Raw genomic sequence first — 144,179 nt, 5'->3', positions numbered from 1 at the left:
GCAGATATATTCTACAGTGTATGTCATTTTGAGAAATGTGTGGCATAACTAATTACCTATTACGGCCACATTTCTATGCAGTGTATTTTAGAACCAGTGTTTCTGGCTGCAGACTGTAATGTGTAAGGTATTCTCATTTTTATATATTGTATTTTATAACACACCATGTCGTTTATATAATAATCACAGTTGTGTCTCTACAGGACAACGTGGCTTACAAAGACATTTCATTAATATAAGTGTGAAACTGACAGACAAGCACAGCTGTGTCTCTACAGGACATGCTGGTCACTAGACAGCCAGAGTTTCTGTGGGGGAGATATACTAACAGAGGTTCTGTTGACCCAATAAACCGGTGTAGAACGTACACAGAGAGCAACTTACAATATTTACTAAGGTAGCGGAAATGAGTTTACTGCAGTTATCAGTGCATTGTATTTTATTTGACAGCCACAAGTCACACAGGTCATGATGATAGTGTATCTGCAGCATGTTATTTGGAAATAAAGAAGCCTTTTTTGTATTCGCCCGCATTTTATATAAAATCTGCATAAAAAAATCTTCTTGGCTACACCAAAACACGTAAGAAACAAATGTATAACTTTTAGATCTACCGCATCCACAGATATTATTCCAGCGTTCTTTAATTCTACATTATTTTAGCACATATTAATTTCACAACTTTTATATGATATTTATAACACTCATTTTATATGAGTTTTCTAACACATTCTCACGGGAATATTATATATATATATTTTGTGTTTTGCGCAATTATTTGACACTGTAATTCGCATTTTATATAAAATATGCATAAAAAATCTTCACATTCTCACGGGAATATTATATATATATTTTGTGCTCTGCATCATTATTTGACACTGTAATTCGCATTTTATATAAAATCTGCATAAAAAATCTTCTTGGCTGCACCAAAACACGTAAGAAACAAATGTATAACTTTTAGCGCTGTCGCATCCGCAGATATTATTCCAGCGTTCTTTAATTCTATATTATTTTATCACATATTAATTTCACAACTTTTATATGATATTTATAACACATTCTCATTTATAAGGGATTTATAACACAATATTGTAAAATCATTTATTGGTTCGCGGCCTTACTAATATCCTTTGAAAATAAATTCAGCATTATTATTCCATGCTGTAACATTTCTATTCTGCAGCCTCCTGTTTAGTAAAAATTCAGCATTCTTTTTATATCTTTGGTTTATATTATATTAGCTTTTTGATAATCCCGGGAGTGCCATCTATCTAGCCCGAGTATTTTTGTTATCTCAAAAGGGTGTGACACAGTCCCATATATTATTCCAGCATTCTTTAATTCTACATTATTTTAGCACATATTAATTTCACAACTTTTATATGATATTTATAACACTCATTTTATATGAGTTTTCTAACACATTCTCACGGGGATATTATATATATATATATATATACTGTATATATTTTGTGTTATGCACCATTATTTGACACTGTAATTCGCATTTTATATGCCGCTGCTTTTTCTTGTTTTTGTGTAAAAATCTCTGGCAGACAGGCACAGCTGTATCTCTACAAGACATGCGGGACACACCAGAGACATTGGAAATTGGGGGTTATAATGTCGAATTCAGAAAATAACCATTTTATATTGAATGACTAATGATTTCTATAGGCCTACTTTACTATGAAATTATGCATAAAAAATCTTCTTGGTTAACCCAAAACCGTAAGAAACAAACGCATAACTTTTAGCTCGAACACATCAGCATATATTATTACAGTTTTTTGCTGAATTAAAAATTATACAGTTATTTCATATTTTTGGGGCTTCATGACAGGAGAAATTATTGATAGAAACCCAGAGTTTTGATACGTGTATGAAAATACACCAATATTAACTATTTGTGCTATTTTAGGCACAAATTTGGTCTATATGCATAACAGGCAGGAGCTGGGGCGAAGAAATATGTGTTACATGCGTAGTGAATTGCAAATATATTCTGAAGTGTATGGCATTTTGAGAAATGTGTAGCATAACCAATTACCTATCACGGTCACTAGATGGCAGAATATCATATTAATTATACATTGGGGTTTACTTTTGGAAGCTTATAAAGGCGGTGTGTATGTGCACAGGATGACTTATTTTGTTTTTATAGTCACTAATATCCATATTAAATGACTCTTTAGCTTTATGAGTAAGAGACAACATACAAATAGAATCCTTTTCCCTAGTAGTTTTATATTCTATGTCTGATATATTTCTACACAAAGCTACAAAACTATTTTGTAGTTTATAATGTATCACAGTAGTTTCATGTGAAGTTACATCTTAGGTTCTGTTCAGACTATTGTAATATCTATAGCTTAAAATAGAGCCAAATAGCTACTTTCAAACACGGACATACACCATTGATTTTCGTCACAAATGGATCCAATATATCTCGTGTCACGGTTTATTTTTACCGCGTTGCGGTTTAAAGTTATAAGCATTTAAATAATAATTTTCTCATTAGATATGTGACTCGCGATATTTATTTGCTTAGGTTAGATCATTTTCAGTTTAACAATACATTTTATCACAAAAATGACCTTATCTGGGGCCCTAGAAACAACATAGCAGCATTAGTAAGCCCCTTTCTTTTTACATTATCAAGAATCCTTGGGTTAAGATAACGTAAGTTTATATGCATAAAGCATTTAATATAGTGCACCAAACATGATATGGTTTTTGATTTCTATGAACTGTCGCGGTCTAAAATGTAATCGCACTATACACTATGTGTGTTGTGTGTGATGCATGTGTTGTATGTGTTCTGTGTGTTGTGTGTGTGTGTGTGTTCTGTATGTTGTGTATGTATGTTTGTTGTATGTGTTGTGTGTTTTCTGTATGTTATGTGTGTTTGTTGTGTGTGTGTGTTTGCCTGCAGCCATCTCCTTTCTGTAATTCTCCTCTCTCTTTACAGCGCCATAAATCTATAATGGCCAATTCATTTACCCATATTTATATAGAAAAGGTAAAAATCACAACTGAGGAAGAAACCAGTAGTACATGAACAAAAGTAACACCCGGAAAATAAAATACTGTAAACAATAGTAAAACATTATATTCAATAAGTGTGTGATGCATGTGTTGTATGTGTTCTGTGTGTTGTGTGTGTGTGTGTGTGTATGTTTGTCGTGTGTGTTGTATGTGTTGTGCGTGTTTTGTATGTTATGTGTGTTTGTTGTGTGTGTGTGTGTTCTGTATGTTGTGTATGTATGTTTGTTGTATGTGTTGTGTGTGTGTTTTGTATGTTATGTGTGTTTGTGGTGTGTGGGTTCTGTGTTGTGTGTGTGTGTGTGTTCTGTATGTTGTGTATGTATGTTTGTTGTATGTGTTGTGTGTTTTCTGTATGTTATGTGTGTTTGTTGTGTGTGTGTGTTTGCCTGCAGCCATCTCCTTTCTGTAATTCTCCTCTCTCTTTACAGCGCCATAAATCTATAATGGCCAATTCATTTACCCATATTTATATAGAAAAGGTAAAAATCACAACTGAGGAAGAAACCAGTAGTACATGAACAAAAGTAACACCCGGAAAATAAAATACTGTAAACAATAGTAAAACATTATATTCAATAAGTGTGTGATGCATGTGTTGTATGTGTTCTGTGTGTTGTGTGTGTGTGTGTGTGTGTATGTTTGTCGTGTGTGTTGTATGTGTTGTGCGTGTTTTGTATGTTATGTGTGTTTGTTGTGTGTGTGTGTGTTCTGTATGTTGTGTATGTATGTTTGTTGTATGTGTTGTGTGTGTGTTTTGTATGTTATGTGTGTTTGTGGTGTGTGGGTTCTGTGTTGTGTGTGTGTGTGTGTTCTGTATGTTGTGTATGTATGTTTGTTGTATGTGTTGTGTGTTTTCTGTATGTTATGTGTGTTTGTTGTGTGTGTGTGTTTGCCTGCAGCCATCTCCTTTCTGTAATTCTCCTCTCTCTTTACAGCGCCATAAATCTATAATGGCCAATTCATTTACCCATATTTATATAGAAAAGGTAAAAATCACAACTGAGGAAGAAACCAGTAGTACATGAACAAAAGTAACACCCGGAAAATAAAATACTGTAAACAATAGTAAAACATTATATTCAATAAGTGTGTGATGCATGTGTTGTATGTGTTCTGTGTGTTGTGTGTGTGTGTGTGTGTATGTTTGTCGTGTGTGTTGTATGTGTTGTGCGTGTTTTGTATGTTATGTGTGTTTGTTGTGTGTGTGTGTGTTCTGTATGTTGTGTATGTATGTTTGTTGTATGTGTTGTGTGTGTGTTTTGTATGTTATGTGTGTTTGTGGTGTGTGGGTTCTGTGTTGTGTGTGTGTGTGTGTTCTGTATGTTGTGTATGTATGTTTGTTGTATGTGTTGTGTGTTTTCTGTATGTTATGTGTGTTTGTTGTGTGTGTGTGTTTGCCTGCAGCCATCTCCTTTCTGTAATTCTCCTCTCTCTTTACAGCGCCATAAATCTATAATGGCCAATTCATTTACCCATATTTATATAGAAAAGGTAAAAATCACAACTGAGGAAGAAACCAGTAGTACATGAACAAAAGTAACACCCGGAAAATAAAATACTGTAAACAATAGTAAAACATTATATTCAATAAGTGTGTGATGCATGTGTTGTATGTGTTCTGTGTGTTGTGTGTGTGTGTGTGTGTGTATGTTTGTCGTGTGTGTTGTATGTGTTGTGCGTGTTTTGTATGTTATGTGTGTTTGTTGTGTGTGTGTGTGTTCTGTATGTTGTGTATGTATGTTTGTTGTATGTGTTGTGTGTGTGTTTTGTATGTTATGTGTGTTTGTGGTGTGTGGGTTCTGTGTTGTGTGTGTGTGTGTGTTCTGTATGTTGTGTATGTATGTTTGTTGTATGTGTTGTGTGTTTTCTGTATGTTATGTGTGTTTGTTGTGTGTGTGTGTTTGCCTGCAGCCATCTCCTTTCTGTAATTCTCCTCTCTCTTTACAGCGCCATAAATCTATAATGGCCAATTCATTTACCCATATTTATATAGAAAAGGTAAAAATCACAACTGAGGAAGAAACCAGTAGTACATGAACAAAAGTAACACCCGGAAAATAAAATACTGTAAACAATAGTAAAACATTATATTCAATAATATTCATATATTTAACCTTATATGATTTGTTCGCGACAGTTCATAGAAATCAAAAACCATATCATGTTTGGTGCACTATATTAAATGCTTTATGCATATAAACTTACGTTATCTTAACCCAAGGATTCTTGATAATGTAAAAAGAAAGGGGCTTACTAATGCTGCTATGTTGTTTCTAGGGCCCCAGATAAGGTCATTTTTGTGATAAAATGTATTGTTAAACTGAAAATGATCTAACCTAAGCAAATAAATATCGCGAGTCACATATCTAATGAGAAAATTATTATTTAAATGCTTATAACTTTAAACCGCAACGCGGTAAAAATAAACCGTGACACGAGATATATTGGATCCATTTGTGACGAAAATCAATGGTGTATGTCCGTGTTTGAAAGTAGCTATTTGGCTCTATTTTAAGCTATAGATATTACAATAGTCTGAACAGAACCTAAGATGTAACTTCACATGAAACTACTGTGATACATTATAAACTACAAAATAGTTTTGTAGCTTTGTGTAGAAATATATCAGACATAGAATATAAAACTACTAGGGAAAAGGATTCTATTTGTATGTTGTCTCTTACTCATAAAGCTAAAGAGTCATTTAATATGGATATTAGTGACTATAAAAACAAAATAAGTCATCCTGTGCACATACACACCGCCTTTATAAGCTTCCAAAAGTAAACCCCAATGTATAATTAATATGATATTCTGCCATCTAGTGACCGTGATAGGTAATTGGTTATGCTACACATTTCTCAAAATGCCATACACTTCAGAATATATTTGCAATTCACTACGCATGTAACACATATTTCTTCGCCCCAGCTCCTGCCTGTTATGCATATAGACCAAATTTGTGCCTAAAATAGCACAAATAGTTAATATTGGTGTATTTTCATACACGTATCAAAACTCTGGGTTTCTATCAATAATTTCTCCTGTCATGAAGCCCCAAAAATATGAAATAACTGTATAATTTTTAATTCAGCAAAAAACTGTAATAATATATGCTGATGTGTTCGAGCTAAAAGTTATGCGTTTGTTTCTTACGGTTTTGGGTTAACCAAGAAGATTTTTTATGCATAATTTCATAGTAAAGTAGGCCTATAGAAATCATTAGTCATTCAATATAAAATGGTTATTTTCTGAATTCGACATTATAACCCCCAATTTCCAATGTCTCTGGTGTGTCCCGCATGTCTTGTAGAGATACAGCTGTGCCTGTCTGCCAGAGATTTTTACACAAAAACAAGAAAAAGCAGCGGCATATAAAATGCGAATTACAGTGTCAAATAATGGTGCATAACACAAAATATATACAGTATATATATATATATATATAATATCCCCGTGAGAATGTGTTAGAAAACTCATATAAAATGAGTGTTATAAATATCATATAAAAGTTGTGAAATTAATATGTGCTAAAATAATGTAGAATTAAAGAATGCTGGAATAATATATGGGACTGTGTCACACCCTTTTGAGATAACAAAAATACTCGGGCTAGATAGATGGCACTCCCGGGATTATCAAAAAGCTAATATAATATAAACCAAAGATATAAAAAGAATGCTGAATTTTTACTAAACAGGAGGCTGCAGAATAGAAATGTTACAGCATGGAATAATAATGCTGAATTTATTTTCAAAGGATATTAGTAAGGCCGCGAACCAATAAATGATTTTACAATATTGTGTTATAAATCCCTTATAAATGAGAATGTGTTATAAATATCATATAAAAGTTGTGAAATTAATATGTGATAAAATAATATAGAATTAAAGAACGCTGGAATAATATCTGCGGATGCGACAGCGCTAAAAGTTATACATTTGTTTCTTACGTGTTTTGGTGCAGCCAAGAAGATTTTTTATGCAGATTTTATATAAAATGCGAATTACAGTGTCAAATAATGATGCAGAGCACAAAATATATATATAATATTCCCGTGAGAATGTGAAGATTTTTTATGCATATTTTATATAAAATGCGAATTACAGTGTCAAATAATTGCGCAAAACACAAAATATATATATATAATATTCCCGTGAGAATGTGTTAGAAAACTCATATAAAATGAGTGTTATAAATATCATATAAAAGTTGTGAAATTAATATGTGCTAAAATAATGTAGAATTAAAGAACGCTGGAATAATATCTGTGGATGCGGTAGATCTAAAAGTTATACATTTGTTTCTTACGTGTTTTGGTGTAGCCAAGAAGATTTTTTTATGCAGATTTTATATAAAATGCGGGCGAATACAAAAAAGGCTTCTTTATTTCCAAATAACATGCTGCAGATACACTATCATCATGACCTGTGTGACTTGTGGCTGTCAAATAAAATACAATGCACTGATAACTGCAGTAAACTCATTTCCGCTACCTTAGTAAATATTGTAAGTTGCTCTCTGTGTACGTTCTACACCGGTTTATTGGGTCAACAGAACCTCTGTTAGTATATCTCCCCCACAGAAACTCTGGCTGTCTAGTGACCAGCATGTCCTGTAGAGACACAGCTGTGCTTGTCTGTCAGTTTCACACTTATATTAATGAAATGTCTTTGTAAGCCACGTTGTCCTGTAGAGACACAACTGTGATTATTATATAAACGACATGGTGTGTTATAAAATACAATATATAAAAATGAGAATACCTTACACATTACAGTCTGCAGCCAGAAACACTGGTTCTAAAATACACTGCATAGAAATGTGGCCGTAATAGGTAATTAGTTATGCCACACATTTCTCAAAATGACATACACTGTAGAATATATCTGCAATTCACTACACTTGTAACACATATTTCATCGCCCCAACTCCTGACTGCTATACATATAGGACAAATTTACGCCTAAAATAGCACAAATAGTTAATATTGGTGTATTTTCATACACTTATCAAAACTTTGGGTTTCTACATAATTTTCTATTTATATGGCCTAATTAGCAATACTATTCAGTTGCATTCTGAGATATATATATATATTAATGTACACTCTGCACGCCATCATGCCTGAACAAAACAGAAATGTAGATTTTTTGCGAATTTATTAAAAAGAAAACTGAAATATCACACGGTCATAAGTATTCAGACCCTTTGCACAGTATTGAGTGCAATATTACACTCAGTCATTCCGCCTGTTACTGTATACATTGGTTATGCCACACATTTCTCAAAATGACATACACTGTAGAATATATCTGCAATTCACTACGCTTGTAACACATATTTCATCGCCCCAACTCCTGACTGCTATACATATAGGACAAATTTACGCCTAAAATAGCACAAATAGTTAATATTGGTGTATTTTCATACACTTATCAAAACTTTGGGTTTCTACATAATTTTCTATTTATATGGCCTAAAAACAGTAATACATGTGCAGAAGTAACTTAAAATGTGTTCCCAGAATCAAATTACCAATATCAAACATGGTGTGTTATAAATGCATGAATAAAACTGATAGAAATGCACAAAGAGTGCAGAAGTGTTATTTCTATAAAGATATATTGCCCGGTTTCTTATGTATGTCCAGTTATTTTCAACAAAACAAGGATAGAGTCAAATTATAGACAGCACAGGCAACGTGCATAAAGATAATAACATAAATAAGTTCTAAATGTCTATTTCTTGTGTGTTGTATGTTAATAAAGTGCAAAAATCACTGACCTATGTGGCCTGCATATTAATAAAGTGCAAAAATCACTGACCTATGTGGCCCGCATATTAATAAAGTGCAAAAATCCCTGACCTATGTGTTCAGCATATTAATAAAGTGCAAAAACATGATAACATAAGTCCTAAATGACTAATAACCGCATATTAATAAAGTGCAAAAAACATGATAACATAAGTCCTAAATGACTAATAACCGCATATTAATAAAGTGCAAAAAAAAAAAAATCCCTGACCTATGACAAAAAGCTAATATAATATAAACCAAAGATATAAAAAGAATGCTGAATTTTTACTAAACAGGCTGCTGCAGAATAAAAATGTCACAGCATGGAATAATAATGCTGAATTTATTTTCAAAGGATCCGTAATACCAGGGCCTAACTTACTGGATTTGGTACGTAGTACAACGCAGAGCCATGCTCTGAACAGTAGAAATTTACCGCCGAGTTGGGATTCATTTATGCAGGCTATGGCCGAACTAAATATGGCGTCTACAGTTGTGGGTAACACCGCTACTAGGAAGCTTTTAGATGAATTAAAAATTACCAACAGTGAGACACGCTCTGTATCTACACCGCTGAAGTTAGCGGCGGCTCCCCGTACAATTCAATCTTTACATTCCCCTTCCTTAGGTTCCACACGTGGAACTCTGCTACCTAAAAAAGGTCTCTACCGATGCTGCAAACCATGTGGCTCACGATGTAAAGAATGTACTGGCTAAAATGCTGTACTCGCCTTGTAACTCTATATTAATTATTTTGTAAGAAGTGTAATTGTTCATTGTACTATTTTAATGTTTTTACTTTTTATATTCTGTAAGAATTTTTTATAGTGTTGAAATGTCTTTGAGATGCTGTTTTATCGTGAGAAATAAATCTTTTAAATTTTTTTTTTTTTACAATATCGTGTCTTTGGTTTTTATTCGTATAAAACACGCCGCTTCTTACTTGTGTTGTAACATTGGGTCATATTATAACTTGTGTTGTGACATTGGTGCATATCTCTTCTGTGTATATAAGGCAGCCACAAGGATAAAACCTGCTACAATGTGAATAAACACAACTTGCAATGGCCTCAGTAGATAACAAATAACTTTGCAGATGCCATCTTCAGGACACAAAAAAGAGAAAGCAAATATCAATCCAGGTACAATACAAGTACAAATGTGTTATAAAACAAAGTTCTGCTTCACAAAGATCACCAAACAGCATGAGTTTGTACAAAAATATCTGACCCTCAGATAACACAGCTGTTTTCTGAGAAAGCTAATACAAAAAACAAATAACCTCAGATGCCATCTTCAGGACACAATAACTTTTCTGTTTGTGAGAATAAACATTTATGGGGTACGCAAATACAACAACAATTGCTTGACCTAGGTGCTATAAATTGACCTAGGTGTTATGAACCTCTGAACCGCAGTTAACCTAATTTAGATAATGTTCACCATTTAGTTAGTGTTCACCATTTACAAAAACAAATAGACAGCTTTAAGTTCTCCACTATATGAATACACTGCAAATACCCACAGCAGATTCTCTGTTTGGGAAAATAAACATTTAGTTAATGTTCACCATAGTGTTCAGTAGAGACACATATAAACAGCTTTAAGTTCTCCACTATATGAATACACTGTGAATAAAACAAAAGCTTACAGAATCAAACTCGGGGCTACGTATAAAATCTATTATAAAACAAATGAAAAAGGTGTTATAAACCACGTGTAAAATAAATACACGACTAGGCTATAATTATAAACATGTGTTATTCCACAAAATACGGGAATAATATCAAAACTACAACAAATTAAACTATATTAAACTATATCAAAAGGGGAAATCAAACAAGGAGGGACAGCTGGATACCAGCCGTCAGACAAGGGGAGGGGAGGGGTCCAGCCGTCAAACAAGGGGAGGGGAGGGGTTACACACTTTGATACACTTTGATAGGGGCGGGGCACCTGTCAGATTGAGTTTGACGAAACCTGGCTATTATACACTACTTACATCTTTTACTAGCACTTGCGGATTACTGCAAACATTTTTTCAAACTGAGTGTTTTTGGTTTTACCATTCTCTTTTGTGTCTTCAGGTTTCTTGGTGGTGTGTGAACATGTTCTTACAGACTTGTTCACTGTGCAAGTAGCCCATGTGTTCCTGTTTCCATGATTGTTCTCTTGTGTCTACAAGACTGGGGAGTTCCACCACTCCTCTTGGGCTAGCTGCACAAAAGCTGTTCTGCCCTGTATGCACACATGGATTTTTCCTCTCTGAACCCTGTTCACACAGGTAATATACAGATGATCAGGTTTTTAAATACATCAGATAGGGATTGCATACATTAGTTAGGACTGCTCTGATATGGGTATACCGTGAAGATTGGTAGAGCAGCTTAGTATACATTTTTTGCAAAAAACGTATCAACCAAATACCCTGTTATTTACATCTTTTACTAGCACTTGCGGATTACTGCAAACATTTTTTCAAACTGAGTGTTTTTGGTTTTACCATTCTCTTTTGTGTCTTCAGGTTTCTTGGTGGTGTGTGAACATGTTCTTACAGACTTGTTCACTGTGCAAGTAGCCCATGTGTTCCTGTTTCCATGATTGTTCTCTTGTGTCTACAAGACTGGGGAGTTCCACCACTCCTCTTGGGCTAGCTGCACAAAAGCTGTTCTGCCCTGTATGCACACATGGATTTTTCCTCTCTGAACCCTGTTCACACAGGTAATATACAGATGATCAGGTTTTTAAATACATCAGATAGGGATTGCATACATTAGTTAGGACTGCTCTGATATGGGTATACCGTGAAGATTGGTAGAGCAGCTTAGTATACATTTTTTGCAAAAAACGTATCAACCAAATACCCTGTTATTTACATCTTTTACTAGCACTTGCGGATTACTGCAAACATTTTTTCAAACTGAGTGTTTTTGGTTTTACCATTCTCTTTTGTGTCTTCAGGTTTCTTGGTGGTGTGTGAACATGTTCTTACAGACTTGTTCACTGTGCAAGTAGCCCATGTGTTCCTGTTTCCATGATTGTTCTCTTGTGTCTACAAGACTGGGGAGTTCCACCACTCCTCTTGGGCTAGCTGCACAAAAGCTGTTCTGCCCTGTATGCACACATGGATTTTTCCTCTCTGAACCCTGTTCACACAGGTAATATACAGATGATCAGGTTTTTAAATACATCAGATAGGGATTGCATACATTAGTTAGGACTGCTCTGATATGGGTATACCGTGAAGATTGGTAGAGCAGCTTAGTATACATTTTTTGCAAAAAACGTATCAACCAAATACCCTGTTATTTACATCTTTTACTAGCACTTGCGGATTACTGCAAACATTTTTTCAAACTGAGTGTTTTTGGTTTTACCATTCTCTTTTGTGTCTTCAGGTTTCTTGGTGGTGTGTGAACATGTTCTTACAGACTTGTTCACTGTGCAAGTAGCCCATGTGTTCCTGTTTCCATGATTGTTCTCTTGTGTCTACAAGACTGGGGAGTTCCACCACTCCTCTTGGGCTAGCTGCACAAAAGCTGTTCTGCCCTGTATGCACACATGGATTTTTCCTCTCTGAACCCTGTTCACACAGGTAATATACAGATGATCAGGTTTTTAAATACATCAGATAGGGATTGCATACATTAGTTAGGACTGCTCTGATATGGGTATACCGTGAAGATTGGTAGAGCAGCTTAGTATACATTTTTTGCAAAAAACGTATCAACCAAATACCCTGTTATTTACATCTTTTACTAGCACTTGCGGATTACTGCAAACATTTTTTCAAACTGAGTGTTTTTGGTTTTACCATTCTCTTTTGTGTCTTCAGGTTTCTTGGTGGTGTGTGAACATGTTCTTACAGACTTGTTCACTGTGCAAGTAGCCCATGTGTTCCTGTTTCCATGATTGTTCTCTTGTGTCTACAAGACTGGGGAGTTCCACCACTCCTCTTGGGCTAGCTGCACAAAAGCTGTTCTGCCCTGTATGCACACATGGATTTTTCCTCTCTGAACCCTGTTCACACAGGTAATATACAGATGATCAGGTTTTTAAATACATCAGATAGGGATTGCATACATTAGTTAGGACTGCTCTGATATGGGTATACCGTGAAGATTGGTAGAGCAGCTTAGTATACATTTTTTGCAAAAAACGTATCAACCAAATACCCTGTTATTTACATCTTTTACTAGCACTTGCGGATTACTGCAAACATTTTTTCAAACTGAGTGTTTTTGGTTTTACCATTCTCTTTTGTGTCTTCAGGTTTCTTGGTGGTGTGTGAACATGTTCTTACAGACTTGTTCACTGTGCAAGTAGCCCATGTGTTCCTGTTTCCATGATTGTTCTCTTGTGTCTACAAGACTGGGGAGTTCCACCACTCCTCTTGGGCTAGCTGCACAAAAGCTGTTCTGCCCTGTATGCACACATGGATTTTTCCTCTCTGAACCCTGTTCACACAGGTAATATACAGATGATCAGGTTTTTAAATACATCAGATAGGGATTGCATACATTAGTTAGGACTGCTCTGATATGGGTATACCGTGAAGATTGGTAGAGCAGCTTAGTATACATTTTTTGCAAAAAACGTATCAACCAAATACCCTGTTATTTACATCTTTTACTAGCACTTGCGGATTACTGCAAACATTTTTTCAAACTGAGTGTTTTTGGTTTTACCATTCTCTTTTGTGTCTTCAGGTTTCTTGGTGGTGTGTGAACATGTTCTTACAGACTTGTTCACTGTGCAAGTAGCCCATGTGTTCCTGTTTCCATGATTGTTCTCTTGTGTCTACAAGACTGGGGAGTTCCACCACTCCTCTTGGGCTAGCTGCACAAAAGCTGTTCTGCCCTGTATGCACACATGGATTTTTCCTCTCTGAACCCTGTTCACACAGGTAATATACAGATGATCAGGTTTTTAAATACATCAGATAGGGATTGCATACATTAGTTAGGACTGCTCTGATATGGGTATACCGTGAAGATTGGTAGAGCAGCTTAGTATACATTTTTTGCAAAAAACGTATCAACCAAATACCCTGTTATTTACATCTTTTACTAGCACTTGCGGATTACTGCAAACATTTTTTCAAACTGAGTGTTTTTGGTTTTACCATTCTCTTTTGTGTCTTCAGGTTTCTTGGTGGTGTGTGAACATGTTCTTACAGACTTGTTCACTGTGCAAGTAGCCCATGTGTTCCTGTTTCCATGATTGTTCTCTTGTGTCTACAAGACTGGGGAGTTCCACCACTCCTCTTGGGCTAGCTGCACAAAAGCTGTTCTGCCCTGTATGCACACATGGATTTTTCCTCTCTGAACCCTGTTCACACAGGTAATATACAGATGATCAGGTTTTTAAATACATCAGATAGGGATTGCATACATTAGTTAGGACTGCTCTGATATGGGTATACCGTGAAGATTGGTAGAGCAGCTTAGTATACATTTTTTGCAAAAAACGTATCAACCAAATACCCTGTTATTTACATCTTTTACTAGCACTTGCGGATTACTGCAAACATTTTTTCAAACTGAGTGTTTTTGGTTTTACCATTCTCTTTTGTGTCTTCAGGTTTCTTGGTGGTGTGTGAACATGTTCTTACAGACTTGTTCACTGTGCAAGTAGCCCATGTGTTCCTGTTTCCATGATTGTTCTCTTGTGTCTACAAGACTGGGGAGTTCCACCACTCCTCTTGGGCTAGCTGCACAAAAGCTGTTCTGCCCTGTATGCACACATGGATTTTTCCTCTCTGAACCCTGTTCACACAGGTAATATACAGATGATCAGGTTTTTAAATACATCAGATAGGGATTGCATACATTAGTTAGGACTGCTCTGATATGGGTATACCGTGAAGATTGGTAGAGCAGCTTAGTATACATTTTTTGCAAAAAACGTATCAACCAAATACCCTGTTATTTACATCTTTTACTAGCACTTGCGGATTACTGCAAACATTTTTTCAAACTGAGTGTTTTTGGTTTTACCATTCTCTTTTGTGTCTTCAGGTTTCTTGGTGGTGTGTGAACATGTTCTTACAGACTTGTTCACTGTGCAAGTAGCCCATGTGTTCCTGTTTCCATGATTGTTCTCTTGTGTCTACAAGACTGGGGAGTTCCACCACTCCTCTTGGGCTAGCTGCACAAAAGCTGTTCTGCCCTGTATGCACACATGGATTTTTCCTCTCTGAACCCTGTTCACACAGGTAATATACAGATGATCAGGTTTTTAAATACATCAGATAGGGATTGCATACATTAGTTAGGACTGCTCTGATATGGGTATACCGTGAAGATTGGTAGAGCAGCTTAGTATACATTTTTTGCAAAAAACGTATCAACCAAATACCCTGTTATTTACATCTTTTACTAGCACTTGCGGATTACTGCAAACATTTTTTCAAACTGAGTGTTTTTGGTTTTACCATTCTCTTTTGTGTCTTCAGGTTTCTTGGTGGTGTGTGAACATGTTCTTACAGACTTGTTCACTGTGCAAGTAGCCCATGTGTTCCTGTTTCCATGATTGTTCTCTTGTGTCTACAAGACTGGGGAGTTCCACCACTCCTCTTGGGCTAGCTGCACAAAAGCTGTTCTGCCCTGTATGCACACATGGATTTTTCCTCTCTGAACCCTGTTCACACAGGTAATATATAGATGATCAGGTTTTTAAATACATCAGATAGGGATTGCATACATTAGTTAGGACTGCTCTGATATGGGTATACCGTGAAGATTGGTAGAGCAGCTTAGTATACATTTTTTGCAAAAAACGTATCAACCAAATACCCTGTTATTTACATCTTTTACTAGCACTTGCGGATTACTGCAAACATTTTTTCAAACTGAGTGTTTTTGGTTTTACCATTCTCTTTTGTGTCTTCAGGTTTCTTGGTGGTGTGTGAACATGTTCTTACAGACTTGTTCACTGTGCAAGTAGCCCATGTGTTCCTGTTTCCATGATTGTTCTCTTGTGTCTACAAGACTGGGGAGTTCCACCACTCCTCTTGGGCTAGCTGCACAAAAGCTGTTCTGCCCTGTATGCACACATGGATTTTTCCTCTCTGAACCCTGTTCACACAGGTAATATACAGATGATCAGGTTTTTAAATACATCAGATAGGGATTGCATACATTAGTTAGGACTGCTCTGATATGGGTATACCGTGAAGATTGGTAGAGCAGCTTAGTATACATTTTTTGCAAAAAACGTATCAACCAAATACCCTGTTATTTACATCTTTTACTAGCACTTGCGGATTACTGCAAACATTTTTTCAAACTGAGTGTTTTTGGTTTTACCATTCTCTTTTGTGTCTTCAGGTTTCTTGGTGGTGTGTGAACATGTTCTTACAGACTTGTTCACTGTGCAAGTAGCCCATGTGTTCCTGTTTCCATGATTGTTCTCTTGTGTCTACAAGACTGGGGAGTTCCACCACTCCTCTTGGGCTAGCTGCACAAAAGCTGTTCTGCCCTGTATGCACACATGGATTTTTCCTCTCTGAACCCTGTTCACACAGGTAATATACAGATGATCAGGTTTTTAAATACATCAGATAGGGATTGCATACATTAGTTAGGACTGCTCTGATATGGGTATACCGTGAAGATTGGTAGAGCAGCTTAGTATACATTTTTTGCAAAAAACGTATCAACCAAATACCCTGTTATTTACATCTTTTACTAGCACTTGCGGATTACTGCAAACATTTTTTCAAACTGAGTGTTTTTGGTTTTACCATTCTCTTTTGTGTCTTCACTGCTCACATACAGGAGATATTACTACAATACTGTACAAATAATACTGCTACATTACTCACAGTGGATATTACTGCAATACTGTACAAATAATACTGCTACACTGTACATATATACGATATATTACTGCAATACGGTATAAATAATACTACACTGTGCATACAGGAGATATTACTGTAACGCTGTACAAATAATACTGCTACACTGTTCACATACAGGAGATATCACTGCAATACTGTACAAATAATACTGCTGCACAGTTCACATACAGGAGATACTACTGCAGTACTGTACAAATAATAATACTGCTACACTGTACACATAAAGTAGATATTACTGCAATACTACTTTCTTCTTTTAATTTATATAGCGCCAACATATTCCGCAGCACTTTACAGTTTGCACATATTATCAACGCTGACCCCGGTGAGGCTCACAATCTAAATTCCCTATCAGTATGTCTTTGGAGTGTGGGAGGAAACCGGAGTACCTGGAGGAAACCCACGCAAACACGGGGAGAACATACAAACTCCTTGCAGATGTTGCCCTTGGTGGGATTTGACCCCAGGACTCCAGCGCTGCAAGACTGCAGTGCTAACCACTGAGCCACCATTCTGCCCTAATACTGTACAAATAATACTGTGGCGCCCCAGGGTCCTGGTCGTCACAGTGGTATTGCTTTCCTCTCGGGGAGAGTGATGCTATGTTTGGAGGCAAGAAAGAATAACTGCATCCAAGTATCACAAACATGCAATGCATTTCATAGTTCGGGCCACTAGGGGGAGGTTTTGCTCCTATTTATTAGGTCACTCACCATATATATATAGATAACTGGTAGTCTGTAGGGAAAGTTAGTCAGTTCCAGACAGAAGTTAGTTGATGGCTGAGCTCAGCTCAGTTAATTCCAGACCGGAGTCTGAGGAGGACGGAAGGTTATCGGAGCTGTGCATGCCCTCAGAGCTGCAGCTCCCAGAAAGACATTGAAAGGCAGAATTGTATTGCAGTGAGCGTGAAGGAAGTCGAAGCAAAGGCGAGGATACCAGAAGGGGACCAGCCCCGCTCAGGCTGCCTCCTTTTGAGGAGCAGAATCCTGGTAGCCAGAACACCGAGGGAGTAAGGACCTCTACGCCTTATTTCAGAGACCGGCAGGACAGCTAATTGCAGGTTACCTGTCCGCACCTACATCCAGGAGGCACGGTGAGACCAGAGCCGGGTTATCTAAGAGACCCTAAAAACAGGCTCAAATCTCCAGTCATACGGGTTTTGTCCTATCCTAAATGGGGGACAGAGAGAGCACATCTGTGAGACCCTTATGTGAAGCCATAGGCAGTAAGGGACTACACCACCGCAGTGCAAAGGAAGGCTACTGATTTCCACCTGGACAAGGGAACTCTGGACTTGCCTCCACATACAGGAGATATTACTGCAATACTGTACAAATACTACTGCTACACTGCACACATACAGGAGATATTACTGCAATACTGTACAAATAATACTGCTACACTGCTCACATACAGGAGATATTACTGCAATACTGTACAAATAATACTGCTACACTGCTCACATACAGGAGATATTACTGCAATACTGTGCAAATAATACTGCTACACTGCTCACATACAGGAGATATTACTGCAATACTGTACAAATAATACTGCTACACTGCTCACATACAGGAGATATTACTGTAACACTGTACAAATAATACAGCTACACTGTTCAAATACAGGAGATATTACTGCAATACTGTACAAATAATACTGCTACACTGCTCACATACAGGAGATATTACTGCAATACTATGCAAATAATACTGCTACACTGCTCACATACAGGAGATATTTCTGCAATACTGTACAAATAATACTGCTACACTGTTCACATACAGGAGATATTACTGCAATAGTGTATGAATAAATAAGATCACTATACACTTCACATAGAGCACATCTGTATGATGACTGCAGAGAGACACACACTGACACACGCCAACGGCCCACTGCTCCAGAGCCCCCCAGCCAGTCGCTAATGGTGGCACACCCAGCAGCTATGGGGCCCCTGAGTCAAGGGGGCCCACCCGATGCCAGGGCAGCAGCAGCTGGAGACCGGAGCCTGTCCCTGCTGCTAAAGAGAAATGAATATTCGTGCTTCCCCATGCCCCCATGGGTTTGGCGAGGAGTGAACATTCATTTCACTTCAATAGAAGGCAGTATTAGCCGCAGGCTGAGGCTAATGGAGTGCCCGCTAGGACCGTGAGGTATTCAGGCCGGGTCCGGTGGTATGTAAAGGGGTGGTCACGGAAGCGGTGACCTAGTCCATGACCCTGGGGATGAAGTGTAGTGGAAAATAAAGTCTATGGCTAATGCTTGTGACGCCACATGTGGTACTCGGCAATAAAGGTGTTAGCTGACGCTGCTGTACAGTCCTCTGGGGACAGATGGCAATTGCAGCAGGCAGGTAGAAGAGCAGAGTAGGTGATGCTGGGAATAAGTGCGAGGACACTGCATGTTGCAGTTTTCAAGATTTTATTCACTGTTCAGGCTCCCCAGATGGGGTGCTGTGTCCTCCAGGTGTGAAGACCAGGAAACTCTCCGGCAAGTTGGGCACCTGTCCAGAACTCTGCTTTTATATGCCACTCCTGGCCATCTTTTTTATGCTGGCTACCTCCTCTCCTGTCCTGCGCTTGCCACCCAGTGTCCCAAGCCAGTGAACGCGAATCTTGTCAAGTGAGATACTCTCTGTCCCCTGGACTCTCTGTGTTCATCTTTTCGGCTAGTAGGTGCAAAAGTGGCTGCTGCACCTACAGTCACAGCAGCCTCTGGGTTGCTAGCTGGAGCCTGAAGTTTTCCCACTAGTTCAGGGGCCGATTCCCCTACTGCAGCCTGATTCCTCCACTGATGCAGGTCAACCTGGATACAGGTCCCATGTGTGGCTTCTGAACTTCCCGTGCCCCTGGAACCCCTTCTTCCTTGGAGCTTCTTTCTGCTTCTCTCCCTTTCAGTCTCTCTGGAGTTTCAGATCCATACTTCTGTTCAGCTTCTCTTCCTCTCAGCATCTCCCTCTCACTAACTCTAGCTCTCTGTATGTAACTCCCCCTTGTCCTACCTTCCCCACCCACTCCCCAACACCCTTTCCTATCCAGACTGGGATGAGGCCATCCTCCCTAAGGGAACACCAAGATGCCCCGTCTAAACTGGTGTGTGTTGGGTGCGAGTTTTAGAGTTCTTTACAATGTTCCCTCCTTACCAGAGAGTTGGGATACCGCACCTCTTGCTGAGATGCAGTACCTCTGTGGCATTTGGACCTTCAGAGACGCCACACTAACACTGCCAACATGTAAAGCCAGTGCGGCTGCATTGGGCCCCATGTGGCTAACCATGAGGGCAATCGGCTGACAGGGAGCGATCCCTGCTGCTTGGCAGTGGAGCGGAGCTGCAGGGATCTGATGGCATCCTGCTTCCTGCCCGGTACTTCCTTTCTGACACAGCGCGCCGGCTGGATGATGTCATCATTCAATATGCAGCTGTTTTAGACAGAAAGCTGCCGGCGAGGGAGGTGCTTCCGGAATGTGGTGTGGCTGCGGGGAACGTGCGGAGACGTGAGTGGTGCTGTGTGTCTGTCTGCATGCATGTGTGCATGCGATATGGTGCTTTGTGTGAGTGTGTGACAGAGTGGTGCGGTGCTGTGTGTGCGGTGCTGTGTGTGTATGTATTGGAGATGTGTGTATTGGAGATTGGCAATGATGTGGGTGATGGAGAGAGCAGTGATGGGGTGGTGGGGGAAAAGTCAATGTTGGTGGTGGTAGAAAGGACGATGAGGGTGGTGGGGGAGGCAAAGATGGAGGGTGTTGAAATGGGCAATGATGGGGGTGGTGGGGAAGAAAGCAATGATAGTTGTGGTGTAAAGGACAATGATGTAAGTGGTGGAAAGGACAATGGTGGTGGTGGTGGGGGAGGAGGCAATGATTGAGGTGGTGAAATGGGCAATGATGGGAGTTGTGGGGGAGAAAGCAATGATGGAGGTGGTGGAAAGGGCAATGATAGGGGTGGTGGGTGAGAAGGCAATGATGGAGGTGGTGATGAGGACAATGATGGGGTGGAGGGGTAGGACAATGATTGGGGTGGAGGGGGGCTGCATCATACCCTATGAGGGGGCAACATTATACTTTATGAGGGGTCTACATTATATTCTGTTGGGGGGCTGCATTATATTCTGTGTGGGGGCTGCATTATTCTCTAAGGGGACTACATTATATTCTGGGGGCTACATCATACTATATTAGGTGGGCAGCATTATGCCCTATGGGGGGTTGCATTATACTCTGAGAGGGCTGCAATATATTCTGTGGTGGGGCTGCATTATACTATATGAGGGGTTTCATTTTTTTTGTGGAGTGCTGCATTATACCCAATGAGGGGGGCTGCATTATATTCTATGAGGTCTGCATTATATTCTATGAGGGGGCATACATTATATTCTATGAAGGTGACTACTGTATTTTCTATGAGGGGGCTACATTATATTCTATGAGGGAGGCTACTTTATTTTCTATGAGGGAGGCTACTTTATTTTCTATGAGGGAGGCTACTTTATTTTCTATGAGGGAGGCTACTTTATTTTCTATGAGGGGGCTACCCCAACCCCTGCTACATAATTAAGACGTGTACTACCTTATATTATACCCTGATATTAGCACATTTTATCGCACAGTTGGTGGTCTTGTATTTATTTCTATGTAGCTACATAGTGGGCCCCAAGAATGATTTTCTCTGGTGGGCCCAAAGTGCTCTAGTCCGACGCTGACTGTGGTATATGGCAGAATTTTGGGTATGTGCACACGATGCGGATTTTGCTGCGGATCCGCAGCAGTTTCCCATGAGTTTCAAGTCCAATGTAAACCTATGGGAAACCAAAAACGCTGTACACATGCTGCAGAAAAAAAAGCACGGAAATGCAGCGGTTTACATTCCGCAGCATGTCACTTCTTTCTGCGGATTCCGCAGCGGTTTTACAGCTGCCCTTATGGAAAACCGCAGTTGTAAAACCGCAGTGAAAACCGCGGTAAATCCGCGATAAATCTGCAGCAAAAACGCAGTGTTTTTTCCCTGCAGATTTATCAAATCTGCTGCGGAAAAATCTGCAGTGGCCAAGAATACATGTGCACATAGCCTTAATGGATATATTATTTCCGTTATTGTAAGCCCCAGTGTTCCCATAAGAGAAGACTGAGATTCTCAGTTTGCAAAACTTAAAGGGTCATTCTAATCAGTAATATTCCTGTAAAGAGAAGTAACTTTGCAATTTACCTCTTGGAAAAGTTCTGTCAATGCTCAAGAATGAGGGGTCCTATTTCTAATCGTGTAGAGCTCTCTGCCTAAGTTACCGACCACTTCTGCAGTCTCCCAGGTGACCGGTCTCTAAACTCGGCCGAGTCCGGCCACCTAAGTGCCCCGTGCTCCTCCAATGCTCCCCTGGCAAAGCTGTCTCCGTTTGGAAGAGGGCTCCGTTCAGACCAGTGGTGCAACCAAGCCGCTGGTCCAAACGGTGACTCTTCAGGAGCAGCGCTGCGCCACCTGGTGTCGGCAAAGCAGTATTGCAGTCCTGTTTGAAAGCTTTTTCCACCACTTTGAGAAATGAGCGACTTCTCCCACTGTGGAAAGTTTCCCTCTTGTGCAGTCTGTTATACAGTTAACTTAATGGCATTATTGAAAACTAGAACTCGTCCCGCAAAAAAGTTATGTCTCTTGGAAGAAGGGGAGCAAATAACAAAAATTGTCAGCATCCTTAAGGGGCTATGTCCTTTCTTTCTTTTTACTATTCTGCAGATATCTTCCATTTACGCATTTGACAAATATCTCTCGCCTGTGACTGCGACGTCCACACTATGAGACACAGGGGGTCGCGGCACATACTGGGGGCACAATGATGTGTGTACACAGCTCAGCCGCATCAGTATCCACACCCAGCGATTGCCCACAGAATAGGGACGGTGTTCACACACGGTCTGACCCCCTCTAATTGCTCTTATACAGAATGATGCCCCCACAGCGCTCCTCACACATCATGGAACCCCAGTAGTGCAGCTACACAGTACTACCTCACCAGCAACCCCGGAATAGGACAGTGCCCCCACAAAGGAGCATCCCCCCACATTAGACCCAGACAATTTGATTGCCCCTACATAGTATGATGCCTTTACAGTACCACACCACACAGTGCACCCCACAGTACACCACACAGTGCACCCCCACAGTACACCACACTGTGCACCCACACAGTACACCAGGGGTGTCAAACTGCATTCCTCGAGGGCCTCAGACCATGCGTGTTTTCAATATTTCCTTTGCATTACACAAGGTGCTGGAATCATTCTGTGCAGGTGATTAAATTATCACCTGTGCAATACAAGGAAATCCTGAAAACATGACCTGTTTGCGGCCCTCGAGGAATGTAGTTTGACACCCCTGCAGTACACCACACTGTGCACCCCCACAGTACACCACACTGTGCACCCCCACAGTACACCACACTGTGCACCCCCACAGTACACCACACTGTGCACCCCCACAGTACACCACACTGTGCACCCCCACAGTACACCACACTGTGCACCCCCACAGTACACCACACTGTGCACCCCCACAGTACACCACACTGTGCACCCCCACAGTACACCACACTGTGCACCCACACAGTACCCAACACACTGTGCACCCACACAGTACCCAACACACTGTGCACCCACACAGTACCACACCACACGGTGCACCTATCTTATTTTCTGTTACATGCCCTCCACAATCACGCTGTCAGTGCCTGCCACATATTATGATGCCTCTCCACCCAAAGTATCACGCCCGGGCAGCATGGTGGCGCAGTGATTAGCACTGCAGCCTTGCAGCGCTGGAGTCCTGGGTACAATCCCCACCAAGGACAACATCTGCAAAGAGTTTGTATGTTCTCCCCGTGTTTACGTGGGTTTCCTCCGGGTACTCCGGTTTCCTCCCACATTCCAAAGACATACTGATAGGGAATTTAGATTGTGAGCCCCAATGGGGACAGCGATGATAATGTGTGCAAACTGTAAAGCGCTGCGGAATATGTTAGCAGCACTATATAAAAATAAAGATTATTATTATTATTATTATTAAGGAAAGATGCCTCCTGCTCACCCCACCGCACACCGTGCTCTACACCCCGAGCCACCAATGTTAGGCTACTTTCACACTAGCGACACACGTCGCAATGCGTCGTTTTGGTGAAAAAACGCATCCTGCAAAGTTGGCTGCAGGATGCGTTTTTTCCCCATAGACTAACATTAGCAACGCATTGCCAAACGTCGCAACCGTTGCGCGACGGTTGCGTCTTGTTGTGGCAGACCGTCGGAACAAAAAAGTTACATGTAACGTATTTTTGTGCGTCGTGTCCGTCATTTCCAACCGCGCATGCGCGGCCGGAACTCCGCCACCTCCTCCCCGCAAATCACAATGGGGCAGCGGATGCGCTGGAAAAATGCATCCGCTGCCCCCGTTGTGCTGCGTTGTCACAGGATGCGTCGGTACGTCGGCCTGACGCACTGCGACGGGCCGACGCTAGTGTGAAAGTAGCCTTACAGCTGAACAGCTCCTTGCTCCATTTGTGCATCTGTGGCTGGGACGCCTGTGACTGCGTTTCCTGTGGAACTCAGCAGGATTAATATTGCTTCTATTTATTTGTATGACAGACAGCCACAAATAAATAATGATAATCATGCTAAAGTTGGTTCATTTTTCAATAATTTATTTTTTTTCCAGTTTTTTACAGGTTTAATGACAAAAATAAAAAATCACAATAATAATATACACTGCAGCGAGGAACCCTGATGTACATACATGAAATAATAGCTACACAAATGATAGAACTGGCACAAAAATGGGCATCAGAGTACGTCATTGAAAGGGTTAAATGACTGTGGGCCCCTGATCTCACAATGCAGACACACAGATAGTGATGGCCCGCATCGAACTCAGGTCACCGTAGCCTGGCCCAAATGGGTCCTGGCATCAGAGCGGGCACACAGGCGATTGTAACCATTTCAATAGGTAACTGCTGTTTTTCAGGGGTGAAATGAGCCCCCTGAATTTGATGTGCAATGGTGGTGCGAGATCAGTCATTTAACCCTTTCAGTGAGGCCATTTGATGCCATTTTTGTGCCAGTCTTATCACTTTGGAACCTGTTTTTAAAGGATTTCACATTGGGGCACCTCGCTGTGGTGTACTAAATTATTGTCATTTTTTTATTTTTGTCGTTAAACTGAAAAAAACAAATTGAAATAGCCAAATAAGGCTCTGTTCACACGTTGCGTTTCTGAAGCGGTTTTTATGAACATTGTCAGCTGCGTTTTACAGTACCAGCAAAGTCTGTGGAGATGTCGGAAACCTCAGGCACACATTGTTTTTAGAAACTTCCGGCTAACCAACGTCAGCGTCCTATAATAACAAAAGGCTGCTAGAGACTACATCTCCCAGCATGCATTGCCAACCTTTTTCAATTACCAAGAACGGTCTTCAAGTATACGGCCTTCTGGGATTTGTAGTTCCTTGGAACCAGTAATTGCACTTCCACATCAAACCGTCCCAGACACTTATAATTACTGCTGTCTCATGGAGTAAGAGAGTTTTGCTCCTTTCTGCCCCCATGGACAAGAAACCGGAAGCCATTAGAACTCTATTGTTGCCTATGGCGGAATTTATTTCCTCATAATATATATAAATAGATCGCTATTTACTTCAAACCATATTAATGTATACATTGATCCATTATTTTTAAACAAACATTTATTTGAGGCCTCCGTACACAAAAAAAAAAACTACAACACCCACAATCCTTGTTCGGCAAGCTCAACGAATTTTCTCAGCAAGGAATTTTGGAACTCGTAGTTTTTAACCAGAAACAATAGCGCTTTACTCCCGCCTTCCAGAGCAGCCAATCATAGTTCACCTCCCATCACACAGCACCACGCCCCTTCTCACCTCCCTAAGAGCCGTGTTCTTATTGGCTAAACTACAATTTCGTCGGAGAAAAAAAGGCGGGAAGTAAACCGGAAGTGGTCATTCTTTTATCTCTTCTTCCTCGTAGCTTCCGGCGCACCGTATTCACCCTGTTGCACGGCGGCACTGAACGGTGTAGTACCGGCTCCGCAGCTGGGATGTAGGCTGTAAACGCTCACGGTTTCAGTGTAAAAAAAAAAAAAAAGATAAAGTAATCTGTATGTAATTAATAGGAAAGATACAGAGTAGAGAGAGTAGAGCAGGCGGGTGCTCCGCAGACATGGCCTTTGAAAGCCTGTTCGCCAGACCCCCCAACCCAGCCCCAGACACCCACATGACAGAGTGTCAGCATGCAGGGGACGAAAGGTCGAGTAATGCCTTCTCTTATTATTTCTTCTCATCTCTCCTCCGCCATCACGTCTTGTCCCGTCTCTGGGCTCTTCTGTGGGGGGGATGTCTCTGTCTCATGTACTTCCATCTTCTCTGCATTTCCATGGATGGCTGACAGGATTCTTATTCTTATTTAGCCCTCACATCTTGGGCAACTTTGTGTATGTGAAAAAGAAAAAATACCTGAATGTGATGTGAAGCGAAGGAAAAAAAGGGGCGGAAATGGCAATTTATCGTGAATTTGTTTCTTTATATGTATGTGGTGGCTCCGCTGCGGAATGTAAAGGGTTAATTGTGTAAAATAACGAGATGTGACTTATTAAAACACGTGGTCGCCATGATGATTTACTACGGACGTGTATAACGGTGGCGGCTCTGGCATCAGCACGTTATTCAGCCACCGATGTGCATGGTTTCAGCCTCGGTGATGGATGCTGGAGCCGTCACATCACGGCTCAATAATACAAGTCACCAGGTTTTTCTCTCGGAGTCTCAGTGCCGCTTGTATTTTTGCTTATTTTTGGTTTATCCAGAAGCTTGTCTTTGTTTCCAGATTGCACCCCTAACTGAGGATTGGGCTGCTCTTTGTCCTGTGCCATGTATCTGATTATATATACAAATCTGTGTATACATGTTCATATATGTGATCACAGCAGGTATATAGAAATGGCGATAGTGCATCATGTATAGGCGTAGTGATGTCTAATATATGGGAAGGAGTAGCGATGTGGATATCATGTTCAGGGAGGTGGTGTAATATATATTCTCTGGGAAGGCCTGGCGATGTGTATAATGTGCGGGAAGGCCTGGCGATGTGTATAATGTATGGGAAGGCCTGGCGATGTGTATAATGTATGGGAAGGCCTGGCGATGTGTATAATGTATGGGAAGGCCTGGCGATGTGTATAATGTGCGGGAAGGCCTGGCGATGTGTATAATGTATGGGAAGGCCTGGCGATGTGTATAATGTGCGGGAAGGCCTGGCGATGTGTATAATGTGCGGGAAGGCCTGGCGATGTGTATAATGTATGGGAAGGCCTGGCGATGTGTATAATGTATGGGAAGGCCTGGCGATGTGTATAATATATGGGAAGGCCTGGCGATGTGTATAATGTGCGGGAAGGCCTGGCGATGTGTATAATGTATGGGAAGGCCTGGCGATGTGTATAATGTATGGGAAGGCCTGGCGATGTGTATAATGTATGGGAAGGCCTGGCGATGTGTATAATGTATGGGAAGGCCTGGCGATGTGTATAATGTATGGGAAGGCCTGGCGATGTGTATAATGTATGGGAAGGCCTGGCGATGTGTATAATGTATGGGAAGGCCTGGCGATGTGTATAATGTGCGGGAAGGCCTGGCGATGTGTATAATGTATGGGAAGGCTTGGCGATGTGTATAATGTGCGGGAATGCGTAGATATATAATGTACGGTATAGGGCTATATATGTAGTGATGGACGGTAGGTGTAGATATGTAATGTATGGTATAGGGCTATATATGTAGTGATGGACGGTAGGTGTAGATATGTAATGTACGGTATAGGGCTATATATGTAGTGATGGACGATAGGTGTAGATATGTAATGTACAGTATAGAGCTATATATGTAATGATGGACGGTATAGAGTTATATATGTAGTGATGGACGGTAGGTGTAGATATGTAATGTACGGTATAGGGCTATATATGTAGTGATGGACGGTAGGTGTAGATATGTAATGTACAGTATAGGGCTATATATGTAGTGATGGACGGTAGGTGTAGATATGTAATGTACGGTATAGGGCTATATATGTAGTGATGGACGATAGGTGTAGATATGTAATGTACGGTATAGGGCTATATATGTAGTGATGGACGGTAGGTGTAGATATGTAATGTACGGTATAGGGCTATATATGTAGTGATGGACGGTAGGTGTAGATATGTAATGTACGGTATAGGGCTATATATGTAGTGATGGACGGTAGGTGTAGATATGTAATGTACGGTATAGGGCTATATATGTAGTGATGGACGGTAGGTGTAGATATGTAATGTACGGTATAGGGCTATATATGTAGTGATGGACGGTAGGTGTAGATATGTAATGTACGGTATAGGGCTATATATGTAGTGATGGACGGTAGGTGTAGATATGTAATGTACAGTATAGGGCTATATATGTAGTGATGGATGGTAGGTGTAGATATGTAATGTACGGTATAGGGCTATATATGTAGTGATGGACGGTAGGTGTAGATATGTAATGTACGGTATAGGGCTATATATGTAGTGATGGACGGTAGGTGTAGATATGTAATGTACGGTATAGGGCTATATATGTAGTGATGGACGGTAGGTGTAGATATGTAATGTACGGTATAGGGCTATATATGTAGTGATGGACGGTAGGTGTAGATATGTAATGTACGGTATAGGGCTATATATGTAGTGATGGACGATAGGTGTAGATATGTAATGTACGGTATAGGGCTATATATGTAGTGATGGACGGTAGGTGTAGATATGCAATGTCCAGTATAGAGCTATATATGTAATGATGGACGGTATAGAGTTACAGTTAGGGCCAGAAATATTTGGACAGTGACACAATTTTCGCGAGTTGGGCTCTGCATGCCACCACATTGGATTTGAAATGAAACCTCTACAACAGAATTCAAGTGCAGATTGTAACGTTTAATTTGAAGGGTTGAACAAAAATATCTGATAGAAAATGTAGGAATTGTACACATTTCTTTACAAACACTCCACATTTTAGGAGGTCAAAAGTAATTGGACAAATAAACATAACCCAAACAAAATATTTTTATTTTCAATATTTTGTTGCAAATCATTTGGAGGCAATCACTGCCTTAAGTCTGGAACCCATGGATATCACCAAACGCTGGGTTTCCTCCTTCTTAATGCTTTGCCAGGCCTTTACAGCCGCAGCCTTCAGGTCTTGCTTGTTTGTGGGTCTTTCCGTCTTAAGTCTGGATTTGAGCAAGTGAAATGCATGCTCAATTGGGTTTAGATCTGGAGATTGACTTGGCCATTGCAGAATGTTCCACTTTTTGGCACTCATGAACTCCTGGGTAGCTTTGGATGTATGCTTGGGGTCATTGTCCATCTGTACTATGAAGCGCCGTCCAATCAACTTTGCAGCATTTGGCTGAATCTGGGCTGAAAGTATATCCCGGTACACTTCAGAATTCATCCGGCTACTCTTGTCTGCTCTTATGTCATCAATAAACACAAGTGACCCAGTGCCATTGAAAGCCATGCATGCCCATGCCATCACGTTGCCTCCACCATGTTTTACAGAGGATGTGGTATGCCTTGGATCATGTGCCGTTCCCTTTCTTCTCCAAACTTTTTTCTTCCCATCATTCTGGTACAGGTTGATCTTTGTCTTATCTGTCCATAGAATACTTTTCCAGAACTGAGCTGGCTTCTTGAGGTGTTTTTCTGCAAATTTAACTCTGGCCTGTCTATTTTTGGTATTGATGAATGGTTTGCATCTAGATGTGAACCCTTTGTATTTACTGTCATGGAGTCTTCTCTTTACTGTTGACTTAGAGACAGATACACCTACTTCACTGAGAGTGTTCTGGACTTCAGTTGATGTTGTGAACGGGTTCTTCTTCACCAAATTAAGTATGCGGCGATCATCCACCACTGTTGTCATCCGTGGACGCCCAGGCCTTTTTGAGTTCCCAAGCTCACCAGTCAATTCCTTTTTTCTCAGAATGTACGCAACTGTTGATTTTGCTACTCCAAGCATGTCTGCTATCTCTCTGATGGATTTTTTTCTTTTTTTTCAGCCTCAGGATGTTCTGCTTCACCTCAATTGAGAGTTCCTTTGACCGCATGTTGTCTGCTCACAGCAACAGCTTCCAAATGCAAAACCACACACCTGGAATCCACCCCTGACCTTTTAACTACTTCATTGATTACAGGTTAACGAGGGAGACGCCTTCAGAGTTAATTGCAGCCCTTAGAGTCCATTGTCCAATTACTTTTGGTCCCTTGAAAAAGAGGACGCTATGCATTACAGAGCTATGATTCCTAAACCCTTTCTCTGATTTGGATGTGGAAACTATCATATTGCAGCTGGGAGTGTGCACTTTCAGCCCATATTACATATATAATTTTATTTCTGAACATGTTTTTGTAAACAGCTAAAATAACAAAACTTGTGTCACTGTCCAAATATTTCTGGCCCTAACTGTATATATGTAGTGATGGACGGTAGGTGTAGATATGTAATGTACGGTATAGGGCTATATATGTAGTGATGGACGGTATGTGTAGATATGTAATGTACGGTATAGGGCTATATATGTAGTGATGGACGGTAGGTGTAGATATGCAATGTCCAGTATAGAGCTATATATGTAATGATGGACGGTATAGAGTTATATATGTAGTGATGGACGGTAGGTGTAGATATGTAATGTACGGTATAGGGCTATATATGTAGTGATGGACGGTAGGTGTAGATATGTAATGTACGGTATAGGGCTATATATGTAGTGATGGACGGTAGGTGTAGATATGTAATGTACGGTATAGGGCTATACATGTAGTGATGGACGGTAGGTGTAGATATGTAATGTATGGTATAGGGCTATATATGTAGTGATGGACGGTATGTGTAGATATGTAATGTATAGTATAGGGCTATATATGTAGTGATGGACGGTAGGTGTAGATATGTAATGTATGGTATAGGGCTATATATGTAGTGATGGACGGTATGTGTAGATATGTAATGTCCAGTATAGAGCTATATATGTAATGATGGACGGTATAGAGCTATATATGTAATGATGGACGGTAGGTGTAGATATGTAATGTACGGTTTAGAGCTATATATGTAGTGATGAACGGTAGGTGTAGATATATAATGTAGGGTATAGGGCTATATATGTAGTGATGGACGGTAGGTGTAGATATGTAATGTACAGTATAGGGCTATATATGTAGTGATGGACGGTAGGTGTAGATATGTAATGTACGGTATAGGGCTATATATGTAGTGATGGACGGTAGGTGTAGATATGTAATGTACGGTATAGAGCTATATATGTAGTGATGGACGGTAGGTGTAGATATGTAATGTACAGTATAGGGCTATATATGTAGTGATGGACGGTAGGTGTAGATATGAAATGTACAGTATAGGGCTATATATGTAGTGATGGACGGTAGGTGTAGATATGTAATGTACGGTATAGAGCTATATATGTAGTGATGGACGGTAGGTGTAGATATATAATGTATGGTATAGGGCTATATATGTAGTGATGGACGGTAGGTGTAGATATGTAATGTATGGTATAGGGCTATATATGTAGTAATGGAGGGTAGGTGTAGATATGTAATGTACGGTATAGAGCTATATATGTAGTGATGGACGGTACGTGTAGATATATAATGTACGGTATAGAGCTATATATGTAGTTATGGACGGTATGTGTAGATATATAATGTAGGGTATAGGGCTATATATGTAGTGATGGACGGTATGTGTAGATATATAATGTAGGGTATAGGGCTATATATGTAGTTATGGACGGTATGTGTAGATATGTAATGTACAGTATAGGGCTATATATGTAGTGATGGACGGTATGTGTAGATATATAATGTACGGTATAGAGCTATATATGTAGTGATGGACGGTATGTGTAGATATATAATGTACGGTATAGGGCTATATATGTAGTGATGGACGGTAGGTGTAGATATGTAATGTATGGTATAGGGCTATATATGTAGTGATGGACGGTAGGTGTAGATATGCAATGTATGGTATAGAGCTATATATGTAGTGATGGACGGTAGGTGTAGATATGTAATGTACAGTATAGAGCTATATATGTAGTGATGGACGGTATGTGTAGATATGTAATGTACGGTATAGGGCTATATATGTAGTGATGGACGATATGTGTAGATATGTAATGTACGGTATAGAGGTATGTGTAGATATATAATGTACGGTATAGGGCTATGTAGTGATGGACGGTAGGTGTAGATATGTAATGTACGGTATAGGGCTATATATGTAGTGATGGACGGTAGGTGTAGATATGTAATGTATGATATAGGGCTATATATGTAGTGATGGACGGTAGGTGTAGATATGTAATGTACGGTATAGGGCTATATATGTAGTGATGGACGGTATGTGTAGATATGTAATGTACGGTATAGAGCTATATATGTAGTTATGGACGGTATGTGTAGATATATAATGTACGGTATAGGGCTATATATGTAGTGATGGACGGTATGTGTAGATATGTAATGTACGGTATAGGGCTATATATGTAGTGATGGACGGTAGGTGTAGATATGTAATGTATGGTATAGGGCTATATATGTAGTGATGGACGGTAGGTGTAGATATGTAATGTACGGTATAGGGCTATATATGTAGTGATGGACGGTATGTGTAGATATGTAATGTACGGTATAGAGCTATATATGTAGTTATGGACGGTATGTGTAGATATATAATGTACGGTATAGGGCTATATATGTAGTGATGGACGGTATGTGTAGATATGTAATGTACGGTATAGGGCTATATATGTAGTGATGGACGGTAGGTGTAGATATGTAATGTATGGTATAGGGCTATATATGTAGTGATGGACGGTAGGTGTAGATATGTAATGTGCGGTATAGGGCTATATATGTAGTGATGGACGGTAGGTGTAGATATGTAATGTATGGTATAGGGCTATATATGTAGTGATGGACGGTAGGTGTAGATATGTAATGTACGGTATAGGGCTATATATGTAGTGATGGACGGTAGGTGTAGATATGTAATGTACAGTATAGGGCTATATATGTAGTGATGGACGGTATGTGTAGATATGTAATGTACGGTATAGGGCTATATATGTAGTGATGGACGGTAGGTGTAGATATGTAATGTATGGTATAGGGCTATATATGTAGTGATGGACGGTAGGTGTAGATATGTAATGTACGGTATAGGGCTATATATGTAGTGATGGACGGTAGGTGTAGATATGTAATGTACGGTATAGGGCTATATATGTAGTGATGGACGGTAGGTGTAGATATGTAATGTATGGTATAGGGCTATATATGTAGTGATGGACGGTAGGTGTAGATATGTAATGTACGGTATAGGGCTATATATGTAGTGATGGACGGTAGGTGTAGATATGTAATGTATGGTATAGGGCTATATATGTAGTGATGGACGGTATGTGTAGATATGTAATGTACGGTATAGGGCTATATATGTAGTGATGGACGGTAGGTGTAGATATGTAATGTATGGTATAGGGCTATATATGTAGTGATGGACGGTAGGTGTAGATATGTAATGTACGGTATAGGGCTATATATGTAGTGATGGACGGTAGGTGTAGATATGTAATGTACAGTATAGGGCTATATATGTAGTGATGGACGGTAGGTGTAGATATGTAATGTATGGTATAGGGCTATATATGTAGGGATGGACGGTAGGTGTAGATATGTAATGTACGGTATAGGGCTATATATGTAGTGATGGACGGTATGTGTAGATATGTAATGTACGGTATAGGGCTATATATGTAGTGATGGACGGTAGGTGTAGATATGTATGGTATAGGGCTATATATGTTGTGATGGACGGTATGTGTAGATATGCAATGTACGGTATAGAGGTATATGTAGATATATAATGTACGGTATAGCGCTATATATGTGGTGATGGACGGTAGGTGTAGATATGTAATGTACAGTATAGAGCTATATATGTAGTGATGGACGGTAGGTGTAGACATATAATGTATGGTATAGGGCTATATACTGTACGTAGTGATGGACAGTATGTGTAGATATGTAATGTACGGTATAGGGCTATATATGTAGTGATGGACGGTAGGTGTAGATATGTAATGTACGGTATAGAGCTATATATGTAGTTATGGACGGTATGTGTAGATATATAATGTACGGTATAGGGCTATATATGTAGTGATGGACGGTAGGTGTAGATATGTAATGTACGGTATAGGGCTATATATGTAGTGATGGACGGTATGTGTAGATATGTAATGTACAGTATAGGGCTATATATGTAGTGATGGACGGTAGGTGTAGATATGTAATGTACAGTATAGGGCTATATATGTAGTGATGGACGGTATGTGTAGATATGTAATGTACGGTATAGGGCTATATATGTAGTGATGGACGGTAGGTGTAGATATGTAATGTACAGTATAGGGCTATATATGTAGTGATGGACGGTAGGTGTAGATATGTAATGTACAGTATAGGGCTATATATGTAGTGATGGACGGTAGGTGTAGATATGTAATGTACGGTATAGGGCTATATATGTAGTGATGGACGATAGGTGTAGATATGTAATGTACGGTATAGAGCTATATATGTAGTGATGGACGGTAGGTGTAGATATATAATGTATGGTATAGGGCTATATATGTAGTGATGGACGGTAGGTGTAGATATGTAATGTATGGTATAGGGCTATATATGTAGTGATGGACAGTATGTGTAGATATGTAATGTACGGTATAGGGCTATATATGTAGTGATGGACAGTATGTGTAGATATGTAATGTACGGTATAGAGCTATATATGTAGTGATGGACAGTATGTGTAGATATGTAATGTACGGTATAGGGCTATATATGTAGTGATGGACGATATGTGTAGATATGTAATGTACGGTATAGAGGTATGTGTAGATATATAATGTACGGTATAGGGCTATGTAGTGATGGACGGTAGGTGTAGATATGTAATGTACGGTATAGAGCTATATATGTAGTGATGGACGGTAGGTGTAGATATATAATGTACGGTATAGGGCTATATATGTAGTGATGGACGGTAGGTGTAGATATGTAATGTATGGTATAGAGCTATATATGTAGTTATGGACGGTATGTGTAGATATATAATGTACGGTATAGGGCTATATATGTAGTGATGGACGGTATGTGTAGATATGTAATGTACGGTATAGGGCTATATATGTACTGATGGACGGTAGGTGTAGATATGTAATGTACGGTATAGGGCTATATATGTAGTGATGGACGGTAGGTGTAGATATGTAATGTACGGTATAGGGCTATATATGTAGTGATGGACGGTAGGTGTAGATATGTAATGTACGGTATAGGGCTATATATGTAGTGATGGACGGTAGGTGTAGATATGTAATGTACGGTGTAAGGCTATATATGTAGTGATGGACGGTAGGTGTAGATATGTAATGTACGGTATAAGGCTATATATGTAGTGATGGACGGTAGGTGTAGATATGTAATGTACAGTATAGAGCTATATATGTAGTGATGGACGGTAGGTGTAGATATATAATGTATGGTATAGGGCTATATACTGTATGTAGTGATGGACAGTATGTGTAGATATGTAATGTACGGTATAGGGCTATATATGTAGTGATGGACGGTAGGTGTAGATATGTATTGTACGGTATAGGGCTATATATGTAGTGATGGACGGTAGGTGTAGATATGTAATGTATGGTATAGAGAGCGGTGGAGATAGCAGCGCGGTATGTGAGCGAATGTCATAGACTGCGAGAAAGAGAACTATGATGCCATGGACTATAGCCACCAACCTGGACCTGCCCCATCCACCTCCCCTATGCCATGGACTATAGCCCCCACCCTGGATCTGCCCCATCCATCTCCCCTATGCCATGGACTATAGCCCCCACCCTGGATCTGCCCCATCCACCTCCCCCCACAGCTCCTACCCAACATCCCCTCAGTCCCTATCCCTATTGCCTCTATACACTTGCTTTGGCAAAACTGATGTGTATTTGGTCCTGCCAATAAAGCTTCTTTGAATCTTGAATCTTGAATCTTGTATAGAGCTATATATGTAGTTATGGACGGTATGTGTAGATATGTAATGTACGGTATAGGGCTATATATGTAGTGATGGACGGTAGGTGTAGATATGTAATGTATGGTATAGAGCTATATATGTAGTTATGGACGGTATGTGTAGATATATAATGTACGGTATAGGGCTATATATGTAGTGATGGACGGTATGTGTAGATATGTAATGTACGGTATAGGGCTATATATGTACTGATGGACGGTAGGTGTAGATATGTAATGTACGGTATAGGGCTATATATGTAGTGATGGACGGTAGGTGTAGATATATAATGTATGGTATAGGGCTATATACTGTATGTAGTGATGGACAGTATGTGTAGATATGTAATGTACGGTATAAGGCTATATATGTAGTGATGGACGGTAGGTGTAGATATGTAATGTCCAGTATAGAGCTATATATGTAATGATGGACGGTATAGAGCTATATATGTAATAATGGACGGTATAGAGCTATATATGTAGTGATGGACGGTAGGTGTAGATATGTAATGTACGGTATAAGGCTATATATGTAGTGATGAACGGTAGGTGTAGATATATAATGTAGGGTATAGGGCTATATATGTAGTGATGGACGGTAGGTGTAGATATGTAATGTACAGTATAGGGCTATATATGTAGTGATGGACGGTAGGTGTAGATATGTAATGTACAGTATAGGGCTATATATGTAGTGATGGACGGTAGGTGTAGATATGTAATGTATGGTATAGAGCTATATATGTAGTTATGGACGGTAGGTGTAGATATGTAATGTACGGTATAGGGCTATATATGTAGTGATGGACGGTATGTGTAGATATATAATGTACGGTATAGGGCTATATATGTAGTGATGGACGGTATGTGTAGATATGTAATGTACGGTATAGGGCTATATATGTACTGATGGACGGTAGGTGTAGATATGTAATGTACGGTATAGGGCTATATATGTAGTGATGGACGGTAGGTGTAGATATATAATGTATGGTATAGGGCTATATACTGTATGTAGTGATGGACAGTATGTGTAGATATGTAATGTACGGTATAGGGCTATATATGTAGTGATGGACGGTATGTGTAGATATGTAATGTACGGTATAGGGCTATATATGTACTGATGGACGGTAGGTGTAGATATGTAATGTACGGTATAGGGCTATATATGTAGTGATGGACGGTAGGTGTAGATATGTAATGTATGGTATAGGGCTATATATGTAGTGATGGACGGTAGGTGTAGATATGTAATGTACGGTATAAGGCTATATATGTAGTGATGGACGGTAGGTGTAGATATGTAATGTACAGTATAGAGCTATATATGTAGTGATGGACGGTAGGTGTAGATATATAATGTATGGTATAGGGCTATATACTGTATGTAGTGATGGACAGTATGTGTAGATATGTAATGTACGGTATAGGGCTATATATGTAGTGATGGACGGTAGGTGTAGATATGTATTGTACGGTATAGGGCTATATATGTAGTGATGGACGGTAGGTGTAGATATGTAATGTACGGTATAAGGCTATATATGTAGTGATGGACGGTAGGTGTAGATATGTAATGTACAGTATAGAGCTATATATGTAGTGATGGACGGTAGGTGTAGATATATAATGTATGGTATAGGGCTATATACTGTATGTAGTGATGGACAGTATGTGTAGATATGTAATGTACGGTATAGGGCTATATATGTAGTGATGGACGGTAGGTGTAGATATGTATTGTACGGTATAGGGCTATATATGTAGTGATGGACGGTAGGTGTAGATATGTAATGTACGGTTTAGAGCTATATATGTAGTGATGGACGGTAGGTGTAGATATGTAATGTACGGTTTAGAGCTATATATGTAGTGATGAACGGTAGGTGTAGATATATAATGTACGGTATAGAGCTATATATGTAGTGATGGACGGTAGGTGTAGATATGTAATGTACGGTTTAGAGCTATATATGTAGTGATGAACGGTAGGTGTAGATATATAATGTACGGTATAGAGCTATATATGTAGTGATGGACGGTAGGTGTAGATATGTAATGTATGGTATAGAGCTATATATGTAGTTATGGACGGTATGTGTAGATATATATATGTAATGTCCAGTATAGAGCTATATATGTAATGATGGACGGTATACAGCTATATATGTAATGATGGACGGTATAGAGTTATATATGTAGTGATGGACGGTAGGTGTAGATATGTAATGTACGGTATAGGGCTATATATGTAGTGATGGACGGTAGGTGTAGATATGTAATGTATGGTATAGGGCTATACATGTAGTGATGGACGGTAGGTGTAGATATGTAATGTATGGTATAGGGCTATATATGTAGTGATGGACGGTATGTGTAGATATGTAATGTATGGTATAGGGCTATATATGTAGTGATGGACGGTAGGTGTAGATATGTAATGTCCAGTATAGAGCTATATATGTAATGATGGACGGTATAGAGCTATATATGTAATAATGGACGGTATAGAGCTATATATGTAGTGATGGACGGTAGGTGTAGATATGTAATGTACGGTATAAGGCTATATATGTAGTGATGAACGGTAGGTGTAGATATATAATGTAGGGTATAGGGCTATATATGTAGTGATGGACGGTAGGTGTAGATATGTAATGTACAGTATAGGGCTATATATGTAGTGATGGACGGTAGGTGTAGATATGTAATGTACAGTATAGGGCTATATATGTAGTGATGGACGGTAGGTGTAGATATGTAATGTATGGTATAGAGCTATATATGTAGTTATGGACGGTAGGTGTAGATATGTAATGTACGGTATAGGGCTATATATGTAGTGATGGACGGTATGTGTAGATATATAATGTACGGTATAGGGCTATATATGTAGTGATGGACGGTATGTGTAGATATGTAATGTACGGTATAGGGCTATATATGTACTGATGGACGGTAGGTGTAGATATGTAATGTACGGTATAGGGCTATATATGTAGTGATGGACGGTAGGTGTAGATATATAATGTATGGTATAGGGCTATATACTGTATGTAGTGATGGACAGTATGTGTAGATATGTAATGTACGGTATAGGGCTATATATGTAGTGATGGACGGTATGTGTAGATATGTAATGTACGGTATAGGGCTATATATGTACTGATGGACGGTAGGTGTAGATATGTAATGTACGGTATAGGGCTATATATGTAGTGATGGACGGTAGGTGTAGATATGTAATGTATGGTATAGGGCTATATATGTAGTGATGGACGGTAGGTGTAGATATGTAATGTACGGTATAAGGCTATATATGTAGTGATGGACGGTAGGTGTAGATATGTAATGTACAGTATAGAGCTATATATGTAGTGATGGACGGTAGGTGTAGATATATAATGTATGGTATAGGGCTATATACTGTATGTAGTGATGGACAGTATGTGTAGATATGTAATGTACGGTATAGGGCTATATATGTAGTGATGGACGGTAGGTGTAGATATGTATTGTACGGTATAGGGCTATATATGTAGTGATGGACGGTAGGTGTAGATATGTAATGTACGGTTTAGAGCTATATATGTAGTGATGGACGGTAGGTGTAGATATGTAATGTACGGTTTAGAGCTATATATGTAGTGATGAACGGTAGGTGTAGATATATAATGTACGGTATAGAGCTATATATGTAGTGATGGACGGTAGGTGTAGATATGTAATGTATGGTATAGAGCTATATATGTAGTTATGGACGGTATGTGTAGATATATATATGTAATGTCCAGTATAGAGCTATATATGTAATGATGGACGGTATAGAGCTATATATGTAATGATGGACGGTATAGAGTTATATATGTAGTGATGGACGGTAGGTGTAGATATGTAATGTACGGTATAGGGCTATATATGTAGTGATGGACGGTAGGTGTAGATATGTAATGTATGGTATAGGGCTATACATGTAGTGATGGACGGTAGGTGTAGATATGTAATGTATGGTATAGGGCTATATATGTAGTGATGGACGGTATGTGTAGATATGTAATGTATGGTATAGGGCTATATATGTAGTGATGGACGGTAGGTGTAGATATGTAATGTCCAGTATAGAGCTATATATGTAATGATGGACGGTATAGAGCTATATATGTAATAATGGACGGTATAGAGCTATATATGTAGTGATGGACGGTAGGTGTAGATATGTAATGTACGGTATAGGGCTATATATGTAGTGATGAACGGTAGGTGTAGATATATAATGTAGGGTATAGGGCTATATATGTAGTGATGGACGGTAGGTGTAGATATGTAATGTACAGTATAGGGCTATATATGTAGTGATGGACGGTAGGTGTAGATATGTAATGTACAGTATAGGGCTATATATGTAGTGATGGACGGTAGGTGTAGATATGTAATGTATGGTATAGAGCTATATATGTAGTTATGGACGGTAGGTGTAGATATATAATGTATGGTATAGGGCTATATATGTAGTGATGGACGGTATGTGTAGATATGTAATGTACGGTATAGGGCTATATATGTAGTGATGGACGGTAGGTGTAGATATGTAATGTATAGTATAGAGCTATATATGTAGTGATGGACGGTAGGTGTAGATATGTAATGTACGGTATAGGGCTATATATGTAGTGATGAACGGTAGGTGTAGATATATAATGTAGGGTATAGGGCTATATATGTAGTGATGGACGGTAGGTGTAGATATGTAATGTACAGTATAGAGCTATATATGTAGTGATGGACGGTAGGTGTAGATATGTAATGATGGACGGTATAGAGCTATATATGTAGTGATGGACGGTAGGTGTAGATATGCAATGTCCAGTATAGAGCTATATATGTAGTGATGGACGGTATGTGTAGATATATAATGTACAGTATAGGGCTATATATGTAGTGATGGACGGTAGGTGTAGATATGTAATGTCCAGTATAGAGCTATATATGTAATGATGGACGGTATAGAGCTATATATGTAATGATGAACGGTATAGAGCTATATATGTAGTGATGGACGGTAGGTGTAGATATGTAATGTACGGTATAGGGCTATATATGTAGTGATGGACGGTAGGTGTAGATATGTAATGTATGGTATAGGGCTATACATGTAGTGATGGACGGTAGGTGTAGATATGTAATGTCCAGTATAGAGCTATATATGTAATGATGGACGGTATAGAGCTATATATGTAATAATGGACGGTATAGAGCTATATATGTAGTGATGGACGGTAGGTGTAGATATGTAATGTACGGTTTAGAGCTATATATGTAGTGATGAACGGTAGGTGTAGATATATAATGTAGGGTATAGGGCTATATATGTAATGTACAGTATAGGGCTACATATGTAGTGATGGACGGTAGGTGTAGATATGTAATGTACGGTATAGGGCTATATATGTAGTGATGAACGGTAGGTGTAGATATATAATGTACGGTATAGGGCTATATATGTAGTGATGGACGGTAGGTGTAGATATCTAATGTACAGTATAGAGCTATATATGTAATGATGGACGGTAGGTGTAGATATGTAATGTACGGTTTAGAGCTATATATGTAGTGATGGACGGTAGGTGTAGATATGTAATGTACGGTTTAGAGCTATATATGTAGTGATGAACGGTAGGTGTAGATATATAATGTACGGTATAGAGCTATATATGTAGTGATGGACGGTAGGTGTAGATATGTAATGTCCAGTATAGAGCTATATATGTAGTGATGGACGGTAGGTGTAGATATGTAATGATGGACGGTATAGAGCTATATATGTAGTGATGGACGGTAGGTGTAGATATGTAATGTACAGTATAGAGCTATATATGTAGTGATGGACGGTAGGTGTAGATATGTAATGTATGGTATAGGGCTATACATGTAGTGATGGACGGTAGGTGTAGATATGTAATGTATGGTATAGGGCTATATATGTAGTGATGGACGGTATGTGTAGATATGTAATGTATGGTATAGGGCTATATATGTAGTGATGGACGGTAGGTGTAGATATGTAATGTCCAGTATAGAGCTATATATGTAATGATGGACGGTATAGAGCTATATATGTAATAATGGACGGTATAGAGCTATATATGTAGTGATGGACGGTAGGTGTAGATATGTAATGTACGGTATAGGGCTATATATGTAGTGATGAACGGTAGGTGTAGATATATAATGTAGGGTATAGGGCTATATATGTAGTGATGGACGGTAGGTGTAGATATGTAATGTACAGTATAGGGCTATATATGTAGTGATGGACGGTAGGTGTAGATATGTAATGTACAGTATAGGGCTATATATGTAGTGATGGACGGTAGGTGTAGATATGTAATGTATGGTATAGAGCTATATATGTAGTTATGGACGGTAGGTGTAGATATATAATGTATGGTATAGGGCTATATATGTAGTGATGGACGGTATGTGTAGATATGTAATGTACGGTATAGGGCTATATATGTAGTGATGGACGGTAGGTGTAGATATGTAATGTACGGTATAGGGCTATATATGTAGTGATGAACGGTAGGTGTAGATATATAATGTAGGGTATAGGGCTATATATGTAGTGATGGACGGTAGGTGTAGATATGTAATGTACAGTATAGAGCTATATATGTAGTGATGGACGGTAGGTGTAGATATGTAATGATGGACGGTATAGAGCTATATATGTAGTGATGGACGGTAGGTGTAGATATGCAATGTCCAGTATAGAGCTATATATGTAGTGATGGACGGTATGTGTAGATATATAATGTACAGTATAGGGCTATATATGTAGTGATGGACGGTAGGTGTAGATATGTAATGTCCAGTATAGAGCTATATATGTAATGATGGACGGTATAGAGCTATATATGTAATGATGAACGGTATAGAGCTATATATGTAGTGATGGACGGTAGGTGTAGATATGTAATGTACGGTATAGGGCTATATATGTAGTGATGGACGGTAGGTGTAGATATGTAATGTATGGTATAGGGCTATACATGTAGTGATGGACGGTAGGTGTAGATATGTAATGTCCAGTATAGAGCTATATATGTAATGATGGACGGTATAGAGCTATATATGTAATAATGGACGGTATAGAGCTATATATGTAGTGATGGACGGTAGGTGTAGATATGTAATGTACGGTTTAGAGCTATATATGTAGTGATGAACGGTAGGTGTAGATATATAATGTAGGGTATAGGGCTATATATGTAATGTACAGTATAGGGCTACATATGTAGTGATGGACGGTAGGTGTAGATATGTAATGTACGGTATAGGGCTATATATGTAGTGATGAACGGTAGGTGTAGATATCTAATGTACAGTATAGAGCTATATATGTAATGATGGACGGTAGGTGTAGATATGTAATGTACGGTTTAGAGCTATATATGTAGTGATGGACGGTAGGTGTAGATATGTAATGTACGGTTTAGAGCTATATATGTAGTGATGAACGGTAGGTGTAGATATATAATGTACGGTATAGAGCTATATATGTAGTGATGGACGGTAGGTGTAGATATGTAATGTCCAGTATAGAGCTATATATGTAGTGATGGACGGTAGGTGTAGATATGTAATGATGGACGGTATAGAGCTATATATGTAGTGATGGACGGTAGGTGTAGATATGTAATGTACAGTATAGAGCTATATATGTAGTGATGGACGGTAGGTGTAGATATGTAATGATGGACGGTATAGAGCTATATATGTAGTGATGGACGGTAGGTGTAGATATGCAATGTCCAGTATAGAGCTATATATGTAGTGATGGACGGTATGTGTAGATATATAATGTACAGTATAGGGCTATATATGTAGTGATGGACGGTAGGTGTAGATATGTAATGTCCAGTATAGAGCTATATATGTAATGATGGACGGTATAGAGCTATATATGTAATGATGAACGGTATAGAGCTATATATGTAGTGATGGACGGTAGGTGTAGATATGTAATGTACGGTATAGGGCTATATATGTAGTGATGGACGGTAGGTGTAGATATGTAATGTATGGTATAGGGCTATACATGTAGTGATGGACGGTAGGTGTAGATATGTAATGTCCAGTATAGAGCTATATATGTAATGATGGACGGTATAGAGCTATATATGTAATAATGGACGGTATAGAGCTATATATGTAGTGATGGACGGTAGGTGTAGATATGTAATGTACGGTTTAGAGCTATATATGTAGTGATGAACGGTAGGTGTAGATATATAATGTAGGGTATAGGGCTATATATGTAATGTACAGTATAGGGCTACATATGTAGTGATGGACGGTAGGTGTAGATATGTAATGTACGGTATAGGGCTATATATGTAGTGATGAACGGTAGGTGTAGATATATAATGTACGGTATAGGGCTATATATGTAGTGATGGACGGTAGGTGTAGATATCTAATGTACAGTATAGAGCTATATATGTAATGATGGACGGTAGGTGTAGATATGTAATGTACGGTTTAGAGCTATATATGTAGTGATGGACGGTAGGTGTAGATATGTAATGTACGGTTTAGAGCTATATATGTAGTGATGAACGGTAGGTGTAGATATATAATGTACGGTATAGAGCTATATATGTAGTGATGGACGGTAGGTGTAGATATGTAATGTATAGTATAGAGCTATATATGTAGTTATGGACGGTATGTGTAGATATATAATGTACGGTATAGGGCTATATATGTAGTGATGGACGGTAGGTGTAGATATGTAATGTACAGTATAGGGCTATATATGTAGTGATGGACGGTAGGTGTAGATATGTAATGTACGGTATAGGACTATATATGTAGTCATGGACGGTAGGTGTAGATATGTAATGTACGGTATAGGGCTTTACATGTAGTAATGTGATGCCAGATGCAGGTTCATGCTCATTGATTGAGAGGTAATAGAGAAGGATTTTTTTTTGTTAGGTACCCTTTTTACATTTATTTTTACACCTACCCATGGTATTACGCTATATGCACATGTTGCAGATTTGACTGGGGAATTTTCTGTGCAGACTCTATATTTCTTGGCAGGAAACGCAGGTCAGAATCTGCACGTCTTTTTGGTATGTGCACACGTTGCAGATTTTTGTGCCGATTTCTTCCTTTTACCCCTGCAGATTTCTATTATGGAATGGGTGCAGAAACACAGCAGATCTGCAAAAAGAAGTGACATGATCCTTTTTTGAATCTGCTGCGTTTTCCGTGCAGATTTTTCTGCACCATTAGGCTATGTGCACACGTTCAGGTTTTTTCGCGTTTTTTTCGCGTTAAAAACGCTTTAAAAACGCATACATTATGCATTCTATCATTTAGAATGCATTCTGCATGTTTTGTGCACATGGATGCGTTTTTTTTCGAGAAAAAAAATGCATTGCGGTAAAAAAAATGAGCATGTTCATTATTTTTGCGAATTTTCTGCGTTTCTCCTGCAATTCTATGCATTTGGGAAAAATCGCACAAAAAACGCATCAAAAACGCGTCAAAATCGCGGTAAAATCGCATGCGGATTTCTGGCAGAAATGTCCGGTTTTTGTCAGTAAATTTCTGCAAGAAATCCTGAAGTGTGCACATACCCTTAGGCTATGTGCACACATTGCGGATTAGGCTTAGGAATTTCTGGTGCGGATTCTGCCTCTCCTGGCAGAAAACGCACCTGCGGATTTGTCGCTTTTTTGTGATGTTTCGCAGCATTATTTGTGTGTTTTTGCTGCGGTTTTCTTGCGGATTTGCTGCGTTTTTTACCCCTGCGGTTTTCTATAATGGAATGGGTACAAAAAAGAAGTGACATGCTACTTCTTTTAAACCGCAGCGTTTCCGCAGCAGATTTTCCACAAAGTGTGCACAGCATTTTTTTTTCTCATTGATTTACATTGTACTGTAAATCAATTGCGGATCTGTAGCGTTTCTGCACTGCAAAAAACGCTGCTGATCCGCAAAGAATCCGCAACGTGTGCACATACCCTTAGCACAGCATTTCAATTTTGCCACTGATTTACATTGTGCTGTAAATCACTTGCGAATCTGCAACATTTCAGCGTGGAAAATTAAGCTGCAGATCCGCAGGAAATCTGCAACGTGTGCACATAGCCTAAAGCTTTAGTCACACTAAATGACTTGCCAACGATCACGACCAGCGATACGACCTGGCCGTGATCGTTGGTAAGTCGTGTGGTCGCTGGGGAGCTGTCACACAGACAGCTCTCTCCAGCGACCAACGATCAGGGGAACGACTTCGGCATTGTTGAAACTGTCTTCAACGATGCCGAAGTCCCCCTGCAGCACCCAGGTAACCAGGGTAAACATTGGGTTACTAAGTGCAGGGCCGCGCTTAGTAACCCGATATTTACGCTGGTTACCATTGTAAAAGTAAAAAAAAAAACACTACATACTCACATTCTGATGTCTGTCACGTCCCCTGCCGGTGTCCACAGGGTTAAAACTGCTTTCAGCAGGAGCGCTGCTAATGCACGCTTCCCTGCACTGACTGTGTCAGCGCCAGCCGTAAAGCAGAGCACCACGCTGTTACTGCCGGCGCTGACACAGTCAGTGCAGGGAAGCTCTCGCTAGCAGTGCGTGCATTAGCAGCGCTCCTGCCGAAAGCAGTTTTAACCCTGTGGACCCAGGGGGACGTGGCAGACATCAGAATGTGAGCATGTACTGTTTTGTTTTTTTTAACTTTTACAATGGTAACCAGGGTAAATATCGGGTTACTAAGCGCGGCCCAGCACTTAGTAACCCGATATTTACCCTGGTTACAAGTGAACACATCGCTGGATCGGCGTCACACACGCCGATCCAGCGATGACAGCGGGTGATCAGCGACCAAAAAATGGTCCTGATCATTCCCCAATGACCAACGATCTCCTAGCAGGGGCCTGATCATTGGTCGCTGTCACACATAACGAGATCGTTAGCGGGATCGTTGCTACGTCACCAAAAGCGTGACGTTGCAACAATATCGTTAACGATATCGTTATGTGTGACGGTACCTTTAGTCTTCCTATGACACTAGTTGTATTTTTGCATTAGGTCACGATAGGATACAGCTGGGATTATGATATAAGAGGAAACAAAAATGCAGCACTCACCCACGTTCTTCATGAAAATGTGTGTCCTTTATTCTGCGACAATAGCTTAACAGGACATTAAATGGCATCAGCAGGGAGGTGTGAGGGAGTGAGGAGAGACCGGACGACGGCCGTTTCTAGCGCGAAACGGCCGTCGTCCGGTCTCTCCTCACTCCCGCTCCCTCACACCTCCCTGCTGATGCCGTTTAATGTCCTGTTAAGCTATTGTCGCTGAATAAAGGGGACACTTTTTCATGAAGAACGTGGGTGAGTGCTACATTTTTGTTTCCTCTTATATCATGGTTTTGGACTAGCTCTTGCATATGCACAGCACCTCCCTCAATTCATGTGGAGACTTCACTCGTCCTGCTTAATCAGATCATAATTGCAGAGTTTCCATTGCTGGCTAGTGGATCTCAGTGCCGGTCATCTATTTATTCTTAATGGAGAAGTGTTCTTTACAGCTGGGATTATCATTGATGGTGTGGGAATGTGACACGGCTAAAATCTTTGGGCCAGGGTTTGTGGGGTTGCTATGGTATGGGTACGCGACAGGGTAAAACCTTGCATGGAAGTTTGTGGGAATGTCATTGATAGGTATGTTTATATGGCAGGGCTAAAACCCTGGGCTGAGATTTGTGAGATTACCACTGATGGTACGAGTATGTGACACAGCCAAATCCTTGGACTGAAGTTTGTTCTTACAGCAAAACTCACTTTGCAGCCATTACGTTTTTCTGTACCTTAAGCTTATTTATCTTGAACTCTCTGTCTTTACAGAAAGGAGGGCGAGTTGGAAGACGGCGAAATAGACGACGCTGGGTTTGAAGAGGAAAAGCCGGAAGAAATAAAGGAAGAGGCAAAAGATGAAGAGGAGGAGCCGCAAGAAAAGTCTCATAAAAAGTCAAAAAAGCAGAAAAAGAAAGTAAAAGCAAAGAAGAAACGGCGCCATAGAACCAAACACAAGGTATTTTTTTTTTATAGCCTATATACATATATATTATATATATAGCTATATATATCTGTCTGTCTATCTATGTAAGTAAGTCTTCATCCTTCCTGGGTTTCCAGCCTTTTCTGGTTATGCGTAAATGCTTCTCTGTGTTGTGTCTCCAGCACAGTGCACCATCCAGCGATGACAGCTCCGACTACAGCTCTGATGATGACCACACCGAGCGGCCACGCAAACCTCCTTCATACCGAGATTATGACTCCCACTATAAACATGTAAGCTTTCCATCACACTCCGTATGTTTTTATAAGACCTCCACAATCACAAGACAGAGGATGTCAGTTTTGCTCATTTTTCCAAGCCTGTAGAACTGATGGAGGCAGCCGAGAGCAGCTTTCGGCTGTGTTGATCAGTACCATGGACTATGAATGGATTTTCAGAACCCCAGTTATTGTGATCGTTGGGCTCCCAGTGATGACAAAGTTAACTCCTGATGGATTTTGTTGTCATCTTGGTAGGAATGTTTTATGTGTTAGATTTGATGATCTTCTAATTCTTTGTGCTAACATTAAAGGGTTATTCCCATCTTCATAGCTGTATTGTTAGACAGCGCTTATGGAAACAAGGACTTAGGGAGACACAGCACCTTAAGTATACGCCCTGCGAGATGCTCGCTCGCTCCCATGATGGCACTTCTCCATGCTCACACGGTGACAATCTGTCCTTATCTGGACAATCTTTACATAAAGGTCTCATCCAGAGATTAACATTTTTCTCATCTTCAAAACACTGAAGACTGGTGTTGGATCCCCAATTGATAGAAGTCATGTCTGACGCTATTCCGCAACTAGATTGTCTGAGTGTCACGAATCCCACCGTACTGCCACCAATATGTCACGAATCGGGGGTGACCTTTGGCCAGCACACGGCTATTACATGTGCAGGGGGCTTATCTTAGTTATCCCTCCACTGCTACAATGTGATGAAAACACAAACAAGGCTATTGACCTATCAATTTACCGCAGGGGCTTATTTTAGTTATCCTACTGCTGCTACAAAATTATGAGCTGCAGGGATTTATGTATATCCTGCTTTCCATTTCCGCTTCAGAACTTGCAGCTCTCCGGCGTCCCCCTTACCCTCAGGTTAGTTAGGGAACTACACCTGGGATAATTAGTCGCCGGATGGGCCGCTTCACTGTGGACTGGCTAGTGGGCACGCTGCAGAGAGGGAATTATAAATGCTCAGGCCGCAGCCAGACAAAACCCTATTCCGTCGATGCCAATGGCACCCACCTAGCCCAGAACACACTTCGCTGCCACCAGCTCAGATTTCTCCACAGAGGGGTTCAGAGCCAACCCAATTTAGTAGCGTAGTTAACTTCAGGCACATGAAAAATTTGCATAGAACATGAAGAATACGAACTAGTAGTTTTATAGTTTACTCCAAAAGATTAGGCATATAAAGGTTTTTAAAGATGTTACAATAGGAGACAATTTAAAGTATGTACAGCAATTATAAAAAAAAAAACATGGATTAAAGAAAGATAAAACTCACATTTGCTTAGATCATTTCAGCTAAACATGCTGGTAGGCGGAGCCAAATATCCCAGTGCATCAGGAGGTCTTTCTGTAGTGCAATCCCAGGCAAGAATGAAGGCTGGGTTGAGTGCAGTAACTTATACCTGCAGGCTTGTAACATCACTAAAGGGGCTGGTTTACCTGCATTCTCTCCTCTCCTCAAAGTTACAAATTTTACCAGCAGTACTTATAATTCTCATAACTTGGCTCGCGTATCTAGCAGAGTCAAGGCACACACCTCCCTCATCTTATATTGAAATTGGCTTTCTAATGATACCAAATTCATCCTAGTTGTACCACATGGTTCCGGAGAAATTCACTCTTTGTACTCATTGTGTTTAGCTGCTAGCGCTTACAGTGGTTGACAGATCTACCGATGGAAATTTGCAATATGTACTCCTTATTTTTCTAGCCCAAATCGGTGGCCCAATATCTTACTATAATAGAACAAAGAACCTCATGTCTTTTGAGAGAGAGACTAGACCAATTTCAGCTGGTACTAGCTGGGAGGATTGTCTACCCAGCTACAGGGGCAATAAGCATTCTTTTGGTGGGAGGCAATGAGAGGTTTGGGATTCACACACACACACACACACACACACACACACACACGCGCGCGCACACCCCAACAGGCAGAAGCAAAGAAAGAAGGGGGGTCAGAGCCCACAGCATGTGTGCTAACACGGAAAACTAAAAGTCATATTATACATTATTGTCACACTGAGCATGACCTCAGATACCTGGTTTATCTAACACCGGACAAGCTCTCCTTTTGTTGGTGAGCACCTTGTTTCAGAAGGAGACTTCATGCCCGTCCATTTGTGCATGAAGATCTTAGTCTTAGAAACTATACCATTAGTCCATTTTCACACACGCCCCTACAGCATTCCATTGTGACTATTTGGAAAAGTCAGGATTACATCTGTCTTCTTAAGTCCACAGAGACCTTTCTTTGGTGGTTAAAAGCCCCAGCTCTGCCTCCTGCAGATCCTTCCTCAATGGCAGGTGTTATTGACCGATGCCAGTCTTTCTGGCTAAGTACCAATGTTTATCCATCACCTCGTTCTTGCTGTCTGATGTCTGGAGGAATCAACCTTCTGGGACTAAGTGCTATTTTTCCAACTTTTTTCCACTGAGTCACCCTTTTCAGTGACCATCTGCTTCCAGTACAGACAGAAAACTCTACTATGGTAGTACACCTGAACAATCAGAGTCGCACCAGGAGCCCCTAAGCTGGAGGTCCACGTTCCGACTCTACATTTCTGGCATGTAAAATTAGGCCACAGACTTTCTCAGCTGAGAAACTCTAGATCTGGAAGAATTTGTTTTTTTTCACAGAGATGTTCAGTCAGCTCTGTCATTGCTGGGACACTTCTGACGTGAACCTTTAGATGTTCCATCTCAATCCCACTGTTACCAGCTCTTGTCTTTGGAACCCGAGGACCTTGGCGGTAGAGTCTCTGGTCTCTCTTGGGCAGACTTTACTGGTCATTAAGGGTTTGAAAAACAGACTGTAATCGGCATTCATAGGTCATCATTTTAGCTATACAGCTCTGGCTTTAAGAGACTACCACATCAAAACTCTGTTGTGGGCAGCCCAATCTCCAGACCTGAACCCCACTGAAAACCTCTGGAATGTAATCAACAGGATGATGGATAGTCACAAGCCATCAAACAAAGAAGAACTGCTTACATTTTTGCTCCATGAGCAGTGTGAAAGACTGGTGGCAAGCATGCCAAGACGCATGAAAGCTGTTATTAAAAATCATGGTAAAATAAAAAATGTATTGCTTGGAAATTCGGAGACATGTTGTCAGAAGTTTATAGAATAAATGAACAATTTACATTTTACTAAAAAATCTACCTATATAGAGAAGAAAAATCAGACAAACTGAACATTTTGCAGTGGTCTCCAGCAATCAAACAATCGCAGCTTGAAGTCTCCTAAGGGGACTAGCAAATACTGTAAAAAGTGAAAAAAAAAAATGTTTTTCAAAATATGCAAAAAAGTATAAGTTTAAATTATCCCCCTTTTGCCTCTTTAAAAATAAATTCATAAAAAATTTCACATATTTGGTATCGCGACATCCATAAAAAAAGATCTATCAAAATATAAAGTACCGTATTTTCTGGTGTATAAGATGACTGGGCGTGTAAGACGACCCCCAACTTTTCCATATAAAATACGGAATTTGGGATATACCTGCCGTATAAGATGGGGGTCATCTTATACGCCCAGTCATCTTATACGGCGTGTGGTTCCCAGGATCTGGAGGAGAGGAGACTCTCCTTCAGGCCCTGGGATCCATATTCATGTAAAAATAAAGAATAAAAAATATGGATATACTCACCCCTCCGACGGACCCTGGCTCCCAGCACTGCGAGCGTCTGACTCCGTTCCTGAGAATGCAGAGAGTGAAGGACCTTCGATGACGTTGCGGTCACGTGAGCGGTCAGGTGACCGGTCACCTGATCGCGACGTCATCGAAGGTCCTTCACCCACTGCATTCTTAGGAACAGAGGCAGGCGCTTGCAGCGCTGAGAGCCAGGATCCGTCGGAGGGGTGAGTATATCCATATTTTTTATTCTTAATTTTTACATTAATATGGATCCCAGGGCCTGAAGGAGAGTCTCCTCTCCTTCAGACCCTGGGAACCATCCAGAATCGCTCCGTGCACCCGTACCCGGCGTATAAGACGACCCCCTACTTTTGGGACATTTTTTAGGGGTTAAAAAGTCATCTTATACGCCGGAAAATAAGGTACATTATTCTGATCTGTAAACAACGTAGAAAATAAAATCGAAACTTCAGATTTTTTTTGTTTGCCATGACTTTGGAATAAAATCTGTAAAGAGGTGTGAGATAGCGCTCACTAGCGGATTGGGGAAAACTCGCTTGGCAGCAGGATAAACATAGACAGGCACGATTTTTCACATAAACAGTCCATGTGGTTTATTATACACTCGGCATAAACCACTGTAGGCCATGTTACATATCACAGACCTCACATAGTCCTTAGCACTTCATAGTATACGGCTTAATCTCGCAGACACTAAACATGCTGGACCTTACTTTGTCCAGCTGCAATGGGTGACCGCATGCCGCACATTTCATTAGTACATAGAACACAATAAGCACCAACAGTCTGTGGAGGTACCTTATGGGAGCTCCTGCTCCACCTGCTGACTCCTTGTCAGTCCTCTCTCCTGGGGAACTGCCGAACTGGCATCACTGTCCCAGACAATGCCTTGTTCACTAGGCCACGTGACAGTCCAGACCCTCAGACGGGCTGTAGCTCCCCCAATGCAGTGCCATCACAGACTCTGCATACCTGCCTTCCCATGTGCTCTTCAGGTAGTCCTACTCCCAGAATTTCCAACACAGGCCACTGCGTGTGCTGTTCAGGACGTCCGTCCCCACCTGGTGCCGTCCAGCACACAAGCCGTCCAGGATCTACGACCTCACCTGGTGCTCTTTAGGGATCCAGTCCACACTGGACCTCCCAACACCCAGGCCTTTCTTCTCACAGGACCTTCCAGCCAAGAACCATTCATGTCCATGCACAGGAACCATGCACAGGAACCATGTGACCCACACCCTGGTCATATTACATACTTGTAAGCACTCCCATAGATGGGTGGTGTGCGTGCGGCTAGTTCGACCCGCCCAGCTCTCGGAACTAGCCCTGCGAGCTCCCTCTAAAACAACACAATTACTTGTGGGACTACAGGTCCCAGAACATCCTTACTGCAGGCTGACAGTGCAGAGTATCTTCCTTTGCGAGACACATACCGGCCATTCACAATAATGCCGGACTTTGTCTCATCACCATAGTTATGCCTGCGACTGCCATGCATTCCTATGGCCTCAATACGCCTCCATGCATATTCTGGGGAGGCCATGCAGCGCCCCCTACTTGTAACAGGGGTAACTGCATCACAGAGGTGAGCAAATCATTATTAGTGATGAGCGAGTGTGCCCGTTACTCGGGTTTTCCGAGCATGCTCGGGTGGTCTCCGAGTATTTATGGCATGCTCGGAGATTGTTTGAGTTACCACAGTTGCATGATTTGCGGCTACTAGACACTGCTGAATACATGTGGGGATTCCCTAACAAACAGGCAATCTCCACATGTATTCAAGCTGTCAAGCAGCAGCAAGTCATACTCGGAGACCACCCAAGCATGCTTGGAAAACCCGAGTAATGAGCACTCTCACTCATGACTAATTATTATCTCTACCCCAAAATGGTATCAATAAAACATCATCTCAGGGTGCCAAAAATAGGCCCTCACCCAGCCCCAGAAAATGGCTTTAAAAGGAAAAAAAATTACAGGTTTCCAATTTTATCACCACTTAAATAAAAAAATACTCATGTTTGGTATCTGCGTAATTGTACTGACCTGGTGAATCATATTGCCATGTCAGTTTTACCATATAGTGAATGTGATAAATGAAGAATTCTAAAAACATTTGTGGAATTGCGTTTTTTTGCTATTTCTCTAATGTGGGGAAAAAATTCCAAGTGCAAAGTGCATCACATGATAAAAGGAATGGTGTCATTCAAAAGTACAACTTGTCCCTCAAAAATAAGCTCTCATGCAGTTATGCGGACGGAAAAATAAAAAAATTATGTCTCTTGGAGGAAGGGAAGAAAAAAACGGATATTTGCTTTAGTTAAAAAAAAAAAAAAATGGAAAAAAGTAAAAATATAAAAATCTGAGTCAACCACTTTTTTCCCCAATTAAAAATATTAATAAAATGTAAGTAATGAAATTAAAAAATAAAATACAAAAGTATGTATTGCTCAATTTCTCCTCTTTTCTCACAGCACGGACACGGCAGTTACATGAGCTCCTCAAAATTTTCGCATAGCAAGAAAACTCCACCGGACTACGACAGCTACAGCAACTACAGCGATGGCAATTACAATGACGAGGAGGAGGAGGATTTTGCCGAACAGCTGAAACACTACAGGCAGGCAAAAGAGAACCCCGATATGACCGAAGCAGCTTATAAAAAGGCCGTCATGAAAGGGATGACGACAGGTAACTGCTGCTTGCAAGCACCTATTAGTCTATTCTGTGAAGTCCATGTGCCGCAGAGAGCTAGTGTAATACATCATGACACTTGCCAGGTCCAGTTGACAACATAGCTCTTGGCTTTGGTGGGCAATGTGATTTATGTGATTCAATGTGATTCAGTTCCTATTTAAGTAAATCATTAACACTTAAATCCACCGATATGCATTAAAACAGTGGGCGCTAAGGGGCCTTATTCCATCATCGCCGTTTTAAAATGGCAATGAGGAAATATGTGCATAGCGCCACCCATGGTCGTAAACTCTCCAGGGTTTCAGCTAAGCTACTGGGGGCAGCTGAGATCCCGGAAAATATGATCGGACTTGTTTTTCCGGTCCTCGATCTTGTGATCACTGTTATGAAATGAATAACGGCGATCGTAAAAAAAAAAAAAAAACTGATTCAGCTAAAAAATCATTTCTCTCCTCTGACATGATGTAACATGTCAGAGGAGAGAAAAATGGTGTCCATGAGCCCCTTTCCCAGTACCATACTATTGGTGATGCCATCCCCCCACTTCCTCCTTCTTCTGAAACAAAATGACCGTCTCATGCCCAGTGCACCCGCCAAGATCTACCTCCTGGCAAACGCTGGGATTTTTTTTCATTTAATGATGGCTTTTCATTTCTGTGATAGACCCTATCAGTGATCAAAAGCCCCAATATTTGATAAATATGGCAGCACATGGGCTGTGCCTCTCTCTTCTCTCCTTGTAGTTGTTCTGGGAGAGGAGAGAGATATACTATGTCCGAAAGCTGTCCTGTCAGAGAATAAAAAAAAATCTAATATCTAGCTCAGTTTCTGTGAATCTTAACCCAATCTCCCAATCAGCCCCTAAGTCAGATTACATTTTTTTTCTCATTTTTATTTCTTTCATTCTTTACTGTTAAAGACTAAACGTTCTGATAGTCTGAAGACGGAGGAAGAATGGATCGCGCTTGTTAGGGCTATGGATATGACAAGAATACTGAAAGCAAGGAGTTTTTGCTAGCTCAGAGACAAACTGGACGCCATTTAAAAAATGGGAAGTATTGACAAATTGAGAAAAAGCAAAGACATTTTGAAGAAAGCAAATTGCAAGAAAAGAATCAAGAAAGAGAGGCAAGAAAGAAGTGCTCGAGATTAAAAGATGGTGTTGCAGTCGTCATCTGAAGAAGTATATAGATATGGAAGACGATGAAACATAGGTACTGTCCCAGCAAAATGAGCCTATAAAGGAAGAGTCAGTATGGTAAATGACAAAATGTCAGCAAGAATTGACATGGCCAAAGTTGGTGACAAAAATGCAGCATCAATTCGAACACAAACCCTTCTGTAAATTGAACATGATCCTGCAGATTTCAATATAAATTTTTCATCAGTTCGTAGAGAAGGAAAAAAAGGAAGTCAGACAATGGCTGTAAACCTGAAACAGGAGTTTCAGCCAACTGTACCTTTTAACAACTCACTGGGATGGAAAGCTGTTAGAAGACATCAGCGGCAGGAAAACTGTGTAGAACGTCTTCCCATTGGTCTCAGCAGTTGGCATTGATCAGAAGCTTGGAGGCACAAAGCATACCAAAGAAACAGGTGAAGCTTGCGCTAATGCTGTTTGTGATGCAGCAGTGACCTGGAATATTACTGACAATGTGAAGTGCATCTTTTTTGATTCCACATCTCTCAACACGGGTTTCCGGAACGGCGCCTGCAAACTTCTAGAGCAGAAACATGCCAAATTATATTCTAGAAATAGTGCTGGAAGGTCTAGATGATCTTCAGCAGGTTGAAGAACTGGCATGTCATTGACTAGCTTTCCTCTTCTGGTCTTCACGCTGCGGCTTCTGCACAGGCGTACTTTGTCAGCCCTGTTGAGGGCAGAGGAAAGTACTGCAGTGCGCAGGCGCCGGAAAGGTCAGAGAGGCCCGGCGCCTGCACACTGCAGTACTTTGCTCTGCCCTCAACAGGGCAGACAAAGTACGCTTGCGCGGCGTGAAGACCAGAAGAGGACGTTATGGAATGAAGATGGGAGGCGCCGGAGCGGACCTGAGACACCCATTTGACCAGACCGCAGTGGGACCGCCCCTGGGTGAGTATAATATAACTTCTTTTTCTCCTCTTACAGATTACATCAGGGGCTTAGCTACAGCATTACAGAATGCTGTAGATAAGCCCCTGATGACGGTGAGCTTACCTCACCATCGATTTTGGGGGTGACAAGTTCCCTTGAAGGATCCGAGGGTGGTGGATAATCGGACATGTTGAGGCGTGGCGTTCCAGAGGATGGGGGATATTTGGGAGAAATCTTGGAGGCGGTTGTATGAGAAACGAATAAGTGTGGAGGAGAGAAGGAGGTCTTGGGAGGATCGAAGATTGCGTGAGGGAAGATAGTGGGAGATTAGTTTAGAGATATAGGGAGGGGACAGATTGTGGATGGCTTTGTAGATCAGTGTTAGTAGTTTGAACTGGATTCGTGGGGGAATTGGGAGCCAGTGGAGGGATTTGCACAGGGGTGAAGCAGGGGAGTAGCGAGGAGAGAGGTGGATTTTCCGAGCAGCAGAGTTGAGGACAGACTGGAGTGGTGCAAGGGAGTTGGCGGGGAGGCCACAGAGGAGGGTGTTGCAGTAATCGAGGCGGGAGATGATGAGGGCATGCACAAGAGTTTTAGTAGATTGTGGGCTGAGGAAGGGACGGATTCTGTCAATATTTTTGAGTTGGAGACGACAGGAGGTGGCAAGAGTTTGGACGTGCGGTTTGAAGGGCAGAGCAGAATCGAGTTACCCCGAGGCAGCGGATTTCAGGTGCGGGAGAGAGCATGATGCTTAATACGCATGTGACTGTAAAAATGATACGGATTTACCGCATCTAATGATAATGAATGGGAAATTTACGTCGCGGAGACTAAACGTCTCCACATCGTAAATAGACATGCTGCGGTCTGGAAAGACGCGCCGCATGTCCGTTTACGCAGAGATGCCTGGGGCTTTTCTGAACACGTAGTGGAGATGGGATTTCTTGAAATCCCATCCACTATGCTGTAACATCCGGCCGCAGCGGGTTTGACGCTGCGGATGTACACAGCGTCCCAACCCGCAGCGTTTACTGACCGTGGGAATATACCCCAAAAGTTACTGTTTTTGTTGAGAAATAAACATGATTTCTCCTTCGCCTAACTGGGGGACACAGAACCATGGGTGTTATGCTGCCTGCCACTAGGAGGACGCTAAGAAAACTTGAACAAAATTAGCTCCTCCTCTGCAGTATACACCCTCATGCTGGCTGTAATCGAACCAGTTCTTGCGAAGTGTCTGTAGAAGGCACTTGAGTCTTGGATTCAGACCCCAACCTTATTATTTTACTTTTTAAATTTTTTATATTTTTACGTTTTTTCCTTCACGAAACGAAGGGCCGAAGGACCATAGACACGGACTCGCAAGAGTATCAGGACACCATAGATACCCTAATTGAGGCAGTCAACAAGACTCTGAGGGTGGAGGAAGACTTTTCCGCTATACCGGATCATGCGGTGTCCATCAAAAAGGTAAACGTTGCCATAGGTTGTTTGTCAATCACCCTGAGTTTACAGGCACTGTTCAGAAATATAGGAATCGGCCGGACAAACGTTTCACTTGTCAGAAGCCCCTTGAAACAAGATATCCCTTTGCTCGTGATCTAAGGAAGAGCTGGATAGAGTCCCCTTCAGTAGATACTCCCATATCGCACCTATCATCAGAAACTCTCATCCCTATCTGACGGCTCATCAATTAAAAATCTCACTGACCAACAGATTAGAAATCTTGCTCAGTCAGTCTTTGAAGCCTCCAGTAATGCTCTTTCTCCATCCTTTGCTGCGACATGGGTGGCTAAAACTATTGCCGCTTGGGCAGAGATCCCTCCTAAATTCATTCAAGAAAGTAACCTCCCTCCCTCTAGCTAATCAGATTTCCCGGGCTGGCGATTACGTGGTACACGCTTCACTAGACGCAGCCAATTGCGCTGCGTGGCAGCCAGAAATGCCATCACCATTAGGAGGGGATTATGGCTCAGAGAGTGGCGTGCGGATTCCGCTTAAAAAAAAGTCCCTAACCTTTCTACATTACTAGAGTGGTCGCCTATTTGGAGAGAAACTAGATCAACTTATCTCTGATGCTACTGGAGGGAAAAGTAAATTTCTTCCCCAGCGAAAGCCCATTCGGCCTTTTCGCATCCATCGACATCCGGGATGCTTATCTCCATATCCCAATTTTTTTTCCGCCTCACCAAAAATTCCTACGTTTCGCAAATCACGACAAACACTTTCCAGGTCACGGCTTTGCCCTTCGGCCTCTCTACCGCCTCCAGGGTGTTCACCAAGGTCATGGCGGCGGTCATGTCCATTCTTCATTCTGGGGGGCATGGTTGTTTTACCATACCTAGACGATTTATTAATCAAAGGTCCATCATTTCGGGCATGTGCAGTCTGTGTAATCATCACTGTGGATATTCTTTCTCGCCTGGGTTGGATGATCAACTTAGACAGATTGTCGCCGGTACCAGCTCAGCAGATACCCTTCATAGACATGATCCTAGACTCTTTCCAGGGTTGGTGATCCTTCCTCCAGTAAAAGTCATGGCGCTACAACAAGGTGCCCGGATGCTCTCCCTATCTGTCCTTCACTCCATTCGGTTCGGGATGACCGTGCTAGGCAAGATGGGCGTGGCAATGGAGGTGGTTCCATTCGCCCAGCTACATCTCCGTCCCCTGCAGCATGCGCTTCTGACAGCCTGGGACAGGAACCCGGTGTCTCTGGACCGTCGGGTCCGGCTGTCTCAGCGGGTCAGACAGACCCTCAGATGATGGACGGTGAGGTCTTCTCTGGATCAGGGAAAATCCTTTCTCCCAGTACGTTGACTGTGGTCACCACCGACGCCAGTCTCCTAGGTTGGGGAGCCGTCTTCCATCATCACACGGCCCAGGGTCACTGGTCTGCTCTGGAATCGTGTCTTTTGACCAATCTCTTAGAAATATGAGCAATAAGGTTGGCCCTTTGGCGGTTTCATCATCTTCTAGCAGGTTGCCCCATCCGGAATCAATCAGGCAATGCCACGGCCGTGGCGTACATCAACCATCAGGGGGAAACCTGCAGCAAGCTTGCGAATCTCAAAGTAACTCACATTCTCCGATGGGCCGAGAGGAATCACTTGATCATCTCAGCAGTCCCTATCCTGGGAGTAGAAAATTGGGCGTCAGATTTTCTCAGCCATCAGGGTCTCGCCTCGGGAGAATGGTCTCTTCATCCGGAAGTTTTTCAGCAGATTTGCCATCGCTGGGGGATGCTGGATGTCAATCTGATGGCCTCAAGGCTAAATGCACAGGTTCCACAGTTCATAGCCCACTCTCGCTATCCGGTAGCCATCGGGGTGAACGTACTGGTTCTCCTGTGGCATCAGTGTCACCTTCCTTATGTGTTTCCCCCGCTCCTATTACTTCCGAGGGTCATCAGGAAGATCAGAGCCGAGGGGATTCTAGTGATTCTGGTCGCGCCAGATTGGCCCCGGCGAGCGTGGTACGCAGAACTGGTACAACTCGTCGCCGACGTTCATTGGAGGTTGCCAGATCGTTCCGACCTGCTTTCCCAGGGCCCGATTTACCACCAGAACTCAGGGGCTTTGTCTTTAACGGCTTGACCGTTGAATCCTGGGTTCTAGCCCAAGCCAGTTTTTCCCCAGCAGGTGGTTTCCACCATGATTAGAGCTCAGAAGCACGCGTGAATGCACATTTATAATTGTGTTTGGAAGACTTTTTTCTCATGGTGCAAGGACCGTGGACGTTTCTCCCTCGTGTTTTCAATCCCTTCCATTTTGGAATTTCTCCAGACTGTTCTCGTCAGGTCTAGCGCTTCGTTCTCTGAAATGCCAGATTTCTGCTTTATCCGTCATATTCCAACGCAGGATAACGACCAGATTGCATGTGAAGACCTTCATTCAAGGAGTGTCCCACATGGTTCCTCCCTATAAAATGCCGTTGGAATCATGGGATCTTAATTTGGTCCTATCGCTAACCTTGCTTTCTTGGAAGGTAACTCTTCTAGTGGCGGTAACGCCCATCAGACGGGTCTCGGAGTTAGCGGCTCTATCCTGCCGAACTCCGTTGCTCATTTTCCACCAACACAAGGTAGTCTTGAGGACGTCTCCGTCCTTCCTAAGGCCGTCTCTTCCTTCCACCTAAATGAGGACATTGTCTTAACTTCATTTTTTCCAGCACCTGTCCATTGTATTGTACTCGATGTGGTGAAAGCTCTTAGAAGGTACGTCTCACAGACGGTGCCTTTCCGCAAGTTGGATGCCCTGTTTGTGCTTCCGGGAGGCTCAGGAAAGGTCTACCCGCTTCTAAGGCTACAATAGCCAGGTGGTTTCGCTCGGCGATGCAAGAGTCTTACCGTGTCAGAGGCAAGCCTATCCCAGCGGTGATTAAGGCACACTCCACTCGGTCAGTGAGGGCTTCTTGGGCCATTTGGCATCAGGCGACGGCACAAAAAGTTTGCAATGCTGCGACTTGGTCCAGCCTGCATAACTTTGTGAAGCACTACAATATTCATGTATATTTTGTTCAAGTTTTCTTAGTGTCTTCCTAGTGGCAGGCAGCATAACACCCATGGCCCTGTGTCTCCCAATGAGTGGCTCAGAGAAAACGATTTTACTATGAGTACACAAAAATCCCTGTTTCTAATGCCGATCATAATGGTTAATTTTTACAAAGATATGTATCTTGATTGGTTGGACCTGTAAAACTGAAAAGAGTTTTAAAATGTTTGCAGTTTATTTAGTCTTTTTCCCAAATGAATAATTTCAGAGATTCAACCCAAAACTGTCCCCAAAAAGATGAGTTTGTAGGAAGTGTGTGGTAGAAGGAGTGATTCCCGGTGTAACAGGCCAGGTTAACCCCCCGCCCAGAATATGCCCGGGGTTAAAGTGGCCTAGGCCAGATTATATCCCGGGTATATTCTGGCCTAGCCCAAACTATACCCCGGGGTATAAATTGGACAAGTCCAGTTTATACCCCTCTGGGCCAGATTATACCCCGGGTATATTCTGGCCTAGCCCAAACTATACCCGGGGTACAAATTGAACTAGTCCAGTTTATACCCCTCCAGGTTAGAATATACCCCAGCTGCTGTAGATCAGATTTTTCAGTCTTTTGAGAACCATTGAGTGACATTCTTAATAACGGGGCCCCAGGCAGCACCCAGGGGCCCCAGGCAGCACCCAGGGGCCCCAGGCAGCACCCAGGGGCCCCAGGCAGCACCCAGGGGCCCCAGGCAGCACCCAGGGGCCCCAGGCAGCACCCAGGGGCCCCATGAGCGCACAGGGGCCCCAAGCAGCGCACAGGGGCCCAGGCAGTGGAAAGGGGCCCAAGGCAGCGCACAAGGGCCCCAGGCAATGTAAAGGGCCCCAGGCAGTGCACAGGTCCCCAGGCAGCGCACAGGGACCCATGCAGCACACGAGGTACCAGGCAGCACATGAGGTACCAGGCAGCACACGAGGTACCAGGCAGCACACAGGGGCCCCAGGCAGCGCATGGGGCAGAGACAGCGAATGGGGCACCAGGCAGCACACAGGGGCCCCAGGCAGCACACGGAGTGGCAGAGACAGTGCACAAGGGAGGGGGAAGAGACAGCGTGCAAGGAGGAAGAGACAGTGAACGGGGACCCAGGCAGCACACAGAGGGGCAGAGACAGTGCACAAGGGAGGGGGAAGTGACAGTGTGCAAGGGGGGAAGAGACAGCGCGCAGGGCCCCCTGTGTGCTGTCTCTGCCCCCAGTTCACTGTCTGGGATCCCATGTGCGCTGTTTGGGACCCCCTGTGTGATGTCTGTGGCCCCGTTCTTGAGTATATTAAAGATTAAAGCATATTAAAGATCAGATTTTTCACGTTTATGAGCACCATTGAGTGATATACTCAAGAATTACATAATTTTTCAACATTTTAGTGTTTGTGTGTATAAAAAACTGTTCAGGATATAATAAAAGTTATAACATTCTGAAACTTCAACTTATAAAGGTACTTTTACATGGGGCGATTATTGGTTCCAGAGAGGCTTTCGGCTGATAATCGTACACATGGCTGGTGAGGACACTACAATATAAGGCTATGTGCACACGTGGATTTACCGCGGTTTTCCTGCGGTTTCCACTGCGGATTTGCAACTGCGGTTTTCCATAAGGGCAGTTGTAAATCCGCAGAAAAGAAGTGACATGCTGTGGATTATAAACCGCTGCGTTTCCGCACATTTTTTTCAGCAGCATGTGCACAGTGGTTTTTTTCCCCATACGTTTACATTGAACTGTAAACGCAGGGGAAACTGCTGTGGATCCGCAGCTGCGGAAACGCTGTGGATCCGCAGCAAAATCCGCATCGTGTGCACATAGCACAAACGTTCAAAGGTAATCACTGATAACAACATTAAAATGATTAGTAAACACTGATAACAATATTAAAATGATCATGATTGTTTTCAAGATAAAGTGTATGTTCTGTTGTTGACTGCAGACTGAAGCTTGCGGGATAGGTCAACCAATCCATGGTGTCACCAACTTTGGTGTGGATGACGATGTCACAACTCAACAGATTTGCTGTGGCCATGATTTCAGCATCAGTTGCGCAGACTCCATCACGAGAGATGCCAGAGGTGTTCACATATTCATTCACATCTTGATTACAGTAGCCCTGTAGTTTTTTGGACAAGTCAGTTTTCATGTGGTGGATGACTTTAGCTCTGAGAAGGGAGTAGTTGTCCTCTGTTCCTGTCAGGAAATAGCTGATAGCCCGAAAATAGCAGTTCCCATCACCTTTGGTTTTATATGTACGGCATGGTTGTCCAAGATCTCTTGTGCCTCCAAAGTACACAACCCTATTAAGCGTAAGGTCAAGAGTGGTTGTAAGATACTTCCTTCCTGAACTTGGTAGTGGGTTGAAAGTCTTGGTTTGCTGGTGCTTCTGTGTGGCAGAGTCACTGGGACAGTCATCAGGGGACTGGGATGGTAGAGAAGTCTCTTCATCCTGGTAAATCTTAAAGGGCCACTGTCACCCCCTCCAGCCGTTATAAACTAAAATAGCCACCTTGTGCAGCAGTAATGCTGCATTCTAACAAAGTGGCTCTTTTAGTTTTTGGTTCATGTATTCCAAAAATAAAGCGTTTTGAAACTTATCCAAAATACCTATCTTTGTCCAGGGAAGGCCGGTCCTCACTCCCCAGCTTGAACCGCTACTCTGCCATCACTCAAATCTTCAGGGGCTTTCGGCGCCACCCCCTCCGCGCTGTTTTCGCTTCAAAACCGGTGCCTGCGCTGTGTACTACTGTGTTGTGCAGGCGCAGTAAGCTCTGGCCGTCTGACGTCCCAGCCAGGCTTGCAGACTGCGCGTGTGCGGCCGCCCTGCCTAGGAATCCCTGCCCCGCACTGTGCATAATGCATAACACACTGCGGGGCTGGGATTCCCAATACATGAACCAAAAACTAAAAGAGCCACCTTGTTAGAATGCAGCATTACTGCTGCACAAGGTGGCTCTTTTAGTTTATAACGGCTGGAGGGGGTGACAGTGGCCCTTTAAGGTTGTTGGCATGGTAGGTGTTGCTTAGTATCTTGCCAGTCTTATTGTTCTTAAGTTTTACTCGTCCCTTGGTTAAGGATTCCACAACTAAGTAGGGTCCAACCCAGCGTGGTGCTATCTTTGAACCCATGCGATGAATACGACATTGATTCTTGATATAAACAATGGTGCCAGCAGTGATTTCTTTGTTGCTCTTGTGTCGGCGATCAAAGGCACACTTTGGTGTTCCTGAGCAGAATGGATGTTGGTACTTACAGTTGAGAGGATCCTGTTATGAATGGTTGTGAGTGTATTTAGCACATCAGGGTTGGCATCATCTGAAAGAGACATGACATCCACAGTGTCATTTGCTGATGGATTGAGGTCAATAGGAAGCTTAGCCTTTCGTCCATACATGACCTCAAATGGAGTGCACTTGGTTGAGGCATGCACAGATGTGTGATAGGCAAACAAAACACCAGGGATGAACTGGTCCCAGTTGGTTCCTTGGTCATTGACAAGCTTGCAAAGAGATTATTTGAGTGTTCGATTGTCACGTTCCCACTGGCCATTTGTTTGTGGGTGGTAGGCAGATGAAATGCGATGATCTGTTTTAAAATAATCCATCAGGTTGTCGATGATCGAGTTCACAAACTCTCTTCCCTGGTTGCTAATCAGAGTGTCCATACAGCCTAAGCGGCAAATAATGTTGTACACAAATGTTGCTACTGACATGGCACTCTTGTCTGGAACAGCTGTTGCTTCACTCCACTTCGAGAAATGATCAGTGACAGCAACTATATATTTGTTGCCGTTTGAGGTTTCCTGAAGAGGACCGATCATATCAATCCCAACTAAGCTCCATACTTTTCCAGGCACTGGTATACTGTTGAGTGGTGGAGCTTCTTTGCTGATTTTGGGACATGTGACAAAACATTTTTGACAGGCTTTGATATGTTGGTAAACATCATTCTTCATTCCCTTCCAGTAATAACGGTCAGAAATTTTGGCAAATGTTTTACGTATCTCTGCCGAAATGGCCACCAGAAGTTGGGTTGTTGTGACAGGCCTTCAGGATATTTGGCAGTCGGCTTTTAGTGAGAACTTCCTTTTTTCCATAGTAATTTATCCCTTTCTCTGCTCGATATGGCTTAAATGTTTGTCTAAATTGGACTTGGCATTTGAACGTTTCTCTGGAGGTAGATCGTAGATCCACTGGGGGTACCTTTGTTCTGTTGCAGTGTAGAATCTCAAAAGCTGATCATATAGTTGGTCTTCCATTGTTGTCAGAATTGGAAAACTTTTTTTTTTGTTGGAGGTTTTCCAAGTTCACTTTATATACCTTATCAGGATAGAATAGGCATTCACACTGGAGAACTTATGGTGCATATCATAGAGAGCAGGGAGAAACATACATAACAAGTCACAACACATAACATTAACTATGCACTGATGGAACTGCACCATCTACTGTCAGTTCAATGTAATGCCTCCAACACATGCTATAAGTCTAGTCCACCCGTTCCCTTGCACTAGATTTGCTGCTGATTTTCATCAGGGAAAAAATCAGCAGTCAATCTGCATCAAAATCCGCATCCCAGCAATGTGGATTTTTTTTTGTGCAGAAGCACAGCATATTTCTCCGTGTCACGTGGAAATCTGCTGCAGACTGCATGAAAATCTGACAAAAGCCACATGAAATGGTATTTGGTTTGTGTATGTGCATCTATATAGAGTATACTGTAGCACTACAGCCGCAAAAACACACTAATATTCTGCCCTAGAGGAGTATAGACCATGGGTATATTCTACCTAGGCCAGATTATACTCCTCCAGGCCAGAATATACCCCTGCTGCTGTAGATCAGATTTTTCATGCTTATGAAAACCCTCTGTGCTGCCTGGGGCCCCTGTGCTCTTCCTGGGGCCCCTGTGCTCTTCCTGGGGCCCCTGTGCTCTTCCTGGGGCCCCTGTGCTCTTCCTGGGGCCCCTGTGTGCTGCCTGGGGCCTTGTGCGCTGCCTGGGGCTCCGTTATTGATTATATCACTCAATGGTTCTCAAAAGGCTGAAAAATCTGATCTACAGCAGCTGGGGTATATTCTGAACTGGAGGGGTATAATCTGAACTAGTCCAATTTGTACCCCGGGGTATAGTTTGGGCTAGGCCAGAATATACCCAGGTTATAATCTGGCCTAGGCCACTTTAACCCCGGGTATATTGTGGGCGGGGGGGGGGTTATCTGGCCTGTTACACCGGTACTATTGCCCCATGTGCCCATCACAACCAGGCCTCTGTGTCACCCTCTGTTTTGAAATCCACCAGACAGCTTCCCATTATTGACGTGAATAACATCAAATTGTGTGGTAATTTTTTATTTTTTTCAAATATTTTATATTTTCTGCTTATTGGACCCCAGTAGAGAGGATTTTTTTCTTGGACATGTAATGAAAAGAGTATTTTTATCAGTAAAACACATTTAACCACATTTCACAATTCATTGCAGGACTTGATTATCACATACCAAAATATTGTTCAGACAAATTCTCATCCAAATGCCAACGTCTGTATACTCCAGAATGTGGACACCCCCCACGTCTATATACTAAAGAATGTGGACCCCACAAATGTTCTTGAGAAGTCAGGTCATCTTACAATTCCAGAACTTGATCACTCAATTAAACATTTTTGATCATTCATGTTAGTTTGTGTCACTACTCTGTTGTCATGTATACCTGTACAAAGATCTCCTTCCCTGTCCCTAATGCTAGGGGTGCCCTAGCTCACCCTGTGCCCTGGATTACTTCTGATGGTGAAGATGCCGGGGCCACTTACCTTGTCATGGCTCCTAAATCCGCCCTCAGTCTGTACCCTTCCTCCACCCAGGGAAGAGGAGAGGAGTAGTGTAGTACAACAACCAGACTAACAAGGTAATGCGAATAGGAATAACGAAAAATACCAAACATATAAATATACTCACACATACAACAGAGGAATGCATCAGAGATTGGAGGATGGGGCTAAACCAAAGTAGGTGAAGGGGAATATCACATTCTCAAAACTTAGCAACAGCTACAGATAAATCCACCAAACGCATTCTCCAATAATAACCAACAACCTCCAACCATTCAGCAAAAGCTTTCTCTGACAATGTTAGCCAGGGCTCAGATAATATAGGAGGTGGAAGTGGCTAACAGTGCACAGCTGTGCAGGAAAGCTTCCAGGAGCTCTCAACTGAGCAGATTAACCCCTGCACTGCTGAAAGAAACCTGCACCATTTAATATGAAGGGCTTCTAAACAGTGCAGGAGTAGGAGAAATTAGATGCTGTGGTCTTCTGGCTCCTCTGTGTTGTGGTAAACCCGTGACGGTTTGACTGTTTATACGACTATGTCTTGCAACCCAAAACTTTTGTTTCCATTTATATTAGTTGTATATTATTTATATTGGTGATGTGGGCATGATCATTTTATTTGAAGATCTCTAATAATGAGGCTGCTCCATGTTTTTACACTATGGGCTTTACTGCATGGTTCTTCCCGGACCTCCTGTACTAGACAGTACTTCACAGATTCTGTAGGGGATTGGTTGTTTTGTGTATATAGCGGCTCCTACCTTGGTGCTTGCTATGGGGTACCATATCTATTGGCACATGCGTCCCTCATATAGGGATTGATGGAGCTAAACGGACGTTGTACGACCAGTCTCTTTTGAAAGTTTCCGTCATTGTAGCCCTGCTGATGTTCTTTCATATTTGTGTTTGCCACATAGTTGGCTGCATTTTCCTTCACATTTTGCCCTTCATTCCAGTACAGTTTATTCTTCCTGCTACAATATATGCAATTGCGGGACAACTGTTTTGTTAGCAAGATCAAGTTTTATAATCAGTAAATGTTAGTAATAATTCCGGGAAGGATTTTCTTGTTCGGGCGCTCAGCGTCTCTGTAAGCTTTGAGGGGTCCTGGAATTCCTTCAATTTTACCCTAAAGACCAAATGGTGTGCCATCTATTATAGGCACAGCCGTGTGTCCAGTACTCATATTGGGGCCATGTTGGATGTACAGGTGCTTCCCACAAAATTAGAATATCATCAAAAAGTTAATTTATTTCAGTTCTTCAATACCAAAAATGAAACTCATATATTAAATGGTCATTGCAAACAGAGTGATCTATTTCAAGTATTTATTTATGTTAATGTTGGTGATTATGGCTTACAGCCAATGAAACCAAAAAGTCTTTATGTCAGTAACTTAGAATAATTAACAAAAAACACCTGCAAAGGCATCCTAAGTGTTTAACCCCTTTCTGACATCAGACGTACTATCCCGTTGAGGTGGGGTGGGCCCTTGTGACCACCGACGGGATAGTACGTCATCGCCGATCAGCTGCGCTCACGTGGGGAGAGCTGCTTATCACAGCTGACATCCGGCACTATGTGCCAGGAGCGGTCACGGACCGCTCCCGTCACATTAACCCCCTTGGAACACTGCGCTCGCAGCGTTCCGGCAGCATAGGGAAGCATCGCACAGGGAGGGGGGAGCTCCCTGCGAGCTTCCCTGAGACCCTTGGAACAACGCGATGTGATCGAATTGTTCCGAGCGTCTCCTCCGTCATCCTCTCTGCAGGCCCCGGATCCAAGATGGCCGCAGGGGGCGTTCCGGGTCCTGCAGGGAGGAGGCTTGCAAGTGCATGCTCAGAGCAGGCTCCGGCAAGCCTGCAGCACAGCCTGTCAGATCTCTGATCTGACACAGTGCTCTGCAAAGTGTCAGATCAGCGATATGACACTATAACATGATGTCCCACCCTGGGACAATGTAAAAAAAAAATATTTACATGTGTAAAAAAAAAAAATTTGTTCCAATAAATACATTTCTTTACTGAACACAGTCTCCGCCCACACAGAGTCTCCACCCACACACACCTCCCTGTCCCGATCTGCAGTGTTTCTTGCGCCCAACTCCGCAGCAAAACCACAGATCTTTTTTAAACCTGTGATTTTGCTGTGGATTGGCCTGGCACAATGGAAGTCAATGGATGCAGAAACGCTGCAGATCCGCACAAAGAATTGACATGCTGCGGAAAATACAACACTGCGTTTCCGCACGGTATTCTCCGCAGCATGTGCGCAGCGGATTTGGTTTTTCATAGGTTTACATGGTACTGTACACCACATGGAAAACTGCTGCTGATCCAACAAAATAAAATGATGCAAATGTAAAGTAGACATGTGGAAATGTTATTTGTGTTTTATACAGCATGACTAACTGATGTAAGGATATAAAGATTGACAGTTTGAAAATTGCAATTTTTTCTTCAAAATTTTTGAACAAAGTATGATATTTTAACAAATAAACAGATAAGTCATATGGAACAAATTTTACAACTATCATGAAGGACAATGTCACAAAAAAACAAACTCAATGTATTTTTTTCTTTTTTTCTTAATGCATTTATGGCTAAATAAAAATATTTTTTGGCAATTGGGCTTTATTTAACCTTTTACACTGTTTTGCATTTCCAGGCTTTGGTTCCTTACCTGTTCGATTTTGACTGTGGTCTGGGCTCTTAAATCAGCTGAGAGGAGCAACAAACCTCCCACCAGTTGGCTTCACTGACAGAATCTCAGTTAACTCATTTATCAGCCAGAAATACACAGGCTATAGAAGGCAAACTGCCAAACTGTAATGAAACCTAATTGTAAAAATGAATTTAACCCCAAATACATGTACTTATGTAGCAAAAAAACCCCAACCCTTTATTAACTGATATTTTCCAGGAGCAGAGCAGAAAGGGTATTATTACGCACGAGGCCTTGGCCCCAGCCCTGGACCTCACAAGAAAGCGATGTATAAAGATCGAGGCAGGGGACGAGGTTCACATAAAGGTCTGAACCCATATTGCCAAGATGGCTTCCAAGAGGTGAGGAGCACAAATAACGCTGATGACATGTACATTTTACTACTTTATCCCCTTCCCGGTGAGCCTTTTTTTCCGTTTTCCCCCCTTCTTTTTTTCCAATAGCCATAACTTTATTTTTTTTATTAAAAGGAGGGCTTGTTTTTTACTGAACAAGTTGTAGCTTTAAATTACCTTAATTTCTTTACCATACCCACTAGTATAAAAAATGGGGCTGAAGTGGTGAAGAGGGTTTTTGTTACATACCGTAAAATCCCTTCCTCATAACTGTCTTTGAGGGACACAGGAACCATGGGTGTATGCTGCTGCCATCAGGAGGCTGACATCAAGAATTACACTATCAAATTAAAGTGGATCTGTCAACACCTGGGACGTATATAACCTATTACTGTGGGCTTACAGGTAACCCAATGGTTAAAGTAGTCTTGCCTGTATGACTCACAGCTGCGGAGTAGTTTTGGAGAAATAGCGCTTTAGGCCATGTTCACACTTTGCGGTTTTTAGCGCGGAACCGCGGCGATTTTGTAGCTGCGGGTCCGCAGCAGTTTCCATAGCGTTTACAGTAACCTGTAAACCCTATGGAAACCGCAAACCGCTGTGCACATGCTGCGGGAAAAACCGCGCGGGAACGCAGCGGTTTACAACCCGCAGCATGTCACTTCTTTGTGCAGAATCGCAGCGATTCTGCACCCATAGGAATGCATTGATCCGCTTACTTCCCGCATGGGGCTGTGCCCACCATGCGGGAAGTAAGCAGATAATGTGCAGGTGGTACCCGGGGTGGAGGAGAGGAGACTCTCCTCCAGGCCCCGGGAACCATACTTGTGGGTAAAAAAAAAAGAATTAAAATAAAAAATAAGCTATACTCACCCTCGGAAGTCTCAGCGCTGCACGCGGCCGTCCGGTCTCAGGTTTGCTATGCGACCAGGACCTGCGGTGACGTCGCGGTCACATGACCGTGACGTCACCAAGGTCCTTCTCGCACAGCATCTTTGGAACCGGACCGCCGCCTGCAGCGCCCAGGAGATCGGGACGTCAGAGGGTGAGTATATCATCATTTTATTATTTTTAACATTACTATTGATGCTCCATATTGCTGCATATGCAGCATCAATAGTAGGAGTAAAATCCCACAGCGGAACCCGCGGGACAAAACGTGATAAATCTGCAGGGATAACCGCAGCGGGTTTGCCCTGCAGATTTATCAAATCCGCTGCGGGAGAACCCGCAGGGACCCGACGCTATGTGTGAACATAGCCTTAATGTTTTATGATAATAATTTCTTCCAGGCTCCATGTGTGTGTGGTGCCTGGAAGAAATCTCTGCCTCCTGTTTTCATTAATATACCACCCCCCTCCCATCAGCGTCACTCTGCCTCGAGCGCCCTTCACTCGTGCTATTAGCCATTCCTTATCTACCGTTCTAATATCAGTGTCTTCATCCTGCCTCTGCGCAATAGCAGTGACTCGCAATGCCCATAGAAACGCGGATAAGGTTGGAATAATAGCGTGAGTGCAGGTGCGGGATCACGGCGCCACAAATGCACACCACAGGGCAGTGTGCTGTGTATGAGAGGGGGTGATATGATAATGAAGACAGGAGATTTTTTCCAGCTACCGCATGCCCTGAATCCTGGAAGAAATCATTAACATAAAAGATTAAAACTCTCCACAACTACACCGCAGCTATGAGGAAAATAGGTAAGAATATTGTAACCATTCTATTACCCGTACGCCCGCAGTAATCTACTATATAATTGTCTAAAGGGTACTTCCGTCTCTGTCTTTCTGTCACGGATATTCATTGGTCGCGGCCTCTGTCTGTCATGGAAATCCAAGTCACTGATGGGTCGTGGCAAAACGCCCACGACCATTGCCATGACCAATCAGCGACGGGCACAGTCCGGCGGCAAAATGGCCGCTCCTTCCTCCCCGCAGTCAGTGCCTGCTCCATACTCCCCTCCAGTCAGCCCTCACACAGGGTTAATGGCAGCATTAATGGACCGCGTTATTCCACGGTGTAACGCACTCCATTAACGCAGCTATTAACCCTGTGTGACCAGCTTTTTACTATTGATGATGCCTATGCAGCATCAATAGTAAAAAGATCTAATGTTACAAATAATAATAATAAAAAACGTTATTCTCACCCTCCGACGTGCGCGGTGTCCTCGGCAGTGCAAGCGACAGGCTCCAGTGCCAAGGATGCTATGAGAGAAGGACCTTCCATGACGTCACGGTCATGTGACCGCGACATCATCACAGGTCCTGCGCTCATTCCAACCCTGGGACCGGAAGCTGCCGCGTGCACCGCAGGACTACAAGGGCCCCTCGGAAGGTGAGTATATGTTTATTTTTTATTTTAAGTCTTTTTTAATCTGTTACATACGTGTCTGGGCAATATACTACGTGTCTGGGCAATATACTACGTGACTGGGCAATATACTACGTGGCTGGGCAATATACTATGTGCCTGGGCACTATACTACTTGGCTGGGCAAAATACTACGTGGCTGGGCAATATACTACGTGGTCGTTACTGGACAATATGCTACGTGGCTGGGCAATATACTACGTGACTGGGCAAAATACTACGTGGCTGGGCAAAATACTACGTGGCTGGGCAATATACTACGTGTCCGTAGCTGGGCAATATACTACGTGACTGGGCAATATACTACGTGACTGGGCAATATACTACGTGACTGGGCAATATACTACGTGACTGGGCAATATACTACGTGACTGGGCAATATACTACGTGACTGAGCAATATACTATGTGACTGGGCAATATACTATGTGGCTGGGCAATATACTATGTGGCTGGGCAATATACTACGTGGCTGGACAATATACTACGTGGCTGGGCAATATACTACGTGGCTGGGCAATATACTACGTGACTGGGCAATATACTACGTGACTGAGCAATATACTATGTGACTGAGCAATATACTATGTGACTGGGCAATATACTATGTGACTGGCAATATACTATGTGGCTGGGCAATATACTACGTGGCTGGGCAGTATACTACGTGGCTGGGCAATATACTACGTGGCTGGGCAATATACTACGTGGCTGGGCAATATACTACGTGGCTGGGCAATATACTATGTGACTGAGCAATATACTATGTGACTGGGCAATATACTACGTGGCTCGGCAATATACTATGTGACTGGCAATATACTACGTGACTGGGCAATATACTACGTGGCAATATGCCTATGCAGCATCAATAGTAAAAAGATCTAATGTTACAAATAATAATAATAAAAAATTTTATTCTCACCCTCCGACGTGCGCGGTGTCGGCTCCAGTGCCAAGGATGCTATGAGAGAAGGCCCTTCCATGACGTCACGGTCATGTGACCGCGACATCATCACAGGTCCTGCGCTCATACCAACCCTGGGACCGGAAGCTGCCGCGTGCACCGCAGGACTACAAGGGCCCCTCGGAAGGTGAGTATATGTTTATTTTTTATTTTAAGTCTTTTTTAATCTGTTACATACGTGTCTGGCCAATATACTACGTGACTGGCCAATATACTACGTGGCTGGGCAATATACTACGTGGCTGGGCAATATACTACGTGGCTGGGCAATATACTACGTGGCTGGGCAATATACTACGTGGCTGGGCAATATACTACGTGGCTGGGCACTATACTGCGTGGCTGGGCAAAATACTACGTGGCTGGGCAAAATACTACGTGGCTGGGCAATATACTACGTGGCTGGGCAATATACTACGTGGCTGGGCAAAATACTATGTGGCTGGGCAAAATACTACGTGGCTGGGCAAAATACTACGTGGCTGGGCAAAATACTACGTGGCTGGGCAAAATACTACGTGGCTGGGCAATATACTACGTGGCTGGGCAATATACTACGTGGCTGGGCAATATACTACATAACTGCGCAATATACTACGTGACTGGGCAATATACTACGTGGCTGGGCAAAATACTACGTGGCTGGGCAATATACTACATAACTGCGCAAAATACTACGTGGCTGGGCAAAATACTACGTGGCTGGGCTAAATACTACGTGGCTGGGCAAAATACTACGTGGCTGGGCAATATACTACATAACTGCGCAATATACTAAGTGACTGGGCAATATACTACGTGACTGGGCAATATACTACGTGACTGGGCAATATACTACGTGGCTGGGCAATATACTACGTAGCTGGGCAATATACTACATAACTGCGCAAAATACTACGTGGCTGGGCAATATACTACATGGCTGGGCAATATACTACATAACTGCGCAATATACTATGTGACTGGGCAATATACTATGTGACTGGGCAATATACTACGTGGCTGGGCAAAATACTACGTGGCTGGGCAAAATACGTGGCTGGGCAAAATACTACGTGGCTGGGCAATATACTACGTGGCTGGGCAATATACTACATAACTGCGCAATATACTATGTGACTGGGCAATATACTATGTGACTGGGCAATATACTATGTGACTGGGCAATATACTATGTGACTGGGCAATATACTATGTGACTGGGCAATATACTATGTGACTGGGCAATATACTATGTGACTGGGCAATATACTGTGTGACTGGGCAATATACTATGTGGCTGGGCAATATACTACGTGGCTGGGCAATATACTACATAACTGGGCAATATACTACGTGGCTGGGCAATATACTACATAACTGCGCAATATACTATGTGACTGGGCAATATACTACGTGGCTGGGCAAAATACTACGTGGCTGGGCAAAATACTACGTGGCTGGGCAAAATACTACGTGGCTGGGCAATATACTACGTAACTGCGCAATATACTACGTGACTGGGCAAAATACTACGTGGCTGGGCAAAATAGTACGTGGCTGGGCAAAATAGTACGTGGCTGGGCAAAATAGTACGTGGCTGGGCAAAATACTACGTGGCTGGGCAAAATACTACGTGGCTGGGCAATATACTACGTGGCTGGGCAATATACTACGTGGCCGTAGCTGGGCGATATACTACATGACTGGGCAATATACTACGTGACTGGGCAATAGACTACATGACTGGGCAATATACTACATGACTGGGCAATATACTACATGACTGGGCAATATACTACGTGGACTGTGCAATATACTACGTGGACATGCATATTCTAGAATACCCGATGCGTTAGAATCGGGCCACCATTTTAGTAGGTTATATATATGTCCCAGGGGGTGGCAGATTAACTTTAACATGTTCAGGTGTTTTTTTTTCTGTTTCTCATCCTTGGCACATCCTGTGGGAATTTTCCAATATTGCGGCTCTAACGATATTCACTTATATTACCAACAGGACAATAAACCAAAGAAATGGGTGAACATGAGTCAGGAGTTCATTAACCAGCATACGGTGGAACGCAAGGGCAAACAGATCTGCAAGTATTTCCTAGAGGCGCGTTGTATCAAGGTAAGAAAAAAAAATGGCAGAGAACTAAGGATGAGCAAAAAAAAAAACATAGACAAGGCCCTGTGGCTGCATCAGTAGTCCTTGGTTGTCAGACTAGTGCCACGAAAACCTCCTGATTCCAAGCTTATTAATCAGGATGTCGGTAGGCAGGAGGAGGTTCGCAGGGTTCTGATTTGATGACCCAAGGCTACTGAGATACTGCTCAACTGTAGGGAAAAGTAGCGGGACTAGTTATTACTAAAGAGATTGTCGGTGATGTGTATGATGTGGGCTGGCTCACATGATCAGCTTTTTCCCTGCAAAGACATCTCTGGCACAGAGAGGGGGAGAAAGTAAATATTGGTGTAGGAAATTAATGATGGACTAATTGGGGGGGGTGTGTGAGAGAAATAGATGCAACTTTTATCCCCGTATATGATCAATATTTCTTAATTTCCCCATTTCAAAGTCTATAGATGACCCCGATTAATGGAAATTGACGGCGCTGTTGTCTTATTTCAGGGAGATCAGTGCAAGTTTGATCACGATGCTGAAATAGAAAAGAAGAAGGAAATCTGCAAGTTTTACATACAAGGATATTGCACCCGCGGAGAGAACTGCATTTACATGCACGATATCCTTTATACCTCTTTACAACGAGACTATCTCAGGCCAGTAACGAGCTGCATTCAGATATATTTAGTAATTCTGTCATTTACCGTCCTGTCTACACAGGACGGCCAGCAATGGTGGCTAATATGATCATTCTGTCCCTGTACAGCAGCAGGCTGTCGGCGGCACATATCCTGCTGACACCGGGCGATGTGCTGCCAGTAATGCTGAATTTCATGCCAACGTAAAGGAGTTAATCATCTGTTATGATTGTTCCTCAGGTAATTATCATCATATTTGTTGGAAGGCTTGTTACCGATGGTTCAGGTAAAAGATTCTTTAAGAAATTCCACCAAGTGCTGAAAAGGTCCAGTTTCTTTTTGTTTTATTTTTTTCATGTGCTTTTTTACATCTTTTTTTTCTTTTTGGTGGAGAAAATGCTGCAAATTGTTTTTGTTGTGTCCTTTAACTTGATGTCATATGCAGCATGCAATGGGATCGGGGCAGTGAGGAGCTGCCAGGATCTAAGACATGTGAGTGATGCAAAAACATTACCAGCACCTGACTTACGGTGCCTAGGGTCCGTACAGCAAGAATCCAATGTCAGGTTCCTTGTAACCTGTTGTTTTTACCTTTTATTCCACAATTAAGACATGAGAAGTAATTGATAGACAACTTGTCTTCTCGTTAGATAGATTTATCCAAGTCAAGACCTCAATGTTCATTTGCCCTTAACATTTCGTGCCATACGTGAATTTCCTTGTAAATTTCACCATACGGGGTCAAAATGCTACCAAAGAGATTACTGCAAATTCTCTCACGACCCTCTTACCGACGAAAGCCGGGAGTTACTGCACAAGGTGAGTGTCTGCCTGAGGCCATCTATGAAAGAAGCCTCCAAACCTCTCCATAGTCCTGACGTGCCATTGTGGCTGTGATTAGTTTATACGCCAATGAGTAGGGACGCTAAGCAGTAATATAGTTTACATGCAGACATGGTGGTAATTTAGAGATAACTAGATGGTGGCTTGATTCTAACGCATCGGGTATTCTAGAATATGTATGTATTTAGCAGCCATATAGTATATAGCACAGTCCACGTAACACAGACAGCCACGTAGTATGTAGGAGCCATGTAGTATATAGCAGCCACGTAGTATATAACACAGCCCACGTGGTGGGTTGGTGGTTAATGCTCATAGCAAGTGAGCATTTTTGCTACATACAGGCAATCTGATCATCGCCTTTATGTAGCAGAGGCAATCTAAGTACTGCAGCTTCTAGTCTCCTATGCAGACTATTGAAGCATGCAAAAAGTAAAAAAAAAAAGTAAATATTAAAAAAATAAAAGCTCAAATCACCCTTTTTCACCCCATTCAAAATAAAACCATAAAAAATATAAAAAAATGCATATATTTGGTATCGCTGCGTTCAGAATCGCCCGAATCTGTCAATATAAAAAAATAATTAACCCGATCATTAAACAGCATAACGAGTAAAAAAGTCAAAATGCTAGAATTACTTTTTTTTGGTCGCCGCAACATTGCATTAAAATGCAATAACGGGTGATCAAAAGACTATATCTCCACCAAAATCATATCAATAAAAAACATCAGCTCGGCATGCAAAAAATAAGCCCTCACCCAATCCAAGATCATAAAAAATGGAGACGCTACAGGTATCGGAAAATGGCGCTTTTTTTTTTTTTTTTTTAAACAAGCGTAATTTTTTTTCACCACTTAAATAAAACAATATACATGTTTGGTGTCTATGAACTCGTAATGACCTGGAGAAACATAATGGCAGGTCAGTTTTAGCATTTAGTGAACATGGTAAAAAAACAACTGTGTGATTGCACTTGAAATTTCACAGCACTTGGAATTTTTTTCCCGTTTTCCATGTCAAAATATGTTAAAACGAATGGTGTCGTTCAAAAGTACAACTCGTCCTGCAAAAAACAAGCCCTCACATGGCCATTTTGACCAAAAAATAAAAAAAGTTATGGCTCTGGGATGAAGGGGAACAAAAAATGAAAATGCAAAAACAAAAGTACCGCTGGGCTTTAAGGGGTTAAACATCTTCAGTATAGTCGCATTCATGAAGGGGTTTTCCCACGAACAAAAGTTAATTTTAATCAACAGGTATTGGAATAATAAGCTCGACAATTGGATGTGTTTTAGAAAAAAAAAAAAATTCCTGCGCTGAGATAATCTAATAAATGTCCCCCTCTGTGTACTGTGTATTGGCTGTGTATGACCGTGCTGGAACATGGTCTAATCATACCACATCCCCTGAGCAGGGGAGGAAGCAAAATACTATACAGACAGGACAGCACAGGATCGCAGCTGTTTCTCTGAGCCTTCATTGGGGGACACATGAAACCATGGGTGTATGCTGCTGGCACTATGCACAAAAAAATAAGCTCCTAACCAGCAGTTTGCATTCCACCAACTGGCACTAAGTTAATCTATTAAGCAGTAGAAGCAACATGTAAAGGATAAAAAAGGAAAGAAATACACAAAAACAAAGTGTAATAATAGAAAACCGTTAATACAGCTGTCAAACATAGAAGGGTGCGGTGTCCCCCAATGAAGGCTTCAAGAAACATATTTTAGTGAGTAAACCAAAATCCTGTTTTCTCTATTGCTTTATTGGCTGATACCAGAAACCATGGGACATCATAAAGCAGTCCCTAGGAAGGGAAAATGCACAAACTCCATTCAGGTCAGACAATTAGCCACTGCAGTTTGTAGGATTCTCCTACCTAGGCTGCCATCTGTCAAAGCGTAGGTGTGGGTCCTGTAGAAGTTAGCGAAGGTGTGAAAAGAAGACCATGTCGCCGCTTTGCAAAACTGTAAGGCGGATGCCCAATGGTGAACGGCCTATGAGGTAGAGTGGGCCTTTGATCCTAGGGGAGGCGCTCTGTTCTTAACGCCGTATGCCTCTGAGATGGTCGTCCAGATCTAGCAAGAAATTGTAGCCTTGGATGCCGAACGACCCCTTCGAGAATCTTCAAGGATCACAAAGAGAGAAGCTGTCCTCCTGAAGGAGGCAGTTCTAGAAAGGTAGAATGAATCGCCCTGACCAGGTCCAGCTTGTTCAAAGAACGTTCCAGAGGATGAACTGGAGATGGGCAGAAAGAGGGGCGACGATGTCCTAATTGAGATAAAAAGTGGAACCTGTCTTGGAACGAAAGAACTGAACAGGCTGCAAAACCACCTTATCCATAGTGGAGAATAAGAAAGGATGAGTGACACAAAAGAGCTCTGAAACCCGCCTAATGGAAGTAATGGCCAAAATAGAAACCAACTTCCAAGATAGAAGGGACACCAAGACCTCTCTGAGCGGCTCAAAGGGGAGACTCCTGAGAACTTTCAGAACCAGTTTGACATTCCAGGGATTTACAGGGGGACGATACGGAGGAACTGCATCAGCCACTCATTAAAGTAAAAGAACCAACACTATAGATGACCATAAAATACCAGGCAAGATAATACTGATAAATATGCCTTTATTCATACATATAGCAGTAGAGATAAAAGATTAAAATATGGACACAACATAGAACATTTTAGATATATACCATAAATAAAATCAATCAAACGAGTGGATCAATGGAATTTAATGTGTATAATTAGACCAAAATGACCTTCTGGACTCTTATAAGGTGTTTCCTACTAGACCAACAAATTTGATTGTGTTCTCATGGTAAAAATATATATATAAAAACATAGAAAAAACGGGAAAGGATTCCTATAATTGTGCCAAAAATAAAGTGCAAATAGTGTCACGTTAAGAAAGAAAAACAAATGGTGGTCTCCATATAGGAGCAAAGAGCAATGTGACAAAGTCAAGTCAAAATAAAAATTAGTGGTCTATATCTTTAGGGTCCGCCTGGTCTCTATGGTGTGCGCACCCCAACGCGCGTTTCGTAAAGTTTCCTTCCTGACGAAGGAAACTTTCCGAAACGCACGTCGGGGTGAGCACACCATAGAGACCAGTTTAGGGACGCCCAGATCTGAGACAAGGTCCAGACTGATCCTGAGACAGAATAGACCTGTTTCATTGTGACAGGATGGTCTGCTGAAGTGGCCTGATGTGAAACTGGGCAAAGGGTATCTCCTCCGTAGCCTCTACCATCCTGCCTAGAACCACCGTGGCCGATTGAAAGGACGGAGATCGTGAGGCCTGAAGAATGCGACCCCACCCTCCATTGGAGAGCTAGTCTGTTTTCCTTGGGGAGACACTGGGTCGGGACCAAGCAAGATTTTGACCCGTTGACAATCCGGCCAAGACAAGGTGTCGAGATTGATTGACAGGCTTTCCTGGTTAAAGGGGAAGGACAAAGCTTTTACGAGTATGTCATCCAGGTAGGGTATGACTACTAGACCTCTAGTTCATGAGATCGCCACCACCGCTGCCATTATCTTTGTAAAGACCCAGAGTGCGGTTGCTATACCGAAAGAGCGACGAAATGAATTGCTCCTTCCATACTGCAAACCGAAGGAATCTCTGATGGCCCGGGAAAATTGGGACATGGAAATAAGCGTCTTAGATATCCACCGGATATAGGAACTCTTGCAACTCCATGGAAGCTATTAATGAAAGAAGGGACTCCATCCTGAGCTATAGTATATGGATTCTCCTGTTCAGCAACTTGAGATCCAGGATGGGTAAAACAGACCCGTCCTCCTTTGGAACTACAAAAAGGTTTGAATAAAAACCTGTAACATGCTCCTAAGGTGGAACAGAAACGATGACGCCTGTTTGGAGAAGAGAAGCATTGGCCGCAAAGAAACTCATAATCAGGGAGGGGTCTCTTGGAGGAAGGGATTTGAAGAAACTATCTTGGGGGTGCAAAATGAATTCTATTTTGTATTCTGAAGATACCACCTCTCTCACCCCGGCGTCCTAAACAGACGCAAGCCACGCATCCCTGAAGGGCAGAAGATTGCCCCGGGAAATTCTCCGGGCAGCAGAGACGAGTCGTGGAGAAGAATCTGCTAGGCCTGCTCCTGGAGGATCTGCCTCGTGCATTGTGAGGACTCCAGGAGATAGTCTGTTTGAAAAAGGGCTTTCTCTTTTGCTGCCGTGCCTGTGGCCTCTCCTGGCGGCAAGAGTCTTCCAAAGACGAGAAACGCAAAAATTTTAGTTTACGGGAGGACGCCGAAGTTTGGCCTGAGTTAGAAGAAAGCTTTTCCCTCTGGTGGTCTCCATTATAATCAGGTCCAGTCTGGGTCCAAACAGTGGTGATCCCTGGAAGGGCAGACTGGTCAGAGACTTCTTGGAGTCAAGTCTGCCTGCCAAGCCTTAAGCCATATGGTCTTGCGAATGGCTACAATATTACTGGATGCTTTAGCTGCACAGGGGGTGGCGTCCAGTGAGGCATTCACCAGGAAGGTGACGGGCACAAGGGGGCATTCTTTGCGTCTGGAGGAGAGAAGGTTTTTCCACCAACATAGAAGAGGATTCTTTACTGTTAGGGCAGTGAGAATCTGGAATTGCTTGCCTGAGGAGGTGGTGATGGCGAACTCAGTCGAGGGGTTCAAGAGAGGCCTGGATGTCTTCCTGGAGCAGAAAAATATTGTATCATACAATTATTAGGTTCTGTAGAAGGACGTAGATCTGGGGATTTATTATGATGGAATATAGGCTGAACTGGATGGACAAATGTCTTTTTTCGGCCTTACTAACTATGTTACTATGTTACTATGTAAGTCCTTTTTCGCTTGTGAGATCTGGTCCACTAAATCAGCTAACTCGGACGTGGCTACCCAGAATAGGCCTGTAGCGGTGGCAAGTGGGGGGTTAATATTTGTGGGGTTGATGTCACCATGGTATTGTCTGGTGACATCAAGCCCAAGGCTTAGTAATGGAGAAGCGTCTATAAGACACCTATCCACTATTAATCCTATAGTTGTTTTGAAAATAAAGACACAGCCAAAGACAGTTTTACTTTTTTATTTAAAAATAACAAACACAGTTATACTCACCCAACGCCTATTTCCACCGAAGCCTGAAATATCTCCTGAAATAAAACAAAAATAAAAAAACTAAAATATCCCTCACCTCTCCCCATAATCTATGTCTGGGGGATAATTCGTTTTCAACCTGGATGGTGCCAAGATGCACCGTTCAGGCTGAGAACCACTGGTGAATGAGCTGTTGGGAATGCAGCGTCAGTGACCGGGGGTGATGTCATAGAGTTTACCTCCGGTTACTGAGGCTCCGTTCCCAGCCGGGCTGAACTTTGGTGACTTCGATGAGATCCCTGCTAGCGCCGTGAGCAGGGATCTCACCGAAGATCACTTGGGAATTTCCACTGTTTAGGCACATTAGGAGCTCTCAAATGCAACATGGCGTCCGATCTCAATTTCAGCCAATTTTGCGTTGAAAAAAATCAAATGGCACTCCTTCCCTTCCGAGCTCTACCATGCGCCCAAACAGTGATTTACTCCCACATATGGGGTCCAATTTCTCCTTGTACCTTTGGGAAAATAAAAAATTGGGGGCGAAAAGATAATTCTTGTGGAAAAAATGATTTTTTATTTTTACGGCCCTACGTTATAAACTTCTCTAAAGCACTTGGTGGTTCAAAGTGCTCATCACACATCTAGATAAGTTCCTTGGGGGGGGTCTAGTTTCCAAAATGGTGTCTTTTGTTGGGGGTTTCCACTGATTAGGCACATCAGGGGTTCTCCAAACACAACATGGCATCCGATCTTAATTCCAGCCAATTTTGCATGGAAAAAGTAAAACGGCACTCCTTCCCTTCCTAGCTCTGTCATGTGCCCAAAAAGTGGTTTACCCCCACATGTGGGGCTTCAGCGTACTCAGGCAAATTGCACAACAACTTTTGGGGTCTAATTTCTCCTGTTACCCTTGGTGAAATAAAAAATTGGGAGCAAAAAGCTCATTTTTGTGTCAATTTTTTTCACAAAAAATTTTCAGATCCAAATTTTTTTATTTTTATAATTCTGAACACTGTCCCTTTATGAGGTAATTACTCTGGAACGCTTCCATGGATCCCGGTGATTCTGACATTGTTTTCTTGTGACATATTTTACTTCACGTCAGTGGTAAAAAATTTTTTGATATGACTTGCGTTTATTTGTGAAAAAAAGGAAATTTGGCAAAAATTTTGAAAATTTCGCAATTTTCCAACTTTTAATTTTTATGCCCTTAAATCACACAGATATGTCACACAAAATACTTAATAAGTAACATTTCTCACGTCTACAGCACAAAAAGCATCGTATATACTCGAGTATAAGCCGAACCCCCTAATTTTGCAACAAAAAACTGGAAAAACTTATTAACTCGAGCATAAGCCTAGGGTGAAAAATGCAGCAGCTGCTGGTAAATGTAAAAAATAAAAATAGATACCAATAAAAAGTAAAATTAATTGAGACATCAGTAGGTTGTGTTTTTGAATAAATTTATTGAATCAGGAGCCCCATATAATGCTCCATACAGTTTGATGGCCTCATAAGATGCTCCACATTAAAATATGCCCCATATAATGCTCCATGCAGTTCATTATGGCCCCATAAGATGCTCCATATTAAAATATACCCCATTAATGCTCCATACAGTTCTTTATGGCCCCATAAGATGCTCCATATACAAATATGCCCCATATAATGCTCCATGCAGGTCTTTATTGCCCCATAGATGCCCCATATAATGTTCCATGCAGTTCATTATGGCCCCATAGATTCCCCATATAATGCTCCATGCAGTTCTTTATGGCCCCATAGATGCCCCATATAATGCTCCATGCAGTTCATTATGGCCCCATAGATTCCCCATATAATGCTCCATGCAGTTCTTTATGGCCCCATAGATGCCCCATATAATGCTCCATGCAGTTCTTTATGGCCCCATAGATGCCCCATATAATGCTCCATGCAGTTCATTATGGCCCCATAGATGCCCCATATTATGCTCCATGCAGTTCATTATGGCCCCATAGATTCCCCATATAATGCTCCATGCAGTTCTTTATGGCCCCATAGATGCCCCATATAATGCTCCTTGCAGTTCTTTATGGCCCCATAGATGCCCCATATAATGCTCCATGCAGTTTTTTATGGTCCCATAGATGCCCCATATAATGCTCCATGCAGTTCTTTATGGCCACATAGATGCCCCATATAATGCTCCATGCAGTTCATTATGGCCCCATAGATGCCCCATATAATGCTCCATGCAGTTCTGTATGGCCCCACATAATGCTCCATGCAGTTCTGTATGGCCCCATAGATGCCCCATATAATGCTCCATGCAGTTCTGTATGGCCCCACATAATGCTCCATGCAGTTCTGTATGGCCCCATAGATGCCCCATATAATGCTCCATGCAGTTCATTTTGGCCCCATAGATGCCCCATATAATGCTCCATGCAGTTCTTTATGCCCCATATAATGCTCCATGCACTTCTGTATGGCCCCATAGATGCCCCATATAATGCTCCATGCAGTTCATTATGGCCCCATATAATGCTCCATGCAGTTCATTATGGCCCCATAGATGCTCCATATAACATTGTGCCACATGTAAAGCTGCTGCTGCACTGAAAAAAAAAAAAGACATACCTCTCGACGCTGCCCGTCTCTCCGCAGTAACTGTTCAGGCAAAGGGCGGCGCGCACACTAATACGTCATCGCGCCCTCTGACATGAACAGTTTAGTGCAGAGGACGCGGAAGACGGAGCGGTGGTGGAACGCGGAAAGGTGAATGTGAAATACTCACCTGCTCCCAGCGCTCCTGACGCGGTCCCTGCATGTCCCACGGTCTCCGGGCGCGGGAGCTTCTTCCTCTGTACAGCGTTCACATGTGGTTTTGAGCACCTTGAGGGGTGCAGTTTTTAGAATGGTGTCACACTTGGGTATTTTCTATCATATAGACCCCTCAAAATGACTTCAAATGAGATGTGGTCCCTAAAAAAAATGGCGTTATACAAATGAGAAATTGCTGGTCAACTTTTAACCCTTATAACTCCCTAACAAAAAAAAAAATTTTGGTTCCAAAATTGTGCTGCTGTAATGTAGACATGTGGGAAATATTACTTATTTTGTGTGACATATCTGTGTGATTTAAGGGCATAAAAAAATTCAAAGTTGGAAAGTTGCGAAATTTTCAACATTTTCTCCAAATTTCCATTTTTTTCACAAATAAACGCAAGTTTTATCAAAGAAATGTTACCACTATCATGAAGTACAATATCTTACAAGAAAACAATGTCAGAATCACTGGGATCCGTTGAAGCGTTCCAGAGTTATAACCTCATAAAGGGACAGTGGTCAGAACTGTAAAAATTGACTCGGTCATTAACGTGCAAACCACCCTTGGGGGTAAAGGGGTTAAAGGAAGTAGGTAGTGATGACACATTAAATAAATACAGAAAATTAAATAAATTCTGCCAAAAGCAAATCAAGGCAGCAAAGATTGAGACAGAGAGACTCATTGCCAGAGAAAGTAAAAATAATCCCAAAATATTCTTTAACTACATAAATAGTAAGAAACTAAAAAATGATAGTGTTGGCCCCCATAAAAATAGTCTGGGTGAAATGGTGGATGAGGATGAGGAAAAAGCCAATATGCTAAATGACTTTTTTTCAACAGTCTTTACACAAGAAAATCCCATGGCAGACAATATGATCAGTGATAACAAAAATTCCCCATTAAGGTATGTTTCCACGTTCAGGAAACGCTGCGTGTTTGACGCTGCGTTGAGCCGGAGCGTCAAACACGCAGGGTCCAGATGTTAAAGCATAGTGGAGGGGATTTCATGAAATCCCGTCTCCACTATGCATTAAAGGACACATGCGGCATATCCGCGAAAACGCACATGCAGCGTATCTTTTAAGAACGCAGCATGTCCTTACATTGCAGAAAAACCGCAAGGACAACGCAGGTGACCTGCCAGTATCCTCAGGTGCCGATTTCGTCAGGATTTCATCTGCATAAAATCCTGACCAAATCCTGATGCAATTCTGAACGTGGACACATACCCTTAAACGTCACCTGCTTAAACCAGCAGGAAGTGCGGCGGCGTCTAAAAATCACTAAAGTTGACAAATGCCCGGGCCCGGATGGGATACACCCCCGAGTACTACAGGAATTAAGTACAGTCATTGATAGACCATTATTTTTAATCTTTAAAGACTCCATAATAACAGGGTCTGTACCACAGGACTGGCGTATAGCAAATGTGGTGCCAACATTCAAAAAGGGGACAAAAACTGAACTCGGAAATTATAGACCAGTAAGCTTAACCTCTACTGTGGGTATAATCCTGGAGGGCATTCTAAGGGATGCTATACTGGAGTATCTGAAGAGGAATAACCTCATGACCCAGTATCAGCATGGGTTTACTAGGGACCGTTCATGTCAGACTAATTTGATCAGTGTCTATGAAGAGGTAAGTTCCGGATTGGACCAAGGGAACCCAGTGGACATAGTGTATATGGACTTTTCAAAAGCTTTTGATACGGTGCCACACAAAATGTTGATACATAAAATAAGAACAATGGGGATAGGGGAAAATATGTGTAAGTGGGTTAAGAGCTGGCTCAGGGATAGGAAACGAAAGGTGGTTATAAATGGAGCACATTCGGACTGGGTCGCGGTTAGCAGTGGGGTACCAGAGGGGTCAGTATTGGGCCCTCTTCTTTTTAACATATTTATTAATGACCTTGTAGGGGGCATTCAGAGCAGAATTTCAATATTTGCAGATGACACTAAACTCTGTAGGGTAATCAATACAGAGGAGGACAATTTTATATTACAGGATGATTTATGTAAACTAGAAGCTTGGGCTGATAAATGGCAAATGACCTTTAATGGGGATAAATGTAAGGTCATGCACTTGGGTAGAAGTAATAAGATGTATAATTATGTGCTTAATTCTAAAACTCTGGGCAAAACCGTCAATGAAAAAGACCTGGGTGTATGGGTGGATGACAAACTCATATTCAGTGGCCAGTGTCAGGCAGCTGCTACAAAGGCAAATAAAATAATGGGATGCATTAAAAGAGGCATAGATGCTCATGAGGAGAACATAATTTTACCTCTATACAAGTCACTAGTTCGACCACATTTAGAATACTGTGCACAGTTCTGGTCTCCGGTGTATAAGAAAGACATAGCTGAACTAGAGCGGGTGCAGAGAAGAGCGACCAAGGTTATTAGAGGACTGGGGGGTCTGCAATACCAAGATAGGTTATTACACTTGGGGCTATTTAGTTTGGAAAAAACGATGGCTAAGGGGTGATCTTATTACAATGTATAAATATATGAGGGGACAGTACAAAGACCTTTTTGATGATCTTTTCACTCGTATACCTGAAACAGGGACAAGGGGGCATCCTCTACGTCTGGAGGAAAGAAGGTTTAAGCATAATAACAGACGCGGATTCTTTACTTTAAGAGCAGTGAGACTGGAACTCTCTGCCGTATGATGTTGTAATGAGTGATTCATTGCTAAAATTTAAGAGGGGACTGGATGCCTTTCTTGAAAAGTTTAAGGTTACAGGTTATATATACTAGATTCCTTGAAAGGCAGTAGCGTAGCTACTGGGGGGGCAGAGGGGGCCATCGCCCCGGGCCCAGTCACATGGAGGGGCCCACTCAGAGCCGCGGCCGCTTTAGTCAGTAAGCAATAAGCGGCAGCCGGCCACGGCTCTCTGATGTTTCAGACAGTGACACCAGAGTCCAGACACACAGGAGCGCAAGCTGCAGCGTCGCCCCAGGCCTGAACTTGTCACATGATGGAGGAGGAGGAGGAGGGGCCCATCCACCCACCCATGACCCATCCAGAGCCGCGGCCGCTTCAGTGTTAAGCAATAAGCGGCCGCGGCTCTCTGACAGTCCAGACATGGGGACGCGCTGCTGCCTGGTCTCCACACAGATGGAGACTCTGCACGCTGCTGAGCAGGCTGCAGCCAATAGCAGAGTCTCACTGCGAGCACACGGTGAGGGCTGGAGCTGGAGCGCTGCTAACCTGATAGTATCTTGACAGGCTGGCAGTGCTGCAGATAGCTCCGCCCCAGGTCTGCTCCTATTGGTCCACACTCTTCTCAGGTCCTAGTCAGCAGCAGCATCTCTTATTGTGCCAGGACAGAGCCCAAGATAGTGCCTGGCCTGCCACCTGGTCCCTGGACAAAGTCACACTGACGGACAGGAGTCACTCAGGACGGACATTTTCATAAATGTAAGGGCTGCTGTGGAAGTGGAATGTTCGTTCTTTTAAATAAAGCACAAGACACTGCACATGATATTAGTATGTTACTGTGGGAGTGGGGTGAATGAGGGTCAGAGTGGGAGCCGAGTTAGGGTGCGGAATGGGATGGGTGTCGCTGTAGGGGGCCTGCTATCTAACTAGATGGTGGCCCGATTCTAAAACGCATCGGGTATTCGTATTCTAGAATATGTATGTCCACGTAGTATATTGCTGAGCCACGTAGTATATTGCCCAGCCACGTAGTATATTGCTGAGCCACGTAGTATATTGCCCAGCCACGTAGTATATTGCCCAGCCACGTAGTATATTGCCCAGTCAAGTAGTATATTGCGCAGCCACGTAGTATATTGCCCAGTGATGTAGTATATTGCTGAGCCACGTAGTATATTGCCCAGCCACGTAGTATATTGCCCAGTGACGTAGTATATTGCCCAGCCACGTAGTATATTGCCCAGCCACGTAGTATATTGCCCAGCCACGTAGTATATTGCCCAGTGACGTAGTATATTGCCCAGCCACGTAGTATATTGCCCAGCCACGTAGTATATTGCCCAGCCACGTAGTATATTGCCCAGTCACGTAGTATATTGCGCAGCCACGTAGTATATTGCCCAGTGATGTAGTATATTGCTGAGCCACGTAGTATATTGCCCAGCCACGTAGTATATTGCCCAGTCACGTAGTATATTGCCCAGTCACGTAGTATATTGCCCAGCCACGTAGTATATTGCGCAGTCACGTAGTATATTGCCCAGCCACGTAGTATATTGCCCAGCCACGTAGTATATTGCGCAGTCACGTAGTATATTGCCCAGCCACGTAGTATATTGCCCAGCCACGTAGTATATTGCCAAGCCACGTAGTATATTGCCCAGCCACGTAGTATATTGCCCAGCCACGTAGTATAGTGCCCAGCCACGTAGTATATTGCCCAGCCACGTAGTATAGTGCCCAGCCACGTAATATAGTGCCCAGCCACGTAGTATAGTGCCCAGCCACGTAGTATATTGCACAGCCACGTAGTATATTGCACAGCCACGTAGCATATTGCACAGCGACATAGTATACAGCACAGAGCCACGTAGTATATTGCCCAGTGACGTAGTATATTGCACAGCCATGTAGTATATTGCCCAGTCACGTAGTATATTGCACAGTGACGTAGTATACAGCACAGAGCCGCGTAGTATATTGCCCAGTCACATAGTATATTGCACAACGACGTAGTATACAGCACAGAGCCACATAGTATATTGCCCAGCCACGTAGTATATTGCCCAGCCACGTAGTATATTGCCCAGCCACGTAGTATATTGCCCAGCCACGTAGTATATTGCCCAGTCACGTAGTATATTGCCCAGCCACGTAGTATATTACCCAGCCACGTATGTCACAGGTTAAAAAATAAAAAATAAACATATACTTACTTAGTATACAGCACAGAGCCACATAGTATATTGGCCAGCCACGTAGTATATTGCCCAGCCACGTAGTATATATATTGCCCAGTGATGTAGTATATTGCTGAGCCACGTAGTATATTGCCCAGCCACGTAGTATATTGCCCAGTCACGTAGTATATTGCCCAGTCACGTAGTATATTGCCCAGTCACGTAGTATATTGCCCAGCCACGTAGTATATTGCGCAGTCACGTAGTATATTGCCCAGCCACGTAGTATATTGCCCAGCCACGTAGTATATTGCGCAGTCACGTAGTATATTGCCCAGCCACGTAGTATATTGCCCAGCCACGTAGTATATTGCCCAGCCACGTAGTATATTGCCCAGCCATGTAGTATATTGCGCAGTCACGTAGTATATTGCCCAGCTACGTAGTATATTGCGCAGCCACGTAGTATATTGCGCAGCCACGTAGTATATTGCCCAGCCACGTAGTATATTGCCCAGCCACGTAGTATATTGCCCAGCCACGTAGTATATTGCCCAGCCACGTAGTATATTGCCCAGCCACGTAGTATAGTGCCCAGCCACGTAGTATATTGCCCAGCCACGTAGTATAGTGCCCAGCCACGTAATATAGTGCCCAGCCACGTAGTATAGTGCCCAGCCACGTAGTATAGTGCCCAGCCACGTAGTATATTGCACAGCCACGTAGTATATTGCACAGCCACGTAGCATATTGCACAGCGACATAGTATACAGCACAGAGCCACGTAGTATATTGCCCAGTGACGTAGTATATTGCACAGCCATGTAGTATATTGCCCAGTCACGTAGTATATTGCACAGTGACGTAGTATACAGCACAGAGCCACGTAGTATATTGCCCAGTCACATAGTATATTGCACAACAACGTAGTATACAGCACAGAGCCACATAGTATATTGCCCAGCCACGTAGTATATTGCCCAGCCACGTAGTATATTGCCCAGCCACGTAGTATATTGCCCAGCCACGTAGTATATTGCCCAGTCACGTAGTATATTGCCCAGCCACGTAGTATATTACCCAGCCACGTATGTCACAGGTTAAAAAATAAAAAATAAACATATACTTACCTAACGATCCGAGGGCCCCTTGTAGTTTAACATACCATTCTGGTCACTGCTCCTCAGCGTTCCGTCTCTCCGCCTCCTGGGATCCATCGGCGCTGTGTCGATGGGCGCGCGGCTGCCGCCCTCTTCCGTTCCCAGGATGTATTGCGAAATTACCTAGATGACTTAGCGGTCTCGCGAGACCGCTAGGTCTTCTGGGTAATTTCGCAAAGCATCGCTGGGAAAGGAAGATGGCGGCAGGCGCAAGCAGACAACGGAGGGTGAGTATAGCAGGTTCTTTTTTCTTTTTTTAACATTACTTTTTTTACTATTGATGCCGCATAGGCAGCATCAATAGTAAAAGGGTGGGGACACACAGGGTTAATAGCGGCAGTAACGGAGTGCGTTACCCGAGGCATAACGCGGTCCGTTACCGCCAGCATTAACCCTGTGTTAGCAGTGACCGGAGGGGAGTATGGAGTGGGCGCCGGGGACAGTGACTGCGGGAAGCATGGAGCGGAGCGCCGGGGACACTGCGGGGAGTATGGACTAGAGCGCCGGGGACAGTGACTGCAGGAAGCATGGAGCGGAGCGCCGGGGACACTGCGGGGAGTATGGAGCGGATCACCGGGGACACTGACTGCGGGGAGTGAGGAGCCGCCATTTTCTTCCCGACTGTGCCCGTCGCTGATTGGTCGCGGCAGCTATGACAGGCAGCTGGCAAGACCAATCAGCGAATGAATAACCGTGACAGAAGGACAGACAGACGGAAGTGACCCGTAGACAATTATATAGTAGATAGTTGTCTAGGTGGAGATAGGGGACTTATTATATTTACAGCTTAGGTCTTATAATAAGCTCCATCCTGTTAGGCTATGTCTCCATGTTCAGGATTTCCTGCGCTTTGGATGCAGCAAATACAGCACTCCGCCAAAAGCGCTGCCCCCTGTTGTACGCATGGTGATTCCGCCTGTGTTCATTGAACAGAGGCGGAATGACCGCATCGTATTCATAGACTGGGTTATTCATCTTGTGGAGACGGAGCGTCTCCGGAAGATAAATAGACATGCTGCGGTCTATAAAGATGCACCGTATGTCCGGTTACACAGGTCTGCCACCTGGGTGTTTGTATGCATAGTGTAGATGGGATTTCATAAAATCCCATCCACTGTGCTGTAACATCTGGAAGCTGCAGATTGGATGCTGCGGCTATACGCAGCGTCCAATCCGAAGCAAATCCGGAAGGTTTCATGACCATGGAAACATAGCCTTGGTATAACGAGCCCCCATACAACAAGCCCCCATACAATAACCATGGCTCTAGCTGCACTTTACTTAAAGGGATTGTCTGATCTAATGCTGCAAGTTTGCAGATACTCCTATGTGGCTGCAAAATTGTGAAACGTCACATCTCGCATACTAAGGATTCGCCATTGCCCATATCAACAAGTATGTGATTTGCATACTCCTGGCCATGTTCTAACTGTGCAGCCTCACTCAATAACATTTTCACACGTCCATTTATTTCCGATACCAGAAAAAACGGTATCAGATATATCCATGTCCATGTGTGCAATACGTGCGGCACACATGTAACAACCATGTGCCATCCGTGTGTGCCGCATCAGTACCACACGGACAGCCACCGGGGAAGCAGTGCTACAGTAAGCGCTGTTCCCCAGCAGCAGGGGCTGAAAGTGGCTCTTATCATTCTCCCCTGCTCTGCTTGTTAGGTGACATCAAGCCCACAGCTTAGTAATGGAGAGGTGTCTATAAGACACCTCTCCATTACTAATCCTATAGCTACATGTAAAATAAAGACGGTCAGAAAAAAGTCTTTTATTTGAAATAAAACAAAACACAGTTTACCATTTTTATTGTTACGGCTAATCCATGTGAAGCCCTCGATCTCCTGTAATAAAAGTAAAATCACAAACCAACAATGTACCATACCTGTCCATCGTTGTGTTCTAAGCAGTAATCCATATCATGGGAATATACAGTTTGCAACCGGGACGGTACTAAGATGCGACTGTCCCAGCTGTAAACCACTGGCGACTGAGATGCTGCCTTCGCAGCCTCAATGACTAGCGGTGACGTCACTGAGTTTACTCGCAGCTGGGCTGAACTGCTGTGACATCACGACCGTGAGAAAATGCCAGTGATGAGGTCACGGCAGTTCAAGCTCAGTGTCTTCTTCACAGGCAATCACTATGAGAGTAAGAGGCTGCTCTGTAGGGGTTTAGAACCATGATTTAATGTATGTTATGCATAATATATTATCTATTCATGTGTAGCGATGTAGCAGAATACAATCTATCTGGCCCATGTGGAATGCACAGTATTCCACTGAGATGCCCACAACAGTGTTTAAAACTACCATAATTCTGTAAAAAAACGTTACTCAGGTTAGGGGGCCCACTCAGATGTGTTTCGCCCCCCCTAGCCTGAACCCTTAGCTACGCCTCTGTTGATAGGGCTTTGATCCAGGGAACTAGTCTGATTGCCGTATGTGGAGTTGGGAAGGAATTTTTTTCCCCAATGTGGAGCTTAATGTTTGCCGCTTGGGTATTTATTTTGCCTTCCTCTGGATCAACATGTTAAGCTGTGCGTTGAACTAGATGGAGTTAAGGTCTTCCTTCAACCTTAAATACTATATGTGAACTCATTTTACAAACTACACTTCCCAATGAATTCATCTAGTGGTGCAGTGATCATATTGAACCACACACAGAGTTTTATACAGTTGAGTGGTAAAGAAAGTATAAATTACATTTTTACCACTAAAATGTTTTAGCCCCAAGTTTTTAATTTTTCTAAGGGCGAATAGGAATTTCTTTTACAACAAACTCGGGTCATTTTTTTCCTGAGTGCGCCAATACCCGACACTTAATCGCCAGATTTTATTATGGTTTGCAGGTGCCATGACCCACTGGGAGAGCCCATGAGGTGCCAGAACAGCCGAACCCCATAAGTGACCCCATTTTGCAAACTACTCCTCTCAATGAATTCATGTAGGGGTGCAGTGATCATATTGACACCATGGGTGTGTCACATAATTTTATACCAGTGGGCGTTAAGACAAAATAACTACATTTTTACCACCAGAATTTTGTTTTAGCCAAAGATTTTACATTTTCGGGGTGTGGCCTAGCGCACATTTTAGGAGGACGTGCTCCGGACCTCTCCCGCTGCACATACCATAATAATACTTATTGGAAGCACCGCCGAACGCCTGCAAAGTACCTGGTAGTGCACAGAGACCCGGGAAGCCGAAGGGAACCACCGGGGAGCGGTGGAGGAGCGTCCAGGCACGGCAGAGACGAGAAGGAAGCAGAATGAGCCGGCAATGGCGGGAGGCTCACGGACCCAAGATGGCGCCGAATGCAGAAGAGGCGGTTAAGGCAAGAGCCGCATACCGCAAGAGACTAGAAGTTATTGCCAAGCTGGAGAAATTTGCGCGATCGGAGGAGGCCGAGAAGCTGGGCTCAGAGGCTGAAGGTGAGGGAGTTGGAGGAATAAGTGACCCTGGGAACTTGCTGCATGGAGGTGATGGTGCTGAGAACAGTATGGTGAAGCGGGGGTCCCCGGTGAGAGCCCATACAGGGCCTGAGATAGAAACCTCAGTACTCTCTGATTTGGCCCCACAAACTGATATCTGTGGCTGCGGGGGTGGCTGAAATGGAGGAACCGACGCTTAAAGACCTATCTTCAGTGGTTATATACATACTGTAAATCTGCTCTGGCTTCTCTGAAGGAGAGATGGTGTCACTTAACTCCGCTATGCGTAAAGTTGAGAAAAGAGTGGAGGTAGTGGAGGAGCATGTGGGGAGTGTTGAAGATCAGACTAACAAATTGTTAAAAAGAGAAAAAAGTACATTCAGCGGATTGCAGAGCTGGAGTTTAAAACTGACGATCTGAAAAACCACTCCCGCAGAAACAATTTAAGAATAATAGGTGTACCGGAAATAGCGGAAGGGAGTAATCCCACTGAGAACTATCTGGACCGTGATATCCTGCTGAGGAAGGCCAGAAACAGTGATGGTCTTACTATTGACGGGAACCGGATCTCCATTTACCCTGACTATTCCGCAGCAGTCCAAAAGCTTAGGATGAAGTTTGGAGAGGTCAAGAGGAGACTACGTGACCTGGGCTTGAGCTACTCTGATTTATCCGGCTAAACTTAGGGTGGTGACTTTGGACTGGGTGCAATTTTTTCAAAATCTGGAGGAGGCGACTCAATGGTGGCTGGATCTTAATGCCAAGCGCATTGGAGCAGAGCGGACCCTTTGAAGCTGTTGTTGAGTGTTACTGGAACAGTTAATACTCCCTAAATGTTATTAAGCTATCCTTTAAAAGTGAACGTTATGGTTCATGGTTGATAAGCTTTGTTATGTAACTGTTCTGAGATGGTTGTGTTCGGCGGCGCAACAGACATTTTCATTTGCTGTGTGAGGAAGGGAGAGGAATAGGAGGGAAGCCATGGTAGGTTTGACTCATTTTGGTGCCTTTTATTAATCATAATGGGGGGTGAAATAAAAATTTTAAGTTGGAATGTCAGGGGCCTTGCTTATGCTACCAAGCGTGCAGCAATATTCCAGTACTTGCTGAAACAGAGACCCTCAGTTATATGTCTTCAGGAAACCCACCTGGTGGAGGAAAAAGTAGATATTCTGCAGAAGAGATGGGTGAGAAGGGCCTATCAGTCGACTTTCTCAACCTACGCTAGAGGTGTATCAATACTGGTTCATACAAGTGTGCCGTTTGAAGAAGTAGAGGTTATAATAGACAAAGACGGTCAATATGTGCTTATAGTATGTAAGTTGTTTAATAGGTTAATGTGTATAGTGTCTTTATATATTCCCTCGCCGTATTCAAAGAAAAAACTACGAGATACTGGAAATATCAGGTAGATGGGTGGGTATGCCCTTACTAATAATGGGAGAAGTTAATAACATAACTAACAACTATTGGGATAAGGGGAGGCACGCGTTGATGAGAGAGGAAGGGAATGCAACGCCTTTTGGTAATTACATAAGGGAAATAGGATGGATAGATTTATGGGGTGTACGTAATGTTGATAAACGCATAAATTCATGCTATTCGTGACGTATGGTTCTCTGTCTCGTATTGATGTTGCTTTAGGAAATGAAGGGATAGATGATTTAGTGCAGGAGGTAGTTTATTATTAGTTTAGGTATTTACCCAGGGTTCTATCAGATTATAGTCCAGTATTGGTGTCCCTTCATTTGGTAGACCAGGGGAGGGCAGTTGTGACGGGGTGGAAAATCCATCCCTTTTGGCTACAGCTTTTGGACATGGAAAAGATAGGGGAGGAAATAAAATAATTTTTTAAGATTAAACGAGGGAAGTGCAGGTAGCCATATTGTCTGGGATACTATGAAGGTGTATTTGAGAGGGATTTTATTCTGGGATATTTCAAGGCACAAAAATAGGTCTAGAAACAAGGATAAAGAGGTGATGGAGGAGTTGAAGGCAGCTGAGATAGCGTTACGCTCCCAACGTACAAGGGATACCCAGCTTAGGATGAAGGCGGCGCAGATGGCGGTTAACCAATTACATATGTCTAAGGCTCCCGTCACACTATCAGTATTTGATCAGTATTTTACATCAGTATTTGTAGCCAAAACCAGGAGTGGAACAAATAGAGGAAAAGTATAATAGAAACACATGCACCACTTCTGTATTTATCACCCACTCCTGGTTTTGGCTTACAAATACTGATGTAAAATACTAACCACATACTACTAGTGTGACGGCAGCCTAAAGCAGAGAGGTTGCGATAATTCCAAAAGGAGTCATTTTATGCAGAGGGGGAGAAAGTGGGGCATTTGTTATCAGTGGTGGCGTCGGTGTAGAGGGATTCCTCCCATGTGTATGATATAAAATTGGAGGGTGATAAAGTGGTTACACACGGGGAACAAATCCTGGAAGTCTTCTGGAAATTTTATAGTAAAGGTACCGTCACACTCAGCGACGCTGCAGTGATATAGACAACGAGCCGATCGCTGGAGCGTCGCTGTTTAGGTCGCTGTAGAGACGTCAAACACGGCAACAGCAGAACGATGCAGGAGCGATCCAGTGACGTACTTATTGTTCTCGCTAGTTGTTAGCTCCATGTAAAAACATTTCTGGCATCATTGCTTTTGCTGTCAAACATGACGATACACGACATGACGATATTTGACCTGACGACCAAATAAAGTTCTGGACTTCTAGCTCCGACCAGCGATGGCACAGTGGGATCCTGATCGCTGCTGCGTGTCAAACACAACGAGATCGCTATCCAGGACGCTGCAACGACACGGATCGTTGTCGTTCTCGTTGTAAAGTTGCTGAGTTTGATGGTACCTTTAGTTATACTCTCCTATGGTACAAAAGGGGAAAGTAGAAATAGATAATTATATGGAAGAGATTAATCTACCTAGATTAAGTAGGGAAGATAGTGAATGGATGGATAAGTCACTTGGAGAGGAAGAATTGAGGGTGGCTCTGGCAGATATGGCAGGTGGCAGAGCACCGGGGGCAGACGGCATCCCAGCGGAGGTCTATAAAAGCCTTAATGAAGAAATAATAACCAATTTGGAACGGGTTTTTAATGAGTTGTTGGAGAGAGGAGTGCTGCCTCCATCTATGAGAGAAGCTATTATTGTGGTCATCCCTAAGGCGGATAAGGATCCACAGCTTCCAGAGTCTTATAGACCAATTTCACTTTTAACGGCAGATATTAAAGTTTTGGTGAAGGCCTTGGCATACAGACTGACTTATGTGATTGATAAGGTGATTCATTTGGATCAATCTGGCTTCATGCCTAATAAATCTACGGCATTCAACTTAAGGAGGCTCTATCTAGATATGCAAATTCCAGCTGATAACGCTGGTAAAAGAGTAGTGGTGTCTTTGGATGCCCATAAGGCTTTCGACTGTGTAGAGTGGATTTACTTGTGATTAGTGCTAGAGCGCCTAGGGTTTGGGCGTAGATTCATCTCCTGGGTGAGGCTGCTATACTCCGCTCCAATGACAAAAATCAGAGTAAATAACAAATTGTCAGAAAGCTTTTCATTGTATAGAGGGTACTAGACAGGGGTGTCCTCTGTCCCCGTTGCTTTTCGCTCTTGCTGTGGAGCCATTGGCGGCTAAAATACGAGGAGCACAAGAGGTAAAGGGTTTTTTCTATTTAATGGAGGAAAAAGTGGCCTTATATGCTGACGACATTTTACTTTTGTTGGAGGATTCGGAGGTGACCCTGAGTAGCGCTGTAGCTTTAATTGAGGAATCTGGGCAGTTTTCTGGACTTATGATTAATTGGGACAAATCATGTGTTCTGCCGATAGATGGAGTTAATGATGGTCGAGGAGAGGTGGAATCCTCTACAAAACTGAAAATGGTCCAAAAATTTAAATATTTGGGGATTCAGATTGCCCTTCCTCTAATACGATTTGAGGATTTAAATTTAAACCCGCTTCTGCAGAAAATTCGTACCAAAATTTCGGCGTGGAATAAATTACATCTGTTGGTAGAGTGAATTTATTAAAAATGATTGTGATGCCGCAACTACTTTATGTGCTGCACAATTACCCTGCTTGGATCCCGCAGTGTAGGTTTCATAGGATTAAATCCCTGTTTGGTGAGCTAATATGGGGGGGAAAGAGCCCAAGGTTTGAACAGGAGATGTTACAGAGGCCTAAAACGGAGGGAGGTCTGGTGCTCCTTAATCCTTGGCTGCTGTTCTTATCGGCACAGTGCCGACATCTTAGAGGTTGGGGGAGGAGACGGGGGGGATGTATTCCTAATAGCCTGAGGTACTTACTTAAACGGGGTCTTTGAGCGAAAGTTTGGAGGGAGGACATTTTTTGAAGGTGGGTTCTCAGTATTGTACTATTGGCCTAATTCACAGGGTTTGGGAAAAAGTGAAACATACCAGAGGGGTAACTGGATTTACTAGGTTTTCCCCTATATGGGCCAATATATACCTACAGCAATTTAGGTAAATGAAGGGTTTTCGGGTCTGGAAGGAGGCAGGAATTAGACTGATAGGCCAGTTAGTTAGTCAGGGTAGTCTTAAACAGTTTGAGGAGCTACAGGAAGATTTCCAGATACCGTGCTCAGAGTTGTACCAATATACGGTAATCGGATCCGCCACGCATACCAGACACAAGGTAGAAAGAGGCCTATAGTGATGCAAGTGGATCTCATGCTTGAATTTATTCTTAAAGGTCGGGGTACGAGGGGGGCAATTTCGGAGGTATATGGGTATCTTCTATTTACTTTTCTAGTTAAACATCCAATTAAGGCTAGAGGGAAATGGGTAGCTGAGCTGGGAGTTATTGATGATGATAGATGGGAATCAAGTACGTGCCTAAGATTTCTATTAGTGAACTCGGGAGGTTGTCACAGCTATTTGTTATTCATAGGGCCTATAGAACCCCTGTAAGATTATTCAAGGCTGGACTGAGGCCTAATTCTGATTGCCCAAGGTGCTCGCAATCTCAGGCGGGTATGCTGCACATGTTATGGCAGTACCCTAGGTTGTCCTCCTTCTGGATAGTGGTATTGAATCACATTGAACTGGTGTATGGGTGCACTGTCCCTAAAGAGCCATTAGTATGCACATTGGGATATGTGGAAGAAATAATAATGGACAACTCGACCAAAATAGTAATTGCAAGATTGTTATTTATTGCAAGAAAACTGATTGCAAAATTCTGGATTAGAGAGGAACCTCCGACTAGAAGAGACTTTATTACACAAACGGATCATATACCGTACTTCTTCTAGAAAAAAGCATCTACACTAAGAGAAACAAATTGGATCTTTTCCACAAGTTATAACAACCATGGATTGACTGGAACTAGTATGGTGGGACGTTATAAGAGATGTTATGGTGTGGTGGTATTAGTCTATTTGACTATATGCAGAATGTGAGGAACTTTGCCTATTTATGTTATGGTCTCGAAGGGGGGAGGAGGAGGGATATATACTTTATACCAAAAACTGTTAGTTGAGTAAAATGTTCTGTCACGAGTAACACATGTTTTATTTTGTTATATTTAATAAAAATTTATCTGATTAAAAAAACAAAAAGATTTTACATTTTCACACAAAAAGTGGGAAAAATGACACCAAAATGTGTCTCACAGTTTCTGCTGAATGTGGAAATACCCCCATATGTGGCTGTACAGTACTACTTAGCCATACGGTGAGATTCGGGCGTAACGGAGAGCTATTTGCCTCCTGGATCACAGATTTTCCTAGAACAGTTTGCAGATTCCACATACAGAGCCCCTAATTGCTAGAAAAGCAGAATCCCCCTCAAGTGACCCCATTTTGGGGAATTTATCTACAGGTGTAGTGACGAATTTGACACCATGGGTATTTTCCAGAAACAAGCAGCAACGAATGTTGCGGAGTGAAAATTACAAGCTGACCCTGTAGTGACCAGCATGTTATGCCCAGCCCGTTCTTCTGGAGGCACGCACCCGTAAGTTAGGCAGGCTCTCATCGCTACAGAAATGCCAAACGTGGACGCCATATGTTGTTTAGGCACATTGTGGGGCTCAGAAGGGAGGGGGCATTTGGATTTGGGAGCAGATAATTTGCTGAGTTTCTTTTGGCAGGTGAGGAGCCATTTCGCTTTTCCAGAGCCTTTGTGCTACCAGAAATATGGAAGCCCTCTATATTTCAGTTAACAGATGACAAGTCTGAGTGAGAACTTGCTTTTTTTGTGGATTGAGTTGAAGCTTTTATTGGGAACATTTTACATAAAGTATGGGATTACATTTATCCAGCTCTCTACGCTGAGCACTTACTTTGGGGTTTCCATCTAAATCTCTGAATGACGTGATTCATAATGAGGCGGCAGAGTTACTCAGGACTCCGTCTGGCCTCTGTTCAGCGGTGTACTTCTTTTCAGAAGTGCACAAAACTGTGGCCGATGGCACTTTTATGCAATCCTAAAAAGATGGACACCGCCAGATCACAGGTGCTTTGGCATCCACAGTGTCTCCATCTGCCTCATTATAGGGAATCTTCTGCCAGAGGTTCCATCTGAATTAAGTAGCAGCTTAACGCAGAGAGCAGGATAAATGTTCGCCAAGCCTTACTGCGATGTGATTTTTGGGAGGCAGAATCAAAAAATCAACAGCATGTGAAGAATTGGTTTTATTTATTTTTTACACCGTTCCTCGTGCGGTATAAGTGATTAGGTGACTTCATTCCTCTGGTCGCTGTGACTACAGTGATACCAGATTTATAGCGGGTTTTTATGTTTGGCTACTGTCACACACTAAAAGATGCTTTTTATTTCAAAAAATAGTTTTTGTATCACCACATTTTGAGAGCTATAATTTTTCCATTTTTCGGCCGACAGTCATGTGAGGTTTTGTTTTTCTGAGAGACGAGTTGATGATTTTGTTGGTACCATTTTTTTTTTGATCGCTTTCTATTCCGATTTTTCTGAGTCCGAATGAACAAAAACCAGCAATACATGAATTTCTATTTTTTTTTGGGGGGGGAGGGGGCATTTATATCGTTCCACGTTTGGTAAAATTGATAAGGCGGTTTTGTTCTTTGGGTCTGTACGATGACAGCGATAGCTCATTTATACAGTTTTTTTTTATGTTTTGGCGCCTTTATACAATACAAACTATTTTATAGAAAAAATAATTTTTGCATCTCTTCATTCTGAGAGCTATAACTTTGTTTCCACTGATGGAGCTGTATGGCAGCTTGTTTTTTGCGGGACAAAATTACATTTTCAGCAGTAACATGTTTATATATATATATATATATATATATATATATATATATATATATATATATATACATACACTAGATGGCAGCCCGATTCTAAAGAATCGGGAGTCTAGAATCCATATATACTTTATTTATTCAAATGTAAGAATAATACAATTAATAAATCTCAGTATAACAGTCAGTGAATAATAGGCAGTATATGGAGAAAACACCAAACAAAAGTTCAAAATTGGTGTGAAAATGTCACTGAACCACTTCACAACTAAATATATATAGTTTTGGTAAATGGTATTATCATTTTTTTGACGAAATTCGGCAGGAGCTTGAAGAGCAACGTCACTGGGCCCGCCTCCACGCAGTAGAAACTTGCTGTGAGGTAAAAATTCAAAAATCACACCAAAATGGCGGGCGGAGTGTGTCACAGTACGGCACGTTTGATTGGTCGCTCGCAGCAGGCTGCAACCAATCAGACACTGGACACTGTTGACGTCACTTATCTCCGGACATTAGCTCCGGACATTAGCTCCGGACATTAGCTCCGGACAAAGCCACGGAAGTTGGCACAAATTGCAGGAAGTAATATTCTAGGCAATTATATATTAGATATATATCCATCTTTTTGATTGCCTGTTATTCCACTTTTTATTCGCCGGTATGATGATAAAACATTGTTTTTTGCCTTGTTTTTTTTATGGTGTTCACTAAAGGGTTAACTAGTGAGACAGCTTGATAGGTCGAGTAGCTGTGGACGCGGTGATACCAAATATGTGTACTTTTATTGTTTTGGATTTTTTTTTTCATTCAATAATGAGATACAATCTTTTGATTTTTTTTTTTTTTTTTAATTATTTTTATTTTTTAAAAATATTTTTACAATTGTAATGGTTTTTACTTTTTTCTAGCGTTTTTACTTTGTCTCACTAAGGGACAATCATTTTTTGCGGGTTGATCGATTCTACAGTATGGGGATGATGTAGCAGCATCTCCATGCTATATAAACGATCAGCTCTGCACTGACAGACAAACTTGCTCAGCATGCACTGGGCATGATCAGCAAGTTTCCTAGGTCTAGTTACCCGGATGTCGTCATGATGAAATTGTGTCACAATCTTTCGATTGCAGCATTTTTGCGGTTAAAGTCTTGGGAGTGGTCTAGGATTGCTCCTGGCACTTAGTGCCGGGTGTCAGCTGTCAAAATCAGTTAACACCCGGCTGCGATCACCCACATGACCCCCCAAATCCGTTTTTTTCTCATAGACTTGTATAATCGCCGAATAGCCTCACGTTTCGTCCGTCTTTCGCCGGATCTGACGAAAAGTGTTTGTCCGGTGTCTGGAAAAGTTACGTTTTTTGTCTGCAGCGAAAAACCGGACAGCGCCTGATCCGACATTTTGCTAGAATGGAAGCCTATGTGCACCGGATCTGTCAAATGACAGATTCCGGTGCCGGATTCCGTTTTTTTTTTTTTGTTGTTTTTTTTTAAACTGTGCATGCCCAGATTTTTTTTTTTTTTTTAGTATCCAATTAGCTGGATAAGCTAGTCGGATCCGTTGAAAAAACGGATCCGTCGGATCAGTTTTTCACAATCTGCTACGGATCCGGTTTTTTCAACATTAGCCGTATTGTGCCTGATGGCAAAAACCTGATTTGTGAAAGTCGCCTAACCCAAAAGAAAATTAAGATTCAAGAATCTCTCATTTCTTGGTCGCTACATTAAGGGACACAAGAAACCACAGAGAGGCAGCTGGTACCTGCATCCTCCAATGAAGCTATAGAGATAGTGATTTTACAGTGAGTACCAAAAATGCACTTTTCTTAGTCGCTTCTTTAGGAGACCCAGGAAATCAGAGGTGTACGCTACTGCCAACAAGGGGCTTCTCTGCGGTTTCTTCTTTCCCACAGTGAGAGCTGCAATAAAGGGTTTTCAAGGTAAATGCCGAAAATCTTCTTTTTCGGGTTGTCAAATCTCTTTTAAAAGAAATGCAATAAAGGCCATAAGTAGCCAAAAAAGGTTATGCCATCGTACTGGCAAGACACAGAATTGTGGGAGTCTTTTTTTTTTTTTTTTAACCATTTCACCACACTTACGTTTTTTTTGTTTTCATTTTAGTACATTGAATGGTAAAATAAATGTTGTCTTGTAAAACTACAGCTCATCCCCCCCAAAATAAACAAGCCCTCATAGTGCAATGTGTATTAGAAAAATAAAATAGTGATGGTTGTTGGAAGAAGGAAAAAATTGAAAAAAGAAAAGGGCAAAAATAGTAAAAACATACTGTCTAAAGACATTAATAGCACGTGGTGGTAATACATCTCAGAAAAAAGCGTGTCAGCCATTGTTTTATAGATGTCGTTCCCTCTGTTTTTTGGCAGGTGCTGAACACTGAAGAAGAAATGGAAGAGGAGATGGATGACGAGGTGGAGGAAGTCCCACAACATGAGTAAGTTTGTCTTTAATGCCTGCCACAATGTAATCCGTCTGGAGAAAACATAAACCATGAGGTGAATTCCCACGTGCTAAAATCTTTGCTAAAATTCCTTCTGTTAAAACAATACAAAATGATTCGTTAGATTCGACTGTGGTGCTAACAGGTGAATTTGAAAGTTTTGGAGCTTTTTGTAACAAAATTTACATTAAGTTCTCATGACATTAAATAATGATCCACTGTGAGAACAGTCACCAGAAAGAAAAACTTTGTGTCAACATACCCTAAAAATGCATAAAGCGAAAACCCTCCCCAAAAAAAGAAGAAACAAAGTATACCCGCACTGCTGTCATTCGCGATCACCTATCGGCGTGCTACAATATGCTGTATGCTGTACCAGCCCCTATACCTCCTACTCAATGTGCTCAACCAAAAAGATATATAATTCAAAAGCAAAAGAAAAAAAGTGGTTAGCACTCACCAAACCCGATGCTGTAAAAAGTCTTTATTTGGACATGGACAGGGAGAACATGATGTCTGGAGGATGACAGCTGTTTTGCGCTACATGCGCTTCCACAGATCCCCTGCTCTCTGTGGGGATCAAAAAATAATTCAGGAGCATCTGTTTTTTCTGAATCCTACCATTCCTCTGTAACTCCTGAATATTTATAAACTAGATGGTGGCCCGATTCTAACGCATCAGGTATTCTAGAATATGCATGTCCACTTAGTATATTGCACAGCCCACGTAGTATATTGCACAGCCCACGTAGTATATTGCACAGCCCACGTAGTATATTGCCCAGCCACGTAGTATATTGCCCAGCCACGTAGTATATTGCCCAGCCACGTAGTATATTGCCCAGCCTCGTAGTATATTGCCCAGTCACGTAGTACATTGCCCAGCCACATAGTATATTGCCCAGCCTCGTAGTATATTGCCCAGTCCCGTAGTATATTGCCCAGTCACGTAGTATATTGCCCAGCCACGTAGTATATTGCCCAGCCACGTAGTATATTGCCCAGCCACGTAGTATATTGCCCAGCCACGTAGTATATTGCCCAGCCTCGTAGTATATTGCCCAGCCACGTAGTATATTGCCCAGCCACGTAGTATATTGCCCAGCCACGTAGTATATTTCCCAGCCACGTAGTATATTGCCCAGCCACGTAGTAAATTGCCCACTCACATAGTATATTGCCCACTCACGTAGTATACAGCACAGAGCCACGTAGTATATTGACCAGACACGTATGTAACAAGTTAAAAAAGACTTAAAATAAAAAATAAACAGAAACGCACCATCCGAGGGGCCCCTTGTAGTCCTGGCGCTTGTGTGCGGTGCAGGCGGCAGCTTCCGGTCCCAGGGTTGGATGAGCGCAGGACCTGTGATGACGTCGCGGTCACATGACCGTGACGTCATGGCAGGTCCTTGTCGCATACCATCCTTGCCACTGGAACCTGCCGCTTGCATGGAGCGGTCACCGGGAAAGGCGCCGAAAGGTGAGTATATGATGATTTTTTATTTTTTTTATTATTTTTAACATTAGATCTTTTTACTATTGAGGCTGCATAGGCAAAGTTGGTTGCCATTAATAGCAGCGTTAATGGAGTGCGTTACACCGCGGTCCGTTAGCGCTGCCATTAACCCTGTGTGAGCGCTGACTGGAGGGGAGTACGGAGTGGGCACTGACTGCGGAGAGGAAGGAGCGGCCATGTTGCCGTCGGACTGCGCTCATCGCTGATTGGTCATGGCAATGGTCGTGGGCGTTTTGCCACGACCAATCAGCGACTTGGATTCCATGACAGACAGAGGCCGCAACCAATGAATATCCGTGACAGACAGAAGGACAGAAAGACGGAAGTGACCCTTAGACAATTATATAGTAGATAAGATGCTGGCTCGGTCTACTTACTTAGTCATTAGAAATGCTTCAGTTACTCTCTGACCGCAGCATTTATGTGGCAGAATTGCATGGTAGCCCTTCCACTATCCATGCGGGCCTCCATGGCCAGCAGGGGTTTACTGAAGGCCTTTTTTGTGCCCCCATGAAGCCTCAGTTCTGGAATGTGCTTCATTGGAAATTACAATTTTTCACGGCAGTATAAAGAAAGGCGATCAAATAATCACAGGTACTGAGGGAGACTGAGAAATAAAGTTAAAAAAAGGTTTTAAATGTAAAATAGTGTAATCACCTCCCTTTTCTCAGTTCAAAAATTAAGAAATAAGCAAGTTTGATATCGGCGGCTCCATAAAAGTCTGATATATCAAGCTATGAAATAAGTTAATCCATGAGATAAAACATTGTCAGTTTTCGGACACTTTCCCTAAAAAAATATGTAATACAATGTGAAACTAAAACAGCTATGTACTCCACAATGGTAAAAACTACAGCTTGGCCATCTAAATATAAGCCCTCATACAACTACAATGCCAGAATAATAAAAAAAAAATATGGTCAGGCAAAACAATTGCCGTATATAAGTCAACCTGAATATAAGGCGAGGCAATACATTTTGCATCGAAAAACTGGGAAAACTTATTGACTCGAGTATAAGCCCCGGGTATGCATTGTCCCCTAATCCCTATTCTGGTATGCATGGTTCCTCATCCCCATCCTTGTATGCATGGCTCCTTATTCCCATCCTTGTCTGCGTGGCTCCTTATTCCCATCCTTGTCTGCATGGCTCCTTATTCCCATCCTTGTCTGCGTGGCTCCTTATTCCCATCCTTATCTGTATTTATCCTTATTCCCATCCTTGTATGCATGGCTTCTTATTCCCATCCTTGTCTGCATGGCTCCTTATTCCCATCCTTGTTTGCGTGGCTCCTTATTCCCATCCTTATCTGTATTTATCCTTATTCCCATCCTTGTCTGCATGGCTCCTTATTCCCATCCTTGTCTGCGTGGCTCCTTATTCCCATCCTTATCTGTATTTATCCTTATTCCCATCCTTGTATGCATGGCTTCTTATTCCCATCCTTGTCTGCATGGCTCCTTATTCCCATCCTTGTTTGCGTGGCTCCTTATTCCCATCCTTGTATGCATGGCTCCTTATTCCCATCCTTGTCTGCGTGGCTCCTTATTCCCATCCTTGTCTGCGTGGCTCCCTATTCCCATCCTTGTATGCATGGCTCCTTATTCCCATCCTTGTATGCATTGCTCCTTATTCCCATCCTTGTCTGCATGGCTCCTTATTCCCATCCTTGTCTGCATGGCTCCTTATTCCCATCCTTGTCTGCATGGCTCCTTATTCCCATCCTTGTCTGCGTGGCTCCTTATTCCCATCCTTGTCTGCGTTGCTCCTTATTCCCATCCTTGTCTGCATGGCTCCTTATTCCCATCCTTGTCTGCATGGCTCCTTATTCCCATCCTTGTCTGCGTGGCTCCTTATTCCCATCCTTGTCTGCGTTGCTCCTTATTCCCATCCTTGTCTGCGTGGCTTTTTATTCCCATCCTTGTATGCATGGCTCCTTATTCCCATCCTTGTATACGTGGCTCCTTATTCCCATCCTTGTATACGTGGCTCCTTATTTCCATCCTTGTATGCATGGCTCCTTATTCCCATCCTTGTCTGCATGGCTCCTTATTCCCATCCTTGTCTGCATGGCTCCTTATTCCCATCCTTAAAAAAATGCCTCAACAACTACACACGGAGAACTGCGAAACAGACAAATAATCATGTAAAAGAGCAAAAGTGCTCCAAACATAAATCATAAAACAACATGATCTTTATTTAAATTAACAATTAAAAACAAGTTCATAACAAATGTAGTTGGAGATTAAAGCAAACCATACAGAAATGGATAAGGCAAAACACTGGACAAAATAATGATGCTAGTGTCTGGAAAAGTAAATACCAAGCTAATCAAATCCAATGATAAAAATGCCTCTGAAATAAGTGTGATAAAATTTACCAGAGAATAGCAATAATTTAATAAAGTGCACTGTGTGTGTGTATAAGCCGAAGGGGGCATTTTCAGCACAAAAAAATGTGCTTGAAAAACTCAGCTTTTCATGAGTATATACAGTATTTTTGTATCAATGTTCGTGAATTGCTAAGATATAAAATTGTAAACAGGTTTTGTGTTGTCGTGATTGTACTGACTTGAGGAACAATGTTAGGCTACTTTCACACTAGCATCGGAATTCGGCCCGTCGCATTGCGTCGGGCCGACATTCTGACGCTAGCGTTGTTAGCACCGCACAACGGGTGCAGCGGATGCATTCTCCGGCGCATCCGCTGCCCCATTGTGAGGTGCGGGAAGGTGGGGGCGGAGTTCCGGCCGCGCATGCGCGGTCGGAAAAGCGGTCCGTCTGGAGGAAAAAACGTTACATTTAACGTTTTTTGCTCCCGGCGGTCCGCCACAACACGGCGCAACCGTCGCACGACGGTTGCTACGTGTGTCAATACATCGCAATGCGTCGGTAATGTTACGCTATGGGGCAAAAACGCATCCTGCAAACAACTTTGCAGGATGCGTTTTTTCCCCTAAACGACGCATTGCGACGTATTACAAAAAACGCCAGTGTGAAAGTAGCCTTACCAGATCATTTTTACTGCACAATAAATAATGGAAAAACAAACAAGAAAGGCAGAATTTTTATTTTTTCCACCCAGAAATATTTTCCCTACATTTTATGGTAGAAATGGATGGTGTCTTTAAATATGACTCATTCCATGAAACGCAAGGTTTTGTACAGCAATGACGGCCTAAAATAAAAAAAAAAGTTAAAGAGAAGAAGAGGGAAAAAAACAAAACTGTATAAAAGAAAAAGCACCCAGCCTAGAAGAGGCAGTGGTACGTCTCTAGAGTTGTAGGTTTGTGTTCTCATTCCTCCGGCGCCTGCTCTGGGTGAGACTCCCCGCCCGCTGATGTAGTGGGGTTTTTCTCTTTTGGATATAGAATATGTTGTAGTGTTGGGACCAACAGAGAAAGTACCCAATCTTTACGTGTCTGAGATCCGATGCTGATGGAGTGTCATTTCTCCTACGATTAGGTCAAAGTTTTACAACCAGCCGTATACGGGAATGCAGTACCAAGGAAACCACCCATCTATGTACAACTCTGAGCCGCTGCCTGAACCAGGCCCCCCACCCCCAATGTATGGGAACACTTCCTTCAGTCCTCCTATGGCTCTTGGTGGCCATGGCATGAACCATCAGAGAGAGGGTCCCATTGTACATGCAGCCCCCTACCACCACAGCACAGACGAGCCCCAGCAAAACAGTTACCAGCCTGGACACAGCACTACTGGATACTACGAGAACTACTACTCCCAGCAGGCTGTGCATAATGTCAAGACTTCCAGCGTACCTGAAGGTAGGGTAGGCGATAAATATGTTTGCGGGCTTGAAGACTTTTCGATATCAAGTGATGTCATGAACGACCTGCATTTACCCCTTTGTCTTTTTGACTTTCAGCTATGCATAAAGTTTTATTTTCAAGAATCGGAAAAGCCATGGATGGTGCTGACACCAGTCAGCTTCCACCGCAGAGGTCCATGAGTAGAGAGGAAGGTGTGTATGCCATGTGCAGAACCATGGAATTGTTTTGGGTGTGTGATGGTGGCAATGGGCAATTGCTGGAAATGCCACTAATAACAAAGATTGTCAGCGGCATGTAGGGGTTATCAGCTCCACTCACTGCTGTTAGTTGCAGATGCCAGCTGAATAACACAGCCATCGTCTGCCGGGTATGGTGCGGATTCAGCTCCCGTCTGCCACCCCACATTGTATGTACTATTACTTGCTGTGTCAGGAAGTGACCAGTTTTCTGAATGCGCAGTCCTATGTCAGGGCACATTACAGCTACAGGTTTATAATTATCCAAAGTAAGGCACTAATATATTATGTGCATTGTAACTAATGAAAAGGTGCATTTCTTGTGAGTCTGATGTATACCTGGAGGGAGCGCACCCCTTTCTATATGTGTATCTGTATATGTAATATATATATATATTACTGTTGAAAGGTTTTTAGGCAGGTGCAGAAAAAATGCTGCAATGTAAGAAATGGAAGGGTTATTAGATCATTTGTACTAATTAACAAAGTGTAAAGTTTATAAATAAAAGCCAAATTAAATCTGTATCTGATGACTGCCCGTCGCCTCCATCATCAGTATCTTGTGTCTGTCCGTGGCCTCCATCCCATCTTCTCCACACTTGCAGGGCTGTGGAGTCGATGTCCATTTTGTTGGAGTTGGTATAAAATGGACTGACTCCAACTCCTAAAATATGTAATAAATTGGGTACAGTTGTTCACTGCAGGATGCGCTGTAAATGTTTTCATAATATTTTGAGAAAGTTATAAAATGTCCTATAAATGTCTTTTCTATTCCTGATCTAAGGATCTCTGCTTTTAATTGAAATGAATCTGTGCTGCACTTTATGTATTTGCTCAGTAATGACCAGTGCTGTGGAGTCTGAGTCAGTTGATGGTTTGGCTTACCAACTCCACAGCCGTTGTCCCTTGTACACAAATTATAAGGTCCTCAACAGGAGATTGTTCCAAACATGTTGGCGCACTGACCCAAGATCTTCTGTGTATGAGTCTTGTGTGGATCCTTCTGTTTCTTCACCATGTGATCCCACAGACTGGATGGTGTGAGATTAGGGCTCTGTGGAGTCCGATGATCACCTCCAGAACTCTCGTTATTAATGACATTGGCTGGATGTTGGCGGTTGTTGCCCGGCTGCAGAATAAATTTATAACCAATCAAACTCCTCCCTGACGATATTAGATGATGAAGGACCTCCCTGGATTTCACATCATTGAGTACACTAAGAAATGGGTAAATTTGAGGAAAAGTGAACACAATGGTTGGCCTAGAAAACTTGGTCCTAAAGATGAAAAACAAAGGAAGATGCCCAGCAGTGCCATCAGCTCAGATCTGGCAACAACCAGAGGAATGATGTACATCCGACTACTGTTTGGAGACGTTTGGGCAGAAGTAGAATTTCAACCAAAATCCATACTTTCCACATGGAAACAAGGCCAAGTGACTCAACTGTGAGTGAAACAATTGAATAACTGGGATGGAGAAAAATTGCAATATGTGCTTTTGACTGATGACTGACAATGTGATATCTTTGGATGTTACGGAAAGAAGTTTGTCCCTGCAGGACAGGAGGGCTGTACAATAATGAGGGTCCTCAGGAACAATGAAGATGGTGGGGGGTCCTGCAAGTATGCGGCTGCATTTCAGCAAATGGAGTTTGGATTTCGTCAGGACTAATGGTGTCCATAGTGCTAGGAACTCCAGGCAGATACCTACCCATCATCTAATGCCATGATGGGCTTCAAATTTATTCTGCAGCTGGAGAACTACCCCCAACATCCAGGCGATGTCATTAATAATGAGGAGTCCTGGAGGTGATCATCAGATCCCCAGAGAGCCCTGATCTCACATCATCCTGTCTGTGGGATCACATGAAGACACAGAAGGATCTGCACAAGCCTCATACACAGGAGATCTGGGCTCAGTGTTCCAAGATATTTGGCACTCGCCTAACGAGATCCTTCACAAACTGTGTACAAGTGATGAGAAGAAGTGATGGAGGCGATGGGCGGTCACCAGATACTGATGATGGAGGCAATGGGCGGTCACCAGATACTGATGATGGAGGCGATGGGCGGTCACCAGATACTGATGATGGAGGCAACGGGCGGTCACCAGATACTGATGATGGAGGCAACAGGTGGTCACCAGATACCAATGATGGAGGTGACGGGCGATCACCAGAAACTGATGATGGAGGTGATGGGTGGTCACCAGATACTGATAATAGAGGCGACTGGCGGTGACCAGATACTGATGATGGGATGGAGGCGACAGGCAGTCACCAGATACTCTTGATGGAGGCGACGGGTGGTCACCAGATACTGATGTTGGAGTTAACGGGCGGTCACCAGATGCTGATGATGGAGGCAACAGGTGGTCACCAGATACTGATGATGGAGGTGATGGGCGGTCACCAGATACTGATAATGGAGGAGACGGGCGGTCACCAAATACTGATGATGGAGGTGATAGGTGATCACCAGAAGCTGTTGATGGAGGTAATGGGCGATCACCAGATAATGATGATGGAGATGACGGGCGGTCACCAGATACTGATGATGGAGGCAGCAGGCGGTCACCAGATACTGATGATGGAGGTAATCACCAGATACTCAGAGGATTTAGATTTCCTGTTTGTTTACTTTACATTTTCTTAATTGATAAAAATAAATTATTAACACTTCTACTTTGCTAAGGTTCCTATTCTGGAGCATTTTTTCCACACCTGCCTAAAATGTTTGCATAGTGCTGTATGTATACCCAGCAGTTTGTGTGGGAGGGGGGGGAGACGACCAGAGTGCTTCCCTCAGAAACACACCGGACTCATAACTGTAAGTCCAATGTGTTTTTCTCTTTTATTATTAGACAGGCCACAAAATATTGATTTGGTTTATAGAAGTCAAAACCTGTCTCTGTAAAATGCCCCTATGTACGATTGATCTCCCTTATCCACTTATACTACGTCACACACTCTGAGCCGGTGTGTTACATAGGCAGCATGCATTTCAGACTGGAGCCGTGGGAGCAAGTGGACACCAGTGCAGTGACAACTGGTCTGCCAAAGTCCCCTGTTGCCACCATAAAGCTTTTCCTGTGAAGTCAAGACTGTGGTGTAGGAGACTGTCATTTTAAGAAGAAAATTTTAAAAAAGTTTTTTTAAAAAATATAAAAGTGTGAATCATTCTCGCAGTTTAAAAATCAAGAAATGTAAAACTAATTAACCCATTCGGTAAATGCAGTAAGAAGCAAAAAAAAAAAAAAAAATGGAAATTCCAGAATTGCCATTTTCCAGGTCGTCTGACCTCTCTTAACCCTTTGGCAACATACACATGCCTTCATTTTTCTCCGCACATGACAGATGATTTAACTACATCGTGAAGCCTGTTTTCACCTTTCTGACCAGGCCAAATTTTCAATTCTGACCAGCAGCACTTTTTGTGGTTATACAGTGAGGAAAAAAATAAGTTAGTCAGCCACCAATTGTGCAAGTTCTCCCACTTAAAAAGATTAGAGAGGCCTGTAATTGACATCATAGGTAGACCACAACTATGAGAGTGTCAAAATGAGAAAACAAATCCAGAAAATCACCATGTCTCATTTGGACAAGATTTATTTTGCAAATTAGGGTGGAAGATAAGTATTTGGTCACTTAAACACATGCAAGATTTCTGGCTCTCATAGACCTGTAATTTCTTCTTTAAGAGGCTCCTCTGTCCTCCACTCATTACCTGTAGTAATGGCACCTGTTTGAACTTGTTACCAGTATAAAAGACACCTGTCCACAACCTCAGTCACACTCCAAACTCCACTATGGTGAAGACCAAAGAGCTGTTGAAGGACACCAGAAACAAAATTGTAGCCCTGCACCAGTCTGGGACGACTGAATCAGCAATAGGCAAGCCGCTTGGTGTGATTAAATCAACTGTGGGAGCAATAATAAGAAAATGGAAGACATACAAGACCACTGATAATCTGGGGCTCTGCACAAGATCTCACCCCATGGGGTCAAAATGATCACAAGAATGGTGAGCAAAAATCCCAGAACCACACGGGGGGGCATAGTGAATGACCTTCATAGAGCTGGGAGCACCATAACAAAGGCTACCATCAGGAACACACTACGCCACCAGGGACTCAGATCCTGCAGTTCCAGACGTGTCCCCCTGCTTAAGCCAGTAAATGTTCAGGCCCGTCTGATGTTTGCTAGAGAGCATTTGGATTATCCAGAAGAGTAAGAATCTCATATGATCTGATGAAACCAAAGTATGGGGTGGGCCATTTATATGGATACACCTGTGTGGGCTATTTATAAAGTTCGATCTAGTGATGAGCGAGTATACTCGGTACTCGAGATTTCCCGAGCACGCTCTGGTGTCCTCTGAGTATTTGTAAGTACTCGGAGAATTCGTTTTCAGCGCAGCAGCTGAATGATTTACATCTGTTAGCCAGCATAAGTACATGTGGGGGTTGCCTGGTTGCTAGGGTTTCACCTCATGTAATCAAGATGGCTAACAGATGTAAATCATGCAGCTGCGGCGCTGAAAACTAAATCTCCGAGTACTTACAAATACTTGGAGGACACCCGAGCGTGCTCGGGAAATCTCAATTACCGAATATACTCGCTCATCACTAGTTGGATCCAAAATTGCCAACTACAAAATGGCTGCCATGGTCACCACCCATCTTGAAAAGTTTTCCCCCTCCCATATACTAATGTTCCACAAACAGGAAGTTGATATCACCAACCATTCCCATTTTATTTAGGTGTATCCATATACATGGCCCACCCTGTAGAACTGTTTGTTAGAAACAAAACGCGTCGTGTTTGGAGGAGACAGAATGTTCAGTTGCATCCAAAGAACACCATACCTACTGTGAAGCATGGGGGTGGCAACCTCATGCTTTGGGGCTGTTTATCTGCAAAGGGACAAGGACGACAGTCTTTCTACATGAAAGAATGAATGGGGCCATGTATTGTGATATTTTGAGTGCAAACCTCCTTCCATCAGCAAGGGAATTGAAGATGAAACGAGGATGGGTCTTTAAGCATGATAATGATCCCAGGCTCACCGCCAGGGCAACGAAAGAATGGCTTCGTAAGAATCATATGAAGGTCCTGGAGTGGCCTAGCCAGTCTCCAGATCTCAACCCCATAAAAAACCTTTGGAGGAAGTTGAAAGTCCGTGTTGCCCAGCGACAGGCCCAAAGTATCACTGCTCTAGAGGAGTGCATAGATGAATGTGCCAACATACCACCAATAGTGTGAGCCAACCTTGACCTCTGTCATTGCCAACAAAGGATATATAGCAAAATATTGAGATGAACTTTTTGTTAATAACCAAATACTTATTTTCCACCATAAATTGCTAAATAAATCTTGCCAAATCAGACAAAGTAATTTTTTGGATTTTTCTCATTTTGACTTTCATATTTGTGGTCTACCTATGATGTCAATTACAGGCCTCTCTCATCTTTTTAAGTGGGAGAACTTGCACAATTGGTGGCTGACTAAATACTTTTGTTCTCCACTGGAACTCTTCAACAGATCCCATTTTGAGACTGTGTTGTTGTGACATACTCTACTTCATGGTGGAGGTAAAATTTCTGGAAAACGCTGCGTGTTTGACGCTGCATAGAGCTGCAGCGTCAAACAAGCAGCGTCGAGATGCTACAGCATAGTGGACAGGATGTCATGAAATCCCGTTTCCACTATGCATTAAAAGACGCATGCAGCAGACCCGCGGAAACGGACATGCGGCACCTCTTTTCAGCATGTCCTTACAATGTGCAAACAACGCATGAACAACACAGGTGACCTGCCAGTGACCTCAGGTGCAGATTTTACCTGCGTAAAATCCTGACCAAATCCTGATGCCATCCTGAACGTGGACACATACCCTTGGAGTTCAGATATTGCTGGACTTATTTGAGGGTGCCATGTCAAATTGGGTAGAGCCCCTGAGGTGCCAGAATAGCAGAACCCCCCCCCCCTCCATATGTGATTTTATTTTACAAATGATACCACTCAATTCATCTACGGTGCAGTGATTTCATTGACACATTGGGTGTGTCACAGAATTTTATACCATTGGTAGTGAATAAAAAATAATTATATTTTCTCCTTCGCCTCATTGGGGGACAGATTAGCTCCTCCTCTGTAGTATACACCCACACACTGGCATCAGTTCTTGCTTAGTTGTCCGTAGGAGGCACATGAGTCTGCTATTCAGACCACAATTTTTTATTTTCTGTATTTACTTTTCACTATCTTTTTTGATGATTACCCTTCAGGGTTACGATCTCCCCAAACCAGCAACACGTGTGAACGTGGAGTGTCGCCTTCACGTACCCCCTCCTGCACCATTGAAAGGTATGCCTGAGCTCTATTTTAAGGGCAACGGGTCCCTTCAGGGCACCGCTGTCCCCACACCAACAACAGATAGGAACATGGAGTGTCACCTCCATGTACTCCCTTCTGTATCCAGGCTCTTTATGGCTGGACCAACAGCCCTGACCCATTCTTAGGGAGTTAGCCTCTAGGATGTACAGAGGCATCTATGGCATCCGTGCGGCCCCCACTGCATCACCACTGATTTAACAGCGGTGATGGAAGGAGGTGGACGGTCCATTTCCACATCCCTATTAAAGGAATGGTGGATGGAGGGCGCTGTCCATGCTGCAGAGCTAACCTACTGGCAGAGCAGCGTTCTCCTGCAGTTTCCTTCACAACTGCGGGTAAGTTGCAGACGGAGGGCTCCTTAGAGCACAGATGATCCCTTTCCTCCTGGTTGCGTTACTGCTTGTTTAAAACATTTATGCCCAGGTTTCAGCCTATTCTAAACCGCAAACCGAAAGAGCACTCTGGCCGGCCGCTGGAATTTAGGCTTCAGATTAGGTCTATTCACGGAGCAATCCAATGCTCCACCCTCCAGACGTAACCCTGCCCCCAATCTGGCGCTTCTCACTCACGGCGAGACTTCCGCACTCTGCAAACTCCTGGGGCCATCTTTATCCACCTGGACGTTCCCCTCACATGTCACATGCTTGTAAACACATTGGCCATTTCCAGCAGTGGATATTGGCGCATAAGGAGTCAGGGGGCATACTATGGTGCATTTTGTCACCTCCATTATCGACTGGGGTCTTGCCTGCCTTGGAAGCTATTTCATGGTCAGCAGGCGTCGACCTCAAGTGAAAAATCCACCGATTATACAGGGGTGCGACGGATCCAAACACGGAGTGTTGCCTCCACATACCCCCTCCAGGAATCAATTTTTTGTGTTATGGGCATGCCTGTGATGTTCCAGGGCAACAGATCGCTTCAGGGTACCGCTCTCCCCACACAGCAACAAACAGGAACGCTGAATGTCGTCTCCACGTACTCCCCTTGCACCCAGGCCAATCCCGCCCTTTTCATCCTGCGCAGGACCAACAGCCCTGACTCATCCTCGGGGAATTAACCCTGTACAGTCCATACAGCCCTTCCCCATCGCCCCAATGAACAGCGGCGATGATTGGAAGGTGGACGATTCCTTCTCCTATCTTCCGACCTCTGGGTCAATGGCCACTCTAAACTGAATGTGCCTGCCGTCGTCAGATTGCAGCCTCCTAAGCAGTTTGAGGCTGGGCAAGTACCAGCATGGGACACTGGCTGGGAATTCCTGGTCCCGTTTACATGTTGAGCAGTCAAGCTCCTAGCTTATGGGCTAGAAAGGTGATGGTGGACAGGTTCATTGAAGCCATTAAAGGTTGACGAGAAACTTAGTTCTGTCTCGGATCACTGCTCTTTAAAACGACCACCGACGTCCTTGACGTCTCTGCGCTGCCAGAGCGGGTGTTTATTTGCCGAGAAGCTGGATCAGCGTATCTCTGGCGCCTCAGGAGGAAAATATAAATTCTTTCCCCAGCGAAAGATTAGGCATCTCTTCCGACTCTGGGTGTTTCCCTTGTGGGGACAGGAGTACCCAGGTCGCGCTTATATCCAACCAATCTTGACTCAAGTCCCAAAGTCCTATCCAGTTGACTCCAGCAGGGTAGGCGGACATCTACTTTTATTTCGTCATACTTGACTCTCCGTGTTGCACGAAGAATGGGTCAGAGACCTGGTGTCTTCCAGATACAGGTTAGAGTTTTCTTTCATACCTCGAGCACAAAAACAGTAGGCTTTTCCTGGACCTGTAGCTACTCCAAAGGTTTCTGCGTTTCTCTCCATCTCCAATATTAGGGCCCTTCCACCCCGCCTCTGCTCCTTTGAGTGTTCACAAGGTCATGGCGGCCGTCATGTCCTTTCTGCATTCCCGGGGCGTGGTCATCCTTCCATAGTGGGATGACCTTTTAATTAAGGGCTTTCCTCTCGGGACTGAGCGGAGTGCGTCCCTATAAACTTGAATACACTTAATCAACTGGGTTGGCTGATAAACTTCAGCAAGTTGTCCCCAGTCCCTGCTCAGCATATAGCCCTTTTAGGGATGTACTTGGACACCTCACGAGGGTTGGTACTTTGCCCTTGGGGAAAAGTCATAGGCCTTCAACAGGGAGCCCGGGCACTTTTGTTGCCCATTTCCTTTTTCGTTACGGTTTGGGGGCGGGTCCTCGGCGGGATGGTGCAAGCAATGGAAACTGTTCCCTTGGTCCTGCTACATTTCCGGTTTCTGCAGATCCCGCTCCTGTTGGCCTGGGACAGGAATCCCTTCTTTCTCGGTCATTGGTACCGCCTGTCCCCCGCAGATCAAGGGGGAACTTAGGTGGGGGATGCTACGATCCTTCCTCACTCAAGGAAATTCATTCTCCCGGCAAGGATTGGGGGCCTCCACCGACGCCAGTCTCCTCGGCTGGGGGACCATCTTTCGATCAGCCATTCCAACCAATGACTGAGTGGTTAAGCTCCTGGCTTATGGAGTAGCAACCTTGGGTTCAACCCAATGAAAGTAATCTTTGTTCTTTATCTAGCGGGTTGCCCTATTTGGAGTTAGTCAGATAATGCCACAGTTGTGGCATACATCAGCCACCAGAGAAGCACCCGCAGCAAGGCGCGAGGTGGAACACATTCTCATCTGGACTGAGTCATCTTAGCAATTCCATTCTGGGTGTAAAAAACTGGGCGGTAGTTTTCCTCAGCCGCCAGGGACTTACCTCGGGGAAGTGGTCTCATCATCTGGAGGTCTTCCAACAGATTTGACATCGCCAGGGGACTCTGGACGTGGTCCTCAAGGCAGCAGAACTAAAAACACAAGGGTGCCCGAGGTCATAGCTCGGTCCTGGGATCCAAAGGCCATAGGGGTGAACGCACTAATTCCTTTGTGGTGTCATTTTCATCTGCCTTACTTGTTCCCTCCAATTCCATTACTTCTGAGGGTGATCAAGAATATCAAGGCGGAAGGGGATCACTGGGCTCGCTGGGCGTGCTATGTGGACTTGGTACAGCTCGTCGCCGACATCCTCTGGCGACTACTGGACTGACCAGATCTTCTTGCCCAGGGCCGACTTGCCACCAGAACTCCTCAGAAGCCCTGTATTTAACGGTCTGACTGTTGAATCCTAACCCAATCTGGGTCCTCCCAAGAAGTGGTTTCCACTTTGATTAGCGCTCAGAAACCTGCATCGAGCACATCTATCATGGCACCTAGAAAACTTTTTTTCACAGGGTGCAGAGAACGAGATCGCTACCCTCTCAGCTCTTGGACTCAGGTCTAGCGCTTACTTTTCTCAAAAGTCTGCCTTATCAGTTGTTCCAGCGCCGATTTGCTTCCAAGCCACAGTTGAAGACTTTCATTCAGGGGGTCACCCACAGGGCTCTCTCCTAAAGATGATCATTGGGACCTTAGCTTAGTCCTGAGGCTCCTACATGAGGCTCCGTCTGAGCCGCTGCAGGATGCGGATGCTCTCGGGCTCACCCTTCATGGAATGGTCGGCTTCCCTTTGTGATGATGTCCATTAGGCGGGTTTTGGTGCTAGCCTGCTTTTTTCTTGGGGAGTTCCTTTGCTAATCCATCACCAGGATAAGGTGTTTCTCCGTCCGTCTCCTTCCTTCTTGCCCAAGGTGTTCTCTCTTCCACCTTAATGACAACATTGTCCTAACCTTGTTTTGTTTGGCACTGGTGCATCGTTTTCAAAGGGTACTTCACTCTCTGGTTCTGGAAGGCTCCTTTGAGGTACATCTGGACGGCATCCTTCTGAAAGAAGGACGCTTTATTCGTTCTTCCTGAGGGTCTCAGGAAGGGTTTTGATTGTTTCAAAGTCCGCAATAGTCAGGTGGATATGCTCGGCTATTCAGAAGTCCTATCGAGTCTGAGACAAGCCTATCCCAGCTGGGATAAAGGCATACTCGCACTCAGTCGGTGGGCGCATCCTGGGCCATTTGGAACCAGGCATCTGCGGAACAGGTATGCAGGGCTGCAACCTGGTCCAGTCTGCACACCTTCAACACACTCAGGCTTCTGCGGTCGCAGGCCTGGGAATAAGGATCTCGCAGGCAGCGGTAGCACACCTCTAGGCAGCTGGCGCTTGGGCTTCGTTCAGTTATGTATTTTCCCCACCCAGGGACTACTTTGGGACGTTCCATGGTCCTGTGTCCACCAATGAGGTTAAGGAGAAACAGGAATTTTTGTATTCTAACCGTAAAATCCTTTTCTCCGAGCCAATATTTGGGGGACACCGCATCCACCCTGTTTGCATGACGGTTTGAGTATGTGCCTTGGTTTGACGTGTTGTACCTTTATTTGATGGTTATGATCTCATACTGCTTTGTTACTGAACTGGTTCGGCTGGAGACAGTGTGTGGGCGTATACTGCAGAGGAGGAGCTAATTTTTTTTTTTTATTCACTTCGTGTCGGCCTCCTAGTTGCAGCGGCATACACCCATGGTCCTGTGTCCCCCAATGAATGGCTCAGAGAAAAGGATTTTACGGTGAGTACACAAAAATCCCTGTTTTACCATCAAAATTTAGTTTTAGCCCCAGATTTTTACATTTTCACACATGGAAATGGGTAAAATGGCATCAAAATATGTCCCACAATCAATTTCTGCTGAAATACCGTGTATGTGGCTATACAGTACTGCTTTTCCATACAATGAGACTGTGGTGCTCCATACCGCCAATTTGCCTCCTGGAGTGCAGATTTTGCTAGGGTAGTTTGCGGACTCTATATACAGAGCCCCTAAGTGCTAGAAGAGCAAAATTCCTCCTCATGTGACCCTATTTTGGAAATTATACTTCTTTTGGTATTTATATACAAGTGTAGTGACGATATTGACTCCATGGGTGTATTCCAGAAATAAGCAGCAGTGGATGTTGCTGAGTGAAAATTGCAAACTGCCGTTGTAGTGCACAGTAAGCTGCAGTCACCAATACGTTGTGGTGCCCAGTACATTGTAGTCACCAGTACGTGGTAGTGCCCAACTCATGCCTCTGGGGACACAAACCCGTAAATTAGGTGGCCTGTCATCAGTACAGAAATGCAAAACATGTGGACACTAAGGATACGCTCACTTTGGGCGTTTTTGCTGTGTTTTTTATGCTAAATTTCAGCTGCTTTTTACAGTACCAGCAAAGCCTATGAGATTTCAGAAATTTCATGCACACATATTGTTTTTTTTTTGTCATCAGGATTTTGTGCTTTGCAGCGGTTTTTTGACATAGAACATGTCACTTCTTTCAGCGTTTTTGCAGCGTTTTTTCAAGCCAAATACGCAGGTTGATTTTTTTTTTTTGCAGCATATTTGCTGCAGAAAAGTCAAGGACATCAAGATGTGACCTCACAGTCAGCTCCGCTACATCTACATAGCAGACTGCATGGTTGCATGATGCGTCCATACAGCCTGTCATCCAGCAGAGAGGACCCGAACCTATTCACTTGAATAAGGGGGCCTGACAATACAGTGTTTGACATGCTGTCATATGCATGACAGCGCAGGCAAGCAACGCTTCTGATCAAGACAACGTGAGCACTCAGCTGTTATCGGAGGTATACAATTTACCTCCAGTCACTGGTGTCAGCTGATGGGACCACCTATGTGGGTGGAATTAGGCAAGGTTGTAAGGATGGTTTAATTAAGATTATTAAAGGAGTCTGTGTCATTCTTGCAATTAAAGGACTTTATTCTTGGTGTGTGTGTTTTTATACAATGTGACTATGGAATTATTAATGGGGGCGTCTTATTGGCGCCTCTCCATTACTAACCTTGGGGCTTGATGTCACCTGACATTACAAAGGTGACATCAACCCCTGCAACTATCACCTCACTTGCCACCACTACAGGACAAGAGGGAAGAGCGAGCCTAAGTACCAGAAATAGCGCATCTTAGAGATGCGCCTCTAATACGGTGGCTGAGAGGTGTTTTTAGCCTCGGTAGGGGCCAGTATCCATGGCCCCTTCCTAGGCTATTAATATCAGCCCGCAGCTGTCTGCAAAGCCTTTGCTGGTTATTAATTATAAGTGGACCCTACATCATTTATTTGTGGTCTCCCATTTTAACAGCCAGTAAAGGCTAAGTACACAGCTGTGAGCTGATATTAATAGCCTGGGAAGCTCCATGATATTACCCCCTTCCCAGGTTATAAACATCGGCCCCCAGTCATCTGCTTTCCCTCTACTAGTTATGAAAATTACGTGGGAGCCCACACCATTTTTTTCAGAAAAATATTATTTTATTAAATACATGTACTGTAAGCTGCACACATACACCGTACTAATTGTATATGTCACTGACATCTATCTACCTACTCTATGTCTATGCGTATTTACTGTGTGTAATCCATCTATTTTATCCTGTCGGTTCCTGCTGAGATTTCACAGTACACGGCACATGAATTGCCGGCTTTTGTTCTATGTATCTATGTAATATATATACATATATATGTGTGTGTCACTGACATTTATGTATCTGTATTCTATGTGTATATACTCGTGTATAAGCCGACTATAAACCGAGGCACCTAAGTTTTCCACAAAAAAACCTGTGAAAACTTATTGACTCGAGTATAAGCCGGGTATGCATTGTCCCCTCATCCCCATCCTTGTCTGTGTGGCTCCTTATTCCCATCGTTGTCTGCGTGGCTCCTTATTCCCATCGTTGTCTGCGTGGCTCCTTATTCCCATCGTTGTCTGCGTGGCTCCTTATTCCCATCGTTGTCTGCGTGGCTCCTTATTCCCATCGTTGTCTGCGTGGCTCCTTATTCCCATCGTTGTCTGCGTGGCTCCTTATTCCCATCGTTGTCTGCGTGGCTCCTTATTCCCATCGTTGTCTGCGTGGCTGCTTATTCCCATCGTTTTCTGCGTGGCTCCTTATTCCCATCGTTGTCTGCTTGGCTTCTTATTCCCATCCTTGTCTGCGTGGCTTCTTATTCCCATCCTTGTCTGCATGGTTCCATATTCCCATCCTTGTATGCATGGCTCCTTATGCCCATTCTTGTCTGCATGGCTCCTTATTCCCATCCTTGTATGCATGGCTTCTTAATCCCGTTTTTGTATGCATGGCTCCTTATCCCTATCCTTGTATACATGGTTCCTCTTCCCTATCCTTGAATGCGTGGCCCCCATGAGAAAAGCATTAAAAAAATCCTACTTACATTCCGTGTGTGTGCCCTCGCAGCATCTTGTTCTGGTGCCAGCAGCTCCTGTGGCCGATCGATCACGTGTCCCTTCTCATTTGGGTATTGAATATTCACTTCTCTCCACGCCTTTGGGAGTGGAGAGAGGTGAATATTCATTACCCTAATGAGCGGCACCTGTGATAGCCCAACAGCTGCTAGAAGCTGCGGCTGTAACTGTGCGTGCTATAAGAGAATGAATATTCATTGCCAGTGCAGTGCAATAAAATGCAATAAGCGATCAAAACATCGTATCTACCCTCAAAATGATATCAATAAAAACAGCAAAAAATAAGCCCGCACCCAGCCCCAGATCCTGAAAAATAGAAACTACGGGTCTTGGAAAATGTTGACAAATGCAAAAACTTTTTCTCATACAAACTTCTCAATTTTTTTTTCACCACTTTGGTATCTGTGTATTTGTAATGATCCGAAGAATCATATTGTAAGGTCAGTTTTACTATATTGTGAACATGGTATATAAAAAACAAAAAATCAATTGAGGAATTGCACTTTTATTGTAATTTCACCGCAATTAAAATTTTGTTCTTGTTATCCAGTAGTAGCTAGTAACCCCCTAAATGCGGCTTTCGATAAGGCTGGGCACACAGTTATCCTGCACTCTACGCTGAGCACTAACAGCTGGGTTTCCATGTAAATCTCTGAAATATATGATTCAGACGAGTCACTATTGACCCCGTTTGAACTGTGATCCAGTGGTGGTTTTTTTTAGGCGTGCATAAAAGCGCAGTCCGCCAGTTTTGTCCTCTTCTGTAAAAAGGAGACCGCTTCATAAACACCACACGGAGTTCAGAGTAACTCTGCTGCCTCGTTATAGTGAATGGATCCCTCAGGGGTTTCGTTGATTTATGTAATTCGGAGATTTAGATGGAAACCCCAAAGTAAGTGCTTAGCGTTTAGCACTGAATAAATGTGATCCCAAATATTATGTAAAATATTCTAAACAAAAGCTTCAACTTAATCCACAAAAACGCCCCCACACAGGTCTGTCATCTGCCAATGGAAATATAGGGTGCTTCCATGTTACTGGTAGTACAAAGACTCTGGAAAAGTTAAATGGCTTTTCAAAAGAAATTCGGCAAATTCTGCGCTCCTAAATCCAAATGCCCCCCTCTCTTAACCCCAGTTTGTCTAAACCACATTTAGCATCCACATCTTTGTTATTTGTGTAGTGATGAGAGCCTGAATAATTTACGAGTTTGTGTCTCCAGAAGCACGAGCTGGGCATAACATACTGGGCACTACAAAGTATGGGGCTATAAAGTCAGTTTGCAATTTTCACTTAGCAACATCCGCTGCTGCTTTTTTCTGGAAAACACCCATGGAGTCAAAATCATCAATACGCCTGTAGATAAATTTCAAAAGTGGTGTAATTTCCAATATGGGGTCACTTGAGGGGGTTTCTGCTCTTTTAGCATTTCTTACCGTATATACTCGAGTATAAGCCGAGATTTTCAGCCCATTTTTTTGGGCTGAAAGTCCCCCTCTCGACTTATATTCGAGTCATACCCAGGGGTCGGCAGGGGAGGGGTAGCGGGGGCTGTCTAATTATACTCACCTGCTCCTGATGCAGTCCCTGCACGTCTTTTCCCCAGCACCTGCAACTTCTTCCTGTACTGAGCGGTCACATGGTACCGCTCATTACAGTAATGAATATGCGGCTCCACCTCCCATGGAGGTGGAGCCGCATATTCATTACTGTAAGGCGCGGTAACGGTGACCGCTCACTACAGGAAGAAGCTGCCGGCGCCGAGGAAGCAGGGACTGCACCGCACTAGGAGCAGGTGAGTTCAATTGGGAGGAGAGCACTGCCCTGCGCGATATTCACCTTCCATCTTCTGCAGTGACGTTCAGGTCAGAGGGCGCGATGACGTGGTTAGTGCGCGCCCTCTGCCTGAACGTCAGTGCAGAAGACACTGAAGATGGAGCGGCGCCGGAACAAAGTCAGGTGAATATTGAAAGTGTCGGGGGCCTGAGCGACGGAGAGGTGAGTATGTGATTTTTTTTTTTATCACAGCAACAGCAAATGGGGCAAGTGTCTGTATGGGGCATCTTATGGGGCCATAACGTTTGTGCAGCACTATATGGGGCAAATAACTTTATGGAGCATCTTATGGGGCCATAATTAAAGTTTGTGGAGCATTATATGGGGCAAGTGTCTGTATGGAGCATTTTATGGGGCCATAATCAAGGTTTGTGCAGCACTATATAGGGCAAATATCTTTATGGAGTATCTTATGGGGGGCATAATCAACATTTGTGCAGCATTATATTGGGCAAATGTGTCTATGGAGCATCTTTTGGGGCCATTATTAACCTTTATGCAGGATTATATAGGGCATATTTTAATATGGAGCATCAGTATCTATTTTTTACTTTTGACATTTACCGGTACCTGCTGCATTTCCCACCCTAGGCTTATACTCGAGTCATTAAGTTTTCCCAGTTTTTTGTGGCAAAATTAGGGGGGTCGGCTTATATTCGGGTCGGCTTATACTCGAGTATATACGGTATATTATCTTCGGTGCCTAATGGTATAATGTTCTGTAAGGCACATGTGGTTTCCGTATACTCACTGCATGCGGTTTCTGCTACCCTGGCACCTCAAGGGCTGCCATGACTGTAATTCAAAATTACGACTCGTCCCGCAAGAAGACAATCCATCGTATTGCTACTTCGACAGAAAGATAAAAAAAAGATTAAGCTCCTTGAATAAGGGTAGAAAAAACTAAAGAGTCATGAGCCACAACTCTATTTTACATTTCGAAGACTGGTGGATATAGGGGGAGTGAACTAAGTTCAGTTTCCTTCCTCAGTTTCACAAGAGTTGAGTTGTGAGGGAACACACGTGGCCACCACTTCATTGTGACTGTGCATTTCACATCTCTTATGTTAACCATGGTTGTGATTTATTTCAGATGAGTTTGCAAACTGGTACAGCAGCGAGGAAGAAGATGGAAGTGGTGTTAGTTCCATCTTAAAAACACTGCGCAACCAAACCAAGCTGGCCAGGAACAACTCCACCGAGCAGCCGTGCGCCCCTCAAAGTTGCGACCCAAGGTTGGCAAAAGACAGGGTTACTCCAGGTGGCGGTCAGTCATATGATCCGAGGCTAAGACTGAACCCAGGCCTGAGCCCCGCCCGTCTTACTGAGAGCTGCACATCTGACCCCAGAGTGGCACGTGACCCCAGGAAGAGTAAACTTGAGCCTCCTCCGGTCAGACACCTTCCTCACTCTGGAGGCAATGTGAAGCAGAAAGGGGTGGATGATGAGGATGAAGACGCCGAAAGGGAACTACGAGAGAAGACGGCCATCATACCATTAGATATGTTACCGGGAGTGTCTTTGAGGGACCCGCGTTGTAAGCTGAGACAGTTCAGCCATATTAAAATGGATGTCTTACTGTCCAAACCCAACTTTGCTAAACTTGTCGTCTGGGCACCGGAAGATCTCCTCCCAGTTCCCCCACCAAAACCTGACTTTGTTTCATCCATAAATTTGCCATTACCCCCACTTATCGCTGACCAGAGGCTTAATAAAAGTAGGTCGTTGTCTACAGAGGTGCATCATTCAGCTGCCGACCCCAGACTGGAAAGAGTAGATCCCCGACTGGAACACAAAGCAAAGCAAACAAGCATTTCATCTAAAGGCAGCTACATCGATCCACCAGATTTACATGTGACGATCAACAAGATGAACGATCCTCGGCTCCAAAAAAACCTCCAGTCCAGACTCCATAGATCCCCCAGCTCTGACAGCCAGCACAGCGCAGCAAAAGAACCACTGTCACCCAAAGGGGATCCTCGCTTGGCAGCCAGAACATCGATAGGCTCACCGCCGACATCCATTAAACCCGCCCAAGACATCCTTTCATCATACGCTCCAAAAGTGTCGCCTGCCAGTGGTAGATTGACCAGTCCTGGGTCTATCCTGAAAAATATCAGTCTGTACAGTCAACAAGATGACACCACAAGTTCAACAGAGCCCATCCTGCTTACTGTAGGAGAGAATGGGGATCACCAGAAAAAGACCGTCGATGCAGCCAAAACCGAGGAAACGCAGCAACCGACTGTAGGTCAGGAGAATCTTGTGGACAAAACAGACTGTCCTGCTGAAAAAATGGAGATAAGTAAAACCACAACAGCCCCAGCAGTTCACAATCTTCCTGTCTCAGCTTTGGCAGGACTTATACGGCCTCAGTACAACGATCCTAGGCAGATCAAACCAGCAGCCCCTGCCAATCAACCCCAAGACGCTAACGCCAAGGGTGAAGGTGAAGGCGATGATGATAAGCCTCTGAAAGACGTTTTCAAAACCTTTGATCCCACAGCTTCTCCGTTCTGTTAGCGGCACTCCTGTTTCTTACTACGTTTTGTATTTTCTTTCTCTTTATGGCTGGCCTGTATTTAGCTTCTGCCCTTCTCTATTTATTTGTACATTAAACCACGCGCTGCCATCGTAGGTCTCCGCTATGCCAGCTGCATCTTCTGTGGTATTTTTTTCTCTCTCATGTAATAGTGAATCATGCAATAGAGAACCCATTGGCTACAGTAAAGCACTTTTATTGTAAATAGGACATTATGTGAAGATTATTCATGTATACAGGATGTGCGACACTCATGGACTCATCGCGTTATGGAGCAATACAGTGTGAATGGAAGTCTATCATGACTGGTCACGGACTGGTCAGCTCCCATTCTGTCTACAGGAGGTTTCTCTTTGCTTTACTGCATACAAGGCTTCATCCAGAAAATCAAGTTTGGCCGAAAAAAATTAAAAAGTTTTATTAACCTCACCAATCCCAGCTCCTGAGACAAAACTAGGAGCTTGAGAAAATTCAAAACGTGGAGAAAGATAGGAAGATTCATCTATATTTAAGTCTGTTTTGCCTTGTCGTTATTTTTTCCAAATTTATGACATTTGGTGCATCTTTGAAAATTGTACTTTTTACCCCCGAATATAATTGAATTTCCAATTTTTATCACCACTATTCATAAATCTTAATGACACTCCAAAATTTGCTACTTTTTTTAATTAATTTTTTTTTCAAGTCTAAAGCTTCCGAATAATTAGGCTGTATAAAATAGAAACCTTTGCTGACTGCTTAGACTTCTGTACACCAATATTAGACCAAAATACTTTTTTTCATTAGGTGTCTCCGGCTTCTATGGCTGATGGTTGAGAGCATCTTCCAAGCCGAGCAGTCGGCTCTCGCCCCCCGTTTTGTAGTGCTGCTCTTGATTTGTGGGTGGACAGCTTAACACAAGGCTGTAATGTACAGCTTATAGACAATATGTAGTAAAGGAAAAGCAATTATGTAAGTGGAGATCGGCCTTTTGGACCTCTGAGGCTATGTGATCACTTTGTATTAAGAAAATGTCTATAGCGAGGTAACAGGAGAGGAGCAGCAGTAAAAAAAAAAAAAAAGCAAAAAAAAAAGCAAGTTACCAAGAAGACTGCGTGCAACAGATGCTGTTCCCTCTCCATTACCCAAATCCGTGCATGTTAGTAAATCACTTATAGTTAAAAAGAAACACATCCATTAAAATGACTGTTCAAGATGGTACATTACTGTAAGTCCTATATAAAATCCTGCTCATGTATTCTTCTAGTTGAGTAATGTTTTAAACAATTTTACGATATACTTGTAAAGCGAAAAGAAAGTTTTGACTATAAAGAGAGAATTTGCCAGATTTTTTTTCTATTACATTTGTGTTTTTTCACCTTGTATTGTATAGTATAGATGACGACGATGATGTATTTTGCATGGCATTTTGTACTCGCATTTTTTATTTTTTTTTTGTGTATTTTCAGTACTTGATGATAAGTTTGATGTTTTAACTGAATATTTAAGCTGCGATATTTCCCGGTTTTAGTGCACCACTTTTCTTTTTTGTCTACTGCTTGTAGAAATATTGAAAATATATATCATACTATTATTTTGTATGTGCTTTTTTTTTACTTGTGCATGGAATATATATGCTTGTAAAATGTAGAGACATTTAAAGGACTTTTTAATTTTTGTTTCTTAATATTCTTCCAAGACTTTCATTGGTTTTAAGTGCTTTTCTCACTTCCTCTGTGCACCAGCAACTATTATTATGTGACCAGGAAGTAGCCAAATTCCCCAAGAATGATTTGCAGGTGGCACTTCCTAACCTTGCCATCCAAGCACCAGAGTTCTGACCTTTTATAAACTGCTGGAGAGATTAGCGCAAATAGGGTCTTTTAAAGTGGAGAATTTAAGCATACACTCAGATTATACTAACCTGGTACAAGCTTTTGGTAAAGCATGTAGAGATATCAGCTGCAGAAGATCCACGGGTCAGCTGAGGACCGTATTGCAGATAAATAAGGCAATTGCTGTGGATATGGTCCGCACTGCTGAAAAAAATGTAGGTCCAGATGTATTTCACATAGAGGATGGTGGTTTATTCAATGCATTTCAAAGTCTAAATGACTTTTTCATCAGGAAAAGACCACATAAAATTATTTCTGACCTTTTGTCTTCCTCCCCTGACCTACAGAGAAAATACACACACACACACACACACACACACACACACACACACACACACCCCACCCACCCCCCCTTCGGGAGCCCAGTAACGAATGTTCTGTCATGTCTATTACCCCATAGTATCTTTGGAGTAAGAAGAGCACAAACATTGCAGGCTGCACATAGAACAAGTAACCTTATTAACTTGAGCCTTTATCCAGAGGCCACAGCATTTTGCTTTTCGCATTACAATGCATGAATATACGTTGCCTGACTCACTGGCCCCACACATGATCAGAGTGCTCTAAGTCAGCAATTTCAGTACCTAGAACAATATTGTCTGCAAGAAAATCTCAGGACAGTACATACTAAATGGAGTGGGAGCAATGTTAGGAAGGAAAAACTGTACAACGATTTATCCATCTTGAGACTGTATTGGCGTCTCAAGATAGTGCCTTGTATATTCAGTGGTTGAGCACAGTGGGAAATGTAGCTCACAGACACAACGAGACCTGGCAGTAGGTTAATGCAAATAATATTAAACCTCAATGATGGTTACAGGTGAGCTAGAAGATAAAGGGAATGGAAGTTTGGAAACCTATTACAGAATAGCCAGATATTTTTCTTTTCTTTTGTGCCTGGAAGAACCTTCTTAAGTCAATGTGAAAGAAAATTAAGCATTTATCCTACCGGTAATTGGTTTTCCAGGAGTCCATGATCACAGCACCATCCATTATAAACTTGATAGGAACAGGCACACACAAGAGGTTAAACGCCCCTTCCTCCACCAACCACCAGTGATTTCAAACACCAGGATGGATGCAACTCTATTGTATTCACTTTTCTTCTACATATGTTACCTTCACATAGAAAACACGAAATTACAGGAGGGAATGTAATGGGTGCTGTAATAATGGAGTCCTGGAAAACCAATTACCGGTAGGACTAATGCCTGGTTTCCAGGACGTCACTCCTGACCAACACCATTAGGAGAATACCAGATAATACATTAAGTGCTGGACATAAGTGCTGGAATACTGCTTGGAGGCCTTTTCTTCCAAAGGTCGCTTTTTGGCCCGATAAAATGTCCAGTTTATAATTAGTGATGAGTGAATATACTCGTTGCTCAGGTTTTCCCGAGCACACTCGGGTGATCTCCGAGTATTTGTTAGTGTTCGGAGATTAAGTTTTCATTGCCTCAGCTAAATGATTTACAGCTTTTAGCCAGGCTGAGTACATGTGGGGGTTGCCTGGTTGTTAGGGAATCCCAACATGTAATCAAACTGGCTAATAGCTGTAAATCATTCAGCTGCTGTGATGAAAACTTAATCTCCGAACACTAACAAATACTCGGAGGTCACCCGAGCAACAAGTACACTCGCTCATCACTATTTATAATGTCTGCAAAAGATGTTAAGACTTGTCCATGTTTCAGATCAGTTCCACCATGGCCCCTGCTCTTTCTACCCATTATGTGGTTACTTCTCTAGTAGATTGGGCTATGATGTTGTGCGGAGGAGATCTCCCTTCTGCTGAATAGATCAAGCTGATCACCGATCTAATCCATGGCCGCTTTAAACTTTTTCCCATTATTCTTTCCAGCAAACTGAACAAACAGATTGGAATGTATTCAACTTTTTTTGTAGTCTCCAGGTATTGGAGAACTGTTCTCTGACATCTAGAGAATGATGGTTTATTTATAGTTTTGGCAGAAGGAAGGCAAGACTATTTCTTGCTTCGTATGAAAAGTTGTTACCACTTTCTGTAAGGCGGGGTTTAACCTTAAGATAATGCAGTCCACAGGATCCTTCGGTATGAATCATTTTTGCAAAATACCTGTATTTCTCCTATTCATCTTGCTGTAGTTATGGCGATCAGGAAGGCAATCTTTAATTAGATAGATTTTATGTTCGAGTCTTCTACAGGCTCAAATGGTGGTTTGCAAAGGTCATTGAACACGAGATTCAGATCCAATAGGGGTATTAGAGACCTTAAAGGGAACCTGTCACCCCGTTTTTTGAGATTGAGATATAAATACTGTTAAATAGGGCCTGCGCTGTGCGTTACTATAGTGTATGTAGTGTACCCTGATTCCCCATGTATGCCGAGAAATACATTACCAAAGTCGGCGTTTTCGCCTGTCAATCAGGCTGGTCTGGTCAGGTGGGCGTGTTCACAGCGTTCTTTTCTTCCCCAGGTTTCCGTTGGTGGCGTAGTGGTGTGCGCATGTCCAAGGTCCGGATTCCCTGTGCCCACGTGAAGACACAGCGCGCGATCTGCGCTGTCATTCCTTTCATCGGTGCGGGCGGCCATCTTCCTGGGGCCGCGCGTGCGCAGATGTAGTGCTCTGCTGCACGGGGCTTCAGGAAAATGGCCGCGGGATGCCGCGCGTGCGCAGAAGAGATCGCGGCGGCCATTTTCCCAAAGCCGAGCAAACTCGGCTTTGGGAAAATGGCCGCCGCGATCTCTTCTGCGCACGCGCGGCATCCCGCGGCCATTTTCCTGAAGCCCCGTGCAGCAGAGCACTACATCTGCGCACGCGCGGCCCCAGGAAGATGGCCGCCCGCACCGATGAAAGGAATGACAGCGCAGATCGCGCGCTGTGTCTTCACGTGGGCACAGGGAATCCGGACCTTGGACATGCGCACACCACTACGCCACCAACGGAAACCTGGGGAAGAAAAGAACGCTGTGAACACGCCCACCTGACCAGACCAGCCTGATTGACAGTCGAAAACGCCGACTTTGGTAATGTATTTCTCGGCATACATGGGGAATCAGGGTACACTACATACACCATAGTAACGCACAGCACAGGCCCTATTTAACAGTATTTATATCTCAATCTCAAAAAACGGGGTGACAGGTTCCCTTTAACTATGGACCTAATCCTATTTGTGCCCTTAATGAATCTCTTACCTGCTAATGGATAGTCCATGAAAGGCACTCAAGGCTGAAATTTGCACCTTCAACGTGCTAGGTCTCAGGCCCTTATCAAATTCTGTTTGGAGAAAATCTAATATTTTTGGATTATTGGTGCTAGAGATATCGATCATTGTTTCTGGATAATATAAATGCCGGAGTCTCAAAGCCCTCTGGATATAAAGATCTGCCTTTCAGGATCCATGCAGACTATTGCAGGGACTTCACATAGGGATGGAATATCGGCCCTGAGAAAGAAGATCATGCCTTTCTGGATAGAAGATGGGATCTATTAAAGCCATCATTTTGAGCAGGTGGGAATCAGCTTTTCTTGGGCCAAAATGGTAGAATCACTATTACCCTGGCCTGATCTGCCTCAGCACTGATGGAATTAGGCGTTATGGGAGGAAAGGCAGGGGGAATCAGTGATTCTACCATTTTGGCCCAAGAAAAGCTGATTCCCCCTGCCTTTCCTCCTATAACCCCTAATTCCATCAGTGCTGAGGCAGATCAGGCCAGGGTAATAGTGATTCTACCATTTTGGCCCAAGAAAAGCTATTACCCTGGCCTGATCTGCCTCAGCACTGATGGAATTAGGGGTTACGGGAGGAAAGGCCAAATCCATGTCCCATCTCTGAATCAAGGCATCTACTCCAGTCAGCCTGTCTTTGTGAGGTCGAAAAAAATGTTTCTGAGCTTCTGCATTTCATCTTGTGGCAAACAAGTCTAGCTGAAGAGTACCCCAGTGATGTATTACCATATATACTCGTGTATAAGCAGAGTTTTTCAGCACATTTTTTGTGCTGATAACACCCCCTCAGCTTATACACAAGTCATTGTCCCAGAAAGACGGCGGGGGAGGGGGAGCAGTGGGTCACAGAGGCAGGAGCAGGCAGCTGCAGCTAAAGCCTGTGCCCGCTGCTAAAGAGACTGAATATTCACTGCACTGGCAGTGAATATTCATTTCTCTTATAGCGCACACAGTTGCAGCCGCCGGCTTCCAGAACACATCCTACTTACCTTCCCTGGTTGCCCTCGCTGCATCTTGTTCCGGCACCAGCAGCTCTCCAGCTGAGCGATCATGTGTTCCCCACTCATTAAGGTAATGAATATTCACCTCTCTCCACTCCCATAGGTGTGGAGTGAATATTCATTTTCTTAATGAGTGGGGACACGTGATCACTCAGCAGGAAGAGCTGCTGGCGCGATGCAGCGAGGAAGGTAAGTAGGAAGGTTTTTTCTATATAGGAACCACGCATACAAGGATTGGGGATAAGGAGCCATGCATGCAAGGATGGGGAGCCATGTGTACAAGGACAGGAATGAGAGGACAATGCATACCCGGCTTATACTCGAGACAATACGTTTTCCCAGTTTTTCGTGGCAAAATTAGGTGCCTCGGGTTGAATTATACACAAGTATATGCAATAAGCAGTGGAATTCCTCTCAGTTCAGTTCCCATTATAAATGCTAAACTTCTTTTCAGCTGAGTCTGCCACCAAATTCTGAGATCCCTTCAGGTTTATCGCTATCACTGAGAAGACTGTCTCCTCTGCCCAATGAAAATTCTTTCCAGCTATATCCTGAAGATGGTTATGTGTCGTTCCACCTTGATGCTGGAGGAAGGTTACTGTTGTGATATTGTCTGACAAAGTTCTGATGTCTTGAGCAAAATAGAGGAGACAGTATATCGCACAATCAGTCCAAAGCGCCACACATGTCCAACTGGAGAAGCATACAGTTGCCCAAGCGGTAATCGGGTGCTTACTCAGAAGAAAAAGACTTTTCCGTAGGTAATAATGTATAAGAAAAGAGAGCACTCACCAACCGCTGTAATAGTCCTTACTTTATTGTGGCATCAATACAAATGTAGCAAAATGTGGTAGGGAGAAACTGTGGTTCCTTCAGACGACGGCCGTCTTTTTAACATCACCCAGACTGCTGATCTAAGAAAATTCGAATTTCGCCATGTGTCCTGTAGGTACTGACCATGTACATGGGCCCCCCATCCGCTGCTGCTTGCGTCAGTGGTGACTGTTAGAAATGTGGATAGCCTCCACATAACCCCTTTCTGTAGGTTGATCATAGAAGAGCACCAAAATAACGACTTCTTTGATATTATGAAAATTGTCTCTTTTGATAGGAAGAGGACTAGAACTCTAGTTCCACCTATAGGAACTAACAAACCTAAAAGCCAATATTGATTCTTGAATGAGCCTTGTTACATGACTTGGCATAAAGGCTAAAATCTTAATTTGCAGACACTGTTTTGAGGTACTGCCCCTCCTTGCAGAGAGCGACTTGTCAAGCTTGTGTTTATCTCCGCAAAGAGGAACGTTACCCTTTGGACCTCAGTCAGACACCTCTCACCCAGCCAAACCAGATCTCACACTTTGCACTGACAAGGGGCAGTACCCCAAAACAGTGTCTGCAAATTGAGATTTTAGTTTTGGCTTTTATCCCAAGTTATGTGATAAGGCTCGATATTGATTTTTAGGATTGCTATTTCCTATAGGTGGCACTAGAGTTTTAGTTCTAATCCTCTCTGAAGAGGCAATTTGCATATTTCCTAGAAGAGCATTGTGGCTTAAAAGTCTCCTCACCTCGAAATGTCAAGCTTGATGTGTCGCACTCCACAAGGCAGAACGTTACCCCTATGACCATGATATTATGGACAATCTCATTTTCTTGTACAAACCTTCCACTCATCTGTTCTAGGATCTGCTGTAACTGCCTTGAGTGGAACTGCGCAATCCAAATGGGAGGCAACAGCATTGGTAATGCTGAATCACTTCCTCTTCTTTTACTGTGAATCTCAGATATCTTTGACTGAGGGTGAATAGGCACATGGTAATAGGCTTCTTTGAGATCTAACTTACATCTTCCTGAGGGATCTGCACAAACTCTATTCTGTATCCTTTTGCTATTTGAAGTATCCACGGATTTAGTGATACTTCTGACCAGCCTCTGTGAAAGGACTGCAGTCTTCCTCCCACTCTCATGACGGCATTGTCTCCCTGTTTTAGTTTTTGGACTGAGAAAGGTATGCTTTCCTCTGCCTCCCTTCGGGTAACTCCCATCTGTCCGTTTTCGCTTTACCTGTATAATCTGGCCTTTGATGGGAACGAGGCCTCTAAACCAGGGGTCCCCAACTCCAGTCCTCAAGGCCCACCAACAGGTCATGTTTTCAGGATTTCCTTTGCATTGCACAGGTGATGCAATTATTACCTGGGCAAGACTAAGGAAATCCTGAAAACATGACATGTTGGTGGGCCTTGAGGACTGGAGTTGGGGACCCCTGCTCTAAACGATACGTTTTTGGATTTTTACTCCAGAAATCCTTTTTCCTCATCTCAGGCTTTTTTTTAAGTATGTTGTACAATACTGGATCGAAAACTCGGAGACTGGAAAAGGGAATGGAACACAACTTATTCTTTGATTGACTGTCCCCCAACAATGTCTTCAGCCATTTAGCTTGCCTTACAGTATTGGAAAGTGCCCCATTTTCTGCAGCAAACCTGATTGATTCTGCTGAGGTGTCGGTCTTAAATCCTGTTGCCATTTTTGGAGTAATGGAATGGATTCTAGGATCTCATCTCTGGTTTTCTTTTTCCTGAGTTGACTATCTATCTCCTCTATCCATAAATTCATTTACCTTGTTACAGCGGTAGCAGATATGTTAGCCATAATTATTGCTGCTGAAGTTTCCCAGGTTCTCTTGAGCAGTCCATCTGCTTTTCTGTCCATAGGATCCTTTAAGCATGATGAATCCTCAAATGGGATAGATGTCTTCTCGGTTACTCTGGCTATAGAGATGTCTATCTTAGGGCTTTCTTTCCTTCTCGAAAAGTAGACGAGATCCTTGGTTTAATCGGTGTCTTTTCTACATCTTCCCACTCCTGTAGGATCATTGCCATTATGTGCTTATTAACAGGGTGTAAGAAAGTCCCTACTGAGAGCTGGAAGAGCCGGGAAAAATATGTAGGCAATCCTCTTTTCAAGCAGAGACTGAAGTTTATTCGGAGATTTTGCAGCAGAACAGTGTCATCGAAGTTAGAGAGATAAAGCATGCAAGCACAAACAGGGGTCCAGACCGGCAGAGTAACGCTGGGATGTCTGGCAATGGTTTGGCACTAGCATGGGCAACCACGTGAACAAGTACTGCACATTCTCAAAAGTGAATGCAAAGTGGAGGGCAGATTCAGGTGTTCGGGGTACTGAGAAAAAGCCATTTGCAATGTCAAAATAAGAAAACACTGCAATCACTTCTCAGCTGTAACATAAGTTCAGGGACAGATGCAACAAGGTGAAATGCTGAAGGAGTGTTCTTATTTACAAGTCTTGAGTCCACCACCATTTGAAAGCTACCATCTTCCTTTTTTACAAGTAAAATGGGACTGTTACATGGAGAATTACCTTTCACAACAATATCTTGCTTTTCCAATTCACTGACCGCAACCCTTATGTAAGGGATTGCGTCCTCAGGAATGCAATACTGGGGTTGAAAAGGCCTTTCACCATCAATTTTAACGAGTTTGCATTAACTCACAATCAGTTTTCTTAGAGATCCACGATTCAGGTAACCTTTGCCTCCATTCATTTTTTTAAAACATCATTGTCAACATTTTCATGAATACATGATCCTAGACTGGCACTGGGTAATTTGTGAATCTCTTCCTCCACAGGTACAATTACAGAACAAATAGTCACTTGTTTTTTCCACCACAAGACTTTTACACAAATCAACAACAATCCCCATTGCTCCCAAAACATCAATACCCAAAATTGTGAACCACAACTGTGGATTTACTGAAAAAGCACATGGAAGACCCCTTTGCTTCGATCCCCCTGTATCCTGAAATCTCAGGTATACTGGATGACTTTTTTTCTGCTTGATTGCAGGAGCCCTCAAATCCTACCAGAAGTGGTAGTCTCAGGCAGTCCAGGGGGTGACTTCAATTTGTGTCCTGTTACTAAAACTGAGGCTCCTGTATCGATGAGGATGTCTTCCCACGGCAGCCCCTCTATTCTTCCTTTGACATAAGGTCTTCCGTCCTTACTTATGGAAAGGAGGGCAAGGGGAACACCCCATCAGTCGGTGTTTCCTGCGGTGGGAAGCCCAAAAAACCCTTCATCCTCATCTAGACGTGGCATTTGCCGCTAACTCCCTTGCACCACTCCAGTCTGTCCTCAACTCTGCTGCTCGGCTAATCCACCTCTCTCCTCGCTACTCCCCTGCTTCACCCCTCTACAAATCCCTCCACTGGCTCCCAATTCCCCAACGAATCCAGTTCAAACTACTAACACTGATCTACAAAGCCATCCACAACCTGTCCCCTCCCTATATCTCTGAACTAATCTCCCACTATCTTCCCTCACGTAATCTTTGATCCTTCCAAGACCTCCTACTCTCCTCCACGCTTATTCATGCCTCACACACCTGCCTCCAAGATTTCTCCCAAATATCCCCCATCCTCTGGAATTCCACGCTACGTCCGATTATCCACCACCCTGAGATCCTTCAAATGGAACCTGAAAACCCATCTCTTCAGGAAAGCCTACAGCCTGCAATAACCATTCTGCCGCCTCACCTGCCACCATGTCACCGACCACCCGAGCTGCTGCCACATCACCTATCACCCGAGCTGCTGCCACGACCACCCGAGCTGTCGCCTCCACCACCAGTGCTGCAGCACACCAACCTCCTGTCTCTTCCCCACTATCCTGAAGAATGTAAGTCCGCAAGGACAGGGTCCTCTCCCCTCTACCAGTCTGTCTGTTTTTTTTTTATTGTGAAGCAAACAACAAATAGGACTTAATAAGGCTACTTTCACACTTCCGTCTTCTGACGGCCATCACAATGCGTTGTTTTTTAAGAAAAAACGCATCCTGCAAAGTTGCCAGCAGGATGCGTTTTTTCTCCATAGACTTGGTTTACCGACGCATGGTGACATATGGCCACACGTTGCATCCGTCGTGCGATGGATGCGTCGTGTTTTGGTGGACCGTCGGCACAAAAAAAAGTTCCATGTAACTTTTTTGTGCGTCGCATCCGCCATTTTCGACCGCGGATGCGCGGCCAATACTCCGCCCCCTCCTCCCCGGACTGCAGAATGGGCAGCGGATGCATTGAAAAACTGCTTACGCTGCCCACTTCGTGCAGTATTTTCCCAACGTCCGTCGGTACGTCGGCCCGACGCATTGTGACGGGCCCGTACCGACGGAAGTGTGAAAGTAGCCTAAGGCTGGGATCACACACAGCGAGATACGGCCGAGTCTCGCAGGTTAAAAACAAGCTCTGGCACCGAGACTGGAGCAGAGCGTGCGGCTGCATAGCAATACATGGAGCTGCACGCTTTGCTCCGGAGTGCTGGTGCCAGAGCTTGTTTTTAACCTGCGAGACTCGGAAGTATCTCGCTGTAGTGTGACTCCGGCCTTAAGGTACCTTCACACTCAGCGACGCTGCAGCGATACCGACAACTATGTCGATCGCTGTTTGGTCGCTGGAGAGCTCTCACACAGACAGCTCTCCAGCGACCAACGATGCCGAGGTCCCCGGGTAACCAGGGTAAACATCGGGTTACTAAGCGCAGGGCTGCGCTTAGTAACCCGATGTTTACCCTGGTTACCAGCGTAAAAGTAAAAAAAACAAACACTACATACCTACCGCTGTCTGTCCCCGGCGCTCAGCTTCTCTGCACTCCTGCACTCACTGTGAGCACAGCGGCCGGAAAGCAGAGCGGTGACGTCACTGCTCTGCTTTCCGGCTGACCGATGCTCACAGCCAGTGCAGGAGGAGTGCAGAGAAGCTGAGCGCCGGGGACAGACAGCGGTAGGTAAGTATGTAGTGTTTGTTTTTTTAACTTTTACGCTGGTAACCAGGGTAAACATCGGGTTACTAAGCGCGGCCCTGCGCTTAGTAACCCGATGTTTACCCTGGTTACCAGTGAAGACATCGCTGGATCGGTGTCACACACGCCGATCCAGCGATGTCTGCAGGGAGTCCAGCGACGAAATAAAGTTCTGGACTTTCCTCAGCGACCAACGATCTCCCAGCAGGGGCCTGATCGTTGGTTGCTGTCACACATAACGATTTCCTTAACAATATCGTTGCTACGTCACAAAAAGCAACGATATCGTTAACGATATCATTATGTGTGAAAGTACCTTTACTGAAAACTTCAGTGTGCATATCTATTAACCCCTTTAATCCCGAAGGTGGTTTGCACGTAAATGACCAGGCCAATTTTTACATTTCTGACCACTGTCACTTTGAGATGAATAAAACTTGGCACTCAATGTGAGAAGAAAAAGCTTCTTAATTTATTGATGCATCCAGACAAACAAAACTGCTAAACGTTTTCGGTCCACACCGGACCTTCGTCAGAGCGTTTCTTTGACATTGACTATGAAATATATAAATAAATAAAGTGTCACATGATGCAGAAATACATGTCGCATAATGCAAAACAGAAGAGATAACTACTAGTGAATATAGCACGAAAAAATATACGTGATGCTCCATCTGGTTAAAGAGACGTGCCAGAGAGATGAATCTATCCAGAAGACCGGTGCTCCGTGCGTGGTGGAGATCTAGTCCGTGCTGAGTCGCTGGATAAGGGAAGTAACAATGGTGCTGGAGATGAAAGAGCGCTGATGGAAGTGTGACCACAGGCCAAAAAAGTCTTGCTCAGTGAGGGAAACAAAAAAAGGATACATAGCAAATATCCAATATGCACTACTCAAAGGCCGGCTTCACACTTGCGAGTTTTACGGACGTAAGAGCGCAGAAACTACGTCCGTAAAACTCGCAAAACATACGGCACAATTATTCTCTATGCCCCTGCTCCTATCTGCCGTATTAAACTGATCAGTATTATACGGCTTTCTACGGCCATAGAAAATCGCAGCATGCTGCGTTTGTCACTGTATTGCGCAAATAAAACGTCAATGAAAGTCTATGGAAGCCCCAAAAATACGGATCACACACGGACCAGCAGTGTGACTTGCGAGAAATACGCAGCGCTGTTAGCGAGAAAAGCCGGTAATTCATTGCGGTGTACAGTAAAATCACACTGACAGCTTCCAGTAGAATAGGTAGAATAAATGTGTACACATAGAATAGGTATATATATATATATGTCAGTGAGACACATATATATATATATATTAATATTTCTTCCAGCGCTAGACAGCTTTAAAGCCGGTAATTCAATTACCGGCTTTTGGTTTCTCCTTCCTAAAACCCGACATGATATGAGACCTGGTTTACATACAGTAAACCATTTCTTATCACCAATTTTTTTGCATATTCCACACTACTAATGTTAGTAGTGTGTCTATGCAAAATTTGGCCGTTCTAGCTAGTAAATTAAGGGGTTAAATGGCGGAAAAAATTGACGTGGGCTCCCGCACAATTTTCTCCGCCAGAGTAGTAAAGCCAGTGACTGAGGACAGATATTAATAGCCTGGAGAGGGTCCACGGTTATTGCCCCCCCCCCCGGCTAAAAACACCTGCCCCCAGCCACCCCAGAACAGGCACATCTGGAAGATGCGCCTATTCTGGCACTTGGCCACTCTCTTCCCATTCCCGTGTAGCGGTGGGATATGGGGTAATGAAGGGTTAATGCCACCTTGCTATTGTAAGGTGACATTAAGCCACATTAACCCCTTCATGACCCAGCCTATTTTGACCTTAAAGACCTTGCCGTTTTTTGCAATTCTGACCAGTGTCCCTTTATGAGGTAATAACTCAGGAACGCTTCAACGGATCCTAGCGGTTCTGAGATTGTTTTTTCGTGACATATTGGGCTTCATGTTATTGGTAAATTTAGGTCAATAAATTATGCGTTTATTTGTGATAAAAACGGAAATTTGGCGAAAATTTTGAAAATTTCGCAATTTTCACATTTTGAATTTTTATTCTGTTAAACCAGAGAGTTATGTGACACAAAATAGTTAATAAATAACATTTCCCACATGTATACTTTACATCAGCACAATTTTGGAGACAAAATTTTTTTTTGCTAGGAAGTTATAAGGGTTAAAATTTGACCAGCGATTTCTCATTTTTACAACGAAATTTACAAAACCATTTTTTTTAGGGACCACCTCACATTTGAAGTCAGTTTACGGGGTCTATATGGCTGAAAATACCCAAAAGTGACACCATTCTAAAAACTGCACCCCTCAAGGTGCACAAAACTACATTCAAGAAGTTTATTAACCCTTCAGGTGCTTCACAGCAGCAGAAGCAACATGGAAGGAAAAAATGAACATTTAACTTTTTAGTCACAAAAATTATCTTTTAGCAACAATTTCTTTGATTTCACAATGGTAAAAGGAGAAACTGAACCACGATAGTTGTTGTCCAATTTGTCCTGAGTACGCTGATACCCCATATGTGGGGGTAAACCACTGTTTGGGCGCACGGCAGGGCTCGGAAGGGAAGGCACGCCATTTGGCTTTTTAAATGGAAAATTAGCTCCAATCATTAGCGGACACCATGTCACATTTGGAGAGCCCTTGTGTGCCTAAACATTGGAGATCCCCCACAAATGACCCGATTTTGGAAACTAGACCCCCAAAGGAACTAATCTAGATGTGTGGTGAGGACTTTGAACCCCCAAGTGCTTCACAGAAGTTTATAACGCAGAGCCGTGAAAATAATAAATACGTTTTCTTTCCTCAAAAATAATTATTTAGCCCAGAATTTTTTATTTTCCCAAGGGTTACAGGAGAAATTGGACCCCAATATTTGTTGTCCAGTTTCTCCTGAGTACGCTGATACCCCATGTGTGGGGGTAAACCACTGTTTGGGCACACGTCGGGGCTCGGAAGTGAAGTAGTGACTTTTGAAATGCAGACTTTGATGGAATGGTCTGCGGGCGTCACGTTGCGTTTGCAGAGCCCTTCATGTGCCTAAACAGTAGAAACCCCCCACAAGTGACCCATTTTAGAAACTAGACCCCCCAAGGAACTTATCTAGATATGTGGTGAGCACTTTGAACCCCCAAGTGCTTCACAGACGTTTACAACGCAGAGCCGTGAAAATAAAAAATCATTTTTCTTTCCTCAAAAATGATGTTTTAGCAAGCATTTTTTTATTTTCACAAGGGTAACAGGAGAAATTGGACCCCAGTAATTGTTGCGCAGTTTGTCCTGAGTATGCTGGTACCCCATATGTGGGGGTAAACCACTGTTTGGGCACACGTCGGGGCTCGGAAGTGAGGGAGCACCATTTGACTTTTTGAATACAAGATTGGCTGGAATCAATGGTGGCGCCATGTTACGTTTGGAGACCCCTGATGTGCCTAAACAGTGGAAACCCCTCAATTCTACCTCCAACACTAACCCCAACACACCCCTAACCCTAATCCCAACTGTAGCCATAACCCTAATCACAACCCTAACCCCAACACACCCCTAACCACAACCCTAACCCCAACACACCCCTAACCCTAACCACAACCCTAATTACAACCCTAACCCTAAGGCTATGTGCCCACGTTGCGGATTCGTGTGAGATTTTTCAGCATCATTTTTGAAAAATCCGCGGGTAAAAGGCACTACGTTTTACCTGCGGATTTACTGTGGATTTCCAGTGTTTTTTGTGCAGATTTCACCTGCGGATTCCTATTGAGGAACAGGTGTAAAACGCCGCGGAATCCGCACAAAGAATTGACATGCTGCGGAAAATACAACGCAGCGTTTCCGCGTGGTATTTTCCGCACCATAGGCACAGCGGATTTGGTTTTCCATAGGTTTACTTTGTACTGTAAACCTGATGGAACACTGCTGCGGATCCGCAGCCAAATCCGCACCATGTGCACATAGCCTAATTCTAAAGGTATGTGCACACGCTGCGGAAAACGCTGCGGATCCGCAGCAGTTTCCCATGAGTTTACAGTTCAATGTAAACCTATGGAAAACAAAAATCGCTGTACACATGCTGCAGAAAAACTGCACGGAAACGCAGCGGTTTACATTCCGCAGCATGTTGCTTCTTTCTGCGGATTCCGCAGCTGTTTTACAACTGCTACAATAGAAAATCGCAGTTGTAAAACCGCAGTGAAATGCGCAGAAAAACCGCGGTAAATCTGCCATAAATCCGCAGTGGTTTAGCACTGCGGATTTATCAAATCCGCAGCGGAAAAATCCGCAGAGGACCAGAATACGTGTGCACATACCGAAACCCTACCCCTAACCCTAGCCCTACCCCTAACCCTAGCCCTACCCCTAACCCTAACCCTAATTCTTACCCCAATCTTAGTGGAAGAAAAAAGAAATCTTTATTTTATTATTGGCCCTACCTATGGGGGTGACAAAGGGGGGGGGGTCATTCAGTATTTTTTTTATTTTGATCACTGCGATAGGTTTTATCGCAGTGATCAAAATGCACTTGAAACG

General features: G+C 43.1%; 1 protein-coding gene across 1 annotated transcript; it reads left to right on the top strand.

The window, feature by feature from the left end:
• Positions 1 to 25,722: 25,722 nt before the first annotated feature.
• ZC3H6 (zinc finger CCCH-type containing 6) lies at positions 25,723 to 129,381 on the top strand. The gene is made up of 12 exons (XM_069726908.1): positions 25,723 to 26,019; positions 47,894 to 48,080; positions 48,230 to 48,340; positions 54,477 to 54,693; positions 70,042 to 70,184; positions 75,520 to 75,633; positions 76,135 to 76,246; positions 76,975 to 77,084; positions 104,118 to 104,185; positions 109,175 to 109,497; positions 109,599 to 109,694; positions 126,267 to 129,381. The coding sequence occupies exons 1-12, from the start codon at positions 25,934 to 25,936 to the stop codon at positions 127,694 to 127,696; spliced, it is 2,997 nt and encodes a 998-aa protein (XP_069583009.1). The 5' UTR covers positions 25,723 to 25,933; the 3' UTR covers positions 127,697 to 129,381.
• Positions 129,382 to 144,179: the final 14,798 nt, after the last annotated feature.

Source organism: Ranitomeya imitator, chromosome 1 (genome assembly GCF_032444005.1).
Source record: "Ranitomeya imitator isolate aRanImi1 chromosome 1, aRanImi1.pri, whole genome shotgun sequence".
NCBI lineage: Eukaryota > Metazoa > Chordata > Amphibia > Anura > Dendrobatidae > Ranitomeya > Ranitomeya imitator.
Note: the sequence above shows the minus strand (reverse complement) of the source record. Positions and strands in the feature narration are given on the sequence as shown.

Coding starts and splice junctions, on each gene's coding strand:
- ZC3H6 (XM_069726908.1), top strand. CDS start 25,934: ATGGCCTTTGAAAGCCTGTTCGCCAGACCCCCCAACCCAGCCCCAGAC. Junction 77,085..104,117: donor GCCGGGAGTTACTGCACAAG/GTGAGTGTCTGC, acceptor GTTTTTTGGCAG/GTGCTGAACACTGAAGAAGA. Junction 109,498..109,598: donor GACTTCCAGCGTACCTGAAG/GTAGGGTAGGCG, acceptor TTTGACTTTCAG/CTATGCATAAAGTTTTATTT.